The following is a 109,034-nucleotide window of genomic DNA, read 5'->3' as shown; positions in this document are numbered from 1 at the left end:
GGCTGGGGGGGACCGCCGGGACCCCCCCGGCTGCGCTCGCCCGGCTGCGGGTGCGGGTGCGGCGGCCGGTCGCGGCGGGAGGCGCTGTCAGTCCCCGCCCCGGGCCTTTCCCGGGGGAACCTGGGCCGCGCCAGCGCCGGGGGGGGCGGCTGCCCCCGGGCCGCCGCGGGGGGGCCGGGGCCGGGGCCGGGGCTGAGCCCGGGGCTGAGCCCGCACCAGTGCCAGGCTGTGCCGAGCCGCGCCAGCCCGCGGCCGCGCCGGGCTGGGCCAGGGCCAAGCCTACGCCCGGGTCGGGCTGTGCCAGGCCGGGCCGAGCCGGGCCGAACCGTGCCGTGCCGAGCGGAACCGAGCCGGGCCGAGCCGTGCCGTGCCGGGCCGAGCCGTGCCAAGCCGGGCCGAGCCGTGCCGTGCCGGGCCGAGCCGTGCCGAACCGTGCCGTGCCGTGCCGTGCTGAGCCGGGCCGAACCGTGCCGAGCCGGGCCGAGCCGTGCCGTGCCGTGCCGAGCCGAGCCGGGCCGAACCGTGCCGAGCCGGGCCGAACCGTGCCGTGCCGTGCCGAGCCGGGCCGAACCGTGCCGAGCCGGGCCGAGCCGTGCCGTGCCGTGCCGAGCCGGGCCGAACCGTGCCGAGCCGAGCCGAACCGTGCCGAGCCGAGCCGAGCCGGGCCGAACCGAGCCGAGCCGAGCCGAGCCGGGCCGGGCCGATCTGGGCCGGGCTGAGCCGGGCCGATCTGGGCCGGTGCGCTCTGGGCCGGGCCGGGCCGGGCCGATCTGGGCCGGGCTGATCTGGGCCGGGCTGAGCCGAGCCCAGCCGATCCGATCCGGGCCAATCTGGGCTAGGCCGGGCCGGGCCGGGCCGATCTGGGCCGGGCCGCGCAGAGCCGATTCGGGCCGATCTGGGCCAGGCTGATCTGGGCCAGGCCGCTCTGGGCCGGGCTGAGGCGAGCCGGGCCGGGCCGATCTGGGCCGGTGCGCTCTGGGCCGGGCCGGGCCGGGCCGATCTGGGCTAAGCCGGGCCGATCTGGGCTAGGCCGGGCCGATCTGGGCTAGGCGGGGCCGCTCTGGGCTAGGCGGGGCCGCTCTGGGCTAAGCCGGGCCGCTCTGGGCTAGGCCAGGCCGGGCCGGGCCGATCGCCGCTGATCGCGCACGTGGTGCCGGTGCGCGCTGCCCGCGCGGGGGCACGGCGGCCGGCGGGGCGGGGCCGGGGCTCAGAGCTCGGCGCTGCCCAATGGCGACGCGGCCTCGTCCCCCCCGCGGCGAGCGGACCAATGGCGACGCCGTGCGTCAGGCGGGGGGCGGGCGTTGCGGCGGTCAGGTGGGGCCGCGGGAGGCGGTTAAAGCGCGGCGGGCGGCGGGCGGCGGCGCCAGTCGGAGGCGGCGCGGGCGGCGCAGCGGAGCTGAGCGGGCCCGGCCCTGCCCTTCCCTTCCATTTCCTCCCCGGCGAGCGCGGCCCGGCCCGGCCGGTGAGCGGCGGCCTTGGGCGGCGGCGCGGCGCGGCGTGGGGTGGCGGCGGGGCGGGCAGGGCACATGGCGGCGGGGGAGGGAGAGGGCGGGTGCGGTGGCGGTGGCGCGCGCGGGAGCGGCCGTTACCGGCGCGCGGGAAGGGCCGTTATCCGGTGCCCTCCCCCGCTCAGCCCCGTCTCTCCCGCAGGATGAAGCGCGGCGCAGGCCATGGCGCGGCACCCGGCCCCCAGCCCCCGCGGCCGGCGGGGCCCTAGGACGGCGGATCCCCCCCGCGCCCGGTAGCGACCCCCGCCCCTATTTAATTTTATACCTAACTTATTTATACACCCCCCACCATGGACCCCACCCCCACGCTGCCCCCCGCCCCCATGGCGGACTTCCTCTGGATGCTGGTCCTGGGCTTCATCATTGCCTTCGTCCTGGCCTTCTCCGTGGGCGCCAACGATGTGGCCAACTCCTTCGGGACGGCGGTGGGCTCGGGGGTGGTGACCCTCCGGCAAGCCTGCATCTTGGCCAGCATCTTTGAGACGGTGGGTTCCGTCCTCCTGGGAGCCAAAGTCAGCGAGACCATCCGGAAGGGGCTGATCGACGTGGAGATGTACAACTCCACGCAGCAGCAGCTGCTGATGGCAGGTTCGATCAGCGCCATGTTTGGTGAGGAATAGGGCGTCAAAATGGGGGGGGGGGGGAGAGGCAATGTGCCCCAGGGTGCCCTGGTGAGCGCCTTCTAACCAGGCTTCTCCTTCTCCTCCAGGATCTGCCGTGTGGCAGCTAGTGGCTTCGTTCTTGAAGCTCCCAATTTCTGGTACCCACTGCATCGTTGGAGCAACCATTGGCTTTTCGCTGGTGGCCAAAGGGCAAGAAGGTGTCAAGTGGTCCGAGCTGCTAAAGATCGGTAAGTCCAGCTCCTGTGACCACCCCTGTGCATGGCATCCGTGTGCCCCCTGGGCTTCCCCGTCCGGCAGCGGGATGCTGATCATGCCTCTTCTCTCCTAGTGTTGTCCTGGTTCATCTCACCCCTCCTTTCAGGCATCATGTCTGCTATCCTGTTCTTCCTCGTCCAGAGGTTCATCCTCCGCAAGGTAAGGGCTTTATCTGACCCATTATCTGACACCTTGGGGTTCCCGCGTGCTCCCTTGTCTGCGCCTTGGACTGGTTGATTGGCTTATGTGCACCAGAGCTTCTCCAGGCACATCTGTCCTTGTGTTGACACTTGGGTGAGCCCTTCTGGACTCCTTCAGGAGGAGCTGAAGGGACGGGAAAACTCTGTAGCCACTCCACAAAGCAGAGCCTGGGAGGTGAGGAGGCTTCACTCAACCTCCTCCAAAATGTCTGAGCCAGGAGTGTCCTGGCCTCAGCAGAAACAGCTGCAGTTTCCAAGTAGTGAAGTAGCCCAGAACTGATAAGATTAGAGCTTCTTGTCAGGCTATTCCCAAGTCCTGGTGGACCTCCTCTTGTGTCAGGCTGCAGATGAAGGCAATGGCCAACAGTGATGGCTGCTTCTTAGGCCTGGAGGGCCAGAATTGTCCCTGGTGCTGTGGAAACGGCACTTTCCTCCCATCTGGGGCCCCAGGTGAAGTGATGGGTGCTCGGGCTGGCTCCAGGGACATGCTCCCACTGTTGGGAGTGTCTGAAAGCCCCGTAAGAGGGATTGGACACCCAGAGGTGCTTGAAATGGAGGTGGCAGCTTTAGACCTCATCTTTCTGAGATGATGACCCTGGAGCACGGGACGCTGCCAGCCCAGAGCAGGGGTATCCAGCCAGCTGTCCAGAGGAACTCCAGCATTTTTTTCTGCATATTTGAGGTTAACTTAAATTATTTTAGGTCTTAGCTCTAACTATTTCTGTTTCAAGAGATGTTAAGATCTTATCGCTGCTGGTTTCTACCTGGCAGCCCTTTAAAACAATTCAGCGTCACTGCTGTCAGAGTAACCTTGCGTAACTGGCCTTTCAAAGCTGGGCTGGCCCCGTCACACTTCATTCTGGTGCTGAATAGTCCAGTTGCTCCGTCCCGCTCAGCATTTGGTAACGCTCAGTGTGTTTGTACCGACGCTAGACCCCGATTGCTGGGCAGCAGCAGAGATTAAGTGCTCCTGCTGCTTGGGTGAGGGCCTCTCTGTGCAGGTATGTGGTCAAATAAGCTGCTTTGTGAGTAATGGACTTTTTTATTTCGTCCAAGTCAGCTGGAAAGAGGTAAAAGCTTTGTCTGACAAATGGTTTTGTCTGAAAGTGCCTGGGGAGTTGAAAGCAAACATATGTGCAGCTGGAGGCTGTGGAGGTCTGCGGGCTGGGGAGCCTCAGGAAGGGTTCAAGAGCCAGGCAGCCCCTGGCTGCGGGTGCAGATGAGGTGCTCCAGCCTTGGGAGTGGTGGGACGCTCGGCTGGTCCTGCCCTGGGGCCCTGGGGAGCCTCGTGGGACCCACGGCATTCTGCCTCCTTCTCCGCCCCGGGCTGCTGGGGGTCGGACGGTGGCAGCTCCATGGGTTGTTTTCTAAAAGCTGTCGGGAGCTCTGGCTTGCTCAGCAGTTGACCGAAGGCACAGACCCCCGTTTGGGAAGGGGCTGGTGCTTGGCTGCTGCACAGCCCGCAAGGTCTGGCTTTCTGCAGTACTGATCCTTGTTTTGCAGGCAGATCCCGTTCCCAATGGCTTGCGAGCTTTGCCCATCTTCTATGCCTGTACCGTGGGGATCAACCTCTTCTCCATCACATACACTGGTGCACCTTGTAAGTACGCGTCAGAATACTTGAACCTTGATTTTTAAATTCTTTACAAAACCTCCATTAAATGCACGATTTACCCCTTTTTTGCTTTACAGGGCTGAAATCTCCTAGAAGGCGGCTGGCCTGTGCCGGTTACAGAAGGCTGCAGGCTAGCGTGCGCTGAGTTCTGGGCTAGATAGTTGCCCAGCCAAAGAGACCTGCTCAAACTAAACCCCTCCAGACCTTTCTCCTTAGACTTCACAGGACTGGCAGATAACATGACTTCCCCTTCCCTTCTCTTACCTGTGCTAAAACTCAGGTACCTGGCTGCCACTGAAGAGACTCCTCAGGCTGCCGGTAGCGAGGCTAGGAGCAGGGATGGAGGCTGTGCCTCCTGATTCACCTTGTCCCTAAGAATAAACTAATTATCCCTGGCAAGAAGAGCTGGCACCTGTACTGAGAAGAGGAATTTGTACTTCAGTTTGAAAAGCCAAATTGAAATGCTTGTTTGGCTGTTGTGTAGGGGGACAGGTTGCGGGCAGGACTAGGAGAGGGCTTGGCAGGGGAGGAGGGTGGCTTTGCTTGCGGAGCCGGAGGCTCCATAACCTCCGGGGTGACGCGGCGCGAGCTGTTTTCGGTCTGAGTGTGGGTTTCCTGTTGTGGAGGAATCACTGGAGGTGTGGTGAGGGCAGTCAGTGCTTTCTCCACAGGGCTTTCTCTGTAAACAGTGGCTGGAAAAATTTTTGGAGGGATGTCAGCTTCCCCTTCCCTTGGCTTTCCAGCCCAGGGGGGAAGGCAGGGTTGCTGCAGTGCTGCTGGGGGCACGGGGGCTGCAAAGCAGCAGCGGCGCTGCTCCAAGATCACTTTATCACCTGGCACCCCCGAGGAAGATTCATGTCTATCCCGAGTCCTCAGCTGCAGGAGGGCTGGGTGAGCTCGGTGTTGCTCAAGGGCAGGGTTTGCAGCCTTCAGCCAGGTTTGCCGTAAGCAAGCAGCCAAATGTGTGGGTAAAGGAGCTGCGATGTTGCTGGTGGTGCATCAGGAGCAGTAAGTTGTTGCCTGCAGCAGAAAACGCACGAGTTGAGCGGTTACAAGCACCTGATACCCCGACTGGGGGCTGCAGCAGGCTGTATAATGCAAAACCTCCGCTAAAAGTCACGCTGCATGTGAAAATGCTTGTAACTGGGTCACATAACACCTCTGATGCCTTGAAACTTGAGCTTAAGTTCCTAGGGACTTGTGGAGCGGGAGAACCATCTTCCCCCAGCAGCTGGAGGAGTTGATGGAGGTGTGGGGCTCTCCGTTGGGAGCAGCCCGGGTCCTTTGTGTCCTCTCCCCGACCGGGGGAAGCGGCGCTGTGGCTGCAGCAGCCGTGCTGGGTGGTTTTTTTTTTTTCTTTGACATTGCAGCAAGTGAGGAGACAAGGGCTGCGAGGAGCCTCCCGTCCCTGCTCAGGGCACACGCTGGTCCCTGACGGGGTTTGGCTGCGGGAGGGAGGGGGAGATGTCTGCATGTGTGAAAGATGAGCTTGTGATGGGGGAGACTGTAAGTGGGGGGCTGCTGCGTGAGTTAAGCTCTTGGTTTCGGTGCGGTCAGCAGTGGCTTTCCGATGGCGTTTCTCCCTGGCAGGCGAATTAGCTCAGGGATGTTGCAGGTGATTGGAGTCCCCGTGCCAGGAAGAGCAAAGTCGTATGTCGAGGAGGTTTTTGCCCGGAGGTTTTCAAAGATACGTTGTTTTATTTCCTAGTGCTGGGCTTTGACAAACTTCCTCTGTGGGGTATCCTCCTAATTTCGGCGGGGAGTGCTGTTGTCTGTGCTCTCGTCGTCTGGTTCTTTGTATGTCCGAGAATGAAGAAGAAAATTGAACGTAAGTAATGCCTCTCTCTTTGCAATCCTTTGGGGAAGGGCATGCTCGGACTAACCATCTTCTTTTCCCAGCGGGAGATCTCATTAGCCGGAGGGCTGTTATTAGCAGGGATCCTCAGCTTCAGATATCGCTTAAGCTGCTCTGCAAACCCTGAGTCACTGGGGCACATCTCATCGAGCTGGACCCTGCGTGCTCCTAACCCACTGCAGCACCAAAAAGCTGCTCCCTGGCACCCCAAAATACCCCTTGAAGTGGCTGTTGTGCTGCCTGCCAAGCGGCGTCTGGCAGCTGATTTCTGAGCAGGGCGATCTCTCCTTGAACTGCACAGGACAGCAGGCAATATTAAACAGTTTTCTATTAAACGATTTCACTGTTTAATAGAGAAAAAGAGAAGGCAGGAGAAAACCTGCCTGTTAACCAGTGTAACCTTTAATCCTCTGCGTACCTGCTGATCAATTTTTGGCCTGGCAGATGCAGATCACAAGTTTAAAGCTGTGTAAGCTGATGAAATCCTTTCCCTGTAGCAAAAAAAAAAAAAAATCTCTATTGAAAGGCATCCAAAAGAGCAGTCCTGAGCTCTGCCTCCCGAAAAGTACAGGCAGCTCTCCTGGAGTCGTGTGTGGTCTTGCATATAAATTTTGTGTGCAGTCTGGGGCACTTGAGGAACTGGAGATGAGGGGATAACCAGTGTCCTTGTCAGACTGGTGTAATTGGGGTGTGACTAACAGCTTTATGGCTGCCCTTGACATTCTTCCAGCTGTTTGAGCTTCAGCTTAACTCCTGCCTGCAAGGCAGCTCCTCTGCCTGCAAGGCAGCTCCCCTGCCTGCCAGACGGGCTCCCCTGCCTGCCGAGGCAGCCTGCCTGCCGGAGAGCATCGCTGGGGGAGGTGGCGGTGCAGGGGGAGAGGAGCTCTGCAGGGGCTTGATGCCACAGCCCGGCCCTTGCAGCAGCAAACTGGCTGGGAAATGGTCATGTTTGTGACAAGGAGGTGGTTTTTGTTGTTGTCTGAAGGAGCTGACCTCATGTTTTCACCTGGAGAAAACATGCTTTTCCCGGTAGAGGGGGAGTAACAGCCTCAGCTTCCAGGGCTTGGTGCTGCTGGCTTGGCTCTTCCAGTGGGACAGGAAACCAGGCTGCCCTTGGGAGGTGGAGACCGGCTCCTGTGTGGGTTTGTCACCCACCAGCGGGAGCTGGAGAGGAGCCCAGGCGGGCGAGTCCTCCCGGCAGGCTGGAGCTGATGGGCTGGCAGAGGAGTTAGGCTCTTCTGGGCACCTTCCCATCGGCTTCAAGGGTCACAACCGCCCCAGAAGCAGGTCCAGAGCATCCCATGGCCACCGGGAATGGGGATGGGACAAACATGGCTCAAAGAGGAACCTCTGCTGTAGGAAGAATGGGCATAAAAGCCCCATAATGGTGCTCACCACACCCCGTGTGGGTGGGGGCGCCTAAAAATAGGAGATGAGCTGGCTTGTGATGGTTTGGCTGTTGTGCCAGGGACAAGGTGCGACTGCCCAGCCGTTTCCAAAGTTCAGGATGGGGGGGGAAGCTGTAAATTTTTATTTAGCTACCATAAATCTGAGTGGTGAGGGGTGTGGGCTTGCTCCTGGTGGTGGTGGTGGGAAGAGGTTTGATGGCAGCTGTCTCCCTTCACAGGAGAGATCAAATCCAGTCCTTCTGAAAGCCCCTTGATGGAGAAGAACATCAGCCCGAAGGAGGACCACGAGGAGCCCAAAGTGCCCCTGGGCGATGCCAAGAGCCCCGTTGCTGATGTGGGGTTGGCTGTGCCCCAGCGGGCAGCGGTGGAGGAGAGGACGGTCTCCTTCAACCTGGGGGACCTGGAGGAGGCCCCGGAGCAGGAGAGGCTCCCCAGCCTTGACCTGAAGGAAACCAGCATTGACAGCGGTGAGTGGTGGGGGCTGACACGGGGGTGCCGGGGTGCTCTGCCCCCACCCCAGGTGCCCCTGGGTGCTAAAGCCCTGCCGTCTCTCTTGGCAGGAGCTGTGCGGCTGCCCAACGGCAGCCTCGTCCAGTTCAACCAGGCCGTGGGCCACCAGATGAGCTCCAGCGGGCAGTACCAGTACCACACCGTGCACAAGGACTCTGGCCTCTACAAGGAGCTGCTGCATAAACTACACCTGGCCAAGATGGGGGACTGCATGGGGGACTCGGGGGACAAGCCCCTGCGGCGCAACAACAGCTACACCTCCTATACCATGGCCATCTGCGGCATGCCCCTGGACTCCCTCCGCGCCAAGGAGGGCGAGGAAATGGAGAAGCTGACCTGGCCCGTGGCGGACACCAAGAAGAGGGTCCGCATGGACAGCTACACCAGCTACTGCAATGCGGTGGCGGATGCCCACCCGGCGGCTGATGTGGACCTGAACACAGCCCAGGTGGAGATGGGAGTCGGCGACTGCAAGGGCAGCAGTAGCTCCTTGGAAGAATGGCATGACCAGGACAAACCCGAGGTGTCCCTCCTCTTCCAGTTCCTGCAGATCCTCACAGCCTGCTTTGGCTCCTTCGCTCACGGTGGCAACGATGTCAGGTCAGTTGGGTTGGCAGGAGCGGTGGGGTTGCTCGCTGGGGCTGGTGCCTACCTTGCCCAGAGCCCCTGGCCCCCTAGACCAGCTCTCCTTTCTCTTCCAGCAATGCCATAGGGCCCCTGGTCGCGCTCTACCTGGTCTATCAGACAGGCGACGTGGCTACCAAGGTGGCAACTCCCATCTGGCTGCTGCTCTACGGAGGTGCGGGGATTTGCATCGGTTTGTGGGTCTGGGGAAGGAGAGTCATCCAGACGATGGGGAAGGACCTGACTCCCATCACACCATCCAGGTAAGGTCTGCCTTGGGGTGGGAGGAGCTTCAGGCAGTCCTAGAGCCGCATCCCGCTCCTGGAGTCCCTCTCTATCCTCCCTTTGGGGGTTTCGTTGCTTGGGAGGTGGAGCTGGGGTGCATGTGGCCCCATAACACCTCCCTCTGTCCCTTGGGGGGGTCGTTCTGGGGCTGCCGGGGGGCTGGAGAGCCAAGTGAGGAGCTGGCCCTGCTGTGCAGGGTCTGCCTGGGGCCAGCAGCCCCGGGTCTGGCTTGGGCTAAGCCCGCCTGACCCACTGGGTGGTGCGGAGGGGCCGGTGCCTGGGTTCCCATGCACTTTGTGTCTCTGCAGTGGCTTCAGCATCGAGCTGGCGTCTGCCCTGACGGTGGTGATTGCCTCCAACGTTGGCCTCCCCATCAGCACCACCCACTGCAAGGTAGGGGCGGGGGCAGGAGCGGTCGGTGCTGGCTTGGTGCAAGCTCGGCTTCCCCCCAATCCTGGTGCTAATGCGGCTGAGCTGGGCGGGAGGCCCCAGCCCAGACTGCTGGCTGGCCTTCAGGTCCCAGCTCTGCCATTTGCATCTGAATGCGGGGTTGGGAGGGCGGGGAGGAGTCCCTGGGTGAGGGGGTACTCGGGAGGTGATGGGAGAACAAAACCCTTTTGATGGAGCCCGGGGCTCTGCCGAGTGGCCGTGGGAGCCCCGGTGCTGCTCCAGGATGGCGGCTTCTTGCCCTCCTCTCTCTCTGGGGTCTGCTGGGTCCCAAGGGCTGGAGCGAGACCCTCGGCCCCGCGGCCGAGGCTTCCCCTGGAAGGGCTGGGGGAGGGCGGGCACCCGCTGCCGGGCTGAGCCGTGCCCCGGCTCCTCGGGCAGGTGGGCTCCGTGGTCTCGGTGGGCTGGCTGCGCTCCAGGAAGGCGGTGGACTGGCGCCTCTTCCGCAACATCTTCATGGCCTGGTTCGTCACCGTCCCCATCTCGGGTCTCATCAGCGCTGCCATCATGGCTGTCTTCAAGTACGCTGTCCTGAAGGTGTGAGGGCACCGGGCTCACGCTGCTCCTGCTTCCCTGCTGCCACCCTCCCCTCCAGGAGCCGGGGAGGCTCGTCCCGCTGTGGGACGGGGGCTGCCGTTGTCTCTGGGGCTTCCTCAGTTCTGCATAGTGTTGTCACTGAAGTTTGTTTTTTTTGTTGTTTTTTTGTTTTGTTTTTTTTATGTCGGCGCTAAGTGTCTAGAGGGGGGCGCAGCGGTGAGGCTGTGCCTGCCCCGGCGTGACTCCCCTGCTGCGCTGTAGCTTTAGGTTAGCAGTTACGGGAGGCCACTCTTCTTATTTTTAATGACTTAATGAAGATCCCCTGGCAGTGATTCCTCCTCGAGTAAAGACTGGGGCTGGTCCTTGCCCTGCCTGGGAGGGCGGGGGGGCCCTGGGGCACCCCCCCTTGCGGGCCGTGCCGTGTTCAGCTTTGCCTCCATCGCTGTAGTGGTGTGGACACCATCCTGCTCGGGGGTCCCTGGGGGGCAGCCCCCGGCCCCCCCTCACTGCTGCTACCTCGGACTCAATAAAGATTTCCTTTGTACGCCAGCGCTGCCGGTGATCTGGGGGGTGCCGGGGTGGCCCTGTCCCCTCGCGAGCTGCCCCATGGCCTGTGCCCTGCCCCTCCTTGGACCCGCGCCCTGGGAGGGTGCCAGCCCTGGGGCAGCTGATAAGAGCCCCACGTGCTCCCCCGCTGTCACGGGACCGGCTGTGAACCACCCCGGGCTGCACCCCAGCCCGGCACGGGGGCGTTATCGGGGCCCCGCACCTGGGCCTCCGGCCCCCCGTGTCCCCAGGGTGCCCCAGCCGTGCTCCCTCCCGGCCGGGGGGCCCAGCCCTGGTCAAGGCCAGGCACGGGGACCCACGTCAGCGCCTTGGCACCGGGGTGTCGCAAGAGCTGCGGGCGATTGCAGCGGGTGGTGGGGGGCAGCCGGGACGCCCCGGGCTCCCTGGGGGACGGGGACGTGGGGACAGGTGGGGTCTGGGACAGGTGGGGTCTGGGAGGTGCCTCCTGCAGCTGCCGGGGGAGGTGACCCGCGGGGATGGATGGAGGCCCTGCAGGGATGGGGACGTTTCCCGCCGGGACCGGCCGATGTCCCACGGGACGTGGGTGCCCCCTCCTGTCCCCGTCCCTCCGCCCGCCCCCCGGCACCGTGCCGCCTCCCCAGCTCCGGGGGCGCCGGGGCGCCCATCGGGGCCGCCTCGGGGCGGCGGCGGCGGGGCCGGTCCTTGACCCCGGTTAATGATTCGCTGCCGGTCGCTCCCCGCTGCCAGCGGCCCCGCTGGGCAAACACCGGCCCCGGGGCTCCGGGCCGGGGCCGTGGGAGGGCGCTGCCCCGGGGGGCGGCGGGGGCACGGCGGGGGTCCGGGGGGAGCCCCTTTTGGGGGCCCGGGGGGGAACCGCCCCGTTTTGGGGGTCGGCACCCCGGGGAGCCCCGCGTCCCGGCCCGGCTGTTGCTGGGGGGGGCCGGGCCGGGGCCGGGGGCCGGGGCGGGGCGGTCCCGCCGGGCCCCGTTAAAGCGGCGGCGGCCGGAGGCGGCCGGAGGCGGCGGCGATGGGCAGCGAGGGGGAGCGGGGCCCGGCGGCCCCGGGGCCGGGGCAGGGCGACCCGCGGGCGCTGCGGAGGGACTGCCAGCACCGGTGGGGCCGGGGGCGGCGGGGGTCGGGGGCACGTTGGGGGGGGCAGGAGCGGGGGGAGGACCCCGGGGGTGCAGGACCCCAGGGGGGTGCGGGAGGGGGCACCCTGGGGGGATCCCCCGTTTAGACACGGGGGGGGGGGGGGTGTTCAGGCGAAAAGAGGGGGCTCAGCGCCGCCCCTCCCTGCCTCGCCCCCCCGGCTCCGTTTCCAGCTCAAAAGCCCATTTTTCTGCTCCAATAACTCCCGGCGGGGCCCCGGGGCCAGGGCGGGCGCGCAGCCCCCCCGGCCCCCCGACCGGGGCTGGGGAGTGGGGCCGGGTCCCCGTCCCCTCCGTGCCCCCCAGTCCTGGGCGCCCCCCCACCCCGTGTCCTGCCCCGGTCGCCCCCCAGGATCTTCGTCAACCGCAGCCTGGCGCTGGAGAAGATCAAGTGCTTCGGCTTTGACATGGACTACACCTTGGCCAGTGCGTTTTGGGGGGGGGGGGGGGGGCTGAGGCAGGGTTGGGGGGCGGCGGGACCCCCCCAGCCCCTGCCCACGCCGCCCCCCTGCCCCTCGCAGTGTACAAGTCCCCCGACTACGAGGAGCTGGCCTTCGCCCTGCTGCTGGAGCAGCTCGTCTCCATCGGCTACCCCCACGAGATCCTCGCCTACAAGTACGACCCCACCTTCCCCACCCGGTGAGTTTTTTTGGGGTGGGGGGCACGGGGGGGGGTGGTTTTGGAGGTTTGTTGGCGTGGGTGGGACCCCCGCCTGCTGACGGGGTGTGCGGCGCAGGGGGCTGGTGTTCGATGCCCTGTACGGGAACCTGCTGAAGGTGGATTCCCACGGGAACCTGCTGGTCTGCGCCCACGGCTTCCGATTCCTCAAGGGGTGAGTGTGGGACCCCCGCCCCGGGGGGACACACGGGGGGGACCCTCGGCGTGGGCTGCAGCTCCCTGCTCCCTCCCCAGGGCCGAAATCCTCCACTATTACCCCAACAAGTTCATCCAGCGGGACGACATGAAGCGCTTCCACATCCTCAACACCCTCTTCAACCTCACGGGTGAGCAAGATGCCACCGCCCCCACGCCCCCCACCCCGTCGTGGGGTGCGGCCCCCTGCACCCCCCATGCCCCCTCTGACGGCCCCCTCCCCGGCAGAGGCCCACCTCTACGCCTGTCTCGTGGACTTCTTCACCAACTGCTCCAGATACATCAAGTAAGAGGGAGATGGCGGGGGGGGCTTGGACCTGGTGGATCTGGGGTGGGGTGGGGGGTCTCCCCTCGGTGGGGCAGCCCCCTCACCCCCCTTTTCCCCACCGTTGCAGCTGTGACACCGGCTACAAGCACGGGAACCTCTTCATGTCCTTCCGCAGCATGTTCCAGGACGTGCGGGAGGCCATGGACCACGTCCACCTCTCGGTGGGTGCGGCGGGCGGGGGGCTGGGGGACGTTGCTGGGGGGGTGCTGGGGATCCCCCCCACTGCCCCGGGGAGGTTTTGGCCAGCCCCGTCTGTCCCCTCTGCAGGGCTGCCTGAAGGAGAAGACGCTGGAGAACCTGGAGAAATACGTGGTGAAGGACGTGAGTGTCTGCGGACCCCCATGGACCCCACCGCCGCCACCCCGGACCCCTCGGCTGGGTCCCCGTGGCCCCCCTGGCCCCCCCACGCTGACTTGCCCCTCGCCAGCCCCGCGTGCCGCTGCTGCTGAGCCGCATGAAGGAGGTGGGGAAGGTCTTTCTGGCCACCAACAGTGACTACAACTACACCGACGTGAGTAGGGGGTGTCTGTGGCCACCCCCCGCCCCGGGTCCAGCCTGCCCTGGGGGGGCAAAGCGCAGGCAGGGGCCTGCCCTCCGCGGGGACAGCGGTGGCGATGCCGGGTGTCCTTGCAGGCCATCATGTCCTACCTGTTCGACTTCAGCGATGGGAACGAGGTGAGCCTGTCCCCGGCGTGGGCTGGGGGGTGCAGGGTGCCATCAGCAGCCCCTCGCTGACCCCCCCACCCCGGCACCCGGCAGGCTGAGACCCCGCAGCGCCCCTGGAGATCCTATTTCGACCTCATCGTGGTGGACACTCGCAAGCCGCTCTTCTTTGCCGAGGGCACCGTCCTGCGCCAAGTCAACACGGTGAGGACCCCTCCGCCGCCGCGGCGGGCACTGTCTGGGCATCGCGGGGCTCCCGGGGGCACAGCAGGGTGTATTTGCCGTTGGGTGGGCACAGGTAATGGTACCCCCCCACCCCGGGGGGGCCTCTTGTCCCGCAGGACACGGGGAAGCTGCGCATCGGGACGTACACCGGCCCGCTCCAGCACTGCGCCGTCTACTCCGGCGGTGAGCACCCGGCCGGGCTCCGCGGGCGGCGTGGGGGGGACGTGCCCCTGCCGCGGCCCTGACGTTCGGCTGCTGCAGGCTCCTCGGATGTGGTGTGTGACCTGCTGGGCGTGAAGGGCAAAGACATCCTCTACATGGGGGACCACATCTTCGGGGACATCCTCAAGTCCAAGAAGCGGCAGGGCTGGCGCACCTTCCTGGTGGTGCCCGAGCTGGCCCGCGAGCTGCAGGTCTGGACGGAGAAGAGCGGTGAGCAGCGCCTGGCCAGGGACACGGCCACGACACAGCCAAGCCCAGCTGGGGGAGGTGGCCCAGAGCCTCCTGCCCCCCTCGATGGCAAAACCGGCCCCGGTGGGCCGTGCCCCGATGCCCCGTGTCGGCCATGCTGGGCAGCGGGAGACGTTGCCCGCACTGAGCCGGCCCCGTTGCCCTTGCAGAGCTGTTTGAGGAGCTGCGGAGCCTGGACCTCTTCCTGGCGGAGCTGTACCAGTGAGTGGGCACAGGGCGGGCAGGGGGCACCGGAGGGGGTGCGGGCACCCGTGGGGGCCCTCCAGGCGAGCCCCCAGCCGGGTGCCTCCCACTCCAGGCACTTGGACAGCAGCAGCAGCGAGCGTCCGGACATCAGCTCCATCAAGCGTCGGATCCAGGTGACGCCTGGGGGCACCGTCCCAGCCGGCGCACGGCTCAGCGCCCCGCACCGATCCCTGCCGGGGGGGACGCCCGGGGGGGCATCGGATGCCCTGACCATCCTGCTGTGCCCGCAGAAAGTCACGCACGAGATGGACATGTGCTACGGGAAGATGGGCAGCCTCTTCCGCTGCGGCTCGCGCCAGACGCTCTTTGCCAACCAGCTGATGCGCTACGCGGACCTCTACGCTGCCTCCTTCCTCAACTTTCTCTACTACCCCTTCAGCTACCTCTTCCGGGCACCCCCCGTCCTGGTACGCAGCTCCCGGCCCCTCCTGCTCACCTGCCGTGCCTCAGTTTCCCTCCCTGCCTGAGGGGGGTATGGGGCTGATGGGGGCATTTGGTGAGCACCCAACCCCTTGGCTGCTCCGTGCCAGCCCCTCTCTGCCCGCCTTCTCCCCGCTGCAGATGGCACATGAGTCGACGGTGGAGCACGGCCGCCTGGATACGGGAGAGGCAGGCCCGGCCCTGGCGCCCTGGCTGGCCCGGCACGGCCACCCTGACCAGCAGGTGGGTGGCAGGGGACAGAGGGGCAGAAGCACCCACTGGCCACAGGCATGGGAGTCCCAGCGCCGGCACCCCCATGCCAGTGGGGTCCTGTGCCCGCTGAGCCCCCACGTCTGTCTCAGGTCCCTGGGGTCCCCCAGGACTCCAGCGGGGAGGAGGAGGATGATGGAGAAGCCTGAGCCCCCCCCAGCACTGACGGCTGCCAAGCCGGCGGGTGCCAGCCCCCGGCAGGGCACTCGGTGGCCCCAGCCCCTGCCCCACCTCACGCCTCTCCCCGCGCAGCAGCGCTCTTCTCCCCGACGCCGCGCCAGGAAAAGGGTCCCCCCCAAGCCCGCGGGCTGCCCGGTGCCCCCACCTTCGCTCGTGGCCCCCCAAGCCCGCTCGATGATGCCGACGCCGGGGAAAGCCGGCCGTGCCGCCGCTCCGGGTGTCGCGGGAAGCCCGCTTTGCACGGGTCGGTGGTCCCAGCAGCTCCTGCCCCTCCAGCTGCGGTGCCTGGCCCCGGGTGCTGCCGTGGCGCTGGGACCTGGCTCCGGGTGGAGGTGGGTGGATGTTGTTTGAACATAGGAGGGCTCTGGGGGTGACGGCTGCTCCCTGAGAATCCCTTGTACCTGCTATTGCCCTCCTCTCTTTTCTACCCTTTTCTATTTATAAAAGATTCTCGCTGGCACCAGGGAGACATAAAATTGGCCATTTTAAAGGAAAACTGCTTTGCTGCTGAGCCTGGGAGGTGAGGGCAAAGGGCAATTCCCAAATCCTTGGCCAGCAGCTGGGACAAGTGCAAGCCCCTGGGCAGAGGGTGGCAGCCCCAAGACCCCTCTGTCCTGGACCCTGTGCCTGCCGCGCTCCCCAGACCCCTGCCAGGACTTCCAGATCCTGCCCTAAGACTTCTTCCAGCATCGAGGTTTCTCAATAAAGATGCTGAGCCAACGCTGATGGTGGCTGTGTTGGGAGGAGGCAAAAGGGTGGGATGAGGACAGGATCGCTGCTTGCCGGGGACGCGAAGGTGACGCGGGGGCTCCCCTCCGCCCTTCGCGGCAGCCGTACTGCTTCGCCCCTCTTAGCAGAGCAGGGAAACCGTGCCGCTGCTCGCTCTGGGGGCGAGGGCAGCCCTGGGGTGGGGGGACTGCTGCTGTAGGGGCCCTGAGCACTCTAACAGGGCTCAGCTGCCCTCGCTGGCCTGTCCCGGACCCCCAGCCCTGCCCGGGGGCTGGGAGCCTGGCCACCCCACGGACCCCCGCACCCCTCAGGGCGCCGCCTTCAGCCTGCGCGGAAGCTGCCACGGTCCCGCAGGCACCCGGCCCCTCCGCGGTCTGGCACAGCTCGAGACGCGGGGTCTGTGCGTGCCTATCGGCGAGGAACATCCGGCTGCTCTCCAGGTAGGGCACAAGGCAGCTCTGGAGCAAATCCCTCGGGACATTGCTTCCAAACCACTGGAAGGTGCCTGGAGCGCTGCGGCGTCTGACCGACATCGTCCTACGGCAGGGAAGTCGGAGCATGCATCACAGCAGAGGAGCCGAGGGCAGTCCCAGGGGACACAGCCCGTGTCTCCAACCTCGGACCTCGCACGCTACTCACTGGGCCACGCCGCATCTCTAGTGCGAGTTTTTATTTATTATGTATTTATTACATATTTAAAACAGTGCTTATATATTTGAAACAGGCTTATTATGTGCCACCCCTACATATTTACATCTGAGAGGCAACAAGGAGTCAGTGGAGCGCGTGCAAGGCGGCATGGGGGAGCGAGCAGCCTGCGCCCCGCCGGGGATCCCTCAGCAGCGCTCCGGGGGATACAAACTCAAACCCTCCAGCTCTGCCACCTCCGGCAAAGCCTTGTTTTTCCGGAAGAAGAACTGAGTCTCCTCCTCAGCATCCAGGATTTCACTGAGGGACGACACCACAGGGTCGTGGTCCTTCAGCATCCCTGGGTAGCGGCTCCCAGCCCGCTCTATCCGCAGCGAGCGCCGCACTGGCGTCAGGAATTTCAGGTCCTGCCTTTCCAGCAACTCCCTTTCTCTGCGGGGAGGACAAGAGCCTTCAGGTAAATCCTTGCTGGCAGGGGCAGAGGGTGCTCGCTGCCAGGAGCGGGCAGCTCAGCCTTACCTGGTTGCAGACGTCACTTGTAACTTGATTGAGACGGGCAGGCTCGTCCCGGACCTCCCGGCCAGGCAGGGAGTCGCTGCTGCGTGCTGCGTCTCACTCGGGCAAGGCGCCGTGGGCTCCCAAGGAACGGGCTGCTCGGCCTTTTCCCCTGATGGGAGAGGGAAAGGGCGGCGCGGCTGAAGAGGGGGCAGAGCGCGGCAGCTGGGGAGGGGTTACAGCACTGCGGCGCTCCGGACACGGGCGAGGGCACCTTGCTGCGGTGATGGCCGGGACCGTGCCCAGCCCTGGCAGGGGAATCTTGCCCCATTTTTGAGGTCAGGATTCTGGACTTCTCCATCAAAGTCAACAGGGACATGGGGCGCTGGAACAGACCGCAATCCACGCAGCTTCCCTGCCTGCAGCGGCAGGGAACACCAGCCTGCCCACGCTCTGGCCTGCCAGCCAACCCCCCCCCCCCAAGTTACCTTCTGATGTTTGGTCTGCAGCCTTCAAAATATCAAGGACAACTTCTCTGAGCTCCTGGAGCGGCTGCAAGAAAAGCAGAACGTGGGTCAAGGCAGGCCTGACTCGGGAACGGAGACTGGAGTTACAAGTGAATAGGAGAAAAGGCTTTTGCTGCATCGCGACACCCCGTGCTGGAGATGGCGGCAAAAGGCTGCAGATTTCCCTTCTCCAAGTGCGATCTGTCGGCACGCAGGCACGGCTGGGCAGGCATCTAAATCCCACCAGATGCCGCAGTTAGGCCGCCCAGACCGGCACAGAGCTGCCATCGCTTCCAGCCACGGCTCCGACACGGCGCAGGGCGCGCGTCCTCCCCTGGCCCCGTTCCTGCCCGCGCGGCGCTGCCCGCTTGGCTGGTTAAAGCCAAAGCTGTTCCTGTGGGACACAACGGGACCGGCAGCTCTAAAGGGCTTTTTCACCAGCGACTAGCGCTGCTAAACTCATCCCAAAATCCGATCCCTGGATCTTGAGGAAACCTGCTGGCGCAGGGGCAGGGAATACAGGGAGCTGCCGAAGAGAAGCGCGCCTCGCTCACCACAGCGCCAGCGCAGACTGCTGCTTTGTACAACCCCGCCACGTCAAAAGGGCCGCTCTGGGCGAGGAGTTTCGCTTTGCAGATCCAGAACTTGGCAAATTTCTCCGCCTGGGGCACGCGGGACAGGACCGCAGAGAGCTCCTCTTCCTGGACACCCTGCGAGAAGGACAAGGTGCCGGGGAAAGGTGTCAATCGCAAGGGCCAGCGGCGTGCGCTGGGGGAGCTGCCAATGCGTAACCGCTCTCCCAGCGCTCTCTAGGAAAAGGAGCCTCTGAAGAGGCTGGTTTTTGCAACTCTCCTACACGACCGTGGACAGATAACCGCTTTCCTGCCTCTATTTTCCCCGTGGTGAAACGGGTCGAGTATTTCAGAGGGATGTCAAGGGATAGGCTCTTCAGCACTGGTGCTAACGGAGCCCCTAAACCCCGGAGCAGGGCCAGCGGTCAGCATTGCGAGGCGATGCTGTGCGGTCCACTGGGGACGTATCTCAGGCTGGCGCAATCAGCCAGGGCTGCTGCCGCAGACATTACTGCTGCAGCCTGCACTGCCGGGTACCAGGACGCCGGCAATGACGCAGGCAAGCCCCGTGGCTGGCCATCGCTCCGTTTTCCCTGTGAATGCATCCCATGCCTTTGGCCTATCCGTAACTCTGCGAGTGCTTTTACTTTTCCTACGCGTGATGATATCCCGCTGGCAGCTGCAGCCAAGTGAGCAAGAACGCTTGCTCCAAACCCCGCTGTGCTGCTGGGGGGATGTGGCCCTCCTCTCCCGGGATGCTCCAGGAGAAGAGGAGCCCGTTCGAGCAGCTCTTTTCCCATTCCCACCTCCTCAATGAGCTTCAGGCACTCGGTTAATACGTTGTTGATATGCTCCAGGCAGAGCTGCTCTGGTTTCTCTTGCTTTTCTTTCTGCTTGACATTTGTCTGGGACAGCTTCACTGGCTTTTTCTGAAGCAGCGTCATAGGCGGCCGCTTGTACGTCTTGCCTTTGGACGCCAACCACTCCTCCAGCTGTTTCCTGCCAAAGGACCGAGGGATCGCCGTTACCACCCCAGCAGCGCGCCAGCACTTGCCAGGCTGCTGTTTTCCCTTGGAATCTGCCTCTGGCCCACGTCAGCTGCTCAGGAAGAACCGGTACCTCTATCCTAAAAATGCATCCGAGCTCTAGGCTGGGAAAGGAAAAACCTCTCAAGCTTAAGCGTGCCTTGAAGATAAAACAGGAGAGCGGCCGCACGCTCTCCTCCCGCTAGCTGAATCGGCGGGAGAGGAACCCAGGGTACCACCACATCTCCTCCCCACCCTCCTCTTGCCTGGGGCATCAACCTCCAGACAGATGCTCACTGATAAGGGGACTTTGGACCCCATTTTCAGCAGGTTGGCACTGGTTCACCCTGTTAAACACTTTAAACTCTGCTGTCCCCTGGAGGCGAGACAGAGTCGGCCAAAGCTGCTACTTACTTACGATCCGCAGCCGTCGGGGTCTTGGGAACACGCCTAGCCTGTAGGCCACTTGCCCCTGGTTTAAGCCTCTCTCTCCTACTCCTAAAATCGCTCTCAATTGCTTGAGCTTTGGAGCCGTGTACGCGGCGAGGCTGGTTTTGGGGGACTGTCACTCGGGACGCTGCCGCGCGTCCGGGAGGCACCACCTTCGCGTCCTTCCTACCCGCCTCCCCTTTAGCCACGGGCCCTTGCCGCTGCACCGTGCCGCCCGGTTTCAGGCTGGGTTTCGGGTTTGTGGTCCCCTGGGGCCTGCTGGAGGCCGGGGGCTTTGCGGGAGGTCTCTGCAGCTGGGGGGGTCTGCCGTGGGGCTTAAGACCTCCTGCTGGAAGCATGCCGAGCGGCTTTTCTATCGTTTTCCTTGCCATATTAGTTTTTTCCTGGTTTGCCCCTGGTTTTTTATGTAGCAAATTAGTAGAACCAGTAATTAACTGAGGGTGCTGCAGCGGCTGAGTTTTGACGCTTGGTTTTTGAGGTGCGCTCTTTGAGCCTGGCAGGGTTTTCCTGAATTTATCCTGAATCGGCTCTTCCTTAGCCTGGTGGCTATTAGTTCTGTCCTTTGGGCCCATGACAGTTCTTGACACCGTGGCTGAGCTTTGCCCGTGAGCCAAGGCTCTCTTGTTCCCGAGACTGTTTCCATCAGGCGGCTGAACTCTCTTCAGCCCAGGGTGCGTAGAGGCTTGTGCTCGGACGTTTTCTTTGTCCTGCAGACCCTCATTTAGGGAGCAAGGTGCCCCAGGAGAGGGGTGATCGCTTCCAGTCCGAGGTGCTGCTGCGCCGACGGTCTCCCGTGCAGGCTTCTTGCTCCTTTCTGGATCGAGGTGGCCGGAGTTGGACGTTGGGAGCCTCCCTCTGGGCTGCGCAGAGTGGCTCCTGCTTGGCACAAGCCCCTGGGGAAGCTTTGCGCTCTGCCTCGGCGGCTCTGGACGCACCACCGCTGCTCTCTGGGATGCATTTGAAGACTTCTGCTGAGCAGCGTGGCCAGCGTGCTGCGTGGGTTTGGCACCAAGCTTGCCATCCCTCTGAGCTCCCTTCACCATGTTTCTGACAACATCCTTCTTGTTCCTGTCGACCTGGAGAGACAAAGCGAACCTCAGCCCCGAGCAGAGCCCGGCTTGGTCAGACGCCGGCAGCTCGCTCCTGCCCCAGCCGGGCTAGCCCAGGGGACATCCGCGCGAAGGCCTGCGCTGGCAAAGCAGCTGGCAAGAGAGCAGTAGCGCAATGCCCGCCCACGCGTGGGCAGAGGATGAGTCTCCCACGCCAAGTCCCTCTGAAAAATAATTAGTTGCCAGCTATTTGGCAATCTGTTGACTGCACCCCGTCGGGGTCAGGCACTTGCTGCCCTGATCTGGGTACCCGGTCCTGCCCAGACCCACTTCAAGCACGACATACAAAACTAGACTCAAAAGATTTCTACTTACGCGCTCCAGTTTAGAAACTGGTTCTAGGGGTGGATTCAGGCGATTCGTCCGGTCCTTTAGAAAGGGTCTGTAGGAAGTGGAACAAGATATTGGGTTATTTAGCAGCTGTTGCAGGAAAGGTGACATATCTAAAACGCTGATGGGTATCTCAGTCACAGCAGCTTACGAGAAGCTTTGGAAATCAAAAAGCTGCCAAGGAAGTACCACATGATATTAATTGCTTTTCTTTTGCGTGGCAACAGAAAAGCAACACAACGCATTGACATCCAAGGCTGTCACAAAACTTAAGGCTTCCAGTGACACCCAGAGTAACCAGGGTGGTTCCTGCAGGCGGGGGTTTGCTCTGCCACGGCGAGCCGCAGCGCTGCGGTGGCCGATTGACGAGCCCCTCGGCTGCCCAGGCACAGGCAGCGAAGCGGGGAGGTGGGGCGGCAGCCCTGGCTGTCGGCTCCCCGTCCTCTCCTCCTCCTCCTCCTCCCTGAACTGGAGCCCTCTGACAGCAGCCAGCTGCGGGCTTCTCCCACCCCTCTGCTCTGGAGCTAGCAGCTCAGCCGTTAGGGAAGATTACTGCCTGTGCAGATATTTTTCTGTAATGAAAGAGCCCGGAGAGGTAGCGTATTGTCCTCTATTCTATATAAGTGGTGTACTACGCCCTGAAGAAAGATCATGAATCTTCTCTCCTCGTTTCTGTTACATTAGTGGCATTTTCTGGAGCCTGGCACCAGTTTGCTTTCTGCTCTCTGATCCTGCTTCCCTTTATCTTCTCCCCACGGAGAAGTTTTATGGCTTCCTTTGCACTACAATGTCATGAGAAATACTCGCTGCAGCGGGGAGTCTTTCACGTGTTCAGGTTTGCCAAGCACATCAGCGGTTTCAGTTGAAGACTTTGCAGGAAGGTGCCTCGCTACCCATCTGCTGCGCTCGCGGCAGCGTATCTGCATGCAGCCCGGCTCCGGGGAACCGAGCAGGGCGGCGAAGGGGTCCCAGAGCCAGGTAACTCATTTAGCAGGTGATTGTATCTGTTTCCTTTGAAACGCGCTGAAAATGCCCCTTCCTAATCTTAACCTGTCCCAGAGGGCCACTGAAAGCTGCCATTAAAAAGCAGCAGTAAGACTTGAAACACCCTTTCTTCAAGACCCAGTTACCAAGCCGAGTTGCCAGCAAAAAGTCCTGTTCAGACCCAAGAGCTGAGCTGAGAAAGTTTCATGGAGACTCAGAAAATACCCAGAAGAGACAATGTCAACCAGCAGGAACCATCAGCACTCAAACCATCCCTTTGCCCCTGCTGCCAGTAACGCTATGGAGTGCTGTGGGGCAGAGCCATCCCCGGTCGCTGCCCCGACAGCGAGGCGCTGGGAGGAGGCGATTCTCCATACGCTAGCGAGCCGCTGCGGAGGGAAGGCAGAGACTGGCAAGCCGGGAAGGCAGCTTTGCTTCAGGGAATCACCGAGTGATTTGGGTCGGAAGGGAGCTTCACAGGTCACCCAGTCCAAGCCCAGCGTTCTCCTGACTTACTTTGCACTCTGACATTTCAGCTTTTCTTTGGCTGCTAGGTACTCCTGGAGCCGTCTTCTCTGCTCTTCTGCAAAGAGATGGTAGGAAAATGCAGCGCGTGCACCACAGCCTCGGTATTTGGTGCGCCGATAAGGATGGATTTCTTTGACGTTCACAGCATTACCGTGCAGGTCCCCGTGCTCCCCGCCCAGGCCTGGCAATGCTGTTCCCAGAAATTCCCAGAGCGTTTCCACACGTGCGATGCTGCCCAGGGGCTGGTCGGCACGTAAAGACCAGAGCTCCCTGATGCTCGCGGCGTGATGCCACCCAAAACCTCGGTTGTATGGGGCTTAGTCAATTTGCAGAAGGAAAGGGGAGATGCTGCCGATGACCCTCCGTACCCCGTCAGCCTGCACCCCGCTGTGGCCGAGCCCTCTGCTAGCAGGGGCGGGTGGGAAGAGCGAGGAGCAGCTCCAGGGGGGAGGCAGGGCGTACCTCTGCCACCCCCAGTTTGGCTGAGGGCTGCGGTACCGGGGCATCTTACGGCAGGGAGACCCCGGCCAGGCTGGAGCCCAGCGTCGCCCCGGCCCCAGGGCCTCTCCCCCGCCCCCCCAGCTGATGCCCCCTGCCCCCTAAGCCACCCCCTTCCCCTGGCGCTGCCCCCCAAGGCTCCCACAGACCCCCAGGGGCAGCCTGGCACCCCCGGTCTCTCCGGCACCCCAAGCCGCACCCCAAGCCCCTCCGCGCCGCCTGGCCTCCCAAACCACGTCGATGCGCCCATTTCACAGGTGCGCGACACCCTCGCCCCCAGCGCGCCCCGATGGTCCTCCCGCGGCCCCAGCAGCCACCCAGCCCCTCCCTGCCCCTCACCACCGCCCACCCCGGATCCCCCCGATCACCCCCCGTTCCACGGGGCACTCGCCATCGCCTCTCTCCCCGCAGGTCCCGGTCCCCCGGAGCCCCCCGGAGCCCCCCGGAGCCCCGGCCCCTCACCCTGCGCGGCCGCCGCTGCCCGCTCCATGCCGGGCGCTGGCCCCCGCGCGGCCACGGGCCCGCCGCCGCCAACCGCCGCGCCGCCTGCAGCGGCCACCGCCTTCTTCAAACCGACCAATGGGAAGCGAGAAACCGGCGGGGCGTGCGGGAGGGGAGAGCCGTGATTGGCTAGCGGCGGGCGAGGGGGCGGTGACACCCGGGCCGGGCCGCTCATAACCCGCCCCGCGCCGCGGCCGGGCGGATCCCAGCCGACCCCGGGCCGCGTCCCCTCTCCCCTCCCCTCGTCTCCCTCTCCCCCCCCTCGTCTCCCTCTCCCCCCCCCCTCGTCTCCCTCTCCCCCCCCCCCCCGTCTCCCTCTCCCCCCCCCCTCGTCTCCCTCTCCCCCCCCCCCGTCTCCCTCTCCCCCCCCCCCTCGTCTCCCTCTCCCCCCCCCCCTCGTCTCCCTCTCCCCCCCCCCCGTCTCCCTCTCCCCCTCCTTTTCTTTTTCCCCTTCCTTTTCTTTTTCCCCTTCCTTTTCTTTTTCCCCTTCCCCGGGCGTCGCGTTTGAGCGCGCCCCGTGGGCAGCGGGTCCCTGGCCGTTGTCCCTGGGACTACGGGGGCTTCATCCTGCTCCCATCCCCGCCCTCCAGCTCGGGTACCCCGAGGGCCGCTGCTCTGACCGTTAAAGACTGCGGCAAAGGTGGCGTTAAGAGCCTCAGCCGTTCCCTCCCGCCTTTCCCCTGCTCCTTAGCCCTCTTTTTCTCGCTAATGTATTTGTAGAAGCGTTTTTTGCTGCCTTTACAGCCGGTTTAAGTCCCCGCTGGGCTTTGGCCGCTCTGATCCTCTCCCTCGTCACCTCGCGGCCCTCCCGCGCTGGCGCCTTGCCGGAGACACCGGGCCGTGCTCCGGCCGCCGCGCCCACGGTCGGTGGTGGCCCCGTCCCCCGTGGGACGCCCTCCCCAGCCGCCCCCCGCTCACCCTGCTCTGAGTGGATCGGTAATAAATTAAACTAATTTCCCCAAGGCGAGTCTGTCCTGCCCGTGACGCTAACTGGTGAGTGATCTCTCCCTGCCCTTATCGCCACCCAGGAGCCATTCGTTGCGTTTTCTCTCCGCTGCCCAGCAGAGGAGGGGAGCGGTAGCGTGGCTTTGGTGGGCACCTCGTGTCCAGCCAGGGTCAGCCTGCCGCAGGCGGGGACGGGGTGGCGGAGGGTCCCGCGTGGGGCCGGCCGAGCCAGGGTGGCCCCTGGGCCATAGGGTCACCCCCACCCCCTGGGCTTTGTGCCCAGACCTGGAGACCCCCCCAAAAGCAGCTGAAAGAGTGGGATTTTCCCATTCGTAAACCACTCTCACATCATTTAACCCCTGTGAGAGCAACAAGCTGAGCGATGCCATCCCGGGAAACCTTTTGTTTCCACCTCCATCACCAACAAATACCCCCATTCTCAATAACAAAACCACAATATTTCCAATAAAATTTATATAAGTTAAAAGCAAGGGGCGGACGCAATAAATAAGTATAAAAGCACTGGACAGACACAATAAACATGTCCAAAGTAGGGTGACTCGGGCCCACGGGGCCCAGAGCTGCTATTTCACATGAAATAGATGGGGAGGACAGGGGTCCCAGCTGGGGGGTTTGTACTCGGTACATACAGCCTGAAAACCGGCCACTGCCGGTTGGGTTGGGTGCAGGGGCTCCTCAGTGCCCGCTCAGCTCAGCTCGTAGGTGGCGATGTTGACCTGGTCGGGCTGGTTGGTGATGCCGACGGGCTGGCGGGGCTGCAGGGAGGTGCAGATGAACCAGCCGGGGAAGGCGGCCGACTCAAAGCGGGTGGTCTTATCGTTCGGGCTGTCTAGGCGGTAGAAGATGAAGCGGGTCAGCTCCGTGCTCTCGATGTCCCTCCTGATGTCAGCTTCCTACAACCAGAGGGGTAAAACAGGGTTCAGGGTGGGATGGAGCCCCCAGCCCCAGGGGGGATGGACCCAGCGGGCTCCCCGCTCACCTCCAGCTGCAGCACAGGCTTGGCGCCGCTCATCACGCACGACATGTAGAGTTGGTAGCCCTTGATGCCCAATGCCACTGGCATCCGCCCGGTCCCCAGGCCGCCCTGCGATGACCGGGGACGGTACAGAGCGATGTTGAGTTTCACTGCAGAGAGAAGGGACGGGTTAACGGTGGTCTCGGGGCTGTGGGGTGGCTCCCAGGTGGTCTCGGGGTTGGGGACGGGGACATTGGGTCGGGACCGGGTCCCCTCACCTTTCCGCCCAGCAGAGGGTCCCTGCAGGTGCAGGGCCACCAGCTGGGTGGGCGACTCCAGCACGAAGCACTTCTTGTCGATGTCGAGGATGTCGAAGGACTGGGAGCGGGTGTAGCGGTAGACAGGCGCCCCAGCGTAGCTGCCCTCGATCCACTGGAAGGAGATGGGCTCTGCGGGGAGGGAGACGGTCAGGGGGATGCTGCTGCACCCGGGCCCAAGAGCATCCCCCAAGAGCATCCCCTGGCTGGGGTGACACCCCCGACACCACCCCCCATACCGAAAATATCATCCAGGAAGCCACCAAGGTCACTGTCGGCAAAGTCCTTGTGCGCCGGCCGCTTCAGGAGCTTGGTCACAGCCACCACAAGGACGGCAGCCTGGCGAAAGGTCCTGACAGGGTGCCCCTGGTTCACCGTCACCTGGATGTCCACCCCGGGTGATGTCACCTCCAAGTCCAGGTGGGGTTTCTGGGGAGGAAAGGGGACGTGGGGTGAGAGCCCGGCTTCCCCATTGGAGACCCCATGGAGGTCTCGCCGTTCCCACCACCCGTGTTACCTTCTGCGGGCAGAGGCAGTCGGGGTCATAAAATGTCTCCTCGTTCAGGCTGAAAGGCAAAGGGAGGTGGTGAAGCCAGGGCCACCATGGCACCAGGGCGGGATCATGTCCCCAGCGTACCTTCCGGCACGGCCACGCTTACCTGCTGCTCTCCAGTGTGTCCAAATCGGGGACGAACGCCATCTCCACTGCTGATTGCAAAAATCTGGGCAGAGACTTGCTGGTACCTGTCGAGTGCCGCGGCGCTTGGCTGCCTGCTCCTGCCTGTCCTGCCTGCAGCGTCTCTTGGGTGCTCTGCGGCGTCGGCGCAGCGGGTTTTCAAGGGCTGCTGGAAGGAAGCGCCGTCAGAGCGGGATTTCCACCTTTCGCAATGCCCGGGTTTGCCCAATTTCCCCGGTGAGACTGGGGAGGCTGGGGGCCTGGCTGCCCGCGGGCAGCGCCGCGGGGCTGAGCGAGGGCGCGTGTGCAGGGCGGAGCGGGCGGGATGCTGCGGGGTTGCTGCGCAGGGCGGAGAGCAGGGCGATGCTCCAGGGCCGGCACGTGGGGCAGAGAGCAGGGGCCACGTTTGGGGTCGGTGCTTGCGTGCCGGCCCTTGGCAGCCGGGCTGACCCAGCAGGGATTGCCCCAGCCCCATCCCGCTGATGACGCCCAACCTCGTCAGGGCCGGGGACCGCAGCTGCCCCGGAAGGGGCCGGTGGCGCAAACGCTGCTGCTCCGCCATTTCCCCATGGCTTCCTCCTGCGCTGCCCGGGCCCATGGCACCGTGGCCAGCAGAGCCCCTTCCGTCACCTCACTGTAGTCAGTACGCTGGAACTGATAGAAGCGGGCTAATGAGGAACTTCTAATTAGGAAGAAGAAACAAAAGACTGGTAGAGAGGAGTCTCCAGGTCCTGGGGCTGAGAAGCTGCCACCCAAGGATTAAGTCACCGGAGACACCTGGCCTGAGAGAAGAAACTGGAGGACACCATAAAGCAGTCAAGCAAGGAAATACCAAGATAAACACGAGAAAACAAGGCTGCCGATAAAGCCGAAGTGAGAATCACTTGAACCATAAGTGAACGATCCCGATTAATATAGCAAAAACCACACCTCTGGCAATGAAGCCCCTGGCAAAGCAAAGACCCCTACCCACTGAGCGTGCGCTGTAAATTTAAAACATGCTGTACCCTTAAGCGGAGACGAGGCTTGTGAGAACGAGTAGAAGCAAGGATGAATATGTGGAACGGCAGAACACCGAGAACAGCTACTATGAATGTATAAAACGTCACCGCACGCTAACCAAGGTGCGCTGGCTTTGTGGGGTTACCGCCTGTCTCTGCACAGACATGGAAGGAATCCACACCTCGACTCTGTGTGTCACTCGGCTTTTTGCACACCAGGTGAAAGAACCCTGCTTTTTTGGGGGGACAAAACCACCGCCCCAGTATCAGAGGGCGCAGGACCCCGCTGTCCCTTCGGTCCGTTGTGCCCGCCCACGCCACCCTGGGGACACGGCCCCTGGGGACACGGTGCCTCTGGGGACAGTCCTTGTCGCCGTCCCGCTGCCTGGGCCGGGGACGTGAGTGGCCGGGCTTGCGTGGCCGCGGGCTGTTGGGGTGTTTTCCTGGTGCCCGTTTCACTTCCCGAAAGCGCCATCCGGCCCCGCGGGGCTCCGCGGCTCGGAGCTGCCGTGGCCGTGACTCACCCGGCAGGAAACTGCCAGCAGCCCCAAAACTCCCCGGGCCCCTCCTGCCTGCGCCCCTCCTGCCTGCGCCCCCGGCCAGCCCCACCTGTCCCCCACGCTGGAGGGTCCTCCAATCCGTGGGGGGTCCTCAGGCCCTGGCGGGGGGCCCCAGGCCATAGTGAGGGTCCCTAGGCCATGGTGGGGTCCCCAGGCCCTGGAGGGGGTCCCCAGGTGATGGAAGAGGTCCCCAGACTACAGTCGTGGTCCCTGGGCTATGATGGGGTCCCCAGGCCATGGTGGGGGTCCCCAGGCCATACCAAGTGTCCCCAGGCCAGGGTGGGGGTCCCCATGTTGGAGGTCCCCAGGCCATGGCGGGGTCTCTAGGCCAGGGTGGGGGTCCCCATGGTGGGGGTCCCCAGGCCAGGGTGAGGGTCCCCAGGCCGTGGCGGGGTCTCCAGGCCAGGGTGGGGGTCCCCATGGTGAGGGTCCCCAGGCCGTGGTGGCCGTGGCGCCGAGGCCCGAGGCGGGGGCGGCGGCTGGTCACCATGGCGACCGCCCCACCCTGGTCCCCCCGCCCAAGCCCCGCCCCTGGAGCCCCCCTGTCCGGCGCGCGGAGGCGGTGGCGCAGGCGCCTTGGGAAGGGCTCGGGGGGGCGTGGCGGCAGGCGAGGGGGGCGTGGCGACGCGGTGACGCAGCGTGCGGGGCGGGGCGGCGCGGGGCGGGGCGGCAGCCGGCGGTTGGGGGCCGCTGTCAGAGCCGGGGCCGGGAGCGGGGCGGACGGACGTGCCGGTAGGTGCCGCGGCGGGGCCGGCCCGGGCGGCGGGGCAGCGCCGGGCTGCAGCGGGGCGGGCCGGGGCGAGGGCCGGGGCCGGGAGGGCGGGGGTCGCGCCGGGCTGGGGGGGCCGCGGCCGCTCCCCGGTGTCCTTGGCGCCGCCGCCCGGGCGCCTCGGGGCGGGGGGGGGTGGGCGGGATCGCTGCTAGAAGGGCAGCGCGGCGCGGCCAATGGGAGGGCGGCTCGGCGCCTGGCGCCGCTCCTATAGGCGGCGAGGGGCGCGAAGCCCGGGCGGCGGCGGCGGGCGCTGATTGGCGGCTGCGGAGCGGGGGCGGGCCCGGCGGGCTGGGGGTGCCGCGCCCCCTTCCCGCGCCCGCCCGCACGTGGGGACCCCCGGGACCCCCGGTCCCGCCGCGGGGCCGCGCCCAGGGTGCCCCGGTCCGCCCCGCCCGGCGGGTGGGTCCCCCGCTCCGACCCGGCGGGGCCTCCCGGGGCGGCCCAGGAGGGCTCGGACGGGCGGGGGGTTTCGACGGTGCACCCCCCCCCCCCCCCCCGGAGAGGGTCAGCGGCTGCCTCCGGCTGCCCCGGGGCCCTCGGCTGCCCCGGGCCCGGAGGCGCCTGGCGCTGGAGCTGCTGGGCCGGGAGCCCGCGGCCCTGGGATGGCCCGGGCCCCGCTGCCTCCTTTAACGGTGAATTTTGCTGATTTTAACCGCCCCCCCTCCGCCACCCCCCCAAAACCCCCAAAAACCAGCGCAGCTCCCAGCTAACTGCCTTCTGGGGCAGGTGTTGTGGATTCCGGCTGCCAGAGCTCAAATTTAGTGCCTTAATCTGCTTAACGGTACACTCTTGCCTGCCCCAGCCGTTAATCTGTTATGAATATTGCTGTTCGACCTCGCGGTGAAATTTTGGTTGTGATCCGGCTGTTGCCACAAGGGCCCAGCTGACGAGCCCAGGCTGCCTCTCCTTAACCCTCCCCAGCTGTAACTCTGTGGGTGAACCTTGTGTTCATGTGTCACCCCTATATCGGTTATCTCGGGCTTGGTTCCCTATGTCCTCCTGGTCATCGTGCGCTATTTTGATTTACCTCGGAGACATCCCTGCTCCGAGCTCGCCCCAGTCTGCGGCACAGCACAGGCTCCTGCGCCTTTGGGAAGCCAACCCTTTCTGCGAGAGGCCCTCAAAGACCGCCTGGTTCTGCTCCTTTTGGGTCAAAGCCTGGCATTAACCCCGCTGTTTTCCAGAGAGGTCACCAGGACACTGCTGAGTGGCAGCACCGAAACCAGACACCAAAGCTGGAGACACCGCTGATACTTTCGTCCGAAAGCTTTTTCCCTGCCGCGTGCGTGCCCGTGCGCCGACACCCAAATCAGTTGTCTCTCTAAAATATCTCTGTGTGTTTTGCTGCTTAAATCTGAGGAGGGTAAGCAAGGAAAAGATCTAGTGCTGCCATGCTGGCTGTCCTGCACCTGCCTGCCGTTTCTTGCCTGTTACGGTCCTGGTTTGACTGTGGGCAGAAGTGAGCGAGCAGGGTGGAAGGGATGAGTGGTCTTCCCTTTTTCCCTTGGGTAAATCTGTAAAACACTTGGGCTGAATTAGAGCGATCCCAGGTCTTCCTCAGGCTCTTTGGTCCAAAATCTTGTGATTTGAGGCAGGAAGCGTAGCCGCTGCCGTGCTGAGTAGCCAGAACTAGATTCAGCAAGGCAAATCTGGAAGCCTGGCTGACGAAATGCCGGTAATGAAGGTGTAATTTTTTTCCCCAGTCTGCTGTGAAACTTCATTTTGATCTGGTGAACGCACGATAGCTGCTTTGACATTTGGCTGCTGCTCGTTAAACTGGTCGGGGATGTGGAAGCCGGCCAGTTGGGTCACATCCAGCCTCAGGTCCTGCCTCTTGCAGGAGGAGCTGGGTGGAAAGGGCAGCTCCAAGAACTGTCTCGGGGTGCCAGCGCTCCCCCCGAGATGATCTGGCTCCAGCGCCGTCCCTTGGGCTGTGGCTGTTGGTCGGATGCGCATAACGAGGAGCGTGGTTAACCGCGGGCCTCCCTGGACCTGTGGGGCTGCACCCCACCAAGAGCTGCAAGGTGGAGGTTGCTGGGGGACCTTGGAGAGGCCCTGTGCTGGCTCCGGGTTGCTTGTCTGGTCTCTCTGGACAGGGAGAGCCCCGCTCTGGGTCTTTTGACTGCGTCAGCCTTCTTGAGTCTGAGCTTTTAAGGAGAGGCAATGAAGCGGTCTATCCTGGAGCCCACGTCCCAAGTGCTTTGCACCACTGTACCTCTGCTTTGCAAGGGGTCTGCCCTGTAGACGGTTCCTTCCCATCTTTATCCTGGTGCATGTGACACAAACTGGCAAGAAGAAAACCTCGGCCAAGCAGAGTGGTCACGGGGTGAGTAACGCAGTAAAAATCAAAGCCGAGGCCTTCTGCGTGGGAGAGAGACCGATGGAAAAAGCTTCCACACTGGGTCAGTGCGATGAGAGTTGTCCTCCTGCGGCTTGCGCAGGCCTGGGGGAGCGTGCCCCACCAGACTGGATCGGCTCAACATGAAGGAAAACGTGACGTTCAGCATTAAAATCCAGCTGGTAACAAATTTTTTCCAGCACCCTTCTGGGCACGGCGCTTTAAAGTGCTTTTCTATAAACTCGTATGACCGGCCGTGTCGCAGCAAATGGGAGGTTGAAGGGCCAAAGTGTCCAGTTCCTGCTGGAATCTGAGTTTCATAGAGAGGATTTTCCTGTTTAAAACAAAAAGAGGATTCTCGGAGGAAGAATCAGAAAATCAGAAGAAATCGAAGAATACTTTATGGATTTATTGTTGGAAAAGGAGTCGATGTTGTTGGCTAGGACCTAAAGAAGAAGGCACTGGGGGAGCCTGATACCTTGTGCTGTTAATCCGGGCTGCGTTTCACCATCAGACATGCCTTATTTTGTACAGAGGTGCCGATATAAAAAGGTGCAGGTGGCTTTGACGTGCAGCGGCTCGTTTGAGGCTGGCGTCGGGTACCCCACTGAACAAATCTGCCTTTCACTGTCGTGCCACGGGAGATGCCGGTGCCGTGCTGGCAGGGACGGGGGAGGCGGACCCGTCTGCGCCGAGCATCTTGAGCAAAAACTGTATTTCCCAAGCTGTCGGGGATTTGGCTGTGGGACGGGGTGGAGGGATTGATCTGAATTAAAAACTGATCCTAAGCTCAATTCTCCATGCTCAGGGCTGACGGGGGACGGAGCGGGGCGGCCTCTGCTCTGCACTCTCCTGCAATAATTTCTAACCCACTTTTCCCTTCTCTCCCGACAGGAACGTGCGTGAGGCGACAGGACAAACATGCTTAACTTAAGGACTTGTGCGGCAAAGCTGAGGCCGTTGACGGCCTCGCAGACTGTAAAGACAATTTCCCAACACAGGCCGGCAACACCCAGGACGTTTCAACAGATCAGGTGCTACAGTGCACCGGTGGCTGCCGAGCCTTTTTTGAGTGGGACTAGTTCAAACTACGTGGAGGAAATGTATTATGCTTGGCTGGAAAATCCCAAAAGTGTACATAAGGTAAGGAGCAACCTTGCCAGGATATCGCCTTCGCTTCTCTCTGTGTGTGTCTGAGCAGTGGGTTCAGGTAAGTGCACACGTCCCAGGGAGGATTCAGCTGGAGGGGCCGGATGATTTGGATGGTCCTTCTGCCTCGCTTTGCCCAAAAGAAACGTCAGCGATTCCTTGAGCAAGAGCCAAGAGGAGTTTCTCTGTTCAAGAGGGAACACCGTGGGCTTGTGGGACACAGGCAGCATCCTGGATCACAAGTGGATACAAGGAATGCCTTCTCCTGGGAATCCACCTTTATTGAGCTTCCAATGCTTTATTTTTTCCAGCTCTGATGGCTCATCAGGAGGGTTTATTATGGGGGGCAGGATGGGGGGGGAGGCAGGGAGGATATTCTCCACATCTTGACTGGTTTCCTTTTTGCTTCAGGTGGTGTAACATGTTGGGGTAGACGGGCTGTAGCTAAGTTTGACTCTGAGCTTGTGTGCATAAAGCCAGGCTGCTGATCTGCAGCCTGGGGAGGGGGACTGGGTCTGGTGGCCAGAGGAATTCCCACCAGCTGCTCCCAAACTTAAAACTGGGAAAGCAACTCAGCTGTGGGCAGTATGTGCAGAGGTCTGTCTTGATCTGAATTACTGAAGCTCCTCCAGCGAGGAGAAGGCCAGCTGCTGAACACAGAGTCCAGCAGGTGAGGGCTCAGCTGGGAAGAGGATTTCTGAAACCCGCCTGCATTTTTCCCCATCCCCAGTGTTTCACAAGGAAAATGTCCCTCTAGTGACTAAGGCTCAGCATTACCCAGGGGGTTTTAAAGACAGTTTCATACGTGTCCTGCTGTAGAGCAGGGATTTTCTTTATTCAGTAGCACATGAGCAGTCTGCAAACCAGGACGTGGTGGTTAAATGAGCAGCCAAGGGTGAGTAAGGAATCTCATGCCCCAACGCTTGCATCAGCGTTGAGTGTGTTTTCAATGGCACCGATCCTACGCATCCAGAATGCACTGTAGGGCGCTCTAAAGGTCTTAAGGTAGGATCAAAGCCGGATTTTCACAAACAATGTTGACTTTATGCTTCTTCCGAGGCAAACGGGTGGCTGAGCCAAGCAATACAGACTCAGACAGCACAAAGTTTGTTGCTTTGGGTTGTGCCCTTTGTCAAATACCGACTTGAAAGCTACCCAAGCAGACGCATGTGCCGCAGCCCAGTCCTTCAGAGGCAGGATATTGAATGAAAAGCCATGAATCTAAATGCTGTAGGCTAATTTATAAATGAGTGTGGGTTACACCACGCTTGTCCCAGTGACAGGCACAGTTGTGTCTTTGGCAAAGAGCCTTCGCGGTTTGATACCAGCTCTTTGATCTACAGACCCCGCTCGGTCTTGAATGTCTCTCTGAGCAGATGTGAGAGTAAACATCAAGACTAACCGGGGCAGCTGGCTGGGGAGCGTATTTGGGCCCCGAGGCCAGACCTCTGGATCTCCGCTGGTCTTGCCTCATCTTTAATGTAGCCCCTGTAGCTTCATCAGCTCATCTCTAGGTAGGCAGTGCATGCAGTGCTGTACAGGAGTCCTCATGCACGCTCAGGTGAAGAAATTGGAGGAGAATTTACGTTGGAAGGAGCCTCTGGAGCCTCTGCCCCAGCATGGCCAGCTTGGAGGTGGCATCCACCTTGGAGGTGGCATCCAGCTTCACAGCTCGACCAGGTCACCTGGGGCCTCGTGCGGCCAAGTTTTGAGCGCCTACAAGGGTGGAGCTCCAACCAACTCTCCAGGCCCTCAGTCCAACGCTTATGGTGAAGTGTGTATTGGTCACCCCTGGAAATCAGTGTCCCTTGAAGTACTTTTCAGTGCTTAGAGAGCAGTGCAGGAGGTGACATAAGATTTTGACTCCAGTGCAGCTGGGAGTGGTTTATGGCAGTAGGAAAATCAGTGTGAAATGAAACGGGGTCTTATTGCCAGGAAGCTAACCTGATGTTAGTAATGTAAAAAGCAAGTCTTACAGACTGCTTTTTAACCAAAATCAAGCTGGTGTCCTGCTTGGCAGAAAGAAGGTTGGACCAGGGGGGTTGGACTAGGTGATCTTTGAAGGTCCCTTCTAACCCAAACTGTTCCGTGATCCTATGAAATCCAGGTCCCAGAACTTTTGGTGGGGTTGATACCTGAGGTTTGGCGTGGACTTTGCTGTTGCTCCCTGACACACTTGACCCTCCTACTTGACTCATCTCTTCTGGGTGGATCCCACCTCGTTCCAGTGACCCCTTTACCAAGATCCCTTCCCAGCTCCCTGCTTTGCCCCTTTCTTCTCTGCGCACTTTTTCATGGCTCACCCTGTCCCCGCTGGGGCACTGAGCCGCTGCGGCGGGATCGGGGTTGCGGCTGTCCCTGCTCTCGGCTCGCGAGCGGTCCCCGTCAGCCTGCGTCCCCTCCCAGCGTGTCACCCTTGTCCCTGATAAGCGTTGGCCTCCGTCCTGTTAGACACAGGGTCAGATCCGAGGATGGAGTTCCCGAAAACAGCCAGGCTGTCACACGGACCTGGCTGCGGCTTATCTGTTCCCTGCACAGAGCAGAGACCGGCTGCGCGTCGCCGTGCTGCTTTTTGTTGGTGAGGGCAAGGCCTTCAGCCAGGGAAGAGCTGGGGTTTCTTTGCTTTTGTCGCCAGAAACCTACGAGAACTCCAGCTGGCACCGCCGTCCCGGCTGAGCAGAGTGAACTCACTTCCTCCATGCAGGCACTGGTGGTTTAAACCGCATAAAATACTTAAGTGTTTGTTTAGAGTAAGGAAGACTTGGGGGGGGGGGGGAAAAGGCTATTTTAGGCTTTTTTTCTGCCTGCAGTCCTTCAGTTGAACTCCAGTTTCTGAGGCTGATGAGCAAATAAGAGCAGAGCTGGGGAAAGAGGAGGCGAGGGCGCGGGGGGTCGGTGCAGGTGGGCTGCCGCGGGGTCCATGCTGCTCGCTCCTGGGACCGCTTCCCCGGGGAGCAGGGACGCCCTCCTCCTGCCCCCGCGGGGCCGAGCGGCTCTTTGCCAACTCGGGTACGGTGCTGGCTGCTGGCGATGCTCGGCACAGCCTGTGCCTTCTCCCCAGGACCCCGAGCAACTTGCTTGCTTCAGGGCAGGTGGCCGGAGAGCTTTGATTGCAGGTAGATGATACCTGCAGTCCTACGTCTGTGACAAGCCTTCCTAAACAGCAGCCCCTTGTTCAGGTTGAACTGGTGTAAAGGGACATGGCTCTCCCCGTAGGTACGTACATCAAACAGTCTTTAACATGGACTTCTTAATATGCCAGTGTTTTCATTTTTATCTTGAAAGTGGTTATATGCCCACAACGCGTGTAGACCGCGCTGTGTAACCCCAGCTTCGCTGGCACGATGGCAGGAACCCGCAGTCTTCAGCGAGGCCGCAGCCCCATGCCTGGCCCTGGGAGGTGCCCTCGGCTGCGCCCTTTGCTCGCAAACAGGGGCCCAGGCTGGATTTGGTAGGAGTCTCGCTTGAGGGTTTGAAATGCTTGGGTTTCATCCCCCATCTTCAAAAGCGAGCACCCCTGAGAACTGAAGGTCCTTGTTTATGTTGGTAAGGGACAAGGCGATGTGCAGAGCACGACAGATCGATCGCTGCTTGACCCCCTGCTCTCAGCAGAGGTTACCCGCCATAAATTTGGTTCCAGCTTCTCCTCTTCCAGCCTTAAGCTCTGCCTGTACCTCCTCCCTGCTGAGGCAGGAGGTGCTGCGTGGCTTGCCCGCCATGCGGAGCAGGTCTGGTGGGTGCTTTCTGTCCCCTGGAGTCTGCAGCAGGAGAAGGAGCAGGGACACAGCTGGAGGTAGAGGCCACGTCTCCCTCGTGCACCTCCCAGCCCGTTTTGAGGTGCCCTGCGGTGGGTGGGAGACGTCACCCCTCTCCCCTTGCCCTGCGTGCCTGACCTCCGAGCTGGCGTTGTGGCGGAGGCTGGGACCCACAGCCTTCTCCAGGAACAGAGTCTGAGAAACAAAGTGAAAGATGCTGGTTTCACCTGATGAGCTGTTTTTGGGGTTGTTCTCAACTGAGAAGCCTGCGGTGAGCTCCGCTCTCAGAGCTGAGCTCAAAATCCCTCTAAAGCCTGAACTATCCGGGCTAGCTGCGGTCAGCTGGCTCTCCCATCCTGCTTTGCCGGCACAAGAGCAGTGGCACAGGGGAGCGCCAGGAAAGCTGGTCTGGGCTAACGCCTCGTGCCGTGGCCGTGGTGGGATGCGTGGCTGTGGGACGGTCACAGCAGGGACCGGGGGTTGAGAGCATGTAGTGTGCCGAGACGCGGGGGCTGCCTGTGCGGTTAGGAGCGGGGAGATGCCGGCTTTGAGCCCTCCTGGTAAAAATGAGGTGAATCTGAGCTCGCTTATACCCTATATATATATATATATATATATATAAAAAATACCCTGTATATATAGGGTATAGGAGCTGGAGGAGTGCTCGCAGGGCTGCCATGGGCACGGCGAGGGTCGGAGGGGAATAACCTGATGAGCTTTATTACTGCCATTGCCTTCTGTAAGTGCTGGATTAAGGCAAAGTCCTTCCCGCGATAAAGCAGGATAACGCTGATGGGGCTGTTCAGCCTCTCCCACGGGATACGTGAGCTCCAGAGGCACCTCCATGGGTCACCAGAAACCCCCAGGGTGGCCCTCGAATTTGAAACCACGTCAGCAACTTGAAGGCTGATGTTTTGATAGCGCTTATCAGGGCCACAGCCTTCAGCGGGGGCAAAGCCGGCAGCCAGGCAGCCTGAAATACTCTGTAATTATGTTGGGCAATAAAGCATTTAGCGAAAGTGCCTGAGCTGACCGAGCTGGTGCCGCACCTTGTTTGGAGAGCTTAAAATGAACTTTTGCTTTCAAAACAGAAGCAAATTGCATCTCCAAGAGGTTAATATTGTTGAATGTCAGCAGGGAGGGGGTCCTAAAGGCAGCACCTCTGCGTGCTGGCTCTGTCCCTGTCTCCCCAGCACTGCTGCCAGCCCCCTCCCTGGGCTAGCAGATGCTCCCTTTCTCTTGCCTGTCTTTATTTTCCAGTACATTAAACAACCTTAAACCATGGAGCAAAGCGGCCAGCCGGATTCCTCCCCATCCCAGGGGCACAGAGCCCATCCTGGGGTGCTTGTCCGTCCCGCTCGCCAGAGCCGACGGCCTCTGGGGCACCCGTGGGCCCTGTGAGCTGGGCAAGGGAAGGGGCTTGGGCTGCTCTCGCCAGTGGCCAGGAGTAAGGATCGTACAAAAACCAGCTCTCCCTCTTTCCCTACTGAAATTTCCTTTAGCAGACAGCAATCAGAATGGGGTCGGGTATTTTCTGTCTTTGGCCTCCCCCACCTTGAGGGAGCTATTGTTTATCAGTTACGGTGCCAAATTGTTCCAGATTTTATTTATGTTCCTTCAGCGTGACCTGTTTCTAAATTTAATCACCTTGCGTAGCCGTGTGATGGGGCGTCTGGGTAAATCCGGGCTGGAAATAGCTTCCTGGGGCATGTGATGGGCGCTGCAGCCGGAGGAGCTCCAGGGAAGGGGGAGAGCTGGTGCTCCTCTGAGAAAGGTCAGCATTTCAGTCCCCTCCGCCCTGCTACCAGGGTGCAAAAGCTGCTTTTTCTGCCCCAAACCACCACTGGAGCTGCTCTTACAGCTCTTTTCAACTTGGTTTAAGCATGCTGGGGCTGGCTGGGCAGCACTTCGCCCGTCTCTGCGTCACCGAGGCTGGGTTTGATGCTCTCTGCAGACAGGAGGTTCAGGGGTGTGCAGGGGGCTGAGCGCTGGGCTCTTGCTCCTGGTCGGTGGAGAGGCCCTTGGGCTGAATCCAGCGTGGAAATCCGACAGGGTTTGTTTGCTCTAGCTGGCGTCTCAGGTGCGTGCAGGCACGCGGACGCTGCTCCACCTTGCCCTCGTCCTTTGCTACCGCTCAGTGGCAGGCGGGAAGCGGGCAGGGGTGGGAGCATGAAGGGAGGACGTGGCTTGGGCTTTGCTTGGCTGGTCTCTCCCCTTCCCCAGGTCCGTTGCTGCCTCTCCAAGTAGACAGATTAACTTGGGTTTGGCCTGCCTGGGGCACTTCTGGGCTCTTCAGGCAGTGCTGGATATGTACCACAAAGTTACACCAAGTCTGTCCAGAGCTTTTTTTGGGGGAGTTGCTTTGTTTTCTTAACACCTAGAAATGCCCATCTGCGGAGGGGAACAGGAGCGATACCTGTCTCGCTAAGGGCACGGGAGAGCTGGCACAGCAGTATCTACATAACGCTGGCATCGGTGTCACTGAAAGGATAGGGAAAAATTGAAGAGGGGACAGAAAAAGAAAAAAAGCCGTTGCTGGTTGAGGGCTGGACGTCATGGCTTACACTGGGGCTTGGGTCTCAGGGCATTTAGGCGACGGAAAAGAGGAAGAGGTGTATTTGATTACAGGGCAAAAATATTTTTCAGAAAATATTGGGGTATTTAGAGGGCATTCTCCTGCCCTGGAGAGAAGGAAACAAGAGCCTGAAGCCCAGGCTGGGGCTCATTGCTCAGGGTAGTGGTTTCGAGAGCCGAGCCAGGTGAGGGCTGTCACCCGTGTCCTGTCCTGAGCGCTGCTGCCGAGGGAGGGGGGGCTTTGGAGACGGTCTCATGCCAAAAGAAACAATCTAGATGGATGGGAAGTGACTGGAATAGTGGGAGAGCTTTAGTGCTCTCCTGTCCAAGGCAGGTAGGTGCCTTCGGCAGCGGCTGCATGGAGCTGGGGCGCAGGGTGGGAGGCAGCTCTGCCCCCGGGGGTTTTACTGCTCGCTGTGGCGATAGAGTTGAGACCCCAGCGAGGAGGTGTTTTGGTCGGCAGGTAATGACCCTGTCGCCTCTTTTCTTTTCCTTTTCCTAGTCATGGGACATCTTCTTTCGCAATGCCAATGCCGGAGCTGCTCCGGGCACCGCCTACCAAAGCCCCCCTCCACTGACTACCAGCCTTTCCACGCTGTCCCAAGCCCAGTTCCTGGTTCAAGCGCAGCCCAATGTAGATAAACTGGTGGAGGACCATCTCGCAGTGCAATCTCTCATCAGGGCATATCAGGTAAGGAGACGGGCTTTGCGCCGAGGAGGAGCGTGTCCTCCATAGAGGGGCATGTGGTGGCCAGGGTGGGCTGGGGTCAGTGCGGTCGATGGACGTGTTTTGCATGGAAAGCATGCAGGATGCGTGCTGGGCTGCCTGGTTTCTAACAGGAGCTGCTGATGTGTTGGGGCAGAAGCTCAGCTGGTGTTTTGTTGGACAATAGGAAGATTAAAGCTATTGTCACCCAAACAGAGCCACTACGGTGGCAGGGAGGGGGAGGTCTTTTCCACACGCAGTGGTTTGCTGGCTTCTGGAATGATGCTTCTGTGCTGTGGGCTCCTGCCACACTCAGCAGTGGCATAGGACACCCCCCCCGCTTCCTCCATGTTGCTGAGACAACTTCTGAGGTCCTAAAATAAAAGTTCAGGAAACATTTCCTTATGATTTGCAACGGGGAAGAGGGCGGTGGTGCCGCTGGGCTGCAACTCAGACCGATGCTGCCGAAGTCAGCCTTTTGGGAGAAACAAGTTTTGAGCAGGAAGGAAACATCCTCTGGCTAGGGGATGGCCAGCCAATATTTTAACTGGAGAGAACATTTAAATGAGTTTCTACATCTGTGTCATCCTTTCACCTTTGGTTGCACTCTGGTTTGTCAAGTGTGGAGGCTTTAACTGGGTGTGGTGAGAAGTTCACAAACCCAGCTGCTGTGGAGGTGTGACGGTGGTCTTCTCACTTATTCCTGCAAAGAAGCACCTGCTGCAGGTCGTGTTCCTGCTCAGGTATGGGGAAAATCCAATGTACAAGGCCACAGGGTAAGGCAAAAACTGCAGCACTGGCAAGTCCAAAGGTCTGCCCAGCCTTGGCCTTGCTCTCTGGCTTGAAGAAAGCGGCCCTGCCCTGCCCGCCTCCGCAGCCGAGGTGCCAACGTCAACACTGGGGCACTGCCCTGCTTTTCTTTGAGAACGTGGAAGGTGGGATGTGTTTACGTGTTTGTGAGGACCTGCGTCTTCCCTTGTGGCTGATTTCCTGGGAGGTGAATGCCCTGCCAGATCTCTCCAGCTCGGTCGGATCCTGGCGAGTTGTTTCCAAAGGCTGCGCAGCTCTCACTGGTGGAACAAGCAGGCAGATGCCAAGTTCAAACAAGCGGTGACTGATGTAGTTGGAAGATGCAGCTCCAAGTCAGCAATTTGAACACAAAATCCGTAACCTCTTCTGCATTCCTGTCACTTCCTCAGTCTCCGAATGGCAGCGCCGGGAGGTGATTGCTCTTGGAGGTATTTTTCTAAGATGTCTGCAGTGAGGAATCCACCTCCCTTCCTACCCTGGTATCATGGTAGGGCTGTAGCTGCAGTGGGGTGTCCAGGTAAGGAAGTTCAGCACAGTGTATGGATGTACAAAAGAGTAGGAAGGTAGGAGGAAAGCCTGCCTGTGATGGGTAACCTACTTAAAACACCAGGCAATTAATTTCTTAATTGGATCGGGCTGGATTGTCCCTGTAGTTATAGGTGAGCAGTGATCCTGCTCTGCTGCGGCATCAGCAATGACTTCTTAATTGTAGCTGTGCTTGCATATCCAAGTCATTATTTCCTTTTGAATCACAGAATGCTTTGGATTGGAAGGGACCTTAAAGTTCATCTGGTTCCAACACCCCTGCCATGGGCAGGGACACCTTCCGCTAGACCAGATTGCTCAAAGCCCCATCCAGCCTGGCCTTGATCCACAACTTCACTGGGCAGCCTGTTCCAGTGCCTCACCACCCTCACATCGTCCTTATATCCAGTCTGAATCTCCCCTCTTTCAGTTTGAAACTATCACCCCTTGTCCGATCACTACAGGCCGAACTAAAAAGTCTGTCCGCATCTTTCTTACAAGCCCTCTTTAAGTATTGAAATGCTGCAATAAGATCTTCCCAGAGCCTTCTCTTCTCCAGGCTGAGCACCCCCAGCTCTCAGCCTGTCCTCACAGCAGAGCTGTTCCAGCCTCTGATCATTTCTGTGCCCTCCTCTGGCCCCGCTCCCACAGCTCCATGTCCTTCCCGTGCTGAGGACCCCCGAGCTGGACGCAGGGCTCCAGGGGGTCTCCCCAGAGCGGGGCAGAGGGGCAGAATCCCCTCCCTTGGCCACGCTTCTTTTGATGCAGCCCAGGACATGTTTGACTTTCTGGGCTGCAAGCCCACATTGCTGGGTCATGTCCAGTTTTTCATCCACGAATACCCTGAAGTCCTTCTCCGTAGGGCTGCTCTGAATCCAGTCATTGCCCAGCCTGTAGCCATGTTTGGGATTGCCCTGACCCAGGTGCAGGACCTTGCACTTGGCCTCATTGAACTTCATGAGGTTCGCACGGGCCCGCCTCTCCAGCCTGTCACGGTCCCTCTGGATGCCATCCTGTCTCTCTAGAGCATCAGCCACACCACTCAGCTTGGGGGCTTCTGCAGATTTGCTGAGGGTGCACTCAATCCCACTGTCCGTGTCTCCAATAAAGACGTTAAATAATACTGGTCCCAGTGCGTACCGCTGCGGGGCACTACTTGTCGCTGTTCTCCATGCGGACATCGAGTCGTTGACCGCAACTCTTTGAGTGCGACCATCCAGCCAGTTCCTCATCCACTGAGTGATCCACCCGTCAAATCCATGTCTCTTCATTTTAGAGACAAGGATGTCGTGCAGGACGGTATCAAAAGCTTTGCCCAAGTCCAGGTAGATGCCATCAGTCTCTCTTCCCTTATCCACCGACACTGTAGATTTTCCTGAGTCTACTTTTTACCTGTCCTGTACCCTTCAAGATTGAGAATTTGACCAGGGTATGATCGCTGCACCCCAGGCTACCTCCAGTCTTGACCTCTCCCATAAGTTCTTCCACCCTAGTGAGCAACAGGTCGAGCAGTGCCTCTCCTCTGGTCGGGCTCTCCATCATCTCTACTAGAAAGCTGACCTCAACGCACTCCAGCAGTCTCCTGGCCTGCTCGCAGTTAGCTCTGCCGCTTTTCCAGCAGATGTCTGGGTGGTTGAGGTCCCCTATCAGGGTCAGAGCCTGCGAGTGTGATGCTTCCTGCAAGTATCTGCTGTGGTCGTCTTTTGCGTTGGGGGAAAAATTCTGCCTGGCTTTCATTGCACGTGGAGAATAACAAGCAGCATGGCTCCTGTGGGGGAAAAGACCTTCTCCTTGCTCCCGCACTGACTTGAGGATTTGCTGCATACCTGCAAATGGCTGAGTTGACGTCAAAGTGACTGGGTGCCTGCAGCTCAAAGCCGCTTGCCGGACAAAGTGGCCTCCTGGTCCCAGTGAGAGCATCTTGGCCATGGGGAACAGCATGGTGAGCTTGCGTCCTGCCGATGGCTAAACGATGGGCTAGCCCCAGCGCTTTGCTGCAAGACGGACGAGCAAATAGTTACCAGACAAAGCTGGCCCAGAAGAAGAGCTTTCTGTGTGGCCACCACTGCTCAGGCACGTCGTCATCTGGCCCTGCAGAGAGCCGTGGGGGGGATCGGTGCTTTCTTAGCAGTTTGCCTTAACGTCGATGGCTGATTTCAGCCTCTTTGGCTGGTAAAACCACAAAAATCCTTTCTTAAAATCCTCTTGGGATGCTCTGAATAGGAATGCTTTTCTGGTAAATAAGGTCAGATCAGTATGCGTGGTTTGTACAAGAGGTTTAGTAATCCCCTCGTATACGAGTGACTTCTCTAACTGGTAACAGATTGGATGGCCCGGAGCGCTGTTTTCACAGCGCAAGGGCGGCTCCGCGCCCCGGACCACGGCAGTAGGGTTTCCTGCCCCGCTCCCAGCGGCGCTGAGCCTGAAGAGCAGGAGCTGTCACGAAATAAACTGTGGCTTGCCAGTTGGAGAGTGCTGGCCACTGAGATGAATTGAGTTTGCCCAGCGAGATGTGGTGGGGTCCGTCTGCGGGCACCTTCTCCTCTGAAGGCAAAAAGCAAAACTCCTCGTTACCTCTCGTTATTCTCTGTGGCTCCCAATGCGGATTCAGACCCAGCATGGTGACTCCTGGCCTGACCGCTGCCACCGGGAGCCGTCAGGGCTCTCGTGGTGCCAAAGCTCTTTGGTATTTCCGCACCTGCCCCTTCCCAGAAGAGCAACGTGAGTGCTCCGAGTCCTGCTGCAGGCTCCTCTCTCCAAAAGGATGCTGACCTCTAACAGCCCAGACAGGCAGATGTTCCTCAGACACGTTCCTTTGCCTTTCAGGAGCTACTGCTGCTGGTGGCAACGCTTGGTTTTGCTGCCACGTTGGCAGGAGAGCACCCAGATCTGCCAAAATCTGGAAAATTGCCTCTTTGTTTGCTATGATGCTTAAGTGGAAACCATCGGTGTGGAGTTATTGCATCTGTAGAGAGGAGGTGCTCGGGTTGGACACCAGGCAAGTGGTGGGAGACCCTCGGACCTCAGTTCTGGAAGGTCTCTGCTGTGCAGGAGATGGCCTTCCCCCGCCCGCCCCACCGGAGCCTGGCCTCAGGCTGGTGGCACTCACACCTACGTGCTGGAGCTGAATGTAAACCCGACTTCTCCAGGCTTTAGGTGCAGCCAGAAATTGGGGTGGCTCTGCAGAAAACGTAAAGAGGGAAACTGTGCATAACTTTTTTTTTTCTTTTTCTTCTTTTTTTTTTTTTTTTTTTTAAGGAATGTCTCTTCAATTAACTTGTTTTAATGACTAACCTGTGTTGTTGTTTCCAGGTCAGGGGTCATCACATTGCAAAGCTTGATCCTCTCGGCATTAGTTGTGTAAATTTTGATGATGCGCCAGTAACTGTTTCTCCAAACGTCGGTGAGAATTACTCTGCAAATTAATTCTAATGTAATTTAACTTTTTTACCCCTCCCCTCTTTTGTTTTTCTCCCTTTCCCCTCTCCCTCTTGGTACCTGTTCTCCTTTCCATTCCTGGCCCATTTCATAGATTCGAGGGCATCATGTAGCACAACTCGACCCACTGGGCATCTTGGATGCAGATCTGGACTCCTCCCTTCCAGCCGATATTATCACATCCACAGACAAACTGGGTGAGGGCTTTGAGAGCAGTTAGTGCTGCATTGCTTGAGCTCCTCTCTCTTTCACAGCTTTGTAGGTAGATCGCTGCACCAGTAAGGGGGGAAAGGTCTTAAGTTTCCTTAGTAATGATCACTCTAAATTTATAGTCGACCGGCTGCCGTGGAGCAGTTCTGCCCCCCTCCGGCTGTCACGGCAAATGGGTCTTGTGCCAAAACCCTATTGCTCAGCTCATGTTTCTCCTCCAACCGGTGTCAATTAATTATGTCATTGAACTCGCTCATCCGGGGGTGGAAGCAATTGCATCTCCTGGAAGTGCAAAGCAGAGAGGTTTTGTGTTGGTGAGAGCTGAAGGTCTGGTCCCTCGGCTCCTCTTGCTGCTCTGGGGGCCCCGAGAGCTGGGGGGAGTGGGCTGGCTTTGTCTCTGCAGGGCTGAGAAGCGCTTCTTGGTGCGCCCCTGCGACGATGCCCTGCCCTCCTTCGCTCCCGGCTTGCTGCAGCATCTCTAAATCCCTTAATTGCCCCCTTTTTCCAAGACTGACCTATGAGGCCCTGCCGGTGATCATAACAAGGAAGCTTTGGGATGTGTTCCCATCCAAGTAGAGAGGTGGAAATCCCAACGCCTTCGAGCGAAAGATGCATGAGTGTTGCACAGAAGCGAGCGTGATGCTTAGGACTTGAAATCCTAATCTGAAAGTGCTTAAACTCAGCACCTCTTAACGTGCTTTAGATTTGATCTCTGTAGTACGCTGCCATTCTTCTAGCTAGAGCGAGGTCGCGGCGCTGAGCTCTTTCACTTTGCTGGTGCTTTCCAAGGGTCGTTACCCTGGCGCTACGAGCGCTCGGGAGGCATGCTTCTAACTTAGAGTAGAGCAGCAGCAATGATTACTAACCTCGCACAACCGAAACAGCCGATCAGAGTGTACGGTGCATGTAAATGATCTTGATTCCTTGTTCAGCTGCCAGCACAGGGACACCAGCCCTGGACCTGCTGGACCTTCATACAGGATTCCCTGTACTGGGAATGGTAGGGAAGGATTAGGTGTTGGTTGTCCCAGCTCACGGGATGATGGGGAAGCTGCTTCATCCCGAGGTCTGGACTTCGGATGCGCTTGTCTAGAGGACCAAGCCCTGGCTGTGCTGCGGGAGCCAGCCAGCCCTGGGTTGGAGCAAGCCCTGTGCCTGGGAGGTTTTGATGGAAGAGGTGGGGAGACGATGGCCGTGAACCCAGGCGCAGGAGAGGACACAAGTGCTCGTAGTTGGCACTGTGAGGGGAGCAGGGAAACTTTTTTAGGTGACTTTGAAGGCACTCCCAGTGGCTGGGGAGAGGAAAGGGTGAGGAAAGCCTTCTCTAGCTCAGGGGTTTTGGCCTCTGCTGTGGGCGCTACGGTCGTTCTGAAGCAGAGCAGCAGAGAGCCCTGAAGCCCTGTGCCTGGTGGACGTGTTTCCCGTTTGAGAGGAGAGCAGGCTCTGCACGAAACCCAGAGCCGGCCAGCTGCGCGTGGTTGCAGTGACAGCCCTCCCTCACGAGAAAAGGGAGCCGGGTGTAGGGAGCAGCGTTACTGTGCTGCTCGGTAACTCGTAGACTCACAAAGTGGTTTGGGTTGGAAGGGACCTTCAAAGGTCACCTCGTCCAACCCCCTGCCGTGGGCAGGGACACCTTCCACTGGATCAGGTTGCTCAAAGCCCCGTCCAACCTGGCCTTGAACGCTTCCAGGGATGGGGCATCCACAGCTTCTCTGGGCAACCTGGCCCAGTGTCTCACCACCCACAGCATAAAAAACCCCTTCCTTATGTGCAATCTAACCCTACCCTCTTTCAGTTTAAAATCCTCACCCCTTGTCCTGTCTCTATGGGCCCTGGTAAAAAGTCTCTCTCTGTCTTTCTCATAAGCCCCCTTTATATACCGAAAAGCCACTGTAAGGTCCCCCTGGAGCCTTCTCTTCTCCAGGCTGAACACCCCCAGCTCTCTCAGCCTTTCTTCTCAGGAGACCTGTTCTAGCCCTGGGATCATTTTTGTGGCCTCCTCTGGACCTGCTCCAACAGGTCCATGGCCATCTCGCGCTGGGGACCCCAGAGCTGGACGCAGTGCTCCAGGGGGGTCTCACGGGACCCAAGTAGAGGGGCAGAATCCCCTCCCTTGACCTGCTGGCTTCGCTTCTTTGGATGCAGCCCAGGAGACACTTGGCTTTCTGGGCTGCGAGCACACATCAATGGCTCTTGTCCAATTTGTCACCTGCCAGCATCCCCAAGTCCTTCTCTGCAGGGCTGCTCTCCATCCATCCTTCCCCCCCAGTCTGTGATGGGACTGGGGATTGCCCTGACCCTTGCACTTGACCTTCTTGAACTTAATGAACTTAGAATCATAGAATCGTTAAGGTTGGAAAAGACCCTTAAGATCATCAAGTGCAACCGTTAACCCAGCACTGCCAAGGCCACCACTAAACCATGTCCCTAAGCACCACATCTACCCGTCTTTTAAATACCTCTAGGGATGGGGACTCAGCCCCTGCCCTGGGCAGCCTGTGCCAGGGCCTGACAGCCCTTTCGGTGAAGAAGTTTTTCCTAACATCCAACCCAAACCTGCCCTGGCGCAGCTTGAGGCCGTTCCCTCTCGTCCCATCGCTTGTTCCTGGGGAGAAGAGACCGACCCCCCCGGCTCCAGCCTCCTTTCAGGCCGTTGCAGAGCACGATGAGGGCTCCCCTCAGCCTCCTCTTCTCCAGGCTGAGCACCCCCAGCTCCCCCAGCCGCTCCTCATAAGACTTGTTCTCTAGACCCTAGAACTTCACGCAGGCCCTCCCCTCCAGCCTGTCCAGGTCTCTGGATGCCATCCTTTCCCTCCGGCATATCAACTGCACCACTCCGCTTGGTGTCCCCTGCAGCCTGGCTGAGGGTGCACTCGATCCCTCTATCCGTGCCATCGATGAAGATATTAAACCGTTTAGGTCCTTTGGTCCCAGTACGGACTCTTGAGGGATGCTGCTCCTTACTGGTTTCCGCTTGGACATTGAACTTAAGGAGCTGCTTCAATGGGGAAGGTCAGTTCAGGGGGTTTTTCTTCTGCTTTGGCTGCGTGGTTCCTCTGAAGCAAGGTGTGCTCCAGCAGCGCCCTTGCTTCGGAGGCAGAAGAGCCCAAGAGCCCTAAGCGGTCCGAGAAGAGGTCCTCCCTTGGAGCCCCAGCTGCAGAGCTGAGCTGACAGCATCATCACAGCTGGAACAGAATCTGGGTAAAGCCGTATAAGCTCCATTTTTCCTGCTCCCCCAGGGTGAGTGGTCACGAGCCCAGCAGCGTGACCCAGCCCGGCTCGCTGCAGTGGAAAATGTTCAGGCATAGCTGGTCTGTAGGCATCGGCTGGAAGAGAATCTCAGCCCACGATCTCCATGTCTGAGCCAGGCGTGAAGTTTTAATTTCTGTTTCTTTGGGCTTTCATACTAAAATATCTGCCATTGTGGTTCCTGGTGTTGATTTAATTACCAGGAATCCATGAATTTGTAGGAAATAACGAGTCCTGGGAACAAGCTATGCTGGTATCAGCCACCAGCTCATGCTGAGGTTGTGTCCCACGGTAGGACCCCAGACTCAAATGGCAGTCTCTAATCAAAGGAGGCTTTATTATCTTGCTGTAAGTATTATTTATACTGAATAGAGTTTCCCCTGGTATCCTCATCCTGGAAAACCTCATCTGGTCGATCTTAAAATACAACTTGGCAAGGACAACTTGCAAACAGCGATCAGCAAGAGGGGAGGAGAGCAGCGCTGGTGCGGAGCGTGGGCAGAGCTCCGGCCGAGCCTAAGATCGGGTGTCGCCTGCTTGTGGCACAGAAAGCCAATTTCTAAGCAGATCCTGCTGGCTTTTTTTTGCTTTGAAAGAGTGTTTCTTAACACTTGACAGAGCAGTTAATAACAGGAGTGGTTTTGAAACTTGGAAACAATCTTGTTTCCTCTTTCTGAGCAGTGAAATCCTTAAAGGTCAGCTTTTGTGGTGCAAGCTCTGCTGCCAACAGCTTAAACCATGGCCGGGCAGTGCTGTAATTCAAAGGAGTTGCATGGTTAATCTTGGAAATTGATCTTTCTTCTCAATTGCCTTTTGTTTAGCAACTGGTTTGTGTCTGGTTTGGAAGCTCTCTTTGGATTAAGCAGTGTGAGCTTTGGAGAAAACGCAAGGGGGAGAAAGCCCGCCTGGGGGTCCTCGCTGTGATGAGTGGTGGGGCTGGAGCCACCAAATTCCTCTTTCTTTTGTCTTTTCTTTTTAAAAACCAAAATAATTTCATCCTGGTCTTCTGCTGGAGCTGATCTGGCATGGTAAGTGGTGTAAAACAAGGGCAAGATGACTGCAGGAACTTGATGTGACCTGTCCAAGGAAATAACGCCTTAGCACACTGAAATCCAGGGGTGCGTGGACGGCGGTGTGTGTCTGAGTGTCCAGCTGTCTGTCTGTCTGTCTCTCCGTGGGAGCCAGGCGAGCCCCTGTGGGGGGATGGGCTGGGAGTGCTGCCACCTCCCCTTTCCCCAGTTTGAGACCTTGCTAACCAAACTTCTCACCTAAACGTAAGCTTTTCCCCCGCTGACCAAAAAGAGAAGTGTTTCCAAAGCCTTTCTTGTAGCCCAGGTGAGACTGAGGCACTCGGGTCACCTAACCTAGCTGGGGAGCGCGGCTCCGGTGGCACAGGCTGCCGGCGCCCGGCAGCCCTGCCTGCACCCGGGACGGCGTCCCGATGCTCCCGCCTGCGCCGAGCATGCTCAAGAAACGATGGCGTTGTGCGTGCCTGCCTCACCGTTGGTCTTCCTCGTTAACGGCCTCGTTAGCACCCCGATCACCCCCCTGCCTGTGCGTAGGCAGCAGCGGTGCCTCCTTGGGGGTGACCTTGAAATCCTCCTGGTAGCAACAAGCAGAGCAAATCCCTCTGGGAGCAGATGTGGGTGGGAGGCAGCTCCCTGCTCTGCAGAGGATAACGCTCCCCTTGATGCAGCTTGACGGGAGGATGCCTTTGGTCGCAGCGGGTGAAGGCGCCGTGCCCGGGCGGTCTCCCTTCCCCGCCCGGGGTGTGCACGCGAGAGGCCGCCTCAAACCATGCAGCTCAACTGCTCCCCAGTGTCTGATGCCCCCCCGTTCCCCTCCCTGCTCCTCCCTCCTCTCGCCAGACTTTCCACCGGGATTTCTCTTCTGCCTAGTGCATAGTCATCCTCCATCCCAACCCTTTTGCCTCTGATGGTTTTTGACTGTATTTTAAATACTGTATTTTTTTGACTTGTGCTTTCCATGACTAGTTTTCACGGTTCCAGGTTTTTTTTTTTTTACTAACTTTGACTGCGTCTCTCTATCTTCTCCCTTTCTGCACCCCTTTCCCTGCCCACCCCAGATCTCGCAGTGTTCAAGGAGCGGCTGAGAGTGTTAACAGTAGGAGGTATGCAACTAATGAGCCTTTAACCCTCTGGAGTGCAGGACTCTCTTTGAATAGGTTATTCTGGGCATGAACCAAGCCGGTAAAGCGGTCCCCTCCCGTCTCACACCACTCTTGAGTTCTGTAACATGTTTATTTTTCATTTGTCCCACTGAAAGTCTCAATGTAGGTGCTTTGTTAGTGATGCTTCACCTGTAGAGATCCCCAATTTAGAGCCTCGCTGGCCTTTTCCATACTGTGTGTTTGCATGCCTAGCTTGCTAGAGTACATGTTTTGTTGTGAACGTTAATTTTACGAGGCCTCAATCTCCTTGATTGGTTTGAGTCTCCTAAAAATCCAAGCTTTCTTCTCCTGACTGCCCTGGTTTTGTCCCAGTGAAAATTTGGCAGCTCATCCCTAGCCTTCCCCCCGTCTGATGGTATTGCTGCCTATAAATACTCAGCACTGTCAAAAAAGCTGGCAGGTTGCAGCAAAGCAGAAGCAGAGATGCTTAGCGCCCTGAAAACTCCTTGTAAAATCTGATACCCTTCAAAGTCTGCCCGAGTCTTCAAATTGGCATGGCAGAGTGAGCCAAAGCCCTGTGCCGCGGGGCTGGGAGCGACAGCAAATTACTGAGGCTTCCCTGGAACCTCCAACCAGCAGCTTATCTGGGATGCTCCGTACTAATGCCGCCTCTCTCCAGGACTTCTGTTTGGATAGGAACCACAGAGAAGTCCTGGAGACGCGGGGCCAGAGCCTCAGCTCCTGCCAGGGTTAAGTGCTCCCAGGCACGGCTCTGGTGGATCTGGCTTAGTTCCTTCCCCTGGGACTAGCAGTGTCCAGGAGGTGATGTGGGCAGAGGAGGGGATGGATGGAAAACCTCGGCGCCAGGCTTGCTGTGGGTGTGCCCTGCCTCCAGCAAGTGCCGTGTCCTCGAGGCGGCACAGGGATGAGCCCAGCCCCGTCTCCAGCTCATCCTCCATTCCTGACCAGAGAGCGAGGGATAGACTCTTTTAAGATTAAGTTCAAGGAGGGCCAGCTCTGGAGGGGCCAATTTTTGCCTCACTTTGCCTGGAGAAAGGTGGGTTACGCTGCCCTTGGGGGTGGCATCCCCCGTACCCTCCCAAAGAAACCCCAGCTGAGGTGTCGGGCTGTCTTGGAGGGAGGTGGGAGGAGCGGGGGTAACTCTGCCTCCTCTGCGGCTCCTGCCCTGGGTTAGAAAACACCCTGAAACCTGGCCCTGTTGGGAGCGGGCAGCTCCCCTCCTCTGCCCCCCTTCCAGCCAAGCTCCTGCTCCGAAAGGGCCTTGGGACTCCCCAGTCCCCTTCCCGCCTCTGCTTCTGCCTTGCTGCATCGGTTCAGCGAGTTCATTGTGCCTCAGTTTCCCCAAAGACAGCCGTGAGCTTCAGTGGGCGCGGAGGCACCTCCGATGGGTTTGGGGTCCCGCGGAGCTGCTGCGGGCCCTGGCAGGGGCTGTAACAGCAGCAGGCGGCGGCGGGGCTCATCTGCGGCTCTAAAACCCGACGTTCGGCCCCGAGCCCTGCTCGGCACCGTCTCCCGGCGCACCCAGCTCCCCGCAGCCCCGCGTGCCGTAAGTAGGAGCCGCCTACGAACCACGAGGTGCCAGCACCAAAAAGGAGGGGGTTTGCTGGGCAGAGCTAGGCTAAAGCCCTAATTAAAAGGCTGTTAATTGGGTGAGGGGGTATCTGGGCAGCAAAACCCCCGAGGGGCTGGCTGGCTGCCCCGCTCCCGGGCTGAGCTATTCAGGAGAGTCCGTCGCAGAGCCCTGATGCCATTTTCTCTCTCTTGCTTCTCTTTCTCTCCCTCTTTGGGGTTTGTCTGTTTTAACCGTTTCCTTTTCCGCCTTGACTCTTCATTTTTAATTCCCGCCGTGTGGCGACACCTCCGTTGTGCTCGGTGACTCCTCAATCCCTCTGTTTCTTTTCTCTCCCCTCTGTTACAATTTGTGGTGTATTTTTTGCGTTCTTGGGGCTACAAACTTCCTGACTTTCACACTGGATTTTAATTACCGATTTACATACATATATATTGCTTTGTGTTTCGTTTCCTGCGTTACCTTTTGTAATAACCATGTTGTTCTGTGCTTAATGTCTTTTTGTTTAATTACGGCTTGTTTTTTATCCATATAAACCTCCTTCATGCTTATTTTTGGTTTTATGCTGCTTTTTTTTGTCCCTTCCCCACCTCTCCCAAACGCACCTGGTCCCTGCGTGCCGGTGTCCCCCTGTTCCCCTTCCTTCCTTCTCTCTCTTGCTTTTGCTTGTCCCACCCATGAAAAATCCTGCAGGCTTTTACGGGCTGGATGAATCTGACCTCGACAAGGTCTTCCACTTGCCCACTACCACTTTCATCGGTGGAAATGAATCGGCTCTTCCGCTCCGGGAAATCATCCGGCGGCTGGAGGTGAGGAGGGCAGGGAGGGCTGTCTGAGACCTGTTTGCAGCCCGGGGCAGGGGCAGAGCAGTTGCTTTTTGGAGGTCCTGGGCCCTGCTGCTGCCCGCAGCCTGGGCCAACCTGCAGATTTTAAGCTTTTCAGGTTGGGAGCTGCTCCTCGGCGCTTGCCCCACTCATAGCAGCAGTGTTACCTGGTCATCTCTGATCGCCTCCAGCTTCACGCTGCTTTGGGGCAACACATTTGGTCTGCCCAGGGTGGAGCAGACCCCTGGCAACTAAATACTGCATTTTTGGAAACCTCTCCAGCTACATTTTCCAGTTTAAAGCAGCAAACGGTGCTGGGAGAGCACAGGAGCAGGCTGGAGGCAGGCGGTACCCAGCTCTGTGTGCTGCAGCAGCGCTGCTGCCCTGCGTGGTGGCCCCTTGGAGGGTCCCGGTACAGGAGCAGCTCCAGCCTGGGGCTTCCAGCTCTTGCAGCCGGTTCCCCTTTGCTGCCAAATTTCATACCTGGCCCTGCCCGGTCTGAGAGCGCAGACGGTTCCCAGGCGAGCTGCAGGCTTGCTCAGATGGTCTCTGCTGAGACAGGTTGACCTTGGGAGAAGCAAAGCTGCGTCAACATCTTGGATAAGCTGCAAGAACGGGCTCCTTATTTTTGGGGGAGGTTGTTTTGCTGATTTTCTCCCTGCCATACGAAGTGGGGTTGTGTACCTGGTCACAGCTGATGTCAGTGAGAGGGAAAATCTCACCTCTGAGGTGGATGTAAAGGACTCAAGGGTCTGATCCTGGGCCCCTTGGGGAAAGGGAATTAAACATTTTGATGTTGGGTCGTGTGCAGGGTCCGTGCTGCCCCGCAGCATCCCAGGACGTCCCCTGCAGCGTCCCCTTTCCCGGGAAGACAGCTCAAACCAGGCTCCCAAAATGGGGCTGGCGTGGTGCTGGCTGCCGGGCACTGCTCACGGGTCCCCCCAGGCTGGCGTCGCAGGCAGCGCTTGCCGGTGTTGGGCGGCGCGGCTGCCAGGCAGGAGGGTTTGTGTCTCCGCTGGTGCAGGAGGGCTCTTTGTCCTGCTGAAAGGTTAAAGTGGGGAACGAAAGAGTCCCTGGCCCCGTGGGCCGATACGATGCCGCACATGGCTGTCTTTGGCTGGGGGTGAGGAGGTGTTAAAGCCCTGACCGTTGTCTCACGGCCCTTCTTCTCCTGTCGGGGCAGATGGCGTACTGCCAGCACATCGGCGTGGAGTTCATGTTTATCAACGACCTGGAGCAGTGCCAGTGGATCCGGCAGAAGTTTGAGACCCCAGGCATCATGCAGTTCACCAATGAAGAGAAACGCACGCTGCTGGCCAGGCTGGTCCGCTCTACCAGGTACCCTGGGGGGGGTCTTCACCTTCTCCTTATCTTCCCTTGCTGCCCGGGGTGGTTTGCTCTCAGCCGGAGTGACGCAGTCACCGCCTGAGTCACATCTTGACATCATATCTGTCGTGGTTGGTTTAATCAGCAGGGTGACGCCAGTGAGCTGCCAGGCTGGCAGGCTCAGGTGCTGGCAAAGAGCCCGAAAACATGGATGATCCTGAAAGGAAAGGTCTAAAAATAAGGTTTAAGTGCAGCACGGTGTTGGCGTGGGGGAGCAGCCAGCCGGGCTCTGCAGGAGGAGACCAGGGTGACAGGGAAGGCTGTCGGGCTGCTGCGTGATGCTTCCTTAAGCATCACTGGGTGCTGTGGCTCCCTCGGCGCGCTCCCCATCCTGTCTCTGGTTTCTGCCCTCAGCTGTAGCCCTGGCACCGATCCCTCTCTCCCTTTGCCTTCCAGGTTTGAGGAGTTCCTCCATCGGAAATGGTCTTCGGAGAAGCGTTTCGGTCTGGAGGGCTGCGAAGTGCTGATCCCAGCCTTAAAGACGATTATTGATAAGTCGAGTGAGAAGGGAGTGGATTACGTTATCATGGGGATGCCCCACAGGTAACCCTGCCTCTTTCCACGGCCTTGCTTGGGGTGCGGAGGAGGGGGATGCTGCCAGTGTTCTGTACTGGAGGGCACACTGGTTTCTGCTGTCACCTAACTGGTCTTGGCTGGTGGTGAACCTTAACCGGAGAGCTCCGGCCTTGGCTGCTTTCTGCTCATTGCAGTGTCTTCAGCTTCAGCTCGTTTGTAAATTCATCTGGAGAGGGGTGGTGGCTCGAGCGGCAGAGCTCAAATCCCAGAGCAGGACTCGGCCTGCCCGCTCTGGGGCAGCTGTCGGGATGTGGTGGCAGCCAGTCCATCCCTGTGCTGAGGGGTCTGCAGCCTCCGTCTCGGGTGAAACCGCAGAGCCGCCTCCCCAGTTGACCCTACAGCCGTCGCCGGAGGTGTGGGGTTGTTGTGTTGCCTCTGCATGACGGCGGGGGTGGCAGGTCACCGTTGGCACTCAATGCCAGGCTGGCGCTGCTGGTTGCCAACAATGGTCTTGCTTTTGCAGGGGACGCCTGAATGTTCTCGCCAACGTGATCAGGAAAGAGCTGGAACAGATCTTCTGCCAGTTCGACTCCAAGCTGGAGGCTGCTGATGAGGTGAGTCTCCTCTGCCATAGCAGGTTGCTGTCACCTGTTCCCATGTGGTCCCCAAAGGCTCTGGCCATACACTGTGAGTTGGATTGTGCCACCACTCGTGGTGTCACTCGGTGGTGTCAGCATCACGAGGATTTCCACATTGCACGCACACTCGTGTGACTGAAGCCTTTGTGTCGGTGCCAGTGCCGGTCTGTCCTTGCCTGTCCTGGGGGTGACGTGTGCCCTGGCCGCTGTCGGTGTCTCCAGCGCAGGCTGGGTGGTCAGCGGCTCTCCATGGGCGTAAAGCAGCCTTGGGGTGAACGGCGAGGTGAGGGGAAGGCAGCGAGGAGCAGAGGTTGGCTTGGACCCTTGCAGCAGCCCCTGGGCCCCATATGGGGCCCTAAAGCAGCTCCAAAAGCCCCGAGGCTCGAATCGCTTGTGCCGCAGGCTCTGTCGCTGTGATGCAGTCGTGCTTCAAAGCTTGCAGCATCATAAGCCGGGATGATTTGGCTTTCGGAAAGCTGGGCTGGGCTGGCTTTATCCTGCCGTGCCCTTCAGATGGGGTTTCGAGGTGAGAAAGTGGCAGCCTGGGGTGTCGAGGTGCCCCAACGGGGACCTGCAGGGAACGGTGCCAGGGATGGCTGTGCTGTGGCAGTGTGAGCAGAGCTTGGGTGAGCGTTATCTCAGCTGCTTTCCAGTGTCTTTCCCAAACTCACCCCACTTGCTTCTTCCCCTGCACCTACAACCTTACCTAGATGGGCTCGATGTGTGTCTGAGGTTTGTTGGCAGTTTGGCACCTGGAACAGGCTGCTTTTTCTTTGCTGAATGCCAGCTCAGCTCCTAAGTGAGTGACGGCTGCTTTCTGCCAGCGCCTCCAGAAAATGCCCCCTTTTTCCAGCCCCTGGGGTCAGCACCGCCCTGCCTCATGTCTCCTTCCATGCCCCAAAAGCCGCTTACATTCCTGGGGGTGACTCTCCTCTCCTCTCCCCTCCGTCAGGGCTCCGGTGACGTTAAGTACCACCTGGGAATGTACCACCGGCGGATTAACCGCGTCACCGACAGGAACATCACCCTTTCCTTGGTGGCAAATCCTTCTCACCTGGAAGCAGCAGATCCCGTTGTTCAAGGCAAGACTAAAGCAGAGCAGTTTTACTGCGGGGACACGGAAGGGAAGAAGGTGAGTGGTGCTGAGATGCCTGCAGTGACATGGCCTGGGCTGGACAGGGTTTCCTAGAATCGTAGAATAGAATCATAAAATCGTTTAGATTGGAAAAGACCCATAAGATCATCAAGTCCAACCGTTAACCCAGCACTGCCAAGTCCACCACTAAACCATGTCCCCAAGCACCACATCTCCCTGTCTTTTAAATACCTCCAGGGATGGGGACTCAGCCCCTGCCCCGGGCAGCCTGTGCCAGGGCCTGACAGCCCTTTCGGTGAAGAAGTTTTTCCTAATATCCAACCTAAACCTGTCCTGGCGCAGCTTGAGGCCGTTCCCTCTCATCCTATTCCAGCTCCCCCAGCCACTCCTCCCCAGCCTTGTGCTCCAGCCCCTGCCCCAGCCTCGCTGCCCTGCTCTGGCCACGCTCCAGCCCCTCCATGGCCTTCATGGGGTGAGGGCCCCAACACTGAACACAGGATTCAAGGGGCGGCCTCACCAGTGCCCAGCACAGGGGGACGATCCCTGCCCTGCTCCTGCTGGCCACACCGTTCCTGACACAAGCCAGGATGCCACTGGCCCTCTTGGCCACCTGGGCACACTGCTGGCTCGTGTCCAGCGGCTGTCGACCAGCACCCCCAGGCCCTTTCCCGCCGGGCAGCTCCCAGCCGCTCCTCCCCACGCCTGCAGCGGTGCCTGGGGTGGTTGTGCCCCAAGTGCAGGAACCAGCCCTGAGCCTTGTTGAACCTGGGCCCATTGATCCAACCTGTCCAGATCACTCTGCAGAGCCTTCCTACCCTCCAGCAGATCAACACTCCCACCCAACTTGGTGTCCTCTGCAAACTGACTGAGGGTAACCCAGTAAAAACTTACTGAGGGCAAACCCAGCTGGTTTTTGTTTGCTGTGCCCCTTCCCCTGCCATCACCCTGCTATCGCCCTGACTTTGCTCCCCCATCCTTCCCTGCCGTCTTTGGGGATAACTTTGGCAGGGGCTCGCCCACCCCAGGCTCCCATTGCCACTTCCTCTGTCTCTGAACGACTGGCTCAGCTGGGCTGCGGGGACCAGCAGATGCCCAAACCCGTGGTTGGAAAGCAGGGAAATGAGGGGTGCTCCTGAAAGCCAACCCAAGCATCACAGCTCGGGGGGCTCGGCAGGAGGAGCCTCAAGCTGAAGGATCTCAGTGTGACCAGGGATAACCATTCCTGGGGCTGGGAAAGCTGGAGCTGGCAGCAGGAGGCAGCTCTCGGCACCCGGGTGGGAGAGCAGGCGGGGAACAGGCTGCGGCAGGGGGTTTAGTTGCGGTCTGATTCATCGCAGACCTGTCTCCAACAGCAAGAAGTGGAAGGGTGAGATCAAAAGTGCTTCCCTTCCTCCTACTCCCCAAGGGCTGGATATAAATAGACAAACTCTGTCCTCGTCTGACAGGCGGCATCCTCAGCCAGCCCCCGGGTTTGATAGCAAAATAACGTCACCAAAGCCAGAGTGAGCTCCTGGCCCGGCTCCTGCCCAAAGGTCTTCTGGGGTGACAGCATGGGGGAAAGGGGCATTTTTCTCGTCTTCCCCCAGTTAGGAAAAGGCTCTGCTTTGGGACATGTGTGTTTGGGAATGGGACTTGCCTCTCAGCCACTGTGCACCGGGTGCCATCCCACTGCCCGATCGAGGCACCCCGAGCGTGCCGCCCTTGCTCGGGGGGAGAACTGCTGGCCACAGCCTTCTCCCCGGCGGTTGCGCCAGCCGTGGCCAGCTCCACTCCAATCCCCTGAGAAAGCATTGGATGCGTTGATGAGCTGCTCTGTGTCCTTTCTGGGACGCCAAAGGCTCACGGGGATGAGACTCGGGGCCCTTTCCTGGTGGCTGCCCCTGCGCGCCGTCCCCGCAGAGCCCCTGCTGACCGCTGTGGCTTCACGTCTCCCAGGTGATGTCCATCCTCCTGCACGGAGACGCCGCTTTCGCTGGGCAGGGCATCGTGTATGAGACATTCCACTTGAGCGACCTGCCCTCCTACACCACCCACGGCACTGTCCACGTCGTGGTGAACAACCAGGTGAGGAGCAAATCCCCTGCATCCACGGGGGTCCCTCGCAGACCAGCCTCTGCAGGCTCGGGTCTGGATGGTAGCTGGCAGCTGGCAGTAGCCATTTCCTAGCCAATGTTCCTGGCACGAGCTGTAATCCTGGGGTCAGCAGCGGGTACTTTATACCCAGCTGCTCAACAGTAGCAGCTTTGGAGTCCAGCCTGGCGCAGAGGTGGTGCAACCTGATGCTCGGCATGGGATTTCACGCGGGGCTGCTCCATTCTGCCCCCGCGTAAACCAGAGACATTTCACTGGGACCGGCCCATCCCTGCGAGTGCAGCGGGATGACGGCCCAGGCGCAGGGACCGGGACAGGCTGTGGTGCCTGGGGCGCAGGAGACGGGCGAGTTGTGCTACAGCTGAATGGTGCAGCCGTGGGGGAACCCCCAGCTCAGCCGCAGCAGCCAAGCTGCCCTCGAAGCTGCATGTGCCGCTTTACAAATCCTTACCACTGTGCTGGTCCTGTTCCCTCTCACCCGCTACAGATCGGCTTCACAACAGACCCCCGGATGGCCCGCTCCTCCCCATACCCGACCGATGTTGCCCGCGTAGTGAACGCGCCCATTTTCCACGTCAACGCAGACGACCCGGAGGCTGTTGTCTACGTGTGCAACGTGGCAGCGGAGTGGCGAAGCACCTTCCATAAGGATGTGGTGGTGGATTTGGTAAGAAACGTGGCACAAGGCTTTATCCTAAAGCTGTGGCTCTGCTGCAAGTGCTCGCCGATACTTCTCGGGGTGTATTTTCTGAAAGCTGAGGTTTCTCTTCAGGGCTTGTCTAGCCCTTTTGACGTGAGGGGAGGGAGGAGGTGGTGTAAAGCAACGGAACGAGGCTGTAATAGCATTTGGAGAGGCAACGCTGTCTCTGTATGGAGCCTGCCCTCGCCTCCCGCATTGGGGAGGAAACACTTGGGTCCCTCCTGGGCGGTTTCAGACCTTTCCTAGCACAGAGACCCAGGTACCTCCGACTGCTTTCGGAGCCGTGGGTTGCAAGCAGCTGCTTTCAAAGGCTCTTTCCCTTCTTGGCAGGTTTGTTACAGGCGCAACGGTCACAACGAGATGGACGAACCCATGTTCACACAACCCCTGATGTACAAGCAGATCCGGAAACAGAAGCCAGTGCTGCAGAAATACGCAGAGCTGCTGATTTCCCAGGGGGTAGTAAATCAGCCGGAGTATGAGGTACTGTCCCTTGGGGCCTGGGAGGAAAACTGCGAGCGGCATCTCTGGGGAAAACTACTTGTTTGGTTCAGACTTGGATGTGAACGATGTGCCGGGGCCTGTTTCTGCTTGTGCTTGTCACCTAAAGGTGGCAGAGCTGTGCTAGGGCTGGGCAAGTTCTGCAGACCTGGCAGCGACAGGGTTAGGAGCCAAGGCTCGTCCTTGGACTGTGCCAGCTCTGAACAGCACAGGAACATCCAGTTCAAGGATTGCCCTGTGATCAGCACAGCCCAGACCGCACGGCGCTGGACCGCTGCGGCATGGCTGGGACCCACGGGAGAGCTGGGCTCTGCAGCACTCGCGCTCGCTGTGGCCTGGGGGTATCTGGGGCAGGGCTCCTGCCCCGGTTCTGCCACCCTGGCAGCAAGCATGGCAGCAGCTCTGCCAGCTCCTCCTTGCCCCTGCACCACTTTGCAGCATCTTTAGGGTTGAACGGGAGTTGTCAGTTCGGATGGCAGCAGAGCTGTCTCTTGGGGGACGGGGGCCTCCAGCAGCAGCTCTGCTCTCTAAGGCTGAGCTGCGCAGCCCTGGGGCTCCCCTGCTGCGGGGACCTGCTGTGCCCTCCAGCACCCTTGCAAGCTTGCGCTGAGGCCCCCAGGCTCTGCACCCTTGTTTGGAGACCCCTCGCTAATGCTTTTCCCCCTCCTGGTTCTGCCTTTCAGGAGGAAATTGCCAAGTACGATAAGATCTGCGAGGAGGCCCATGCGAGATCCAAGGATGAAAAGATCTTGCACATCAAGCACTGGCTGGACTCACCCTGGCCTGGTAAGTCACTAGCAACATTTTGGAGGTCCTTAGCAAAGAGCCTGGCTTCTCTGGAGCCATGGCAGCTATTTTCTAGTAAACCACCCTGCTGGGGAGGTGAGGTGGTGCTCCCTGCTCCTTGCATCCCTGCCCTTGCTTGAGGGTGTCTGTGACCTGAGCTCTTCACACGGAGCTGGGCACGGCTCCCACAACGCAGCTGACTGCTCCTCCTCTTGCAGGTTTCTTCACTCTGGATGGCCAACCCCGGAGCATGACCTGCCCTTCCACTGGTCTGAATGAAGAGGACTTGACGCATATTGGTCAAGTGGCCAGCTCGGTGCCGGTGGAGGATTTCACTATCCATGGAGGTAGGAGCTTGCGGAAGCTATGCCAGACAGGGCGTTTGTTCCAGAGAAGATGTGGGATAGGGCTGGAAGGTGGCCTGGAAGGGAAGGGACCTGTTACAGTGCTTTGATATATGTGGCCAGCAGGGCGAGGAAGGGGATTCTCCCCCTCTACTCAGCTCTCCTGAGACCCCCCTGGAGCGCTGCGTCCAGCTCTGGGGTCCCCAGCACAGGAAAGACATGGACCTGTTGGAGCAGGTCCAGAGGAGGTCCAGGGCTGGAACAGCTCTGCTGAGAAGAAAGGCTGAGAGAGCTGGGGGTGTTCAGCCTGGAGAAGAGAAGGCTCCAGGGGGACCTTACAGTGGCTTTTCGGTATATAAAGGGGGCTTATGAGAAAGACAGAGAGAGACTTTTTACCAGGGCCCGTAGAGACAGGACAAGGGGTGAGGATTTTAAACTGAAAGAGGGTAGGGTTAGATTGCACATAAGGAGGGTGGTGAGACACTGGGCCAGGTTGCCCAGAGAAGCTGTGGATGCCCCATCCCTGGAAGCGTTCAAGGCCAGGTTGGACGGGGCTTTGAGCAACCTGATCCAGTGGAAGGTGTCCCTGCCCACGGCAGGGGGTTGGACTAGGTGACCTTTGAAGGTCCCTTCCAACTCAAACCGTTCTGTGGGTCTACGAGAATTAGTTCATGAGGGAGCTGTGGTTAAGGGAAGTGAACTGAGGAGTAGCTCTTCTTTGGAGCTGATCCTTCCCTGCAGTCCTCATTCCTCATCCCTGGTTCATGCCTCCAGCAGAGGTGGATTCGTTCCTCTGCCCCTGGGCATCTGCAGTCTGTCAGTCTGTGGGCAGGTTGTGGGACAAGCGTGGTGTTGCTGGAGCTCCCTCCCGCCCCAGCTACGAACCGGCTTCTGTCCCGGCAGGTTTGAGCCGTATTCTGAAAACCCGTGGGGAGATGGTGAAGAATCGGACAGTGGACTGGGCCCTGGCAGAGTACATGGCATTCGGCTCTCTGCTCAAAGAGGGCATCCACATCCGCCTGAGCGGCCAGGACGTTGAGAGGGGGACATTCAGGTAAAGCTGTGCTTTTGGTGGCCGTAAAGGCGATTCCAGCCTTTCCAGAAGGGATCTGAAGGGTGACGATGGAGTAACACTTTCTCTTCTTCCAGCCATCGCCACCACGTCCTGCACGATCAGAACGTGGACAAGAGGACCTGTATCCCCATGAACCACCTCTGGCCCAACCAGGCTCCTTACACCGTCTGCAACAGCTCTCTGTCGGAGTACGGCGTCCTCGGTGAGCAAGGAGGTCTGCGTCCGCCAGCTGGCGGGGTGAGGCTGCTCCGGGAGGATAACCCTCTCACTTCTCTCCCATCCCTCAGGATTCGAGCTGGGCTTCGCCATGGCAAGCCCCAATGCCCTGGTGCTTTGGGAAGCCCAATTCGGGGACTTCCACAACACCGCTCAGTGCATAATCGACCAGTTCATCTGTCCTGGGCAGGCCAAGTGGGTCCGGCAGAACGGCATCGTCCTGCTGCTTCCCCACGGCATGGAGGGCATGGTAAGGACCCCCCCAGCTCGCGGGCACCCAGGGGTGCACCAGAAGCAGAGCCAAGGGCAGCGGTGGCAGGTAGCACTGCTCCTGGCATGGCTGTGCCCGGCATCAGCTTCTTGCACCAGCCTTGCCCCCACCCCTCACTCTCGTCCCTGCTTGGTCCCCGCAGGGTCCCGAGCACTCCTCCGCCCGCCCAGAACGATTCTTGCAGATGTGCAATGATGATCCCGACGTCTTCCCCGTGAGTGGCGGCCGTGCTGAGCTCAGCCCGGCCCTCCTGTGTCCCGGATCCAACCGCTGCCTTGAAATAGGGAGGGGGGCAATAATGCTGGGTGGGCTCAGCGCAATGCTGCGGTTGGGGCGGGTGTCGCAGAGCCGGTAGCAGGAGGCGTGGGACGCCCTGGGCTCGTGCTGCAGCAGGGAGGGTTTGGGGAAGGGGCTGAACCTGGTGGCCAGGCTACATTGCCGCTGCCCCCAGGGCTGCTGCATGGCGTGAGGCAGAGGTGTCCCCAAAACGGCATGGGAGGGGGCTGCTGGCCACCCCTGTGGCCACCCGAAGGTGGGGGGCACAGACCCACAGCCTCTCCCAGGTCTCCGTGCGCTCTGGAGGGGGAGAGGAGGGAGGGAGGGAGGGCTGGGTGCCGCTCTTCTCCCCACTGCCAGAGCTGGGAGGCCAAGAGGCACCTTGTGTTTCTTGAAATCCCTCTCACTGCGCTTGCTGAGGCAGAAACTGGACGACTTCGATGTGCGCCAGCTCTATGACTGCAATTGGATCGTCGTGAACTGCTCCACTCCAGCCAACTTCTTCCACGTCCTCCGGCGCCAGATCCTCCTGCCCTTCCGCAAACCGGTCAGTGCCGGCAGCTCCACACCGGGCTCGGTGCCAAGGCAGGGCAGCCCCGTGTCCCTTCCAAGCCTGGGGATGGGACTCGGCGCGGGCTTGTTCTGGCACCTCGGCAGCAAACACTGGCACTTTGCCTCTGCCCGGGCCAAGGACCTCTTGGTGCTCGGGGTTGGTTTGGTACGCGTCGTGCTGCCGGCCAGCTCATGTGGGCTGGGGCGGCTGCAAGCCCTTCCTGCGCCCCACGGGGAGGTCAGAGATGTCGGGGCCGGCGGGCGTCGGTAAATAACCCGGTCCAGGCCCTTGCCTTCAGCTGCGGCTGTGGGGCAGGCAGGTCCCCGGCAGCACCTCAGGATCTTCCCTAGGGGAACCCAGACTGGGAAAGCCGGCACTGTCGGAAAGCGGTGCCTGACCTGGCCGAGTGTGGCATCCGAGCGAGGAGCAAACGTCTCGGGGCCACTCCTGCGCTCGGGCAGGGGAGGGCAGGCAGGACGGGCAGGTTGGCGCTCTGGCTTCTGCTTGCAGCGGGGTGTTTCTGGTGAGGCTGACCGCCTTGCTCTTCCTCTTCTCCCCCCTCCAGCTGATAATCTTCACTCCAAAGTCGCTGCTGCGCCACCCCGAAGCCCGTTCCAGCTTCGACGACATGCTGCCAGGTACGGGCAGGCGTCTGTTCCCACCCCGTGCTGCTCTGCGGGATGAAGGGTGAAGGGCAGGAGCCGGCCACCTCGGCTAAAGTCTGCCTGGCAGCAGCCTCCCCGTGCCTAAGAGCAGCTGAGCGAGGCTGATGCCGCCGGCATCGCAGGCAGCCTGTGCGGGAAGCTCTGCTCTGGCGCGGCAGGCGCGCTGCCTGCCTTCCCTCCCCGCTCCCCTCCAGCGCCAAGGCGGCGTGCTCGCCCCTGCCATGGCTGGAGTGTGCCGGCTGCGGCCATCTGCCCAGCAAATGGGAGCCACCCCTTGTTAGTGCCGAGTCTGGCACCCCGGGGGGACGTGACTCGGCTTTGCCGTGATGCTTCCTCCGTCGGCAGCCGTTTCCTGCCGGAATGGCGTGTCTGGGGTTTGGCAGCCCCAAGTCCCATAGAGCCGTGATGGTTTGTACTGGGAGCCGGACCCAGAACAGCTGGTCAGGCTCTGCCTCTCCGGTTTGCCTGCCCACTGGGGTCCCAGGAGGGGCGGGCAGGGGACGCGGGTGCAGGCAGCTGCTGGCGCAGTGCCCCGGGCTGCTGTGGGTGACGGTGCCATCCCTCTCCTGGCAGGCACCCACTTCCTCCGTGTCATCCCTGACGGCGGCCCCGCGGCCCAGAGCCCCGAGCAGGTGAAGCGGGTGCTGTTCTGCACCGGCAAGGTCTACTACGACCTGACCCGCGAGCGCAAGGCCCGGCAGATGGAGGCCGACGTGGCCATCACCAGGGTGGAGCAGGTGAGCAGGGTCCGGTTGCCTCGGAGCCCGCAGGCTGGGGGTGCCGTGGGCCCCATGACGCCACCGTGACACCACTGTGTGTCCCCTGCAGCTCTCCCCGTTCCCCTTCGACCTCCTCCAGCGGGAAGCCCAGAAGTACCCGGCCGCTGAGCTGGTGTGGTGCCAGGAGGAGCACAAAAACCAGGGCTACTACGACTACGTCAAACCCCGGCTCCGCACCACCATCAACCGTGCCAAGCCCGTCTGGTAGGGACTTGGGGGGGTGGCCGTGATGTTTGGGGGGGTTCGCGGGGGTGCGGACCCCCCCTCACCCCCTGCCTTCTCCCCCGCAGGTACGCGGGGCGGGAGCCGGCGGCTGCCCCTGCCACCGGCAACAAGAAAACCCACCTGACGGAGCTGCAGCGGCTCCTCGACACCGCCTTCAACCTCGACGCCTTCAAGGACCTGGCCTAAGCGCCAGCCCGGCGGCGGCAGCATGCTCCCGTCCGTCTGTCTGTCCATCTGTCTGTCCCTCGCTCGCCTCCCCCCTCCCTCCTTAACTACAGACCTTGTAAAACCCCATGCTGGCGCCTGGAGTCCTTGTCCGGCTCGCGCCGGGGCCGGCGTCGGTGCAGGCACCGCGGCGGGCGAGAGGGGCCGGGAGCTGCCCCCCCTCCCCATGCGGGTGAGACCCCCACCCCCCCCCCCGGCCCCCAGGAGGGGCTGCTCCGGTGCAGTGGCTCCAGCCACCTCCCAGTTCCTCCCAGTTCTTCCCAGTTCCTCCCAGTCCGGTGTCACACTTGCCCCAGCAGCTGCTGCCAGGCGTGAGATGGGGTGGCCACCGCCCCCCCAGAGCTGGGGCAGGGCCGGGGGTGCTGCCCCCCGCCCCGGAGCCCCCCCTGCTCCCCGGACGCCCCTGGGGCCGTTTGCCCGCCCCTGGGGAGGGCCGGGCCCCGCTGCCTCTGCCGGCGCCTCGGCGCTGGGCGCCCCGGCCTCCCGGGGGGGGTCCTGGGTGGGGCGACCCCCGGCCGGGGCTGCCGTTGGGGTCCCCGGTGAACAGCGCCTGTCGCCGGTGCCACCCGCGTCTTCGGCCGCGGGGCGGGGCGCTCGTGCCGTCGCGCGCACCCGGGCGGGCATCGCGTCACCCTGTCGCGCGGTCACCCCGGCGCACGCCGCGCTCACGCACACGCGTGTGCCGTCACGGCTGTCACAGACGCGTGCCACCCCCCCTCCATCGCCCTGCCCGCGCGGTCGCGCACCGCGTCACGCCTGCCGACACGCGGGCACACGCGCCCCCCCCCCCCCCCCCCCCCCCCCCAGTGTCACGGTCACGCACACGCACAGTCCCGCACGCCGCTCTCCCGCTCGGTGCTCGGCTGCCCGCGCCTGGCGGGGCGGGGCGGGGCGGGCCCTGCATGCTGATGAGCTCGCGGCCCCATTGTGCGCGGCGGCGGCGGCGGCGGCGGCGGCGGCGGCGGCGCGGGCTCGGCTCGGCCCGGCCCGGCCCGGTTCGGCTCGGCCCCGCCCCGCCCCGCCCCCGCGCGCCCAGCCCCGCCCCTCCGCGCCGCCGCCGCTGCCGCCATGGAGCCGGGGCCGCGCGCGGGCTGAAAATCCCGCGCAGCTTCCGCGCAGCCGCGCGCGCCCGGCGCCGCCAGGGCCATTTTGGGCCGCTCGCGACGGTGAGTGCGGGCAGCGCGGGGCAGGGGCGGGCAGGGCGGATCCCCGCGCCCCCCTCCTCGCCGTCGCCATGGCAACCGCCGCCCCCGGGGCCCGTCCCCCCCGGTGCCACCGGGCCCGCGGCTGTCACCGCCGGCGGGGGGGGCCCGCGGTGGCGCCTCCCGGGGGGCCGGGGCGGGCCCGGCTCGGCGCGGCTGCCCCCCCGTCCCCCGTCCCCGCCGCCCTCCCGCGGGGCCGGGAGGGAACCGAAAGCGCCGGGGTGACCCCGCGGCCCCCCGCTGCCGGGCCGGGAATGCCCCGGGGCGGCGCCCGGGCGGGGGCGGGGGGCGATGCTGGGGGGCGATGCTGGGGGGGAGGGGGGGGGCGCGTCCCCGCCGCTCCGGGCCTGGGCACGGAAAGCCCCCGCCGCTCCCCCGCCCGCGGGGGAAGGCCCACGGCACCCGCGGCCTGGGGGCGTCTGTGCCCGCGGGGGTTTTTGGGGGGGTTCCAGCTCGGGGGGGGCTTCCTGGGGGGGGCTTCCTGGGGGGGACCTACGGACCCGGACACCCCCCGGCCCCACGGCGCGGCCGGGGCAGGGGCGGGCCGGCCGGGTCCCCGTGCCAGCCCCGGGCAGGACGCCAAGTCCCGGTGCCGGAGGCCGCGGGGGGGCCGAGCAGGCTCCGGGCCACCCGCCCCCCACCCCCGGGGCCTGGGACTTCCCCGGCCCCCCGGGGACGGCCGCCCCCTCACCCGCCGCTTCCTCTGCCTCCCGCAGCCCCGGGGACGGGGCCGGTGACGCCGTCCCGCAGCGCCCGCCGCGGCCTCGGAGGACCCAGCCTGCGCCCGCCCGCCGCCGATGAACTCCATGAACCCCATGAAACCCTCCCTGCCGCCCACGCCCCACGGGTGAGCCCCGGCCCCCCCCGGCCCCCCGGCCCCCGGCCCTCCTCCTTCATCTTAATTAATTTGTTTTTCTTTCTAGTGATGGTTCATTTGCATACGAGGCTGTTCCTTGGCAACCGAGCACCAATCAGCCGGCGGGATCCCTCTCCGTGGTAACCACCGTCTGGGGTGTCAGCAACACCTCCCAGAGCCAGGTACCTGCAGCACCCCCGGCCCCCGCCCCGGGGACCCCGGCCATGCCTGCCCCCGCCTGACCCGCCACCCCCTCCCGCCGCCCCCAGGTTTTCGGCAGCCCCATGGGCCCCGGGGGGAGCAGCTCCAGCACCCCGCTGCTGCCCGGCATGGCCGGCACCGGCTCGGGCATGAGCTCACCGCCCTTCCTGCCGCAGCAGCCCTTCACCGAGGGGGCTCCCGGGAAGGGCTACGTGCAGCCGGGCGTCTACGGCCGCAGCGCCTACCCCGGCGGGCCGGGCTTCGCTGCCAGGTAAGGCCGGCCCTGCGCCCCTCGTCCTGGCATGCGCCCCGCCGCGGGGCCACCGCATGCCCCTTCCCCGCCTCTCTGTCCCCCAGCTACGCCGGCAGCCCCGGTGGCCCCGGTGGGATGGGGCTCCCCTCGCACGCCGGCCGGCCCCCCGCTGACTTCACCCAGGCAGCTGCCGCTGCTGCCGTGGCCGCCGCCGCCGCCACAGCCACGGCGACGGCAACGGCGACGGTGGCGGCGCTGCAGGAGAAGCAGAGCCAGGAGCTGAGCCAGTATGGCGCGGTAAGAGCCCGGCCGTGGCAGAGCCGGGGAGCTGGCGGCCACCCCTGCCCCGCCGTGACCCTGCTCTCTCCCCGCTGCAGATGGGCGCAGGGCAGCCCTTCGGCAGCCAGTTCCTGCCCCACACCGCGCCCCGCGGCCCTGCTGGCATGAGCCCAGCCGGCATGGCGGGCGTCATGGCTCCTTCTGGCGTCTCCCCCGTGAGCATGAGCCCCGCACGGGCGCCCAGCGCCGGCCCCCTCTACGGTGGGCAGCGGATGCCCCAGCACGCCTACCCCGGCCCCCCCCCGAGCCAGCAGCTCCCCCGCCAGGGCCTCAAGCGGGCGTACTCCAATGAGGTGAGCATCCACGCCGGCGGGGGCCGTGGCGTGCCGGGACCGTGTCCCCCGCCGCCGGTGCTGACGCCCCCGGCCCTGCAGGGATACCCAGCGCAGCAGTACCTCCAGGGTGGGCAGTATGCTGCGGCTGGTGCCCAGTACGCCCCCAGCGCCGCCCAGCCCTCCGCTCCGTCCCCCTCCTACCCCGGCCACAGGCTGCAGCAGGGCATGGGCCAGTACTTCTCTGCCTCAGGCAACACCGGACCCTATTACAAGGTACCAGAGGGGGGACAGAGGGCACGGGGTGGCGGGGGCCGGGTGCCTGCCGTCCCCTGGTGCCAGTCCCCGGGGACCTCCCTCCTCCCACAGCCGGCTGACCAGTTCAACGGGCAGAGCACCAACTTCAGCACCTACAGCCAGGCAGCTGTCAACGGGGTGAGTCCTGGCACCGGGTGGGGTGGGGGGCAATGCCGGCCTGGCCGGGCGCTGAGGGTGCACGATGCCTCCACAGCCGGGCCGGTCGCTGCCAGGGTACCCCAGCTCGCCACTGGCCGGGAACCCCACACCACCCATGACGCCGGGCAGTGGCATCCCCCCCTACGCGTCCCCGGGTCAGGATGTCAAGTCGCCCTTCCTGCCGGACATGAAGCCCAGCATCACCTCCCTGCACCCGTCCCCCTCGGGTAGGTGCCCCCGTGGGGATGGGGGGCTGCCGGGGATGGGGGGGGCACCGCAGAGATCCCCCCATGGCCCCGGTGTGGGCCCTAATGCTGCCAGTCCGGTGGCCATTGCCCCTTTAAGGGCAGGGTGCTGTGGGGAGGCACCTGAGGAAAAGGGAGGGGCTTCACCACAGGGGGCGTGGCCAGTGCAGGGTTTGGGGGCGGGGCCTCACAGGCACTGTCCAATGAGAGGGCAGAGGCAGTGGGAGGGGTTTCCTGTGAAGGAGGCAGGGCTAGGAGCAGTAGGAGGAGCTTGTGGAAAGGGTGGGGGCTCGGTGGGAGGGGCTCCAGCCAGAGGCGTGGTCGCTTTGGTGGGAGGGGCTTGTTGCATAGGAGTGGAGTATCCTGGAGTGGGAGGGGCCTCGGGTGGGGGTGGGGCTTTCAGTGGGATGGGCTTCCTGCATGGCTGGGGTGTGGCTGTCATAGTGGGAGGGGCTTCTTGCGTAGGGGTGGGGCCTCCCAGAGAGGGAGGGGCCTCTGATGAGGGAGTGGGGGCCCTGAGTGGGAGGAGCTTCCTGCATGGGGGCGGGGCTGTCTGTAGTGGGAGGAGTTTCCCACATAGGGGTGGGGTGTCCTGGAGTGGGAGGGGCCTCTCGTGGGGCGGGGCTTCCTGCAGGGTGGGCTCTTAGGTGGTGGGTGGGGCTCACCAGGGCGGGGCCGGGGGTCCCTGCTGACGGCGTCCCCGGCAGGGCCGGCCCCCGGGGAGGAGCTGCGGCTGACCTTCCCGGTGCGGGACGGCGTGGTGCTGGAGCCCTTCCGCCTGCAGCACAACCTGGCCGTCAGCAACCACGTCTTCCAGCTGCGCGACTCCGTCTACAAGACCCTGATGATGAGGTGGGGGCGGCGGCGGCGGGCCGCGCGGCAGAGCACAGCACAGCACCGCGTCACGCCGCGCAGCGTCATACGGTGCTGCTTGGCGTGGTGCTGGGTGGCACGGCGTGGTGCGGTGCCACACAGTGTGGCTTGTTGCCGCGCTGCGTGGCATGGCAGTATGCGGCACGCCATGCCTTGGTATGGTGCTGTGTTGTGTCGTGGTACACAGCACAGTTTGGCGTGGCAGTACGTGGCGTGGTTCAGCATGGCACGGTGCTGTATGGTGCAGCGGTACTGGCACGCCTCGGCACAGCACAGTGCTGTGTGCGTGGTGGTACATGGCGTGGCTTGGCATGGCGTTGTATGGTGCGGTGGTACGTGGCGTGTCTTGGCATGGCACAGTGCTGTGCGGCGTGGCGGTACCCGGCGTGGTTTGTCACGGTGCCGTATGGTGTGGTTGTACTTGGCGCGGTGGCTGGCAGGCGGGTACACCCCCTGCCCGCACCCCTGCCCACATCCCTGCCCGCCCCGCCAGGCCTGACCTGGAGCTGCAGTTCAAGTGCTACCACCACGAGGACCGGCAGATGAACACCAACTGGCCGGCCTCCGTGCAGGTGAGCGTCAACGCCACGCCACTCACCATCGAGCGCGGCGACAACAAGACCTCCCACAAGCCGCTCTACCTGAAGCACGTCTGCCAGCCCGGCAGGAACACCATCCAGATCACTGTCACCGCCTGCTGCTGCGTGAGTCACCGAGGGGGTCCCGGGGCTGGGGGGGCGGCGGCGGCTGGGGCCGCGGCTCAGCGCCCCCCTGTCTCTCCGCAGTCCCACCTCTTCGTCCTGCAGCTGGTGCACCGGCCCTCAGTGCGCTCGGTGCTGCAGGGTCTCATCAAGAAGCGCCTGCTCCCCGCCGAGCACTGCATCACCAAAAGTGAGCACTGCGGCCAGGACCTGGGGGATGGGGGCACACCCTGCTCCGTGGGCTGCAGCCCGGGGGGGGTGACGGGGCACCGCGGTGCCCCCCCCCCCCAGCCCAGTTCTGACCCTGGGTGCCCCCCCCCCCCCCCCAGTCAAGCGCAACTTCAGCAGCGGGACCATCCCGGGGACCCCAGGGCCCAATGGCGAGGATGGCGTGGAGCAGACGGCCATCAAGGTGTCCCTCAAGTGTCCCATCACCTTCCGGAGGATTCAGCTCCCGGCCAGGGGCCACGACTGCCGGCACATACAGGTAGGGGTGGTGGTGGCAGGGGGCTGGGGGGTGTCCCCCACCCCACGTCCCCCCTGCACCAGCTCAGCTGCTGCTCTTCTCCGCAGTGCTTTGACCTGGAGTCCTACCTGCAGCTCAACTGCGAGAGGGGGACGTGGCGGTGTCCTGTCTGCAAGTGAGTGGCAGCCCAGCGGGGCCATGCCCCCATTTCCCTGCCTGGGGGGGTGGGGGTGGTTCCCTGCCCTCACCTTGCCTCTCCCTGCCTGCAGTAAGACAGCCCTGCTGGAGGGGCTGGAGGTGGACCAGTACATGCTGGGCATTCTGATCTACATCCAGAAGTAAGTGTCCCCACTCCATCTGTCCCTGGCCAGCACTGTGCCACCCCCGGGGGGCCGCACAGCTGACCCCCTCTGCCATCCTGCCACCCCCAGCTCGGAGCACGAGGAGATCACCATCGACCCAACCTGCAGCTGGAAACCTGTCCCGGTCAAACCCGACGTCCACATCAAGGAGGAGCCGGAGGGGCCAGCGCTGAAGCGGTGCCGGACCCTCAGCCCCACGCACATGGTGCTGCCCAACATCATGGAGATGATTGCGGCCCTGGGGCCCGGCTCCGCGCCCTTCTCAGCGCTGCCGCCACCACCGGCGGGTGTTGCTGCCGACTACGGCACCCCGGGTACGGAGGGACCCCCGGGGGACGGGCCCTGTCTGTGTTGTCCCCCCCACCCAATCACCCCCTTTCCCCCTGCAGGTTCCAGCTTTCCAGGACCCGGGGGCTTCCCCGAGCCGTTCCCCCCCCCCCGGCGCCCCCGGCACGCCGACGCTGAGCGACTTCGCACCGGGACCACCCCCCATCTCCTACCAGTCCGACATCCCCGGCGGCCTCCTGGCCCCCGAGAAGCCCCCTGCGCCCCCTCTACCCACACAGGTCAGCTGGGCTGTGGCTGGGGGGCTTCCCCCTGGCCCCCACAGCTCCCCAGGGAGGGTCCCAGTGGAGGAGGGTCTCACCACTGTGCTCTCCCCCCACAGCTGCCCCCGCCAGGGCGGATGGAGCCGTCCCACCCCCCGGTGCAACCGGGGCTGCACAACCCCCCCCCGGGGAGCCAGCCGGCACAGCCGCTGCACCACCGGAGCACACCGGCACGGCCCCCCCTGGGACCCCCTGGCCCGGCTCACGCCGCCGACCTCGCCTTCCCCGCTGCCCCCGGCATGGCCGGGCCGGGCGATGGGTCAGAGCCTGCCCTGGATGTGAGTACCCCGGGGCGGGCGGCCGGCGGTCCCGCTGCCGGTTCGGGACCGCGGCCGCTGCGGGGTGGGTGGGGAGCAGCGGGGGGGGGGCCCGGTGGTCACATGCTGCCGCCCCCAGCTGCTGCCCGAGCTGACGAACCCCGACGAGCTGCTCTCCTACCTGGGCCCCCCCGACCTCCCCAGCAGCAGCAACGACGACCTCCTCTCCCTCTTCGAGAACAACTGAGCCATCCTCACCCCCACCGGGCCGGGGGGCAGCGCTGGCGTGCCCGTGCCCCTGCCCGCCGCAGAGCCGGGACCCCCTTGGCCACGGGGGCTTCCCCTGAAGGGACGCAACGGGACGGACGGACAGACGGACGGGCTCAGCCCCGCCAGAAGCACAAGGCTGTACATAGTGTAGAAACACTACTGCCCCCCCGACCCCCACCCCTATTTAAAGGCAAGCGCGTCGCTGCGGGGCCCCCGCGCCCCCTCTGTAAATGTGCACAGGCTGCTTCCCCCGCAGCGGGGCCGCCCGGCCAGGGCGCGGGCTGCGGGCTGCGGGCTGCGGGGCTCGGCCCCCTCCGCCCCGCGGCCCCCGCCGCCGGGCTCCCTGTACCGTCTCCTTGTCGCTGGCTATTAAAGATTTCGTTTCGGCGGGGCTGAGGCGCTGTGGCTGGGCAGGGCGCGCCCCCTCGGTCCTCCCTCACCGCGGGCACGGCGGGGCCCGGGCTGATCCCGCCCTCTCCCGCGGCGGCGGCGGCTGCGGCCGCGGCCGGGCGGGGCGCTGAACCGTGCCCGCCGCCGTCAATCATTAACCGCGGGCTCCGAGCGGCGTGGCGGGGGCGGCCTCGCCCGGGGACGGGGACGGGGACGGTCTCTGCGGCTTCTCCAAGGCGGGAGCGGGGCCCGGCCGCCCCGCAGGGCGCCGCACGTGGAGGCCGCCGCCGGCCCCGCACGCCCCGTGCCGCAGGGCTGCTGCGGGCCCCCGGCCCTGCCGCACACCGCCCGCCCGCGGCCCCGCACCGGCCCCGGCCCCGCTCCCGCACCGCCGGCCCCGCACCGGCCCCCCCGCCCCACCCCCCCCGCCGGCACCGCGCATGCGCGCCCCGCCCTGCCCAGCCGCCGGGCCCGCGCGCCCCCCGCTCCCGCCCCCGCCTTTTTTTTTTTCCTTCCCCCCATTTCAAACGCGGCGCCGCCGATTGGCCGCCCGCCCCGCCGCTCCGCCACCACGCCAGCGGCCGTTGGCCGGCGCCGCGGGGGGGGCGGGCCCTCCCCGGCCCTATATAAGGGGCGGCGGGGAGCCGCTCTCCTTCTGCTGCGCCGCGCCCGCCGCACCGAGTCGCTCCCGCCGCAGCCGCCCCGCTTCCCGCCCCGCCATGGCCAACCCTGTCGTCTTCTTCGACATCGCCGCCAACGGCGAGCCCCTGGGCCGCGTCACCTTCGAGGTGGGGGGGGGCGGGGTGGGGGGGGGTGTCTGCGGCGCCGCCATTTCCCCGGCGGGGCCGTTGCGGGGGGCGCTGCGCCTGCGCGGGGGGGCGGCGGGGGCCCGCGCCGCCTCCACGTGGCCGCGGTTCCCGCGCTCGGGGGGGGGGGGGGGAGCGGGGCCCGGCAGCGGCGGGGGGGAACAAAGGGGCCGGGCAGCCCCGGCCCCGCCGCGGGCCGAGCGGGGCGGGGGATGCGGCTGGGCCCGCCGGGGAAGCGGCGGCGCGGTGCCAGCCCAGGGCGTGCCGCCGCCCTGCCGCAGTGGCTGCCCGGCAGCCCCGGCCTGCCGCACCTGCCGGCCCCCGAGGCCCCCGGCCCTCCCGGGGCTGCGCTGCCTCGCCGGGAGGCTCCGCTCCGCCCCCGGGGGGGGCCGCGGCGGCGGCTTCCCCTGCTGCGGGATCGGGGCCGCGGCCGCCCGCGCCGCCATTTTGTCCCCGTCCCCCCGGAGCGGAGCGGCCCCCGGCGCAGCCCGGCGAGCCGCGCCCCGCCGCCCCCGCCTCGGGGGATGCTCCGGGGGGCGAGCGGCGGCCACCCGACCGCCGCCGGAATCTCACGGCGACGGCGAAGCATTTCTCGCCCCGCCGGGCGCGCAGCCGCGGGGGGTGAGGCATCCCCGGTGCGGCCGAGCCCAAACGGGGCTTTAATTTAATCCCAGCCGGCGGAACGAATGCGCATCTGCCCCGCTGGGGAGACGTGCGGCGTGTTTAAAGCCGCTTGGATGCCATGGCTGTTAGTTCAGAGTTTCCGGATGCCTCCGGATGAAAGCCCGAGGTGGGGAACGCTCTGCAGCCGCCGGCCTGGCCGGGATCCGCCTCCCGCAGGGGTCCCTGGGCTGCGAGCAGCGGAGGGGAGGGGGGTTCCCGGGCGGCGGCCGCTCTTTGCCCCAGCCTGACTAACGGCCTCTCCTCTCTTTGCAGCTCTTTGCAGACAAGGTCCCCAAGACAGCAGGTTGGTAAAGGCGCCGCGGCTGCACCGAACCCTGACGCTCTCCCTAACTCTGGACAAAACGAACCGTTCACGGTGGTTTTCCTCTTCCTTTGCAGAAAACTTCCGTGCTCTGAGCACCGGCGAGAAGGGATTTGGCTACAAGGGGTCCTGCTTCCACAGAATCATTCCTGGGTTCATGTGCCAGGTGCGTGGCGCTCGGGCCGCAGCAGGGAGGTGGGCGGGTGAGGAGATCTGGTGCTCATGTGGGTGTTGGAGTTGGGCGCTGGCAGATTTGGGGTGGGAAGGCGGCTCTGCCTCCTGCCTGCAGCCTCTGCAGGGCCGCTGCGCCTGCTTCGAGAGTCTTCTGTGCCCGTGACCTGAAATGCCGCTTCTTCGCAGGGTGGTGACTTCACGCGCCACAACGGCACTGGCGGCAAATCTATCTATGGGGAGAAGTTCCCTGATGAGAACTTCATCCTGAAGCACACGGGCCCAGGCATCCTGTCCATGGCTAATGCCGGCCCCAATACGAATGGCTCCCAGTTCTTCATCTGCACTGCCAAGACCGAATGGTGAGTCGGGGGCTGCGGGAGGGTAAGCCCGGGGGGTCCCTGGCACCCGCCCCGGTGGGGAGGTGACACGCCAGGCCTGGTACCGAGGTCCCCGTGTGGGGACGCCAGGTGCCAGCCATGACCGGTGCTCCTCCCGCAGGTTGGATGGCAAGCACGTTGTCTTCGGCCGCGTCAAGGAGGGGATGAACGTGGTGGAGGCCATGGAGCGCTGTGGCTCCAAAGATGGCAAAACAAGCAAGAAGATCACCATTACCGACTGCGGGCAGCTCTCGTAAACCCTCCTCTTAACAACTGACCATTCCTTCGGCAGCCTGGGCACCGCGCCCTGCTGCAGCTCACCCTGTCCCACCCTGCTCCTGACCTGCTGCTGCGTTTCTACTGGGTCTCAGCCCCGTGTGCGCGGTCCAGCCGGGCCGCAGTTACCTTATGAGTCTAAATAAAACGAGTTAAACCATAGCGGTCCCTTTCTCTCCCCCTTACTGGAGCAGGCGGTGTGTGGGGCTGGAAGGAAGGGGTGCTGGGAGGCAGGAGGACCCCTGTGGTGTGGCTACACCAGGTCCTCAGTAGGGTCCAGAGTGAACAGGTGCAGGCAGCTGGTCCTGGCACAGCACTGATTGCCGGGGGGCCTCAGTGCTGCAAATGGGAGAAGGTGGGGTGTGGGGGGGTATCCCTTCCTGCCCACTGCTGTGGCCCCTCCACCCCAGCAGCTGTGGGGCTGCAAGGCCCCCTGCCTCGGGCATGGGAGGATCCCAATGCTTCCAGTTTGAGGGTGCCTGGGTGGGGGTAGACTCCAGTACTCTGTGGGTCCAGCAAGGTGGGCAGCACTGCTGCCTGCAGCCCCTGCCTGCAACTGGAGCTGCACCCTTGTGCTGAGAGCTACACCCCACTGCTTGCACCCAGAGCTGCAGCATCCCGTACCGCCCTCACGCCGTGTGGTGGTGTCTGTTTTGGAGCTGGGCTCTGATGAGAGTGTTGGGACCCGTCAGGAGGCCGGGCGAGCACAGAGCCCCTGCAGTTGTGGGGCTGCAGATGGGGCTCCAAGGATTGTTGAGGACGAGCAACAGCTTTCGGTGCTGGCACCTTCGGTGCGGGAGCCGGAGGGTGGGTGTGCGGTTTGTACCTGGGCTCTTCATAAAACCACAGAACGCTTTGGGATGGAAGGGACCTTTAAAGGCCACCCAGTCCAACCTCCCTGCAATGGGCAGGGACATCTCCAACCAGATCAGGTTGCTCAGAGCCCCGTCCAGCCTGGCCTTGAATGTTTCCAGGGATGGGGCAGCTCCCACCTTTCTGGGCAACCCCTGCCAGTGTCTCACCACCCTCATTGTAAAAAATTTCTTCCTTATATCCAGTCTGAATCTCCCCTCTTTTACTTTAAAACCATCACCCCTTGTCCTATTGCTACAGGCCCTGCTAAAATTTTCTTACAAGCTCCCTTCAAGTACTGGAAGGCTGCAATAAGGTCTTCCCAGAGCCTTCTCCTCTCCAGGCTGAGCACCCCCAGCTCTCAGCCTGTCCTCACAGCAGAGCTGGGCCACCCTCGGAGCATTTCGGTGGCCTCCCCTGGCCCCGCTCCCACAGCTCCATGTCCTTCCTGTGCTGAGGACCCCCGGGCTGGACGCGGGGCTCCAGGGGGTCTCCCCAGAGCGGGGCAGAGGGGCAGAATCCCCTCCCTCGCCCCGCTGCCCACGCTGTGGGGGATGCAGCCCAGGAGACGCTTGGCTTTCTGGGCTGCCAGAGCACATTGCCAGCTCGTGGCCAGCTTTTCATCCCCCAGTACCCCCAAGTCCTTCTCGGCAGGGCTGCAGCCGAGCAGCCGTCAGCTGTTGGCAAGTTGGCGGAGCATCATGAGAAGGTAGGTCGGCACGCAGCGATGGAGGGAACGTGCCCGTCAGTGCCTATGCAACCAGTTAACCCTCGGTCGTTGGGAAGGTGGGCAATGAACACCAACCACAGAGTGATTTTTGAGGTGTAGAATTGTTTGAGCGGGTGACCGCTTCCAGGCACAACGGTTGCTTTATATTTCTAGTTTTCTAGGTGCCATGGGCGATGCTGGCCGCGACATCTGGCATCAGACCGGGAGCGAGCGGAATGCCATGGCACTTCTGAGGAGAGCGTCCTTGCGGAAGAGGCCAGCGTTGACTGGTGTGACGCTGACTGACGGCACTCCATGTTTGCAGATGACGAAGAGGATCTGGGTGATTGCAGTGATATCCTAGGTCGCCGATGTGGTCTTTTTAAAAGATGGTTTCTGACCCCCAGCCCTCTGACAGGCAAGTTGAGGGGCCGACGCCATCTTTGTGAGGGCGGGTGGTCGGGTAGGGGAGGCACCAGTGGGGTGGGCAGGGATTTTAAAATCAGCGTAGCGGAGAAGGCAGTTTGAGATTGGGCACGTTTGGGCAGCGAGAGGGCACGGGGTCCTTTCTGTAAAACAGGAGCATCTGCCGGGCAGGGCAGGTCCAGCCTGCGTCTGCGTTACTGTGCAGTCTTTGTAGTCTGTCGTCTGTGTCCCGTACCATACCCTACTCGGGTCTTCATGTCTCCATTGCTCTCTGCGCCCAGCGGGCACATCGGTAGCACTATCGGTGGGCTTGCAAGCCTCGGCTCATTAGCGTAATGCTAACCGAGCGCTTCCTTTCTCACGTTATTAGTCTAACAGATCTGTCTTGCATGTCTCACATATTAGAAGTTTACAGATAGTCATCTTTTTGCGGTGGCAATTAAGGCAGCGTCGGCATCGATGTTCAAGAGCGGATTGTTTTTCCGGAGCACTTTTCTGGGACTTCTTTCCCGCATCTTAACATTCTTAGGTCTTTAAGCCTGGCTTCTCACACATCCATCGTCCCTGTTACAGACACATCTTGTTATATGTCTTTTTGTCACTGGTGACGGCAGTCGACTTTTCTGGGGCTGCTGTAGATTCTTCCTTGCGGCCCCATCGATCTCCTTGCCTGATGGCATCTCGGGGCCGGGAGTCATTCTTTCTTCTTGCCGGGCATTTTCTTAGGTCTCTGGGTGGCGTCGTTTGTAGCGTTTGTGTGCGGCGTCGGTCTGTGCGTGCGTGTGTCTGGGTTGGAGCTGCTCTGCCTGGGGGCGTAGCAATGGTAGAGTCAGGGGAAGATAAGCACTAAGAGTGTACGGTTAATGTAAATATGCCTAGAGTGTTTTGGCCAAGGCCGTACAGCCCATCTCAGAGTGAGTGGCCAGCGGCAGCAAGCGAGGATGGTAATTTACATAGCATTTTGCGGGTGCCAAGGGGATGACCGGCACTGTCTGGGAGAGGCACTCGGGTGCTGCTCATTGAGCACATGGAATCTCAAAGGTGTTAAGGCTTGTATGTGTAGGGCTTAATGTTTGAGGTGTGTATTTCTTTGAATGGCTGGGTGTACTTGGGCTCTAGATGGTATTCCTGAATGGGAACGAGACCTCTGGAATGGTTAAGCTATTGCTCTGCAGCCGGGCGACTTGTTCGATAGTATGGTTTTTGCAGGTGCAGAGGGACGAGCTGCGCAGGGCAACGGAGGAGAGGTGCGCGGAGCCTCGTAAGAAGGTGGGTCAGTGTGTGGTATTAGGGGAAAAGTGTGACTGGTGGCTGTAGGACTAGCTTATGGTTTGGGGTTTTTGTTTTATTTTGAAGGTGGGAAGCCATGTGGGATATGGGCGCCAGAGCTGACTCGGGCATGGTGAGCAATGACTAGTGGGCTGATGTAGCAGGTGTTTTTCAGGTGTCTTATTGTGGGTGTAGCTATAAGCATCCCTTGTTGTTTGGGTTTTACAAGTGGTACCCACACCTCAACGTGGCAACTGGAAAACGGCAGAGGCAGCGCAGGCAACTGGGCAAGGTAAAGGAGCGGGAGATGGGAGTTGGTGCAGGCAAGCTCTGGTTTGGGGCAGGATCTCGGCATGTGTTATTTGCTTCGATTTGTGCAGGTGATGTGTGTAGCGTCAGAGGAGAGAAGCAGCACATGGATGAGTGGTTGTCGACCAAGCTGGCACCTGAGAGCAAAGCACCCTGCGGCAACTCAGTGAAGCTTTTCTCTTCGGTCTTGCAGGCGCTGTGCGGGCTGTCTTTGGAGTCGGATGAGCGTTCGAGGTGAGCTGGCTAGTAGCGAGGAGGCGCGCGGGACTGGTGATTTCTTACAAGCGCAATGGTGATTTTGTGTCTCGTGGTATATTGGCGCCACAAGTAACGGCAGCTGCAGGGGTGCCCCTGAGGTGGGCTTCTGTGCCCCCTCGTGCTTCAGTTGCCTTTTGAGCTCATTGCATCCCCGAGACGACGAGCTCCCCTCTTTCTCTGTTCTACCCCTCTGTTTTCTTTTTCTCTCTGTGCTTCTGTCCTGTTCCCTGTCCCTCTTTTTCCATCTTCTGTCTCCGTCCTGCAGCCCATCACTATTTTTGTCTTTCTCCATGTATCTGTCTGTCTTCCTATCCCAATTTTTTAATTTTTCCCTGCCTGCCCTTTAGCCCTTCACAGTTCCCACGCCCCCACCTCTCTCTGTCTGGCTCCATGTCCCTAGTTTTAAATTCCTCTCTCTCCCCTTCAGCTCATCAAGGTTTTTTGGCATTTCTCAGTTTATCTCTGTCCACCTCACTGTCCCCTTTTTAAAATCCTCCCTCTCTGCCCTGCGGCCCATCGCTATTCTTTGTTTTTCTTCATCTCCCAGGCTGATTCCCTGTCGCTTCCTCCTCTCTGGCCTGTAGCCCATCGCTATTTCCCCCCCCTCCCCGTACCTCTCCCTCTGTGGCTCCCTTTCCCTATTTTTCAGTCCTCCTTCTCTGTCCTGTAGGCGATTGCTGTTGGATTGGGTTTACGTGGCAAGGTTTTGTTAGCTGGGGCAGGGCAGGGGCTGCAGGGGTGGGTTCTGTGAGAAGACACCAGGAGTTGCCCCTATGTCAGGCACAGCCACTTCCAGCTCCGAGATGGATCTGCAGCCGGTCCAAGCTGAGTCCATTGGCAATGCTGGTTGTGCCTCTGGGATGGACATTTAAGAAGGGGTAAAAAATGCTTCGCAGATGCTGTGATAGAGAAAACGTGAGTGTGAAACAGCCCTGCAGACACTAAGGTCGGTGACGAAGGAGGGGAAGGAGGTGCTCCAGGCACTGGAGCAGAGATTCCCCTGCAGGCTGTGGTGAAGGCCATGGTGAGGCAGGTCGTTTTTTAGATTTGTTCTTCTCTCTTATTATCCTACTCTTGATTTTGATGGACAATAAATGGAATTAATTTTCCCAAGCTGAGTCTGTTTTGCCTGTGACAGTAATTGGTGAGTGACCTCTCTGTCCTGTTCTCGACCTACAAGTTTTTTTTGTTGTATTTTGTCCCCCTGTCTTGTTGAGGAGGGGGAGCGATAGAGCGGCTTGGTGAGTACCCGGTGGCCAGCCGAGGTCAACCCACCACAGCTGCCTTCTGTCAGGCTCCCTGTCCCTATTTTTCAATTCTTGCCTATGTTTCTTGTACCCCATCACTTTTGAAACTTTCTTTCTACCTCTCCATCCCTAGTTTTCAAATTCTTGCATAGGTTTCTCAAACCCAGTTGCTTTTAAAATTTTCTTGCTACCTTTCCCTCTCTCTGTCTCCCTGACCTAATTTTAACTTCTTGCCAGTGTTTCTTGTACCCTGTCGCTTTTCAGATTTTCTTCCTACTTCTCCCTCTACGCAGCTCTGTGAACCTATTTTTTAATTCTCGTGTATGATTCTTGCATCCTGTTGCTTTTAAAATTGTCTTTCTACATCTCCCTGTATGCCTCTCCCTGTCTCTAATTCTTAATTCTTCCCTCTCTGTCCTCTACCCTGTCACTTTTTACACTTTCTACATCTCCCTCTTTCTAGCTCCCTGTCCCTATGTGTTAGTTCTTCCCCATGTTTCTTGTACCCTGTTGCTTTTAGAAAATTTTCTTTCTACGTCTACCTCTATCCCACTGTTTCTATTTTTTTATTTCTTGCCTATGTTTCCTTTCCCCTGTCACTTCAGAATTTTCCCTGTCCCTTGTCTTGTCTGTCTTGTTGTCCTGCTGGTCCCTTCTGCCTCTCTCTCCTGCTCCCTGTCTCTCTTATTTATTCCTCCATCTCTCTGTCCCTGTTCACCCCTGCAGTCTTTCTTCTGCTCTCCTCTCTCTACACAGTTGTCCTGCTCCCTGTCCCTCTCTTGTTCGCAGCATCCCATTTTCTGGCTCCCTGTCCCACACCACTATGTCCCTCTGTCCTTCCTCCTGCTTTTCTCTTCTCTTTTCTCCCTCTGTCCTGCTGCATTTGGGCACTGAGCCTTGCAGCCAACTCCCTGCCAAGATTTCTTACGTGCATTAATGAATAAACTTTTCCTGCCTCCTCTGTGCCCCTGGATGTGTTTGCAGCCCCTGGGTGCAGAGCATGTGGCTGTGGAGAGGTGCAGGGGAGGGGGTGATGTGCTGGGGGGCTTTGGCAATGGCCCCTATTCCTGATGGGCCCTCGCTGGGGCAGCCCCAGGTGTGGCCAGTGAGGCTGAGGATGGGGCTGGCCCTGCTGTGTGAAGGGGCTCCAGCTGTAAAGGAGGCTGCCTGGGCATGCCTGCTTGAGAAAGCTGATGAAGGGGAATGGGCTGAGGAGGGAGTCCTGCAGGCAGGTGCCTCCAGCAAGGAATGGCCAGTCTGTGTGGTGAGGAAGGATCCCTCCGAGCTGTCCCCGACAGGGCAGACACCAGCATACAGTGCTAGGAGCTCAGTGCCTCTGTTGGCTATGTGGGTGAGCCACCAGGTATTGAGGAAGCCTTGCGGATGAGGAGCATAGAGGTGTCCGCTGCATGCTGCTGAATGGGTGAGGGTCCGGCATGCAGCACTGCAGAGGAGGAAGGGGCAGAGGCAGAGAGAGAAGCGTCGAGGCGATGAAGGTCTCCTGCTGGCACCAGGAGCTGTGGTGAGTCACGCGTCTTCTCCTCTGCATCCTGGCCCATCTCTGCCACCCTTCTCCAGATGTCTGCCTGCCTCCCTTTCTCGGTCTCCCTCTCTGCCCACCTACCTGTGTGGCTCCCCAAAACTTGTTATTCTTCTGCCAACTCTGGAGAATACCCCATTGCATTTTAAATTTTTTCTATGTGTCTCTCTAGCCAGCTCCCTTTCTCTATTTTTTAGTTTTTCTGCACTGCCTTGTAGCCTATTACTTTTAAATTTTCATTTCTATATCTTCCCCCATCTGGCTCCCTGACCCTATGTTTTTTTAATATCTCCCTCTGCTCTGTACCCCATTGCTTTTCAAACTTTCTTTCTATGCCTCCCTCTATTTAGCTCCATTCTCCTATTTTTTTACTTCTTCTCACTCTTTCCTTTACCCCGTCGGTTTAAAAATTTTCTTTATCCCTATGTGTCTCTCTTGCCAGCTCCCTGGCCTTATTTTTTAATTCTCTCCTGTGCAAATTGTACCCCATCGCTTTTTGAATTTTCTTTCTATTTCTCCCTCTATCTTCCACCCTGTCCCTATTTTAAAGATCTTTCTGGTGTTTCCTGTACCCTGCCACTTGCTAATTTCTATCTATCCCCGCATCTGTCTCCCTGTCATTATTTCTTAATGTTTTCATATCTGTCCTGTACCCTATTGCTTTTTATGTTTTATTTCTACACCTCCCACTATGCGGCTCACTGTCCCTATTTTTCAATCCCTCCCTTTGGTTGGGGAAGGGTCTGTCCAGGCATGCCTGCCTGAGGGAGCTGATGAAGGGGAGCTGTCCAAGGAGGGAATCCAAGGGAGTCCTGCAGGCAGCTGCCTGCAGCAAGGAATGGCCAGTGCCTGCAGCAAGGAAGCATCCCTCCGAGCCGTCCCTGACAGAGCGCACTACCAGCACGCAGTGCTGGGAGCTCAGTGCCTCCATCGGCTGCACGGGAGAGCCGCCGGGAAGCTTGGTGGTGGAGGAGTGTTGAGGCACCTGCTGCCGAGGCAGAGGGAAAACCATTGGGGCGACCGAGGTCTCCTGCCACTGGCAGGAGCTGCAGTGAGTTGCATGTTCGGTTTCATTTCTTTCACTGTCTCTCCCTGTTTGGCTCCCTGCCAGAATTTTTTAATTCCTCCCTATCTGTCTTGTAGCCTGTCGCTGGTTTTGCTTTCTCTGTGTCTCTCTGTCCGGCTCACTGCCTTTACTTATTTTTGAAAAATTCCTCCTTCTCTACCTTGTATGCATCGCTCTTAAAATTTTTGTTCCCCGACGTCCCTCTGTAGATTGCTCCCGATCCCTTATTTTTTTAAATGCCTCCCTCTCTGTCCCGTGGCCTATTGCGATTTGTTCTTTCTCTCTCTCTCCTTTTTCCCGGCCCGTGGTCCCTACTTTTCCGTTTCTCCCTCTCGGCCCTGGAGCACAATGCTAGTACTTGTCTTTCCTCATCTCTCCCCGTACGGCTCCCTGTCCCCGTTTGGTAATTCCTACCTCTCTGCCCCGTACGTGTCACTGTTTTTTCGTTCTCTGTCCCACTCCCTCTCCCGAGTCTTTCATCGCTCCCTCTCTGCCCTCTGCCTTGTTGGAGTTGGTCTTTTTGGTCACCTTTCTCCATCGCGCCATGTCCGGCTCCCTCTCCCTTCCTTCTTGATATTCCTCCCTCTCTGTCTTGGCACCCACAGCGGTTTCTCCTTTCTCCATCTCTCTCTGGCTGGCTCCTGCCCCCTAGTTTTCACTTTCTTCTTTCTCCATCTCTCTGTCTGGCTCTGGATGCCAATTTTTTAATTCCTCCTTCTCCTCCCTGTAGCCTGTCTTTCTCCCCACCTCTAGCTCCCTCTCCCTATGTTTTAATGCCTCCCTCTCTGCCCTGTAGCGTGTAGCTATGTGGTTTGTTTTGTGTTGTTTCTCCCCCGCCCGCCCCTTTCCTCCATAGTCCACTCTCCCGGCTCCTTGTCCCAGTTGTTTTATTCCCCCCTCTCTGCCCTGTTCTTGTTGCTTTTTGTCTTTCTCCATCTCTCTCGGTCCGGCTTCCTGCCCTTATTTCATCCCTCTCTGTTGTGCTGCCTGTCCCAGGTTTTTCCTGCATCTCCATCCTGCTCCCTGTCCTTCTTTGTTGGTCTCTGTCCTGCTCCCTCTCCTCCTTTCTGCTCCCTCTCCTCCTCTCTCCTTGCTGCTTCTTTCCCCACCTCTGTCGGGCTCCCTTGTCCCCGTCCTTCCCTCGCTCTCCCGTTCCCTGCCTTGTGCTTTCTCGCTACACCCCCCTGACCAGCTGGCTGCCACTTTTCCCTCTTCTAGTGTCCCACGCCCTGTTCCTCATTTTTGGTGGCCTCCATGTCTGCCCAGCAGCCCGTTGCTCCAGGAGCCAGCCGGCCGACTGTCCCTTCCCCACCAGACTGACGAGCGTGGCTCTGGGAACAACTCCCGAATTGCCCGGGGACCAGAGGGACCATCCGGGGTCCCGGGCACCGGAGCACCCTCGCTCCTGGGACTTGTTCCGTGCCTGACCGAATCAACAGTCGCCTTCTCCTTTGTCCCGCACGCCTGCGGCTGCGCTCCCTTTGCACCGGGCAAGGGGCTGTGGCGCAGCCCAGGGCAGGAGGTGACTGATGCACTGTGGGGGTCGGGCGAGGGCCCCCTGCTCCTGCGGGGCTCCAGCTGGGGGCCGGGGCTGCAGAAGGCCCAGGTGCGGGCAGTGAGGCTGCTGGTGCTGAGCCTCCCTTGGGAAGGGTGGCTGCGTGGGGAGGGGCCGGGGCTGCCGGTGGAGGGGCTGGGGCTGCCCTGCCCCGCGTGGCTGCGGAGGGGCCGGTGTGAGGCAGGGGAAAAGCGCAGCAGTCGCCGGGCTGCGGCTGCGCCGCGGGAGAAGGTGAGCAGGGGCCGGGCTACGGGCCGGCGGGTCCCGGGGAAAGCCCCGGGGCGGGTGGCGGTGCCTGCGGGGAGGCGGCCGGGCCGGCGGGGTCCGTGTGGGAAGCACGGAGCGGCGGGGGCTCCCTGCCGTGCCAGAGCCGGTGGCGAGGGCTGCCGCGAGCCCGGCGGCGGGGGCGGGGGTGTGGTGTCCCCGCGGGGTCGGCACGCGGGGAGGGGAGGGCTGCCTCCCGCGGCATGCCGGGAGCTGTAGTCCTGGGGCACGGGGCTGCCTGTCGGGACATGTTGTTCTGCAGAGCATGATGGGAGGTGTAGTCCCGGGGCACGGGGCTTCCGGTAGGCCGTGTTAGTTCCGCAGAGCATGCTGGGAGCTGTAGTCCTGAGGCGTGGGAGTTCTGGTAGCCATGTTGTTCTGCAGAGCATGCTGGGAGCTGTAGTCTTGCAGCACGCGGCTGCCGGGCGGCCATGCTGCGCTTGCCAGTGCGTGCTGGGAGCTGTAGTTTTTACCGCCGTAGCTGCCGGGCAGCCGCATTGCTCCAGGGCGCGTGCGGCGAGGTGTAGTCCTTGCTGCCGCCGCAGCGCAGCACGAGGTGTAGTTTTGCTGACGGATTCGTGTGGTTTTCTGTGAGCTTCCAGCTGCGGCCGCACTCCATAAGCGGTGCAGCCGCTCCTCGAGAGCATGTGCGCGGCGACGCGCTGCCCGCTGTCCCAATAACGGTGCTGCAGGCGAGGCGCCGCACACGCGCGGAGGTGCCGCTGTGGTCCGTGTTGCCTTCTGCCGGTAACGGCAACGCGATACTGTGGTGCCTGCAGGGTGATGCCGCCGCACTCCTTGCTGCCTCCCGGTGAGGAAGCGGCAGTGCCGCCCCACGGGCGTGCTGTCGGCAGGCGCTTGGTGCACAAAACGTGGAACTGCAGCGCTGCCCTGACGCCTGTCCCATAGCCCCGCATCGCCCCCAAGCCCCGTCGTGAAGGCCGCAAGCTGGCCCTCGAATGGGCTGGATTCTCCCTTAACGCGGGTGCCGTTACCAGCAGCGCGGGGAAGGAGCAGCATCTCCAGAAGCCCCTGCAGAAGGAAGGGCTTTGGCCAGGGGCGACCTATGGTAATAACGGTCGCCGCTTCTTCTTTCCCTGTCCCAGAGGCCGCGCTGAGGACGCGGTTGTCCATTCCTCCCGTGGGGATGCTGCTGACAGCACCTGCCTCAGGCTTGCGTGGGTTGTCTCTGCCTGACCTCGCTCTCCTCGTGGCGAGGGGGCGAAAAGGGACAGGAGGAGCGCTTACTGGCTGCGGACAGGAGCTGCCGCGGCTGAAGCTGGAGAAAGGTAAAGAAGAGGGGATTGAAGGCCGTCGGGCCGACAGCTGCCTCCCGCTGCAGGCAAGTGCGAGCCTGCCTCTCCGGGTGGGGAGGGATCTCTCCTCACAGTCCGTAGCGGGCCAGACTGTTACCAGAAAGTGGCAAAATAATTCACTCTCTAAAATTTAATTTTGGCCGTTTAGAAAGCAGGCATTCTTTATTGTGGTGCTGGGCAGCACTGGGGATCGTTCCACCATGACGGCTCCGACAGCTCGATAAACTTTCAGTAATTACAAACGATGAAATCATACACATTCATAGGATTTCTGAGAATTTGTTTACATAAACATGAGATTTTCTGGAACTTATTAACTACATAAATGTCCACTTATTAAGTACATAAATGTCCAATCTGCATGCGCAGTCGCCTTCTGTGGTGGTCTTCAGGTGATCTTTGGGGTCTTCAGATGAAGGCTCGTAGTCTTCTTCACTGTGTTCGCTGACTGACCTTTACTTCTGCACAAACTCGGTTCCGGGATCACGTATACGATGTCCTTCAAGGTCGGTTTGTTCTGGTCTAATGGTCATTTTGCACCTTTCTTACTTTATGGTTCTGCACGTCTGCTCTCCCAAGGCCTAGCTGTCTAAAGAGGGATTATTCAGGAGCTTCTTATCTTACAAGTGTCCTAACTATTCACAAAGATTTACTTTTGTTTGGTTACACCTGTTGTGCAATGATTCTAACGACTTGAATTGATAGCTTCTATCTATATTCGCAGGTATCAATCCTTCCTTTTCTTTTGAGGGCTTGTAGCTTATATGCTACAGTCCTCACTATACAAACTTATTATATCTTGTACAGCAGATACAACATTGGATCATTATGCAGGCAAGAGTACAAGCTATGGTAATAATCACTAATAAAAATAATCTCTTCAGCCGTAACCAATTAGGGAACCAAGAAGTGGGAGTATTCCAAATCTCTTCAAACCCAAAAGAGGTATTATCTTTAGTTAGTTCATGCAAGGTTATTGTTTGGCCATGTATGATTTTTAAATCTTTGGATATCCTTTCACTTTCATCAATGTGTGTACAGCAGCTTGAATTTAGTACCGCACACGCTCCTTCATGGGAAGCCAACATCATGTCTAAAGCCATCCTGTTTTGTAATGCAACTTTTGAAAGTTTGATAGTTGTTTCTTGTAAAGCTTTTATAGCATCGGATGTGGCATTCCCGATTTTTTCCATGACTCCTGCTATGTTTACTATTGTTTTTTCCAATTCACTGACCCTAATGCTGGGATTAACCATCTTACAAATGAGTGAAAGGTAGTAGACAAAGTAATCAATGGATTATCCGTTGCTCTTTTTTTGTTTTCCAATTGGGGATTTAATCCCCCCATTCCATGGAGATGTGTTATTACTTTAATGTCTGGGGACGCTACCCCTAACTTACAAGAACCTGTCCACCAGGGAGGCAGTGCTTTAAGGGCTTGGTCTCCGCACAGCCAATACCATCCCATTCCTTTGGGCACTTCCCAAAATTTTAAACTTTTGGGCTGTCCCAAAGGTTATTCCAAGTGGCATTGAAAGGAATTGGTAGGCCAATTAGTGTTACATCGGACTGAGTACTATGCTTTGGGAATCTAGCCCAAATCCAACCTTTGCTTGCATTAATAGCTGAAGCTGCTTCTGCTACTAATTGCACATGAACATTCTCATGCCATGGACTTCCTAGTTTAGGCCCAAACACTTCTGAACTTATTGATAACACATAAACTAAAGTTATCATTTGAAAATGAGCTTCGGAGGAGCTGTCTCCTTGGAAGTCCGTGGTTTTGGAGCCTTTTTGAATCTTGAGTAATGAATCCAGGGCCCTTTCTTATCTAGTTTTATGGCTGTGTGTGTTGTCAGTAAAACCTGAAACGGTCCTTTCCACTTTTCTTGCAGGGGTTCTCCGGTCCACAACTTTGGGTATACCCAGTCTCCGGGCTGGAACAGATGTACTGGGGAATCAAGATTCAGAGATTTATTTACAATCACATTCTTTTTCATTTCTTGTATCACTGTCCCTAGGGATACTAGATACTTTCGTAAATCTGTTTCACCTCTGATGTTTAATTCTTCTGGTAATTTAGGAATCTGGTACGGTCTCCCATACAACAGCTCATAAGGGCTTAACTGATGTTTTCCTTTAGGCTGAACTCTAATTCTCAATAGCGCAAGTGGAAGTGCTTGTATCCAAGTCATTGAGGTTTCTTGGCAAATTTTACTCAGTTGCAGTTTTAAGGTCTGATTCATGCGCTCTACCCGTCCACTAGGTTGCGGGTGATAGGGGGCACGCAGCTCCCGTGTTATTTGTGATACTCTACTCACTTGTCGGACAACGTCTGCAACAAAATGGGGCCCCCTATCAGAGGAAATCCCTAAAAGAGCACCAAGTCATGGTGGTATTTCTTTAAGTAAGATTTTGACAACTTCCCTGGCCTTGTTGGTGCGACATGGGAAGGCTTCAGGCCATCCTGTAAAAGTATCCACCAATACGAACAGATATTTTAACCCTCCTTTTCTTGGCAGCTCAGTGAAATCTATCTGCCAGTGCTCTCCTGGAGTATCTCCTGGTTTTGTGGATCCAAACTGAATTCTATTCTGTGCCTTTGGATTATTTCTAAGGCATGTTTCACACGTTTCAACTACAGACCTTATAATTTCTACCATATTACGACTCACCACTGACTTTTGCAGATGTTTCGGTAAATTCTCGGTTCCCCAATGAACGCTATTATGTTCTTTCTTTACTATTTCATGCATCAAAATTGGGGTTAGAATTACCTGTCCCATAGGAGTAACAGCCCATCCATTTTTCTGTATTTCAGCTCTTAATGTTTCAATTAAGTTTCTGTCCTGACTATCATAGTTAGGAGATTCTCCTAATTCTATTTTCTTTTCAGGTATTATTGCCAATATTCCTTTACCCTTTTCTGCAGCCTTACAAGCGGTCAAATTGGCCAATTGATTGTCTCTTTCTTCTGAGGTTTGGCTGGTTTGGTGAGGTTTTCGGTGCATAACAGCCACTTCTTTTGGTTTCTGTACACTTTTGAGTAACTTTAGAATCTGCTCCGCAGGTTTAAAACTGGTCCCTTGAGATGACAATAGTCCCCTTTCTTTCCAAATCACTCTGTGTGTGTGTAATACTCCAAATGCATATTTGGAATCGGTCCATACATTCACTCGCTTTCCTTCACTCAATTCTAAATCTCTTGTTAGTGCAATCTGTTCTGCTTTCTGGGCTGACATTTTTGATTGCAGAGCTTCTGCTTCCACAACAGTATCCACTGTGGTCACGGCATATCCCAACACCCGGATCCCTTCTTTCACAAAGCTGCTCCCGTCCAAATATAGCTCCCAGTCTGGGTTTTCCAGAGGGGTGTCTTTCAGGTCAGGTCGGCTGGAATACAGCTCCTTGATGGTCTGTAAACAATCATGTGTGGGTTCTTCTTGTTCCAGTTGTCGAGATGACAGGAAAACTGCTGGGTTTACTACTGCAGTTGATTTTAAAACAGCATCATCTTGTTCAAGAAGTGCTGCCTGGTACTTCAACAGCCGGCTTGGAGACAACCAGTGCCCACCTCTTTGGTCCAGGACAGTGAGTACCATGTGTGCTACAAACCCAGCCATGTTCTGTCCCAGTGTCAGCTTCCGGGCTTCTTGGATTAACAGCACAGCAGCGGCGACAGCCCTCGGACCACCTGGCCGTCCTTTGCCGGTATGGCCCCATTGCTTGGAGAAATAGCCCACAGCGCGTCTGTTGGGAGTGCTCTCAGATGCCAGGAGACAGAGCCATAGCTTGTTGCTCGTGAACGAACAATTCAAAAGTTTTAGTTCGATCAGGGAGTCCTAAAGCTGGTGCCTTCATCAGAGTTCTTTTTATTTGTTTGAAAGCACTTCTGGTGCTGTCGTCCCATTCCAAACATCCAGGCGGTGAAGTTTTCAGTAGCTCATATAAAGGTTTCACAATGAGTCCATAGCCTGCAATCCACAGCCTGCACCACCCCACCGTTCCCAGGAAGGTCCGCAGCTCCCGTGCATTCTGGGGCTCGGGACGCTGGCAGATAGCTTCCTTCCTTTCTGTGCTCAGTCTTCGTCCTTTCAAAAGTTCAAATCCCAGATACCTGACAGATTCTCAAATGACTTGTGCCTTTTCTTTTGAAACTCGGTAACCATTCATTCCCAGAAAATTCAAAAGATCAACAGTTAATTGTAAGCACTCTTCCCGGGTTACAGCTGCAATTAGAATATCATCGACATACTGCAACACAGTCCCTGTCTTGTATCCTCTTTTCCAGGTTTCCAGTTCTTTGGCTAATTAATTTCCAAATATTGTAGGACCATTTTTGAATCCCTGTGGCAACACTGTCCAAGTGTACTGTGATTTATGACCAGTTTCCAGATTTTCCCACTCAAAGGCAAATATATTTTGACTTTCTCGCTCGAGAGGTATGCAGAAAAAAGCATCTTTCAAATCTATAACTGTGAACTATTCTTGGTTTTCATTTATCGTTGTCAGTAAAGTGTATGGGTTTGCAGCTACTGGATGAATATTGTGAACAATTTGATTAATAGCTCTTAAATCTTGTACCAATCAATAACTTTTCCCATCTGCCTTTTTTACTGGCAAGATGGGGGTGTTGTATTCTGATTCACATTCCCTCAGCAGACCATATTCTATAAATTTCTCAATAATTGGCATTAACCCGATTCTAGCTTCTAGTTTCAAAGGGTATTGCTTTTGCCTTACTGCAATTGTCCTGTAGCAATTTGTCCCTCTGTTTGAGTTCTTGCCCTTCTAAAGAGGACTTCTCTTTCTGCGCTACCAAACAATACCGACATAAGAGCATCGATATCCTTCCCATCAGGGTCTGTAGTTCTGATCATTGTATCAAAGGCTTCACCCACCTTACCAGGGTTATCGCTATAATTGCCCGCCGCCTGCTTCCAATTATTTAACTCAGCAATTGAAAAGGGCCCCCTCACAGTCGGGGTCCTTCGTTCCCGACAGCCGTCCCAATGGCGCTGGCAGCGCTGCTCCTGCCGGCCACGCGTTCTCCCAGCCACCGGCGTCCTCCTCTGCTCTCAGTCGCCTGCGTCAAGGGGCTCAGGTTTGTCATTCTGTCATCTCTGCCTCGGCCCGGGGGCAACCAACGCTTCTGGGTCATCCTCTGGCTCATCCTGAACTCACTGTAAACACCTCTGTCCAATACGACCAGCAGAACAACATTTTTTCAAACCTTTCCCTTTTCCATTGCTCTTACTCTCTTTTTTCCAATGCCAGCACCAAAGGATCTGAGGGAGCCAAATTTATCCCGCACTTCTGCCATTCAGGGCGTGAACGTAAAGTGAAAAACATATCCGCATACAGGACTTCATCCCACTTTCCTTCCAGTCCTAAAAATAACGGCAATCGCAACAAAGTATCACAGCGATCGCAACAAAGTATCACAGCGATCGCAACAAAGTATCACGGCAATCACAACAAAGTATCAGTAATCACAACAAAGTATCACATCGATCGCAACAAAGTGTACATGCACTTGCAACAAAGTATCACAGCAATTGCAACAAAGTATAATGGCAATTCAAAGTTCCGTTAACCTCCACTTTTCTCCATCCCCCAGCTTATACAATGGCCACCACTGATTACGGTGTTTGATCAGATCAGCTTTCTTTGCAGCTCCTCCCGGGGTCTTGCTGTTTGCTTCCAATTGTGTAAAACGCACCCGAGAGGAGATTTCTTTAAGATCATTTCCCCTTTAGAAGTTGCAGTTCCCATTTTAAAAACAAGACACAAAACAATTTAAACCAAGCTTTTTATAACACCACCACACAATTACAAACTCTTAGCACAACAAACACACAAAAGCACCCAGTTACAGTCGCAACCGTATTCAGCATTCAAATTCGCAGATCAGACAAACTCCCCAGCCTCGGTTTCTGGAAGGAGACCTATCCTTCAGTTTGCATCCAAGGGGGCTTTCCCTGTGCCCCAGGGATACAGCCCAACCCTGCGCAGCTTTCGCTAGGACTGATGGGCAGGCAACAGAACATAATGCTGAAAGAATGCCTTTACCTTATTGCCGGTCCTTGCTCAGAGCTCTTTGGTCCGGGGATCGGAGGTTCTCCCCGAGAATCCCTTGGTGCCGGACGAAGGTCCTACGATCCCTCGGATCTGTTGATGTTCAAGAGCAGTGTCCCACCTGGGGTGCCAAAATCTGTTACGGAAAGCGGCAAAATAATTCACTCTCTAAAACTTAATTTTGGCGTTTTAGAAAGCAGGCATTCTTTATTGCGGTGCTGGGCAGCACTGGGGATCGTTCCACCATGACGGCTCTGACAGCTCGATAAACTTTCAGTAATTACATATGATGAAATCATACACATTCATAGGATTTCTGAGAATTTGTTTACATAAACATGGGATTTCCTGGAACTTATTAACATATGTAAATGTCCGATCTGCATGCGCAGTCGCCTTCTGTGGTGGTCTTCAGGCGATCTTTGGGGTCTTCAGATGAAGGCTCGTAGTCGTCTTCACTGTGTTCGCTGACTGACCTTTACTTCTGCACAAACTCGGTTCTGGGATCACGTATACGATGTCCTTCAAGGTCGGTTTGTTCTGGTCTAATGGTCATTTTGCACCTTTCTTACTTTATGGTTCTGCACATCTGCTCTCCCAAGGCCTAGCTGTCTAAAGGGGGATTATTCAGGAGCTTCTTATCTTACAACTGCCCTAACTATTCACAAAGATTTACTTTTGTTTGGTTACACCTGTTGTGCAATGATTCTAACGACTTGAATTGATAGCTTCTATCTATATTCGCAGGTATCAAGACCACCAACATCCACCACAGGGCTGGTACACGTAACCCAAAGCGTGGTGCAGCTGCGTAGCGCGTGAGAGACAGAGGTTACGTGCCTAGGAAGCCTTGTCTCATAAGAGCTGTAAGACACCCACGTTTCCTCTTAGGTACAGGACAGCCGAGTGACCGGAGTTACAGAAGAGGAAGGGAGGAGAGAAGGAGAAAGAAGCGTCTGAACTGGCCAATTCTCCCGGCAGCGCCGAGAGCGAGAGCTGCGCTGGGTGCCAGGCCCTCCCTGCCGCTCCCCTGGCCCCCTCTCTTTTGCACGCTGCTGTGATCCATAGCGGTCTGCGAGTACAAGGTACGTCCGCGATGCGTGTCCGTGTTTTTCCTAAGGCGCTTGTAGTACGGACTTCAAAGTTAACGTCAAGAATGTGCCGGCTCTCCTTCCTTCTGTAGTTTTTCTAGGAACTGTTTTAACGCAGATACTAAAAGTCAAAGAAGGTCTGTGCTGGAGCGTGTTAACGCCTGTGCAGAATCGGCTTCCCTCCGTTTATTTTGCCTTCCTGAAAGCGCAATCTTATGTTTCTGTGCGCTTACTAGGAAATGCTATTGGGAAAATAATTGCGTCGTAAAAGAGGAAAGACAATGTTTGTGAGAGTTCAGGCGTTCGGAAGAAACAGGCTTTGTTTTTGTCATAAAAGCTGTGTGCTTTTTCAGTCAATAAGTTTTTAAAATATCTTACAGTAGGTCTTGAAAAGCTTACTGCGATACTAGCGTCCGTACTAAAAGCGATCAAGGTCCAAGGAGAGACGTGGACAAAAGAGGAGGAATCGGCGTCGCTTTCCCGAGAAGCATTGCCAGCCTTGTAAGTAGCGACAGCGAGTCCTGACGTGGTTTCGGTGAGTTACTGCTTCGGCAGCATCCTTTTTTCTTAACCTACAGCGTGTGATTTCTTACTTCAGCTGGAAAGAGATTTTCCAGAATGGAAATCTTTCTCATTCAAAGAAGTTGTGTTTTATGAGCTCCCCATCAGAGTGGGGATCTTCAGAGATGATGCGCTTGGCAGTGGAAGTCAGCAGCAGCAAGACTTTCCACTCTCTTAAAAAAAAAAAAAAAAAAAAAAAAAGTCCGTTTGCTTCCAAAGACCCGAGCACAGCACGTCTTCCAGAAGTTGATGGCATCGCTGGTTCTCAGTTGCAACAGCCGAGATGTCATCAACACGCGTTCCTCTGCATGCTTCGGCGCAGCCAAAAGCGTTAGCAAATCTGCCGGTCCTTTTTGGTAGCCTTACGCGTTGCAGCCCCGGGGACTGGATTCTGCCCCCAAAGTAAAACCGTATGGGGGATCTCTTCTGTCATGGATTTTTCTCTCCTAGATGTAACTTTAGGAAAAAAAAGTTAAAATCGGATCTACAAACTGCCTTGCGTTGTTTCAGCTGTAACTGCCAACTAGCTGTGGCATACAATTGCTTAGGTGTGTTTAAGCAGTTAGGTATTTGTTCTGAACGTTGACCAGGAGAGGCAACTGAACGTTACGGGGTGTTTTCCCCCCCGCTCTTTTGACGGAGTGCTCTGAAGTACTTTCTGTCTGGCTTTCAAGGGTGCGTTTCCCTGGCAGTTCAGCAGCATCTCTCTTGGGCGGCGCGGCTGGCCAGATGTCGCTCCTAATGACGTAAGGCGCAAAAAAACCCTGGTCAAATGATAACTGCGTATCTTGGAGACAGATAATCTACTGGTATCGATTCACAGCTGTGCAAGTTAAATTAACGCCAAAGGAAAATCCAGTCCTTCTCCAGCAGAAGTATTTTTATTGGATGTTTATAAACACACGCACAGCTTTTTTAGTATGAAGCGAATTGCTGCGATTTGTCCTTTGCTTTTCCTTTTCCCCTCGAAAGCGTTACGCTTCGCTTCCAGCTTTGTGGACCGAGCCAGCAAGATGTGCAGCAGCAGCTGCGAGGGCCGTAGCTGTTGCGGCGGACCTGTAAGCGTAGATTCTGATTGCGGTACGCCCTCGTCCTGCAGCCTCGCAGGGTCGTCTCCCTGCAGCCGTGCCGTAAGGAAGGGGTGAGACGTTTTCCAACGCCGGCAAGAGCGTGTGCTTGTATGCGAAGAACATGTTCGGAATCGTACCGGTTACTCTTAATGCTGATGGGAAGCGTTCAGGTCGCTCTAGCTTTTAAAGGATGTCTTGTATTTGGAGCTGACCTGCTTACCTCGAATCCTCCTTGAGCTCAACTGCTCTCCTCTCCCTTGCTCTGACTGAATTCCTGTACTCGCTGCTGTGCTATTTTTTTCACATGCTGAAATATCGCTTGGGCTTTTTGTTTTTCAGGTGTCTTGTTGCAAGCGTCTCGTGATGCTCGCTAGGTACCCCCCGGCCCAGGTTGGCCTGCCTGTCGTGAAGCGTCCCGAGGGTAAGGGGCCGGCCCCGTGCCTGGAGGCTCCCGGCTCTGTCTCCGGCGGGTGCCCCACGGGTGCGGCAGCGAGGGCTGCGTGGTGGGGCGAGTCCCGGGCCAAGAGGGAGCGGGGAGGTTCGTTGCCCCGGGGAGCCCGTCCCAGCGCGGGAACGGAGGGGGAGCACGGCAGAGCAGAGCCTGAGCGAGAGGTGCGGCACCGTCCCCCGGCAGGCTCCCCCCGCGGCGTGGGGCAGCCGCCGGCTTGCGGGCCGGGGGCCGGGGGGGGCTGCAGCCGTTTGGGGGGGCTGCCCCCATTTTATTTTTCTGGCGGAGCTCCCCTTTTTGGGGGGGCGCCTACATATGTAAATGGCATTATTAAAGTAGCTGTTTTCCTTGTTCTGTGCCTTTTTGGGGGGGGTGATTAAAAAGTGTGGAGGGGCCTGGGGGGTGATGATGTCATTTGGGGCCCCCCAACGTCACGGGGGGTGGGGGCGTGATGATGAAACAGAGGAGCAGGTGAGTGGGGGATGAAGGTGTCACGGGGAGGTTTCCCCCCAGAGAAGGGGGGTCACAGTCCCAAAATGCCTGAAAACTCGTGTGTGTGTGTGATTAACCATGTGAAGAACTGGAAATACGGGTGCGAGGCATTGCAGTAGAGAAAAATCTCTCGCCTTTATATATATATATATTGAAAAATAATATTCGTTTTTATGTGTGTGTATATATATATATGTAAAAGGATTTCAAAATACAAACCTGTACCTGCTATGTTATAGAAATTATTAAAAAATCTCAATGGAGATAGATAGGGTTTTAAAATAAAAAAGAACTTGTCTCTATGTTAAGAAATAAAGGAGTTTAAAATGCAAAAAGAGATGATGTAGGTGAAGGAATTTAAACCAGAAGTCAGTCTGGATAGGTAGAAGTACCTACGCTTACCCTGTGTCACCGAGTAAGCCTAAGTAGGTATCCCGTGTAATCGAAGTAAAGGTTCTATGGAAGTGTAAACAGATAACTAAGTCTAAAGAGGTAGGATTGTAAGTAGATACCGAAGTCTAAAGAGAGAAGTCGAAGATATCAAAGTGTCAAAATATGCAAGTCCAAGAGCAAAATATCCAATATCCAAGAGCAACACAGTTTGGGGCTCCCAGGAAAGCTGAATCCGCCTGGATTTGTGCAGCTGGAAAGCAAGCACAAACACACCGCACCGCACACGCACACACTCACACCCCCCCCGCCCCCCCGCATTTTAACGCAGAAAACCAAAAATGACCCATTGTTATGATGTGGAAAAGCGCCGGAGAACCCCAGAACTGAATATTTTGGAAAAGCAGAAACCCCCAAGTTTTGTATGATGTAAAAGAAAAAACAAAAAACAACAACAACAACAAACAAAAAAACCCCAAACGAAAAACCGGCGCCAATTTGGGCCAAATCTGGGGTGAACCGCGGACAGTTTGAGGGGCATTGCTGGGGATTATCTGGCGTGGATTCCTTCTCCGGAGCGGAATATCCGTTGCGGGTTATCCCAGGTGAGTTATCTGCTGGGGATTATGCCGGGTGGACCCCCTGGTGTAGGTCATCCCCACCCGTGTCCCCCCGTGCACCTTTGTACCCACACATAGCCGCCGTCCGTCCGTCCGTCCGTGTCCGTCTCCTCCCCCCTGTCCTCCTCTGCGTGTCTCTCCGCCCTCCCGAGTGCTCTCCACCCGAACGTCCCCCCACACAAGGCTTTTCCCCCCGTGCGGTTTTTTTTTTTTTTTTTTCCCTGGGCCGTGCCCCCCGCGTCCCCTGCCCTCCAGTCTCGCGCCCCCGCTCCCCTGCTCCACCCCTCCCCTAACCCCTTTGCTTCTGGACCCCCAGCTCCGCACGGGCCACGGGCAGCCTGGGGAGCTTCACCCCGAGCCGTTCCTTTCCCCCCTGGGCAGCAGCGGTTCTGCCGCTGCTACAGGCAGGCGCTTTCTGGACGGGCGAGGGGCTGGGACGACCGGAGGCTGCCGCACGCTCTGGTCCGAGCGAGACGCTGTTCCCGGGGGACCTGGCGCAGGGAAAGGCGAGGGACTCTCCGCGCTGCCGGTGGCTCTTCAGAAGGGAACCGCGCTCTGGTTTTAGCGGCAGAAGGTGTCGGTCGGGCAGCCGCGTAGCACTGTGCTGAGCGACGGGGCAGGCGTCTGGCTTGTTGGAGTCCAGGCGTGTTTCTCGCCTCGCAGTCTCGATGCCAAAACAAGCAGGGGGTTCAGGTTCCCAAAGCCTTTGGACGTGGGAGCAAGATGACAGCTAGGTCTCTAGCAGCACGGTATTTCAGCCGTGTTGCTTGCTGCAAATGGCTTGCAGGCCAGGAGATGTTGAGAGGGGTCTGAAACAAAGAAAGGGAGCGTGGAAGTGGTTGTTTGAAGGCGGCAAATGAGGCAGCCGAAGGAAGCGAGCGGCTCAGCCGCCGCCTCGGCGGACCAGCCCCTCCAGCCTCCCGAGTCTGGCGCGCCGCAGGCGGTCAAAGCGCAGGCGCCGCGCTCGCTGGCGGGAGCGGCAGGGAGCGCAGAGCTGCGCTGCCGTCCAGAGCGGCGAGGGAACCGGCAGGGCTCTAGGGCCATCTGGTGCGGCCAGCCGACGGGCCTCTTTGCTTTCCCTGTTTCACGTCTAATTCCTTTGCGTGCCGTAGGGCAGGGTGGTAAGTAACATCGCGCAGGTCTTATTTAAGTGGCAAGCCCTGCGCGGGAAGCCCGGGGCGGCGCAGGATGAGCGGAGGGCACCGCGGCAGAGCCCGAGGGTCACCGGCGTATCGCTCGCTCGCAGATCGCGCGCTTGCCGGCGGTCTGCTCGCGTGCACCGCTTCCTGATAATCGTAGCTGCCCCTCTCACACAAAGCAGCTTTCAGTATCTCCTCGCGTGCCTTCAGGATGTCATCAGTGTCACTTTTTTTTTCTTTTTTTTTTAATAAAATCTCTCCAGGGTCTGTTGGCTCGCTGGTGTCACTCTCCCACCCCTGATGCCACCTGCAGATGAATCCAGCAATCCCGGGGGCTTACTCTGGGGGCAAAAAAGCCGAGCCAAGGCAAAGGTATTGACCAGGTTCCCTGCGCTGCTTCCCCCGGCTGGGTCCTGGGGTGAGGGGCGGGGAGAGAAAGGGCCAGCAGCCCTCTGCGAGCTGTCAAGTGCAGAGGACTGAAATGCTCGAGCCACTTGGGTGCTTTTTGGGGGCGAGGCAATGGCTCTGGCTGCGTGGGCTGTGAGCGGGAGCAGGGGCAGAGAAGGGCGAGGCTTGTGGTCCCCCCCCCCCCCGTCAGGCGGCGGCGGCTGCGGGCGGCCCAAGGCGGGCCGGGGTGCGAGTCCTTTGTCCCCGCGGGGAGCGCTCGGAGCGCGGGGCTCGGTGTGGTGCTGCCGCCTGGCGTCCAAAAGCGGGTACTGCAGCTCGGGTGGCGCCCGGGGGCGGTGGGGCGTTTTGGCCGTGCCTCGGTGCTGCCGCCTGGCGTCCAAAAGCGGGTACTGCAGGCCGGGAGCCGCGCAGGGGCGGTGGCGTCCACGTGCTCCCCGGTGCCGGTGGCCGGTACCGGGCATGCGACAGCGCGGCGCCCGCGGGGCGATGCCGCCGCAGCCGTTGCTGCCTCCCGGTAAGGAAGCGCCGCTCTCGCCGCCCGGGAGGTGCTGGCTGCTGCTGGCACGGCCGCCTCGGCCTCCGCTGCAGCCCCGCCCCGGCCCACGCCCCCGTCCTGGTGTGGAGCGGCCCCGCCCCTAGGGACGGGCCCCGCCCCTGGAGCTCCCCGGCAGGGGAAGGGCACCACCCCTAGCGACAGGCCCCGCCCCTGGAGACCACCCCGTGCGGTGTGTCAGGGCGGAGCTTAGCCGCGGGGGGCGGAGCCTTGCGGTGGTAAGGCGGAGCTTCACCGCGCATGCGTGGTGTGTAGGGGGCGGAGCCTTGCCGCGGGGGGGCGGAGTTTTGCCCTGAAGGGCGGAGCTTTGGCCGAGCATGCGTGCTGTGTCGGGGGCGGAGCTTAGCCGCGGGGGGCGGAGCCTTGCGGTGGTAAGGCGGAGCTTTGCCGCGTGAGGGCGGACCCTCACTGGCGCATGCGCAGTGCATGGGGGGGCGGAGCTTTGCAGTGGGAGGGCGGAGCTTTGCCCTGAAGGGCGGGGCTTTGGCCGAGCATGCGTGCTGTGTCAGGGGCGGAGCTTAGCCGCGGGGGGCGGAGCGCTGCCGTGTGAGGGCGGAGCTTCGCTGGCGCATGCGCGCTGTGTCGGGGCGGAGCTTTGCGGCGTGGGGCGGAGCCTTGCCGCGTGGAGGGCGGAGCTTCGCTGGCGCATGCGTGCTGTGTCGGGGGCGGAGCTTAGCCGCGGGGGGCGGAGCGTTGCGGTGGTAAGGCGGAGCTTTGCCGTGTGAGGGCGGAGCTCCACGGGCGCATGCGCGCTGTGTTAGGGCGGAGCTTTGCCGCGTGGGGCGGAGCCTTGCCGCGGGGAGGGCGGAGCTTCGCTGGCGCATGCGTGGTGTGTGCAGGGCGGAGCTTTGCTGCAGAGGGCGGGGTTTGCCGCGGGGAGGGCGGAGCTTCGCCAGCGCATGCGCGGTGCGTCGGGGGCGGGAATGGCGCGGTGGGCGGAGGTTCCCCGCGCGGAGGGGCCGGGGTGAGCCCGGGGCGGAGGGGAGCGGAGCGGTCGTTGGGCTGCGGTTGCAGGCAGCGAGGAGGTGAGCGGGGAAAGCCCCGAGGAGGGCGGCGGGAGGCACGGAGCGGGGAGGGTGCGGTGCCGTGTGGGAGCCGGGCGGGCGGAGCTTCCTGGAGCCGGTCCGGGGGGGGCGCCGCGCCGCGCCGCTCCGGGGCCGGGCGGCGGGGGGGGCGCCGCGCCGCGCCGCTCCGGGGCCGGGCGGCGGGGGGGGCGCCGCGCCGCGCCGAGCCGCGCCGCTCCGGGGCCGGGCGGTGGGGGGGGCGCCGCGCCGCGCCGAGCCGCGCCGCTTGTGCCGGGCGGTGGGTGGGCGCCGCGCCGAGCCGCTGAGCTCCGGGGCCGGGCGGCGGGGGGGGGCGCCGCGCCGAGCCGCGCCGCTCCGGGGCCGGGCGGTGGGGGGGGCGCCGCGCCGAGCCGCTGAGCTCCGGGGCCGGGCGGCGGGGGGGGGCGCCGCGCCGCGCCGAGCCGCTGAGCTCCGGGGCCGGGCGGCGGGGGGGGCGCCGCGCCGAGCCGCGCCGCTCCGGGGCCGGGCGGTGGGGGGGGCGCCGCGCCGAGCCGCTGAGCTCCGGGGCCGGGCGGCGGGGGGGGGCGCCGCGCCGCGCCGAGCCGCTGAGCTCCGGGGCCGGGCGGCGGGGGGGGGCGCCGCGCCGAGCCGCGCCGCTCCGGGGCCGGGCGGCGGGGGGGGCGCCGCGCCGAGCCGCTGAGCTCCGGGGCCGGGCGGCGGGGGGGGCGCCGGGTCGGCGCCGGTGGGGGGGCGCCGGCCGGAGCCGGTGGCGGGGGCTGCCCGGAGCCGCGCTGGGGGCTCGGCGGGGCTTCCACGTGCGGCGGTGGCGTGGGGAACGGTGTCCCCGCAGGGTCAAAAGCAGGGAGGGCTGCGTCTCGCGGCATCTTGGAGCCCGGGGCTTTTGGTCGGCCACGTTGGTTCCCCGGGCCATGCCGGGAGGTGTAGTTTCTATGGTCGTGGCTGCCGGGCAAACCGCTTCTCTTTTGCCTCCTCCTTTCCAGTGTCACCTTCTGCGTCCCGTGCAGAAAATCGTGCGTGCTTGATTCCGCTCGCTGCTCAGGTAATGGCGCGTCTGGGGCTGCGGGAGCGGGGAGAAACACTTGCCGGTTCAAGGACGCCACGGGTGCGCCACATCAAAGCCAGAGGAAAGGCAAATCTGCTGCCCGTGCAGAAAAGCCGAGGACAAACTGCAGGTAAGAGAGCGCACCTCGTTCCTGCAGTGCTCCCTTGGGAGTTACGGATGTTTGCCTTCCAGGCAAAAGAACAGACTTTGCCTTAGGAGAAATGAAGAGCTGCCTGTTCCCTTCTTTAGGCTCCGGTGTTTCACTTCTGGTTGGTCGTGCTAATTGGATGGGCGAGCTGGAAATAGCCTTTTGTTTTGATACGCAGAAGTCAATTGTTAGTAATACGCGGTGTCAGTAGAGTTCATTTTTGAGCACCTAGGTGCCAGTGGAAACGTAAGGAATGAAGCTCGATGGGAACTGATACTTAAGTTTAGTTTTCCGTGATTTTTCTTTGCCGTTCGGGCGTGGATGGCACGGTGTCCTGTGGCTCGGTCCACGTTCTGTTCCGTGGAGCCTTCGGTCTAGGACTTTGAAGTAAGGAAGTTTGTCCTTCCAGAAAAGGGCTAGTCGCTCCTAGGATTGAGGTGTGGACTTGCAGAGTCTCTTAGGCACGTGCTCGGAATTGGAGGCGAATTTCACTTGATGTTGCTGCTGTTTGTCTTCACTTTCCTTCCTTTCCCCACGGCTCCATCAGGAGTGGGAGCTCTGAATCATCATTTTGTTTTCAGTCTCAAACACGTTTTTTTACCCAAGGAGGTGCTGCGTTTAGAAGTTAATGAGTTTTGTCACAAACGCGTCGGTCGATGCGATTGCGTTGCGATTGTTAAAACCCGCAAAATAACACCAGTCTTACGGATCTGGCCTATTTCTTCCGAACACGGATTCGTCACGTGCAAATCGGGATACGGGTCGTCTGCGCTTCGTGCTGAGACAGGGATGAGCTCCCAAAGGCAAAAAATACAAGGTCGTGGGGGTTTCTTTGTTTGTATTTGGGGGCGGGGCGGGGTGGATTTAAAAGAAAAAAAAGAGCGCAGTGTTGACTGGTGGCAGCCTGCAGGGCTCTTTTGCTGCCCGACCTCTCCTTTTCCTCTCTTGAACTCCTCTTTCGTGGCTGTAATTGTCGTTTGGAGAAGTTCAGAAGAGCGGTTCAGTGACTTGCCTGGGTCCGTGTGCCAGTAATACCGGGAAGGGAAGCGCTTGAACCGGTAGCAAATCAAGTTGGCTACAAGCAGAGGTTCTGAAGGAAGAACAACGATAACGGGAAGCAAATAGCAAGTTCCCAAAAAATGGGCGCGTGTCAAACGCATCCGAGTTTTACGGCCAAATGTTGTTTGGCAATATGTTCCAAACGGCTATTTTTTCCTTCCCTCGGTTGTAGTCTTTGCAAAACTTCACAAAACCAGGAAGCTTGGGACTCCTACCCAGCTTTATGCTACGGGTTTTTTTTTTTTTCCTCTTTCAGCAGAGCGTCAGCTGCCGCCGTTTCACCGTGGTCGCCCTTTCTTCTGCCGTGAAAGTGCAAGACGGACGGAAAGGCTCCATAGCGGTCTGCGAGTACAAGGTACGTCCGCGATGCGTGTCCGCGTTTTTCCTAAGGCGCTTGTAGTACGGACTTCAAAGTTAACGTCAAGAATGTGCCGGCTCTCCTTCCTTCTGTAGTTTTTCTAGGAACTGTTTTAAGGCAGATACTAAAAGTCAAAGAAGGTCTGCGCTGGAGCGTGTTAACGCCTGTGCAAAGTCGGCTTCCCTCCGTTTATTTTGCCTTCCCGAAAGCGCAATCTTGTGTTTCTGTGCGCTTACTAGGAAATGCTATTGGGAAAATAATTGCGTCGTAAAAGAGGAAAGACAATGTTTGTGAGAGTTCTGGCGTTCGGAAGAAACAGGCTTTGTTTTTGTCATAAAAGCTGTGTGCTTTTTCAGTCAATAAGTTTTTAAAATATCTTACAGTAGGTCTTGAAAAGCTTACTGCGATACTAGCGTCCGTACTAAAAGCGATCAAGGTCCAAGGAGAGACGTGGACAAAAGAGGAGGAATCGGCGTCGCTTTCCCGAGAAGCATTGCCAGCCTTGTAAGTAGCGACAGCGAGTCCTGACGTGGTTTCGGTGAGTTACTGCTTCGGCAGCATCCTTTTTTCTTAACCTACAGCGTGTGATTTCTTACTTCAGCTGGAAAGAGATTTTCCAGAATGGAAATCTTTCTCATTCAAAGAAGTTGTGTTTTATGAGCACCCCATCAGAGTGGGGATCTTCAGAGATGATGCGCTTGGCAGTGGAAGTCAGCAGCAGCAAGACTTTCCACTCTCTTAAAAAAAAAAAAAAAAAAAAAAAAAAAGTCCGTTTGCTTCCAAAGACCCGAGCACAGCACGTCTTCCAGAAGTTGATGGCATCGCTGGTTCTCAGTTGCAACAGCCGAGATGTCATCAACACGCGTTCCTCTGCGTGCTTCGGCGCAGCCAAAAGCGTTAGCAAATCTGCCGGTCCTTTTTGGTAGCCTTACGCGTTGCAGCCCCGGGGATTGGATTCTGCCCCCAAAGTAGAACCGTATGGGGGATCTCTTCTGTCATGGATTTTTCTCTCCTAGATGTAACTTTAGGAAAAAAAAGTTAAAATCGGATCTACAAACTGCCTTGCCTTGTTTCAGCTGTAACTGCCAACTAGCTGTGGCGTACAATTGCTTAGGTGTGTTTAAGCAGTTAGGTATTTGTTCTGAACGTTGACCAGGAGAGGCAACTGAACGTTACGGGGTGTTTTCCCCCCCACTCTTTTGACGGAGTGCTCTGAAGTACTTTCTTTCTGTCTGGCTTTCAAGGGTGCGTTTCCCTGGCAGTTCAGCAGCATCTCTCTTGGGCGGCGCGGCTGGCCAGATGTCGCTCCTAATGACGTAAGGCGCAAAAAAACCCTGGTCAAATGATAACTGCGTATCTTGGAGACAGATAATCTACTGGTATCGATTCACAGCTGTGCAAGTTAAATTAACGCCAAAGGAAAATCCAGTCCTTCTCCAGCAGAAGTATTTTTATTGGATGTTTATAAACACACGCACAGCTTTTTTAGTATGAAGCGAATTGCTGCGATTTGTCCTTTGCTTTTCCTTTTCCCCTCGAAAGCGTTACGCTTCGCTTCCAGCTTTGTGGACCGAGCCAGCAAGATGTGCAGCAGCAGCTGCGAGGGCCGTAGCTGTTGCGGCGGACCTGTAAGCGTAGATTCTGATTGCGGTACGCCCTCGTCCTGCAGCCTCGCAGGGTCGTCTCCCTGCAGCCGTGCCGTAAGGAAGGGGTGAGACGTTTTCCAACGCCGGCAAGAGCGTGTGCTTGTATGCGAAGAACATGTTCGGAATCGTACCGGTTAGTCTTAATGCTGATGGGAAGCGTTCAGGTCGCTCTAGCTTTTAAAGGATGTCTTGTATTTGGAGCTGACCTGCTTACCTCGAATCCTCCTTGAGCTCAGCTGCTCTCCTCTCCCTTGCTCTGACTGAATTCCTGTACTCGCTGCTGTGCTATTTTTTTCACATGCTGAAATATCGCTTGGGCTTTTTGTTTTTCAGGTGTCTTGTTGCAAGCGTCTCGTGATGCTCGCTAGGTACCCCCCGGCCCAGGTTGGCCTGCCTGTCGTGAAGCGTCCCGAGGGTAAGGGGCCGGCCCCGTGCCTGGAGGCTCCCGGCTCTGTCTCCGGCGGGTGCCCCGTGGGTGCGGCAGCGAGGGCTGCGTGGTGGGGCGAGTCCCGGGCCAAGAGGGAGCGGGGAGGTTCGTTGCCCCGGGGAGCCCGTCCCAGCGCGGGAACGGAGGGGGAGCACGGCAGAGCAGAGCCTGAGCGAGAGGTGCGGCACCGTCCCCCGGCAGGCTCCCCCCGCGGCGTGGGGCAGCCGCCGGCTTGCGGGACGGGGGCCGGGGGGGGCTGCAGCCGTTTGGGGGGGCTGCCCCCATTTTATTTTTCTGGCGGAGCTCCCCTTTTCGGGGGGGCGCCTACATATGTAAATGGCATTATTAAAGTAGCTGTTTTCCTTGTTCTGTGCCTTTTTGGGGGGGGGTGATTAAAAAGTGTGGAGGGGCCTGGGGGGTGATGATGTCATTTGGGGCCCCCCAACGTCACAGGGGGCGGGGGCGTGATGATGAAACAGAGGAGCAGGTGAGTGGGGGATGAAGGTGTCACGGGGAGGTTTCCCCCCAGAGAAGGGGGGTCACAGTCCCAAAATGCCTGAAAACTCGTGTGTGTGTGTGTGATTAACCATGTGAAGAACTGGAAATACGGGTGCGAGGCATTGCAGTAGAGAAAAATCTCTCGCCTTTATATATATATATTGAAAAATAATATTCGTTTTTATGTGTGTGTGTATATATATATGTAAAAGGATTTCAAAATACGAACCTGTACCTGCTATGTTATAGAAATTATTAAAAAATCTCAATGGAGATAGATAGGGTTTTAAAATAAAAAAGAACTTGTCTCTATGTTAAGAAATAAAGGAGTTTAAAATGCAAAAAGAGATGATGTAGGTGAAGGAATTTAAAACAGAAGTCAGTCTGGATAGGTAGAAGTACCTACGCTTACCCTGTGTCACCGAGTAAGCCTAAGTAGGTATCCCGTGTAATCGAAGTAAAGGTTCTATGGAAGTGTAAACAGATAACTAAGTCTAAAGAGGTAGGATTGTAAGTAGATACCGAAGTCTAAAGAGAGAAGTCGAAGATATCAAAGTGTCAAAATATGCAAGTCCAAGAGCAAAATATCCAATATCCAAGAGCAACACAGTTTGGGGCTCCCAGGAAAGCTGAATCCGCCTGGATTTGTGCAGCTGGAAAGCAAGCACAAACACACCGCACCGCACACGCACACACTCACACCCCCCCCGCCCCCCCGCATTTTAACGCAGAAAACCAAAAATGACCCATTGTTATGATGTGGAAAAGCGCCGGAGAACCCCAGAACTGAATATTTTGGAAAAGCAGAAACCCCCAAGTTTTGTATGATGTAAAAGAAAAAACAAAAAAGAAGAACAACAACAAACAAAAAAACCCCAAACGAAAAACCGGCGCCAATTTGGGCCAAATCTGGGGTGAACCGCGGACAGTTTGAGGGGCATTGCTGGGGATTATCTGGCGTGGATTCCTTCTCCGGAGCGGAATATCCGTTGCGGGTTATCCCAGGTGAGTTATCTGCTGTGGATTATGCCGGGTGGACCCCCTGGTGTAGGTCATCCCCACCCGTGTCCCCCCGTGCACCTTTGTACCCACACATAGCCGCCGTCCGTCCGTCCGTCCGTGTCCGTCTCCTCCCCCCTGTCCTCCTCTGCGTGTCTCTCCGCCCTCCCGAGTGCTCTCCACCCGAACGTCCCCCCACACAAGGTTTTTCCCCCCGTGCGGGTTTTTTTTTTTTTTTTTCCCTGGGCCGTGCCCCCCGCGTCCCCTGCCCTCCAGTCTCGCGCCCCCGCTCCCCTGCTCCACCCCTCCCCTAACCCCTTTGCTTCTGGACCCCCAGCTCCGCACGGGCCACGGGCAGCCTGGGGAGCTTCACCCCGAGCCGTTCCTTTCCCCCCTGGGCAGCAGCGGTTCTGCCGCTGCTACAGGCAGGCGCTTTCTGGACGGGCGAGGGGCTGGGACGACCGGAGGCTGCCGCACGCTCCGGTCCGAGCGAGACGCTGTTCCCGGGGGACCTGGCGCAGGGAAAGGCGAGGGACTCTCCGCGCTGCCGGTGGCTCTTCAGAAGGGAACCGCGCTCTGGTTTTAGCGGCAGAAGGTGTCGGTCGGGCAGCCGCGTAGCACCGTGCTGAGCGACGGGGCAGGCGTCTGGCTTGTTGGAGTCCAGGCGTGTTTCTCGCCTCGCAGTCTCGATGCCAAAACAAGCAGGGGGTTCAGGTTCCCAAAGCCTTTGGACGTGGGAGCAAGACGACAGCTAGGTCTCTAGCAGCACGGTATTTCAGCCGTGTTGCTTGCTGCAAATGGCTTGCAGGCCAGGAGATGTTGAGAGGGGTCTGAAACAAAGAAAGGGAGCGTGGAAGTGGTTGTTTGAAGGCGGCAAATGAGGCAGCCGAAGGAAGCGAGCGGCTCAGCTGCCTTGGTGGACCAGCCCCTCCAGCCTCCCGAGTCTGGCGCGCCGCAGGCGGTCAAAGCGCAGGCGCCGCGCTCGCTGGCGGGAGCGGCAGGGAGCGCAGAGCTGCGCTGCCGTCCAGAGCGGCGAGGGAACCGGCAGGGCTCTACGGCCATCTGGTGCGGCCAGCCGACGGGCCTCTTTGCTTTCCCTGTTTCACGTCTAATTCCTTTGCGTGCCGTAGGGCAGGGTGGTAAGTAACATCGCGCAGGTCTTATTTAAGTGGCAAGCCCTGCGCGGGAAGCCCGGGGCGGCGCAGGATGAGCGGAGGGCACCGCGGCAGAGCCCGAGGGTCACCGGCGTATCGCTCGCTCGCAGATCGCGCGCTTGCCGGCGGTCTGCTCGCGTGCACCGCTTCCTGATAATCGTAGCTGCCCCTCTCACACAAAGCAGCTTTCAGTATCTCCTCGCGTGCCTTCAGGATGTCATCAGTGTCACTTTTTTTTTCTTTTTTTTTAATACAATCTCTCCAGGGTCTGTTGGCTCGCTGGTGTCACTCTCCCACCCCTGATGCCACCTGCAGATGAATCCAGCAATCCCGGGGGCTTACTCTGGGGGCAAAAAAGCCGAGCCAAGGCAAAGGTATTGACCAGGTTCCCTGCGCTGCTTCCCCCGGCTGGGTCCTGGGGTGAGGGGCGCGGAGAGAAAGGGCCAGCAGCCCTCTGCGAGCTGTCAAGTGCAGAGGACTGAAATGCTCGAGCCACTTGGGTGCTTTTTGGGGGCGAGGCAATGGCTCTGGCTGCGTGGGCTGTGAGCGGGAGCAGGGGCAGAGAAGGGCGAGGCTTGTGGCCCCCCCCCCCCCCCCCGTCAGGCGGCGGCGGCTGCGGGCGGCCCAAGGCGGGCCGGGGTGCGAGTCCTCTGTCCCCGCGGGGAGCGCTCGGAGCGCGGGGCTCGGTGTGGTGCTGCCGCCTGGCGTCCAAAAGCGGGTACTGCAGCTCGGGTGGCGCCCGGGGGCGGTGGGGCGTTTTGGCCGTGCCTCGGTGCTGCCGCCTGGCGTCCAAAAGCGGGTACTGCAGGCCGGGAGCCGCGCAGGGGCGGTGGCGTCCACGTGCTCCCCGGTGCCGGTGGCCGGTACCGGGCATGCGACAGCGCGGCGCCCGCGGGGCGATGCCGCCGCAGCCGTTGCTGCCTCCCGGTAAGGAAGCGCCGCTCTCGCCGCCCGGGAGGTGCTGGCTGCTGCTGGCACGGCCGCCTCGGCCTCCGCTGCAGCCCCGCCCCGGCCCACGCCCCCGTCCTGGTGTGGAGCGGCCCCGCCCCTAGGGACGGGCCCCGCCCCTGGAGCTCCCCGGCAGGGGAAGGGCACCACCCCTAGCGACAGGCCCCGCCCCTGGAGACCACCCCGTGCGGTGTGTCAGGGCGGAGCTTAGCCGCGGGGGGCGGAGCCTTGCGGTGGTAAGGCGGAGCTTCACCGCGCATGCGCGGTGCGTAGGGGGCGGAGCCTTGCCGCGGGGGGGGCGGGGTTTTGCCCTGAAGGGCGGAGCTTTGGCCGAGCATGCGTGCTGTGTCGGGGGCGGAGCTTAGCCGCGGGGGGCGGAGCCTTGCGGTGGTAAGGCGGAGCTTTGCCACGTGAGGGCGGAGCCTCACTGGCGCATGCGCAGTGCATGGGGGGCGGAGCTTTGCAGTGGGAGGGCGGAGCTTTGCCCTGAAGGGCGGAGCTTTGGCCGAGCATGCGTGCTGTGTCAGGGGCGGAGCTTAGCCGCGGGGGGCGGAGCGCTGCCGTGTGAGGGCGGAGCTTCGCTGGCGCATGCGCGCTGTGTCGGGGCGGAGCTTTGCGGCGTGGGGCGGAGCCTTGCCGCGGGGAGGGCGGAGCTTCGCTGGCGCATGCGTGCTGTGCCGGGGGCGGAGCTTAGCCGCGGGGGGCGGAGCGTTGCGGTGGTAAGGCGGAGCTTTGCCGTGTGAGGGCGGAGCTCCACGGGCGCATGCGCGCTGTGTCAGGGCGGAGCTTTGCCGCGTGGGGCGGAGCCTTGCCGCGGGGAGGGCGGAGCTTCGCTGGCGCATGCGTGGTGTGTGCAGGGCGGAGCTTTGCTGCAGAGGGCGGGGTTTGCCGCGGGGAGGGCGGAGCTTCGCCAGCGCATGCGCGGTGCGTCGGGGGCGGGAATGGCGCGGTGGGCGGAGGTTCCCCGCGCGGAGGGGCCGGGGTGAGCCCGGGGCGGAGGGGAGCGGAGCGGTCGTTGCGCTGCGGTTGCAGGCAGCGAGGAGGTGAGCGGGGAAAGCCCCGAGGAGGGCGGCGGGAGGCACGGAGCGGGGAGGGTGCGGTGCCGTGTGGGAGCCGGGCGGGCGGAGCTTCCTGGAGCCGGTCCGGGGGGGCGTCGCGCCGAGCCGCGCTGCTCCGGGGCCGGGCGGCGGGGGGGCGCCGGCCGGAGCCGGTGGC

At 59.9% G+C, this 109,034-nt stretch overlaps 6 protein-coding genes across 14 annotated transcripts; 4 read left to right on the top strand and 2 right to left on the bottom strand.

Annotated features, from left to right (window-relative positions):
* The first annotated feature begins 1,368 nt into the window (after nucleotides 1–1,368).
* Nucleotides 1,369–16,223, top strand: LOC309601843 (cytosolic purine 5'-nucleotidase-like). 4 transcript variants are annotated; one of them, XM_082335025.1, is made up of 18 exons: nucleotides 10,764–10,843; nucleotides 11,897–11,970; nucleotides 12,066–12,183; nucleotides 12,281–12,376; nucleotides 12,457–12,548; nucleotides 12,646–12,703; nucleotides 12,813–12,906; nucleotides 13,013–13,066; nucleotides 13,173–13,256; nucleotides 13,379–13,420; nucleotides 13,505–13,612; nucleotides 13,750–13,816; nucleotides 13,895–14,065; nucleotides 14,254–14,305; nucleotides 14,403–14,463; nucleotides 14,581–14,757; nucleotides 14,912–15,013; nucleotides 15,133–16,223. In XM_082335025.1, the coding sequence occupies exons 2-18, from the start codon at nucleotides 11,952–11,954 to the stop codon at nucleotides 15,187–15,189; spliced, it is 1,452 nt and encodes a 483-aa protein (XP_082191151.1). In that variant the 5' UTR covers nucleotides 10,764–10,843; nucleotides 11,897–11,951; the 3' UTR covers nucleotides 15,190–16,223. The 4 variants fall into 4 exon arrangements, 3 of the variants coding, with proteins under 3 accessions (XP_082191152.1, XP_082191151.1, XP_082191150.1); XM_082335024.1 differs by lacking the exon at nucleotides 10,764–10,843 and adding an exon at nucleotides 11,378–11,509; XR_014230594.1 differs by lacking the exons at nucleotides 10,764–10,843; nucleotides 11,897–11,970; nucleotides 13,173–13,256; ... (7 more) ...; nucleotides 14,912–15,013; nucleotides 15,133–16,223 and adding exons at nucleotides 1,369–1,462; nucleotides 1,651–2,117; nucleotides 2,218–2,358; ... (6 more) ...; nucleotides 9,193–9,277; nucleotides 9,713–9,852 and having other exon boundaries at nucleotides 13,013–13,042.
* A 474-nt stretch (nucleotides 16,224–16,697) lies between these two features.
* Nucleotides 16,698–23,844, bottom strand: LOC309601844 (uncharacterized protein). Its single transcript, XM_082335027.1, has 9 exons — nucleotides 23,557–23,844; nucleotides 22,585–22,651; nucleotides 21,070–21,136; nucleotides 19,610–20,721; nucleotides 18,977–19,169; nucleotides 18,153–18,308; nucleotides 17,581–17,644; nucleotides 17,117–17,264; nucleotides 16,698–17,029 (listed from the first exon to the last, which is right to left on the bottom strand). Exons 1-9 carry the CDS (start codon nucleotides 23,768–23,770, stop codon nucleotides 16,786–16,788), a joined length of 2,265 nt encoding a protein of 754 aa, XP_082191153.1. The 5' UTR covers nucleotides 23,771–23,844; the 3' UTR covers nucleotides 16,698–16,785.
* Nucleotides 23,845–25,247: 1,403 nt separating this feature from the next.
* LOC309601562 (interleukin-1 beta-like) lies at nucleotides 25,248–26,589 on the bottom strand (the record flags this gene model as incomplete). The annotated part of the gene is made up of 6 exons (XM_082334626.1): nucleotides 26,493–26,589; nucleotides 26,351–26,399; nucleotides 26,073–26,262; nucleotides 25,795–25,965; nucleotides 25,541–25,686; nucleotides 25,248–25,454 (listed from the first exon to the last, which is right to left on the bottom strand). Exons 1-6 carry the CDS (start codon nucleotides 26,531–26,533, stop codon nucleotides 25,248–25,250), a joined length of 804 nt encoding a protein of 267 aa, XP_082190752.1. The 5' UTR covers nucleotides 26,534–26,589.
* Nucleotides 26,590–28,716: 2,127 nt separating this feature from the next.
* LOC309601871 (2-oxoglutarate dehydrogenase complex component E1) lies at nucleotides 28,717–64,581 on the top strand. Of its 6 annotated transcripts, XM_082335097.1 has the most exons (25): nucleotides 28,745–28,802; nucleotides 30,027–30,205; nucleotides 32,075–32,323; nucleotides 39,161–39,349; nucleotides 44,232–44,334; nucleotides 49,683–49,727; nucleotides 52,012–52,127; nucleotides 53,326–53,480; nucleotides 53,925–54,071; nucleotides 54,568–54,658; nucleotides 55,635–55,814; nucleotides 57,714–57,842; nucleotides 58,357–58,536; nucleotides 58,900–59,052; nucleotides 59,754–59,856; nucleotides 60,075–60,203; nucleotides 61,104–61,254; nucleotides 61,350–61,477; nucleotides 61,563–61,741; nucleotides 61,905–61,976; nucleotides 62,463–62,585; nucleotides 63,157–63,229; nucleotides 63,830–63,993; nucleotides 64,085–64,239; nucleotides 64,326–64,581. In XM_082335097.1, exons 3-25 carry the CDS (start codon nucleotides 32,102–32,104, stop codon nucleotides 64,444–64,446), a joined length of 3,108 nt encoding a protein of 1,035 aa, XP_082191223.1. In that variant the 5' UTR covers nucleotides 28,745–28,802; nucleotides 30,027–30,205; nucleotides 32,075–32,101; the 3' UTR covers nucleotides 64,447–64,581. The 6 variants fall into 6 exon arrangements, with proteins under 6 accessions (XP_082191222.1, XP_082191224.1, XP_082191225.1 ...); XM_082335096.1 differs by lacking the exon at nucleotides 30,027–30,205 and having other exon boundaries at nucleotides 28,717–28,802; XM_082335098.1 differs by lacking the exons at nucleotides 30,027–30,205; nucleotides 44,232–44,334 and adding an exon at nucleotides 44,012–44,102 and having other exon boundaries at nucleotides 28,717–28,802.
* Nucleotides 64,582–66,381: 1,800 nt separating this feature from the next.
* LOC309601872 (zinc finger MIZ domain-containing protein 2-like) lies at nucleotides 66,382–71,969 on the top strand. The gene is given in 19 exon segments (XM_082335102.1): nucleotides 66,382–66,534; nucleotides 66,611–66,725; nucleotides 66,813–67,015; nucleotides 67,102–67,294; nucleotides 67,375–67,629; nucleotides 67,711–67,884; nucleotides 67,978–68,043; nucleotides 68,120–68,291; nucleotides 69,017–69,161; nucleotides 69,676–69,886; nucleotides 69,968–70,073; nucleotides 70,213–70,370; nucleotides 70,457–70,524; nucleotides 70,619–70,687; nucleotides 70,781–71,025; nucleotides 71,101–71,141; nucleotides 71,143–71,277; nucleotides 71,379–71,597; nucleotides 71,716–71,969. Coding segments are annotated over 19 exon segments (2,733 nt in total). The 5' UTR covers nucleotides 66,382–66,484; the 3' UTR covers nucleotides 71,824–71,969.
* A 925-nt stretch (nucleotides 71,970–72,894) lies between these two features.
* Nucleotides 72,895–75,016, top strand: LOC309601662 (peptidyl-prolyl cis-trans isomerase A). Its single transcript, XM_082334825.1, has 5 exons — nucleotides 72,895–73,024; nucleotides 73,979–74,009; nucleotides 74,105–74,193; nucleotides 74,388–74,560; nucleotides 74,700–75,016. The coding sequence occupies exons 1-5, from the start codon at nucleotides 72,956–72,958 to the stop codon at nucleotides 74,833–74,835; spliced, it is 498 nt and encodes a 165-aa protein (XP_082190951.1). The 5' UTR covers nucleotides 72,895–72,955; the 3' UTR covers nucleotides 74,836–75,016.
* Nucleotides 75,017–109,034: the final 34,018 nt, after the last annotated feature.

This window comes from Platalea leucorodia (assembly GCF_965183815.1).
Source record: "Platalea leucorodia genome assembly, chromosome: W".
Taxonomy (NCBI): Eukaryota; Metazoa; Chordata; class Aves; order Pelecaniformes; family Threskiornithidae; genus Platalea; species Platalea leucorodia.
This window is presented reverse-complemented; position numbering and strand designations above follow the sequence as displayed.

Coding starts and splice junctions, on each gene's coding strand:
- LOC309601843 (XM_082335024.1), top strand. CDS start 11,424: ATGGGCAGCGAGGGGGAGCGGGGCCCGGCGGCCCCGGGGCCGGGGCAG. Junction 13,257..13,378: donor GTGACTACAACTACACCGAC/GTGAGTAGGGGG, acceptor GTGTCCTTGCAG/GCCATCATGTCCTACCTGTT. Junction 14,464..14,580: donor CCATCAAGCGTCGGATCCAG/GTGACGCCTGGG, acceptor CTGTGCCCGCAG/AAAGTCACGCACGAGATGGA.
- LOC309601844 (XM_082335027.1), bottom strand. CDS start 23,770: ATGAGCGGCCCGGCCCGGGTGTCACCGCCCCCTCGCCCGCCGCTAGCC. Junction 17,645..18,152: donor CAGTCTGCGCTGGCGCTGTG/GTGAGCGAGGCG, acceptor CTTTTCTTGCAG/CCGCTCCAGGAGCTCAGAGA. Junction 17,030..17,116: donor CAAGTGACGTCTGCAACCAG/GTAAGGCTGAGC, acceptor TCCTCCCCGCAG/AGAAAGGGAGTTGCTGGAAA.
- LOC309601662 (XM_082334825.1), top strand. CDS start 72,956: ATGGCCAACCCTGTCGTCTTCTTCGACATCGCCGCCAACGGCGAGCCC. Junction 74,010..74,104: donor CAAGGTCCCCAAGACAGCAG/GTTGGTAAAGGC, acceptor CTTCCTTTGCAG/AAAACTTCCGTGCTCTGAGC. Junction 74,561..74,699: donor TGCACTGCCAAGACCGAATG/GTGAGTCGGGGG, acceptor CTCCTCCCGCAG/GTTGGATGGCAAGCACGTTG.
- LOC309601871 (XM_082335096.1), top strand. CDS start 32,102: ATGCTTAACTTAAGGACTTGTGCGGCAAAGCTGAGGCCGTTGACGGCC. Junction 54,072..54,567: donor ATCATGGGGATGCCCCACAG/GTAACCCTGCCT, acceptor TTGCTTTTGCAG/GGGACGCCTGAATGTTCTCG. Junction 61,977..62,462: donor ATGATCCCGACGTCTTCCCC/GTGAGTGGCGGC, acceptor TTGCTGAGGCAG/AAACTGGACGACTTCGATGT.